At 38.5% G+C, this 144,179-nt stretch overlaps 1 protein-coding gene across 1 annotated transcript; it reads left to right on the top strand.

Moving 5' to 3' along the window:
• Positions 1 to 59,411: 59,411 nt before the first annotated feature.
• On the top strand, positions 59,412 to 144,173 carry LOC149743811 (NADP-dependent malic enzyme-like). Its single transcript, XM_089906136.1, has 6 exons — positions 59,412 to 59,720; positions 87,753 to 87,886; positions 93,163 to 93,312; positions 129,991 to 130,066; positions 132,254 to 132,415; positions 142,345 to 144,173. Exons 1-6 carry the CDS (start codon positions 59,427 to 59,429, stop codon positions 142,432 to 142,434), a joined length of 906 nt encoding a protein of 301 aa, XP_089762262.1. The 5' UTR covers positions 59,412 to 59,426; the 3' UTR covers positions 142,435 to 144,173.
• Positions 144,174 to 144,179: the final 6 nt, after the last annotated feature.

The following is a 144,179-nucleotide window of genomic DNA, read 5'->3' as shown; positions in this document are numbered from 1 at the left end:
ATGGAATATTATTCAATGATAAAAAGAAATGATCTATTAAACCATGAAAAGACACAAAGAAACCTTTAGTGTATATTGCTTTATGAAAGAAACCAATTTGAAAAGGCTACATATGGTATGTTATGGACTGATTGTGTCCCCCCAAAATTCAAATGTTGGAGCTCTAACCCCCAATTTGACTGTATTTGGAGATAGGGCATTTGGGGAGGTAATTAAGGTTAAATGAAGTCATAAGTGTGGGGCCCTAATTGGATAGGACTGGTATCCTTAAAAGAGAGGAAAAGACACCAGCACTCTCTCTCTTTCTCTGCCCACACACAGACAAGAGGCCATGTGAGGACACAGCAAGATGGAGACCATCAACAAGCCAGGAGGAGAGATCTCACCAAACACCAACCCTGATGGCACCTTGTTATTGGCCCTCTGGCCCTCAGAACTGTGAGAAAAAAATCTGCTGTTTAAGCCAACCAGTTTGTGTTATCTTCTTATGGCAACCCGAACAGAGAAATACATGGTATGATTCCAAATATCAGCTATCTGAAATAGGCAAGACTATAGAGACAATAAAAAGACCGGTGGCTGCCAGAGGTTCAGGAAAAGGGAGGGAGATTTGAATAGGTAGAGTTCAGGGCATTTCTGGGACTGTGAAACTATTCTATGTGATACTGTAATGATGGATACATGAGCTTATTCATTTGTCAAAACCCATGGAACATACAGCACAGAGAATAAGCCACAATGTAAACTATGGACTTTAATAATGATGTACATTATTTAATAATAATGTATCAATATTGGTTCACCAATGTTAACAAATGCACCACACTAATGCAAGACGTTAATAATGGGTGAGACTCTATGCATGAGTTATTAATACTTTCTCTGCACTTTTTCTACAAACCTACTCTAAAAAAGTTTATTAAGACTTATAAAAATTAATATTCTAAATGTTAAAAATTAGCATCATGGATAACTACCAGTTTTTTCTTCACAGTTATGTGTACTTTAATATAGTACCTATATTATCCAGTTGCCTGTCTTGTTCTTGAAAGTATTTTTCTGGTTTGCTGTTGACATTTTAAAGTTAAGGGTTTTGTTTGTTTGTTTGTTTTACGGAAGACTAGCCCCAGGTCAACTAAGAATGTAGCATATTTGTGACCTAAAGATGACAAGGTTGGTCTGCTTTTTAAAGAAACATAACAGTCACCTCGAATACTTGAAAACACTGCATATTTAGTTATTTTCACATTTGCCATTAGTCTACCATGTGAAGAAGGTGAAGATGAGAAGTTAGAGTCGTCCAGCTCCTCTTAGAAAGTAGTTGCACTTCACCAAGATGGGGCAAGCCTGGCTGCTAGCTAGCACCTTGCTTGAAGTGATGGTGGTTGCCGGGAACCATATATGCCCCAAATCTCATACACCCCTTTTTCCAGAGACATTAAAGAAGGATTCTGACTTTGTATTGAGTATCTACAAAACCTAAAGCATACATTATCCCTTCTAAGTAAATTCTCAGGACCACTCACCTTTTACTGCCCCCCTCCCCTCCTACCCTTCTTCCTCTATTTTTTATCCCTGGTCCTATGTTCCTATGTTCCAGCGTTCAGTATCTGCTCTGCTCTCTGCACTTCCTTTCTTCTTCCTTCTGGTACCTTCTGTATCATTTTCTCCAATATATCTTTCAGTTTATTTTATATCATTTATTGTTAAAACCACCTATTAATGTTTTGTTTTGTTTTTTTAAAATTCTTTTATTTCAGAGAATTTCAAAGTTCTCCAAACATACACATATACAAAATAGACAGAAGAGTAAAATGAATGCTCATAGCCCCGTGGCCCTGCTTCAATAATTGTCTTTTTTCATTTTTTTTAAACCAATGGATTTTAATATAACAGAGTATCATAAGATGTTTTTTTCATTTATATTCCCATATTTTCTCTACAACTAAGTATTATTTGAAGCAAATCTGATAATCTGTTTTCAAGACTGCTTTTATTTATTTTTATAATTTTTATTGGAGTATAGTTGATTTACAACGTTGTGTTAGTTTCAGCTGTACAACAAAGTATCTCCACTCTTTTTAAAATTCGTTTCCCATATAGGCCATTACAGAGTATTGAGTAGAGTTCCCTGTGCTATACAGTAGGTCTTTATTACTTATCTATTTTGTATATAGTAGGGTGTATATGTCAATCCCAATCTCCCAATTTATCCCTCCCCCCACTTAACCCCTGGTAACCATAAGTTTGTTTTCTACATCTATAACTCTATTTCTCTTTTGTAGATAAGTTCATTTGTACCCTTTTTTTAGATTCCACATATAAGCGATATCATATTATATTTGTCTTTTTCTGACTTACTTCACTCAGTATGACTCTAAGTCCATCCATGTTGCTGCAAATGGCATTATTTCATTTTTTATGGCTGTGTAATATTCCATTGTATATATGTACCACATCTTCTCTATCCCTTCATCTGTTGATAGACATTTAGGTTGCTTCCATGTCCTGGTTATTGTAAATAGTGCTGCAATGAACATTGTGGTACATGTTTCTTTTTGAATTATGGTTTTCTCTGGGTATATACCCAGTAGTGGGATTGCTGGGTCATATGGTAGCTGTATATTTAGTTTTTTAAGGAACCTCCATACTGTTCTCCATAGTGGCTATACCAATTTACATTCCCACCAACAGTGTAGGAGGGTTGGCTTTTCTGCCCACAGTATCGCCTCACACCGGTCAGAATGGCCATCATCAAAAAATCTACAAACAATAAATGCTGGAGAGGGTGTCAAGACTGCTTTTAAACACATGGCTATCTCTCCTTGATAGGCATTCCCTGGCCCCTGCTTGTTTGTTCATCTTCTAGGAGATTCTATCAGAGCCTTAGGGTATAGTGAGAAAAGATTGGGAAAGTGTAGCATACCAGGGCAGAGAGAAGAAGCTGACACTAGAGATCTCGAAGCTATTGCCTCTCCTGGGAGTCAAGTGGCACGGTGATCAGTTTGTAATTAGAGTGTAGTAGTGACCTCTGTCATATGTCACCTGTTTTATTCTGCTCCTGGGGCCCTCCTCTGGGCCCATGGCTTGTGGCTCAAGAAATTGATGCTCTGAGTCTCTTTATTGTATTTGTGTTGAAGTACTTTCAAGACAGACCTCACATAATTTCTTCAGACACATTTCTGAGGAATGTGAGCTCACAAGGAAACAAGGCATGTGAGCAAGATCCAGGAGACCCAGACCCACAGAGATTGCAGACATTGGAATTATTGGACATAACATTTTAAATAAGTTTGTTTACTATGTTTAAAGGAATAAAAGAGGACATTGAAAATATGTGTAAGGATCAAGAGATTCATTTTTAAAAGACCAAGCAGATTTGAAAAAAGAACCAAATAGACTTTTTTTTGAAATGAGACTGCGAAAACTGAAATTAAAAGCTCAATATTGTCATGGATGAGATAGTCATGCCAGAAACATTGAACCTAGATGTGATTAAACCTCTGATTCCAACTATCAGTTTACAGGTGCGAGAGGAACTAAACTACAGATAAGCAACTGGCAAAATCCAAATTGTAGAACATTCCACAGGACAAACAACTCATTAAAAAAAAAATAGATTGCAAGGAAAAGAAAATATGGAGGAGAACCTATTGATTCAATAGCAGCATAAAAGACATATTTACCAATTGCAATATTCATAGTTTGCTTGATTCAAGCAACTTGTAAAAAATATGACATTTAGGATACAATTGGAAATTTCAATAGTTACTGGATGTTGAGCCTACCCATGGGTAATAAGCGGTTATTGTTAATTAGGGGTGTGATCATGGTATAGTGACTTTTTGTAAAAACAGGAGTTACTATCTTTTATACATACATACTGAAATACTTATGGGTTTCTGTTTTCCTTGCATTGTGAGCAGAGAATTAGCATGATCAGTCATTCTGGTTCACCTAACTCTCCCAGTTTTAGCACTTAACCCCTTAGTCCCAGGCTAACCGGGATGATTGGTCACTCTAGTCTAATGTCAGTTCTTTAAAATTGGTTGAGTTATCAAATTATGATTAGATTATCCCTGTTAATTATTTTGTCTCTTTGGATATTCTTGAAATGAGTTAAAATCTGACACTTTTAATACGATTTTTTGGTGATTTTATCATTATAATTCTGTTAAGTTTTGTTACACATATTTTGAGGCTCCATTTAAGATACATAGAAGTTTATAAATGTTCTATCTTCTTGAATCCTTTAATTTCCTTATAGTCCTCCTTTTGATCCCTATTAATGCATTTAATTCTAAATTTTATCTTATTATATTAGTATTGCTACATCAGCTTTCTTTGGTTAGTACTTGCTGGGTATATCTATTTCCATACTTTTATTTTCAACCTTTCTGGGTGATTTTCTGGTAATTTTGTCTCCTATATGTAGCATATACCAAGATTTTTTTTAATTTTAATTTTTTTATTGAAGTACAGTTGACTTACAATGTTGTGTTAATTTCTGCTGTACAGCAAAGTGATTCAGTTTTTTATATATATATATATTCTTTTTCAAATTCTTTTCCATTATGGTTTATTACAGGACATTGAATATAGTTCCCTGTGCTATACAGTAGGATCTTGTTGTTTATCTATTTTATGTATAGTAGTTTGTATCTGCCAATCCCAAACTCCTAATTTATCCCTCCTCCACCGCCTTTCCCCTTTGGTAACCATAAATTTGTTTTCTATATCTGTGAGTCTGTTTCTGTTTCATAGAAAAGTTCATTTGTATTATATTTTAGATTCCACATATAAGTGATATCACATGGTATTTGTCTTTCTCTTTCTGATTTACTTCACTTAGTATGATAAGTGAAGTAAACCATCCATGTTGCTGCAAATGGCATTATTTCCTTCTTTTTATGGCTGAGTAATATTCCATTGTATAGATGTACCACATCTTCATCCATTCATCTGTTGATGGACATTTAGGTTGTTTCCATGTCTTGGCTATTGTAAATAGTGCTTCTGAGAACACTGGAGTGCATGTATCTTTTCGAATTATAGTTTTGTCTGGATTTATGCCCAGGAGTGGGATTGCAGGATCATATGGCAACTCTATTTTTAGTTCTTTAAGGAATCTCCATACTGTTTTCCATAGTGGCTGCACCAATTTGCATTCCCACCAACAGGGTAAGAGGGTTCCCTTTTCCCCATACCCTCTCCAGCATTTGTTATTTGTAGACTTTTTAATGATGGTCACTCTGACCAGTTTGAAGTGATACCGCATTGTAGTTTTGATTTGCATTTCTTTAATAATTACTGATGCTGATGCATCTTTTCATGTGCCTACTGGCCATCTGTATGTCTTCTTTCGAGAAATGAAGATTTATTTTTTTAAATTGATAATCTCTATCTTTTGATAGGTGAAGATAGTTCATTGAAATATATTAGAATTTTCCTTATTTCTACTATCTTAGTTTGGGTTTTCTGTTTAACCTCCTCTTTATCTATTTCCTTTTTCCTCTTCCTGTGTTCTCATTAAATGATAAACTTTTCTATATACCCTTTACATCCTCAGAGGTTTTGTAAAATAAGGATTGTTTTTCTATTATGATTTTTGGTTTTATATTTTAGTAGTTACCTTGAGCACAGCACGCCTTTGGCTTCAGCAGGACTCTCACTCTTAAATGTCCTGCTTCTTTTCTGGTTCTTGGAAATGTTTATATTCTGTTGAGCCTGATTATGTCTTTGTCAGCCTCTCTTATTTGCATTTTACATAAATTTCTGTGTAGAAATCATTGCTGTCTTTTAGAAGTAAATATTGACCTTCAAAGCATTAACTTATTATTAACAACCTTGAGCGGAATTCAGCCATTCAAGCTACTCATTTCTTACATACAAGTTAAAGATCCTTTATTTTTCTTTCTCTTTTTGTATTTTAGATAATGTATTGTCAAAATTTTACAAATTTATACAGTTTATAGAATATTTTTAACATATCACATATTCAGAATGCAAAGTTACTTATTAAGGTATAATTTGTATAAAATACACAAATCTTAAAAACACAACTTGATAAAATTTTACACATTTATAAATCTGTGTAACCACCACCAATCAAGATGTAGAACATGTCTGTCTACCCAAAAAAGTTCCTGTGGTATCTTCCCAGACAAAACCAACCTCTGAGGTAACCATTATGCTAACTTCTATCACTGTGGAAAAGCTTTGCCTCTCCTAAAACTTCCTATAAATGGAATCCTGCACTATATACTCCTTTGTATCGAGCTTCTTTGCTCTCAATATCTTTTTCAGTTTCATCCTTATTGTTGTGTATATCAGTACATTCCTTTTTTATTGTTGTGTAGATTTCCCTTATATTAACATACCATGACTTATTCATTTGTTCCTCTTATGATGAATACTTGGATGGTTCCTAATTTTTTACTATTATAAATTAATATACTATGAAGAGTCTAGCATAAGTCTTTTTGTGGACGTAGCTGTGCCATAGAAAAGACACTTGTTTAACTTTGAATAGAAACAGCCAAAGAACAACGTATGAGAGTCTCAATTACTCCACATCTTGCCAACACTAGAAACTGTCAGTCTTTAACTGTAGAATTAAAGAGGGTGTGTAGAAGTATCTCTTGTTTTTAATTTGCATTTCCCTGATAAGTAATGTTGTTGAATAATTTTCTTATGCCCGTTGACTAGATATTTTATTTTGTAAATTATCTCCGAAATCTTTTGCCTTTTTAAAAATTAGGTTGTTTGCCCTATTATTATTGAACTGTAAGAGTCCTTCATATATTCTGGATACAAGTCCTTTGTCAGATATATGTTTTTCCAGGCTCTGGAGTGCCTTTTCACTTCCTAAAGAGTATCTTTTGATAAGCAGACTTTTAGATTTTGGTGATGACCAATTTATCAGTTAAAAATTTTTATGGTCAGTGCTGTTTGTTCCCTGTTTTAAAAATCTTTGTCTGTCTCAAGGTAGCTTTAGCTTTCAAATTTACACTTGATCTACCCAGAATTGATTTTTGTGTATGGTGAGAGATAACATCAAATATTTTTTTTTTCTCTAGGAATATCCAGTTGCTCTAGCAGCATTTATTAATAAGACCATCCTTCCTCTTTGAAATGCATGAGAGTCATTGTTGTAAATAAAGTGACCAAATATATATGTGTTTATTTCTGAACTCTCTCTTTAGTTCTATCAATCTGTTTGTCTGTCTTTTTGCCAATACCTCACTATCTTAATTACCAAGCCTTAGAGTAAGTTTAAAATCTGTTAGTATAGGTCTTCCAACTTGGTTCCTTTTTTCTTTTTTTTTTAAATAGTTTTGGCTAGTCTATGTCCTTTGCATTTCCCAATAAATTATAGATCAGATGATTGATCTCTATGCACAAAATATTAAGCCTTCTGGGATTTTCATTGGAATAGCATTAAATTTATAGATCAATTTAGGGATAATTGATATCTTAATAATATCAAGCCTGTGGTATATCTCTCCATTTATTTAGGTCTTCTTTAATTTTTCAGAGCACTGTTTGATAGTTTTTAGCATGTACATCTTGCACACTTTTTGTTAATTTACTTTCCTTTTCTAGTTTCTTGAAGTGGAAGCTTAACTCCTTGATTTTAAAACTTTCTTCTTTTCCAGCATATGTGTTTAAACATATAAATTTCTTACTAAGCATTGCTTTACTTACGTCTCAAAATTTTGCTAATTTGTGTTATTATTATTTGTTCAAAATAGTTTCTAATTTACCTTGTGATTTCTTCTTTGACCAATAGATAATTTAGAAATGTGTTGCTTAATTTCCAAATATTTGGACGATTTCTAATTATTTTTTGTTACTGATTTCTAATTTAATTCCATTATCTTTGCAAAACATATTTTATATGACTTTGGTCCTTTGAAATTTATTGAGACTTGCTTTATAGCCCAGAATATGGTCTATTTTTGTGAATGACCTATTGCACTTAAGTAGTATGTGTTCTTTTTTTCTTTTTCATGGTTGTTGGCTATAATATTCTTTAAATGCTTTATTAATGTCGGATTAGGTCAGATTATTCATCTTATATATTGTGACTGATTTTTGTCTGCCTGTTCTATCAATTACAGAGAGATATGTTCTCAAATATCCATTTCTAATTATGGATTTATCTATTTATCATTTTATTTCTGTCAATTTTTACTTCCTATTTTGAATGTATGCTATCAGGCATATACACATTAAGGATTATTATATCTTCCTATTGAATTGACCCTTTCATCATTATTAAGTGCCCCTCTTTTTACCTGGGAATACTTTCTGCCTTAAAGTCTACTTTGTCTGATATTATAGCCAGAGCTATAATTTTTATAAATATAAACTTAATTTTTAAGCTTTTTGTGGTTAGTGTTTACATCTAATATGGTATTCATGTTCCTAATAATTTACTTTCAACTGTTCTGTGTCCTAATATTTAAAGTTTGTGTCTTATAAGAATATTCTTGGGTCTGTTTTTTAGTTAGTCTAATAATATCTGCCTTTTAGTTGGGATGTTTAGTCCTTTCACATTTAATGTAATTACTGACATGGATTTCAGTCTGTCATCTCACTATTTGTTTTCTGTTTGTCCCATACACTTTTGCTCTTCCTTTAATGGATTTTTTTTGGATTAATCAAAATTTTCCCTCCTATTTTGTCTACCTTCTTATGCTAACTGGAAATGTTTTGATGATGTAGGGAATAAATTACTAACTTAAAAACCTTGTGCACCAAAATTCACATAGTCACAGTTCTTACCTTTATACTTTTACATTGTGGTTATTATTTTTTTTCTATGTGAAATCATTTGGTCTCCTATTACAAGGTATATGTGGGTGGTGCATATGTGTAGGGGTGTGTGGGGGGGGGTATGTGTTATGCATATGTGAATGTGCTGCATATGTGAGTATGTGTACAAACATGTATGCTTGCACATGTCTGCATGTATAGTGTGCCATGTGTGTGTTGCCTTTAAATCCTAAATATCTAGGTGATGAATTTTTTTTTTTTTTTTTTTTTTTTTTTTGTGGTATGCCGGCCTCTCACCGTGTGGCCTCTCCCATTGCAGAGCACAGGCTACGGATGCGCAGGCTCAGCGACCATGGCTCACGGGCCCAGCCGCCCCGCAGCATGTGGGATCCTCCCGGACTGGGGCACGAACCCATGTCCCCTGCATCGGCAGGTGAACTCTCAACCACTGCGCCACCAGGGAAGCCCTAGGTGATGAATTTTAAGAGCACATTTCATAATTTAAAGATATCACTTCGTTAATTTCTGACTACAATGAAGTAATTCATTAAATGACAACAGACTGGTCTATCAGAATAAATGTTTCTGCCAAGCTGTTTTAGCTTGTAAGCCAGAATTTAACTCAAGTATTTGAAGAAAAAAGTTGTGCATTCATAAAATCTCTCAAGGGGAAGATATGAATGATGTCCTAATTTAATTCAATATGTATTTCCATAAAATCGTACAATAAAATTCATGAAACATAGTAAGATATCATGTCAGACACTCCTAGCATTGGAGAAACATATGCTGTATTGGTTTCATGTCAGCTTTCTTTTTTCGACTGATTTCTTAAGGAAATACCTTCCTCTCCCTCTGGTAATATGCTTGAACTTTGTTTGGAAAGCTTCAGGGCAAGGGAGGTTTGGGGCAGACTGCCTAGAGAACTTATTTCCCTTGGTGATTGATATGATCCAGGCTTACAGCATGCAGGTATGATGCAAGTCTGTACATGTGTGGAGATTATGTTTAACCAAGGGTTTTCTTGGTGAAGGGGTAAAACTGAACTCTGGGAAATTTTGAGAAATAATTCTGTGAGTTATAATTGTAACTAAGGTCTCTTTGATGTGGCTAAGTTCTTCTCTATTAGCAGTAATTATATTAATTTCTTTTACCTTGATTTTGGTACTGTGAGAAAGACAAAAAAACGAAGTCATCCATTACATGAATTCACACTTTTTAAGCACTTGTAATCCTGCCAGGCACCATGGGTAATCTAAAATGAAAAAGTCTGGGTTACTGCTTAAGGAAAACACAGTCAAGTACAGGGAGCTACATTATGAACACAAATAACCATAGGATAAGGTAGAAAGTGACATGCACCTTAAATTTGAAAAACAGAGGCTGGGATTGATCAAAGAATGCCTCCTGAAGGAGGGGACATTTGAATTGGGCCCTAAAAAATGGGTAGAAATTTGATAGCCACTGATGAAGTGAACGGTGTTCTTAGGGGCAGACACATGGTCAAATGTACAGGGATGGGTTTAGGGGAAAAGGAACAATTCTGTTTTATTGGTATATAAAGTACATAGGAAAGCAGTAATAGATAATTCAGGAAAGATAAGATAGACTATGTCAAGGAGAGTGTTAAAGGTTATTATCATTATTACTACACAATTAACTTTTTATTATTCCCCTCACTATGTGTTAAAAATAGGACCAGCTGCTGTGTAGACATGCAGAAGGAAACATGGTCTCTATGTGGATAGAAAATAAAACACAGTTCAGTTCCTCCAATTTTGAATTGTCTCCACTCTTTTCAACATTACAAACATCCTCGTTTTTTAAATGCTTTGTTTATATTAATATTTACTTATGTTTATATTTAATTATATTAAATTTATACTTACTATCATTTATATTGGCATTAACTGGAAAGCTGGTTCAAATAGCAAAATAGTTTTCCATTGATCTGCTGCTCATGGCTACTTTCATCAGTACCACCTGCCTATAGTCCCTGTTACTTACTGAGCTTTTGTCGGCCAAGGGCATAGAGGTTTCCAGAACGTTTGTTCTCTTTCCTTAAATTTTAAGTATGCAGGGCTTCCCTGGTGGAGCAGTGGTTGAGAGTCCACCTGCCGATGCAGGGGACACAGGTTCGTGCCCCGGTCCAGGACGATCCCACATGCCACGGAGCGGTTGGGCCTGTGAGCCATGGCCGCTGAGCCTGTGCGTCCGGAGCCTGTGCTCCGCAACGGGAGAGGCCACAGCAGTGAGAGGCCCGTGTACCGCAAAAAAAAAAAATTTTAAGCATGCAGAACTTCAAATATACTAGCCAATCTTTAACATTAAATATCTAGGATATGTATGACCACTACTTAATAATTCCCCTGGCATTGACCTTCTACTCTATGTTCTCCCTAGTTCTAGTCTGTGGTAGGTGGAATACAGATTCTCTTTTTTTTTAATTTACATTTATTTACCGTTTACCAATAAGACTGAACATCTTTTCCTATATTTATTTTACATTCAAGTTTCTTATTCCATGAAATGACTCTCTGTCCTGCCCTTTGATCTCTCTATTAAAACATTTGTCTTTTTTGTTGGTTTTGTTACCTTTTTATTTTTAGAATTTTATTTATATTTTTATATAGCAGGTTCTTATTAATTATCCATTTTATACATATTAGTGTATATATGTCAATCCCAATCTCCCAATTCATCACACGACCACTGCTCCCCTGACCCACCACTTTCCCCCCTTGGCATCCATACATTTGTTCTCTATATCTGTGTCTCTGTTTCTCCCCTGCAAACCAGTTCATCTCTGTACCATTTGTCTAGGTTTCACATATATGCATTCATATATGAAATTTGTTTTTCTCTAACTTACTTCTCTCTGTGTGATACACTCTAGATCCATCGACCTCACTACAAATAAATCAATTTCATTCCTTTTTATGGCTGAGTAATATTCCATTGTATATATGTGTCACATCTTCTTTATCCATTCATCTGTTAATGGACACTTAGGTTGCTTCCATGTCCTGGCCATTGTAAACAGAGCTGCAGTGAACATTGTGGTACATGACTCTTACTGAATTATGGTTTTCTCAGGGTATATGCCCAGTAGTGGGATTGCTGGGTCATATGGTAGTTCTATTTGTAGTTTTTTAAGGAACCACCATACTGTTCTCCATAGTGGCTGTATCAATTGACATTCCCACCGACAGTGCAGGAGTGTTCCCTTTTCTCTACACCCTCTCCAGCATTTATTGTTTGTAGATTTTTTGATGATGGCCATTCTGATTGGTGTGAAGTGATACCTCATTGTAGTTTTGACTTGCATTTCTCTAATAATTAGTGATGTTTAGCAGCTTTTCATGTGCTTCGTGACCATCTCTATGTCTTCTTTGGAGAAATGTCTATTTAGGTCTTCTGCCCATTTTTGGATTGGGTTGTTTTTTTTTTTTAATATTGAGCTGCATGAGCTGTTTATATAGTTTGGAAATTAATCCTTTGTCCATTGATTTGTATGCAGATATTTTCTCCCATTCTGAAGGTTGTCTTTTTGTCTTGTTTGTAGTTTCCTTTGCTGTGCAAAAGCTTTTAAGTTTCATTAGGTCCCATTTGTTTATTTTTGTTTTTATTTCCATTACACTAGGAAGTGGGTCAGAAAAGATCTTGCTGTGATTTATGTCAAAGAGTGTTCTTCCTATGTTTTCCTCTAAGAGTTTTATAGTATCTGGTCTTACATTTAGGTCTCGAATCTATTTTTTTATTTTTGTGTATGGTATTAGGGAATGTTCTAATTTCATTCTTCTACATGTAGCTGTCCAGTTTTCCCAGCACCACTTATTGAAGAGACTGTCTTTTCTCCATTGTATATCCTTGCCTTCTTTGTCATAGATTAGTTGACCATAGGTGCGTGGGTTTATCTCTGGGCTTTCTATCCTGTTCCATTGATCTATATTTCTGTTTTTGTGCAAGTGCCAGGCTGTCTTGATTACTATAGCTTTGTAGTATAGTCTGACGTCAGGGAGCCTGATTCCTCCAGTTCCGTTTTTTTTCCCTCAAAACTGCATTGGCTATTCAGGGTCTTTTGTGTCTCCATACAAATTTTAAGATTTTTTCTTCTAGTTATGTAAAAAATGTCATTGGTAACTTGATAGGGATTGCATTGAATCTGTGGATTGCTTTGGGTAGTATGGTCATTTTCACAATATTGATTCTTCCAATCCAAGAACATGGTATATCTCTCCATCTGTTGGCATCATCTTTAATTTCTTTCATCAGTGTCTTATAGTTTTCTGCATACAGGTCTTTTGTCTCCCTAGGTAGGTTTATTCCTAGGTATTTTATTCTTTTTGTTGCCATGGTAAATGGGAGTGTTTCCTTAATTTCTCTTTCAGATTTTTCATCATTAGTGTATAGAAATGCAAGAGATTTCTGTGCATTAATTTTGTATCCTGCAACTTTACCAAATTCATTGATTAGGTCTAGTAGTTTTCTCATGGCATCTTTAGGATTCTCTATGTGTAGTATCATGTCATCTGCAAACAGTGACAGTTTTACTTCTTCTTTTCTAATTTGTATTCCTTTTATTTCTTTTTCTTCTCTGATTGCCATGGCTAGGACTTCCAAAACTATGTTGAATAATAGCAGTGAGAGTGGACATCCTTGTCTTGTTCCTGATCTTAGAGGAAATGCTTTCAGTTTTTCACCATTGAGAGTAGTGTTTGTTGTGGGTTTGTCATATATGGCCTTTATTATGTTGAGGTAGGTTCCCTCTATGCCCACTTTCTGGTGAGTTTTTATCATAAATGGTTGTTGAATTTTGTCAAAAGCTTTTTCTACATCTATTGAGATGATCATATGGTTTTTATTCTTCAATTTGTTAATATGGTGTATCACACCGATTGATTTGCATATATTGAAGAATCCTTGCATCCCTGGGATAAATCCCACTTGATCATGGTGCATGACCCTTTTAATATGTTGTTGGATTCTGTTTACTAGTATTTTGTTGAGGATTTCTGCATCTATATTCATGAGTGATATTGGTCTGTAATTTTGGTTTTTTGTAGTACCTTTGTCTGGCTTTGGTATCAGGGTGATGGTGGCCTCATAGAATGCATTTCGGAGTGTTCATTCCTCTGCAATTGTTTGGAAGACTTTGAGAAGGATGAGTGTTAGCTCTTCCTTAAATGTTTGATAGAATTCACCTGTGAAGCCATCTGGTCCTGGACTTCTGTTTGTTGGAAGATTTTTTTTTTTTTTTTTTTTTTGTGATAACGCGGGCCTCTCACTGTTGTGGCCTCTCCCATTGTGGAGCACAGGCTCCGTACATGCAGGCTCAGCAGCCATGGCCCGCGGGCCCAGCTGCTCCGTGGCATGTGGGATCTTCCTGTACCGGGGCATGAACACGCATCCCCTGCATCGGCAGGTGGACTCTCAACCACTGCGCCACCAGGGAAGCCCTGTTGGAAGCTTTTTAATCACAGTTTCAATTTCATTACTTGTGATTGGTCTGTTCATATTTTCTATTTCTTCCTGGTTCAGTCTTGGAAGGTTATACCTTTCTAAGAATTTGCATTTATTCCAGATTGTCCATTTTACTAGCATAGAGTTGCTTGTAGTAGTCTCTTAGGATGCTTTGTATTTCTGCGGTGTCTGTTGTCACTTCTCCTCTTTCATTTCTAATTTTATTGATTTGAGTCCTCTCCCTCTTTTTCTTGATGAGTCTGGCTAATGATTTATCAATTTTGTTTATCTTTTCAAAGAATCAGCTTTTAGTTTTATTGATCTTTGCTATTGTTTTCTTTGTTTCTATTTCATTTATTTCTGCTCTGATCTTTATGACTTCTTTCCTTCTGCTAACAATGGGTTTTGTTTGTCCTTCTTTCTCTAGTTCCTTTAGGTGTAAGGTTAGATTGTTTATTTGAGATTTTTCTTGTTTCTTGAGGCAGGCTTGTATTGCTATAAACTTCCCTTTTAAACTGCTTTTGCTGCATCCCATAGGTTTTGGATCATCGTGTTTTCATAGTCATTTGTCTCTAGGTACTTTTTGATTTCCTCTTTGAGTTCTTCAGTGATTTCTTGGTTATTTAGTAACATATTGTTTAGCCTCCATGTGTTTGTGGGTTTTACGTTTTTTTCCCCTGTAATTGATTTCTAATCTCACAGCATTGTGGTCAGAAAAGATGCTTGATATGGTTTCAATTTTCTTAAATTTACTGAGGCTTTTTTGTGATCCAAGATGTGATCTATCCTGGAGAATGTTCCGTGTGCACTTGAGAAGAAAGTGTATTCTTTTGTTTTTGGATGGAATGTCCTATAAATATCAATTAAATCTATCTGGTCTATTGTGTCATTTAAAGCTTGTGTTTCCTTATTAATTTTCTATTGGGATGATCTGTCCATTGATGTAAGTGAAGTGTTAAACTCCCCTCTATTATTGTGTTACTGTCAATTTCCTCTTTTATAGCTGTTAGCAGTTGCCTTTTGTATTGAGGTACTCCTATGTTGGGTGCATATACATTTATAATTGTTATATCTTCTTCTTGGATTGATCCGTTGATCATTATGTAGTGTCCTTCCTTGTCTCTTGTAATGTTCTTTATTTTAAAGTCTATTTTATCTGATATGAGTATTGCTACTCCAGCTTTCTTCTGATTTCCAATTGCATGGAATATCTCTTTCCATCCCCTCACTTTCAGTTTGTATGTTTCCCTAGGTCTGAAGTGGGCCTCTTGTAGACAGCATATATATGGTTCTTGTTTTTGTATCCATTCAGTGAGCCTGTGTCTTTTGGTTGGAGCATTTAACCCATTCACGTTTAAGGTAATGATCAATATGTATGTTCCTATTACCATTTTCTTAATTGTTACGGGTTTGTTTTTGTAGGTCCTTTTCTTCTCTTGTGTTTCCCACTTAGAGAGGTTCCTTTAGCATTTGTTGTAGAGCTGGTTTGGTGGTGCTGAATTCTCTTAGCTTTTGTTTGTCTGTAAACTTTTGATTTCTCCGTCAAATCTGAATGAGATCCTCACGGCTACAGTAATCTTGGTTGCAGGTTCTTCCCTTTCATCACTTTAAATATATCATGCCACTCCCTTCTGGCTTGTAGAGTTTCTCCTGAGAAATCAGCTGTTAAGCTTATGGGAGTTCCCTTGTGTGTTTTTTGTCTTTTTTCCTTTGTTGCTTTCAATAATTTTTCTTTGTCTTTAATTTTTGTCAATTTGATTACTGTGTCTTTGCATGTTTCTCCTTGGGTTTATCCTGCCTGGTACTCTGCACTTCCTGGATTTGGGTGGCTATTTCCTTTCCCATGTTAGGGAAGCTTTTGACTATAATCTCTTCAGATATTTTCTGGGGTCCGTTCTCTCTCTCTTCTCCTTCTGGGACACCTATAATGCGAATGTTGTTGTGTTTAATGTTGCCCCAGAGGTCCCTTAGGCTGTCTTCATTGCTTTTCAGTCTTTTTTCTTTACTCTGTTCTGTGGCAGTGAATTCCACCATTCTGTCTTCCAGGTCACTTATCCATTCTTCTGCCTCATTTATTCTGCTATTGATTCCTTCTAGTGTATTTGTCATTTCAGTTATTATATTGTTCATCCTGTTTGTTTGTTTTTTAATTCTTCTAGGTGTTTGCTCTTTAATTCTTCTAGGTCTTTGTTAAATATTTCTTGCATCTTCTCGATCTTTGCCTCCATTCTTTTTCTGAGGTCCTGAATCATCTTCACTATCATTATTCTGAATTCTTTTTCTGGAAGGTTGCTTATCTCCACTTTATTTAGTTGTTTTTCTGGGGTTCTGTCTTGTTCCTTCATCTGGTACATAGCCCTCTGCCTTTTCATCTTGTCTATCTTTCTGTGAATGTGGTTTTTGTTCCACAGGCTGCAGGATTGTAGTTCTTCTTGCTTCTGCTGTCTGCCCTCTGGTGGGTGAGGCTATTTAAGAGGCTAGTACAAGTTTCCTGATGGGAGGGACTGGTGGTGGGTAGAGCTGGCTGTTGCTGGTTGGCTCCAACCAAAAGAGCTCAGTAAAACTTTAATCCACTTGTCTGCTGATGGGTGAGGCTGGGTTCCCTCCCTGTTGGTTGTTTGGCCTGAGGTGACCCAACACTGGAACCTACTGGGCTCTTTGGTGGGGCTAATGGTGGACTCTGGGAGGGCTCATGCCACGGAGTACTTCCCAGAGCTTCTGCTGCCAGTGTCCTTGTCCCCGTGGTGAGCCACAGCCACCCCCCGCCTCTGCAGGAGACCCTCGAACGCTAGCAGGTAGGTCTGGTTCAGTCTCCTATGGGGTCACTGCTCCTTTCCCTGGGTCCCGATGTGCACACTACTTTGGGTGTGCCCTTCAAGTGTGGAGTCTCTTTTTCCCCTGTGCTGTCGAAGTCCTGTAATCCAATCCCATTAGGCTTCAAAATCTGATTCTCTAGGAATTCCTCCTTCCGTTGCCGGACACCCAGGTTGGGAAGCCTGACGTGGGGCTCAGAACCTTCACTCCAGTGGGTGGACTTCTGTGGTATAAGTGTTCTCCAGTTTGTGAGTCACCCACCCAGCAGTTATGGATTTGATTCTATTGTGATTGTGCCCCTCCTACCGTCTCATTGCGGCTTCTCCTTTGCCTTTGGATGTGGGGTATCTTTTTTGGTGAGTTCCAGTGTCTTCCTCTTGATGAATGTTCAGCAGTTAGTTGTGATTCCAGTGCTCTTGCAAGAGGGAGTGAGAGCACATCCTTCTACTCCTCCATCTTGACCCAATCTCCAAAACATTTGTCTTTTTAAAAAATTTATCCTTAGGACTATTTACATGTTTTAAATACTAATCCTTTATCAAGTATATGCCTTATAATACATGCAGCCATTTTGAGGTTTGTCTTCATTTAATTTATGGTATCTGTTGATGTACAGAAGTTTTAAATCTTAATTTAGCCTAGTTTATGAATCTTATCCTTAATGATATGTAGTTGTAAAATCTTGCCTTAAATCATCCTTTCCTAATCCAAGATCATAAAGATATTTTCCTATATTTTCTTCTTAAAATTTTAAAGTTTTTCTGTTCACATTTACATCTTTTATTCACCTGGAATCTGTTTGGGGGAATAATATGAAGCAGAGATTGAAATATAATTTTTCAGTGTGGACAACCAGCTCTTCCAGCATCCTGTCCCCAGGAGTCGGTAGTTCCTCTTTTAGTTAACAAGCTTCCATATATGTGGATCTATTTACAGACTGTTCATCAGTCTAGTTGCTCTCTCCCTGTACTAACCTACGCTGTCATAAACCACACTGTCCTAATTACAATAGCTTCAAGATATAAGATACATGATTTTTTTTTAATTTTTAAATTTTTTATTGAACTTTAGTTGATTTACAATGTTGTGTTAGTTTTTGGTGTGCAGCAAAGTGATTCAGTTATATATATATATATATTTTTTTTTTCTTTTTCATTATGGTTTATTATAGGATATTGAATATAGCTCCCTATGCTATATAGTAGGACCTTGTTGTTTATCTATTTTATATAGAGTAGTGTACACCTGCTAATCCAAAACTCCTAATGTGTCCCTTCCCAACCTGCTTTTCCCTTTGGTAATCATAAGTTTGTCTTCTATATCTGTGAGTGTGTTTCTGTTCTGTAAATAAGTTGATTTGTATCATAGTTTAGATTCCACATATAAGTGATATCATATAGTACCTGTCTTTCTCTTTCTGACTTCATTAAGTATAATAATTTCTAGGTCAATCCACGTTGCTGCAAATGGCATTATTTCATTATTTTTCATGGCTGAGTAGTATTCCAGTATATATAATGCTATATATACATATATATATATATATCTCCCATCTTCTTTATCCATTCACTCGTCAATGGACATTTAGGTTGCTTCCATGTCCTCAGTATTGTAAATAGTGCTGCTATGAACACTGGGCTGCTTGTATCTTTTCAAATTACAGTTTTCTCTTGACATACAAGATGCATGGTATTTTTAAAAGTGGGTCCCTTTTGTTCTTCCTAAAAATTATTTTGGCAATTCCTGGCCCTTTGCTCATTCAGATGGACTTTAGGGTAATATGGTTTAACTTTCATCAAAAGTAAAAGTCCATTGGGAGAACTGAAGTCTTTATGTTACTGAGACTTCCCATGCAAGAACATTTATTTCTTTAATAGCTTTCAACAAATTCTTCCTCTTTCTATTAAAAATGTCTTACACACTTGTCAAAGATTTATTTGTAGATAACTTAAATGTTTTGTTGCTGTTATAAATGATATCTTTAAATGTTATATTTTTGAGCAATTTGTTGCTGGTTTGGGGGATGCAGTTGGTTTGCATAATCATTTATCTGTTGGTTCCTTTGGATATTTTTATGTAGAAAAGCATATAAGTTGAAAATAATGATGGTTTTATGACTTTTTTTCTAATCTTTATATCTCTCTTAGTTACATAACAGCTATATATTATATGTGTATATTACTATGTATAATATAATATATGGTATACAAGTATATAGTATACAGTATATGCTATAGTATACCTATATAAATGGTATTACTATAGCAATATTATATAATAATATACTAATTATATATATTATATGTAATTATATATGCAGACACTATAAGTAGAAAAGGGCTAACTTGTAAAGGGCTATCTGTGATTATTTTTAGTGGTAAGTCCAGGAGCTGGTTTAAGTAATTATATTCAATAATTTACTATTAGAATTAGACCTGTAAATACATTTCAATATTTGCCTGAAATAAAATTGAATATGCTGTTTATCAGGATACATTAACTTAGGCTGTGCAATTTAAGTCAGTTTTCCAGAAATGGTAATAAGTTTGTACTGACCCAATACAACTTTGCCACTAAGTATTCCTGAGGACCAAAGACGTAGTATTAGTTACTAAGTATAAAAGTATAATGCAAAGATCTGGTTGCAGATCCCCCAAATCAGCAGATTCAAAGCATAGACATTAGTAAGGGCATACACATCATGTGCATTTACACATTTCACGTTAAAATAAAATGTTAAGGCATGCTTTTTAAAAATTATTTTTAACTGCCTTTATTGACCAACTGCTTTTCCCAAGCACGTCAAAAAAAATCATTCGCTTCTACTGCTGACCAGGGCTACATTGGGGTCATAATTAGTACACTGTTGATTGACGTAAAGTCTAAGCCGCAGGCAAAACTCCAGTCTTCAACGTTGTCTCTCTTGTTTGCTTAGCTCAGCAGCCGGCCACCGCCATGTATAGAGGAGCTTTGTGCAAGCACCGATTATCAAAAGTCTGTGCTTTCATCCACACCATTAGTTTCTGAAGCCAGAAGACAGCATGGTGAGTGCACTGACGAACACTACTACAGAGAATCCCAGGACAAATAATCCTAGGAAAGATCAGCTCCTCTAGGACTGAACAGATCTTCATTTCTTGACCTGGGCACCTGTAGGGTGTGTCAAGTATAGTACGAGGGTAAATACTAATAGTGCTTTAGAGGTAGACACTACCTTTCATCACAGAAGTTCACATCTTTCATTAGATGCTTTCCTTTGTCCTGACAGCACTGCAGTGGGATACATAGTAATTAATTCATGTTTTCATTTTCAAATAGGGACACCACACACAAAAGGAGCCCACTTATTTACTCAGATTTTCCTACGATTCTACCAATTGCAGTCTTACTTAATCTTCTCCACCAGGCACACATATTCAGAAAGTTCTGGTGCCGTCAGGTTCACCAGACCCTGCTTGTGACCCTTCACATGTTTGCTGTCTGCTCTGTCTCTCTGGGGATGATGTTACACAGCTGTTGGCAACTTTATGTCCTCCAGTGTTCTTCCTCCCCTTAATCCAAACAGGACAGAGGTAGTGAGAGTGGAGAGAGAAGCACTTCAGCTAAAATCTCATTGCCCCAACTGCTAACTAGTATGACTTTGCAGTGTTTCCAGACACTATTTTGTGTTATCAGCATCATAATGACAAATACATTAAACTGACTAAAAGGACTCTTTGGACTCTAACCAGAATGGACAAGTTATATGTTACAGGGGGTTCTATGAATTATGTTCATTAGGGTTATTCTCTGTGACTGGTTCCATGGGATTGTCTAAATGAAAATGACTTGGGGGCTTCCCTGGTGGCGCAGTGGTTGAGAGTCCGCCTGCCGATGCAGGGGACGCGGGTTCGTGCCCCGGTCCGGGAAGATCCCACATGCCGCGGAGCGGCTGGGCCCGTGAGCCATGGCCGCTGAGCCTGCGCGTCCGGAGCCTGTGCTCCGCAATGGGAGAGGCCACAACAGTGAGAGGCCCGCGTACCGCCAAAAAAAAAAAAAAAGAAAATGACTTGGGCTTAGAGCAGCCATAATTAGGAGGGAAAGGAAGTGCTGAGAACTTTCTAAATCGGTGTGAAGACAGTGGTAGAACAAAAGACACTAAGAGCTGGGAGGAACATTGGAATTCATCTAGTCTAAATGCTCATTTTACAGATTAAGTAATAGCCAACATGTTTCTCATCAGGGACACCACTGGCGTTTGGGCAGGACAGTTCTTCGCTCTGAAGGACCATCCCACACATTGCAGGATGTTTAGTATCCCTGGTACCTGCCCACTAAATGCCAGGAAGCGCCAGTCATTATGACAACCACAATTCCCCTGCCAACTTCCCAGTGGGCCCTCCCAGAGGGAGCGGTACCCTCGCTGTTGAAAACCTCTGAGCCAAATTGCTCAGAGACAACCAGGAAACCCGTGCTAACACAACTGACTCACTGACAGCACTTCTGAGACTTTAATGTGTGTGAGAATCAACGAGGGATCTTGTTAAAAACACACACTCTGACTCAGGAGGTCTGGGATGGAGAGTGACATTCTGCATTTCTGACCAGCTTGTAGGTGATGCCGAGACTGTGAGTTTGCAGATCCCACTTCGAGTAACGAGGGTCCAAGCATCTAAATGAGAGGACGTCTGAACTATCTTGGTGTCCTTACCAGTTCATGTACCACCCAGAGTTGTGGCTTCGGAATTCCACAAATGGTACCTGCTCTCTGTACAAGCTTCTCGGGAGATCGGCTCTAGCTTTGTCTTGGGGACTCTGCATCTGATTCTTCTCCCGGGTGACCTGATGGCAGACTCTGCCTTTACCTCTCTACACAGCAGGCTTCAGACTATTTTTTTGTTTGTTTCCAGAGCCTGATTTTATGTAAGTCCCTCTCTTGGAGTCTCATACCCTCACCTGTCCAGCTGCAGCTCCTGGAAGCCCAGCTGAGACCAAAAGCAAGGTGCCCGCTGGTAGCTGAGCTGGCGGAGGTAGGTGGGTCCTGGGAGAGCCTAGGAGCTGTCATTTGTCTCAGTGACGGAGCTGCCCAGAGCCCGGGTTTCCTGACTCCTGCCCAGAGTTCCTCCGCAGTGGTCCATGTTCTCGTTTCCCTTCTATTCCTACCATTAAGCGAAACTGTGTGTCACTCAGTATATCTGTTTAACTCACCAGGAAACTGCCACCTACTCTGCTTTAGCAAGAAGGTTCCTCATGGACCAGCTTCCTGGTTGAAGTGCAATGTTGAGAACTCTTGCAACGTAGAACAAATGGTATAATGAGAAGTAAGTTCCCACAGGCATTGTCATTGATTTTTTTTTTCCATTTCTGGAACTTGGAAGTAGCTGATGGGAAGATTTGGAGATGGTTTCATCTCCACTGGTGATAAAACAAAGAGCTATAATGGAATTCAATTACCAGTCACAGAAAATCAGCTCTATATTCTCCCTTATCTTTTCTGGTTCCCTCCATCCCTTTTCAGCCAAAGAAACAAGCCAGAAGGCCATCCATGTGGGTGGGTAGGCATTTCATGGGGAGCAAGCTTCTCTGAAATTCCATAATATCTGTCTTAGCCTGGGTTCCTCTGAAAGCAGAGTCTGAGACAGATGTTTGTGTGATGGTAGATTATTTGAGAATGGAGATTCCGTGGAGTGGCAGGGCAGACGGGGTCAAACAGAAAGTGAGGGGAAGAAAAATACGGATAATTATCAAGTCAGCCCCTGGTACAGGTGATGGTGCTGGATTCCTCCTGGACCCTATGAACTGACTTGAGAGCTCTCTAACTAGAGGACAAAAGGAAGAAGCATTTACCTATCACTTCCCACTCCCCATTGACCAAGGGTGGGCCCACAGGTGTTGACTCCCATGAACTTTCAGGTTTTGCAGGTGTGAGTGTCCAGCAAGTTCCCAGAGGACCTCAGAGCGGGTCAACGTCTATGAGGAAACGTAGAGCAGGAGGTGGGGTTGAGTGAAATTTTAAGTGGTACCTAAGAGGCAATAATCCTTGAGACAATGGAGGATACTGGAAACAGTTCTGGGAGTCCTGGGAAATGGAGGTATCCCCCTCGAAGTGTCTTTGGCAGGCCAAGCACTGGCTCTTGTTTTTATATGGGAGCTGTACTTTCTGAAATTCATGCTTCCAACCTGCATTCTGTAACCCTGCATTGTCACAGCAAGGGCCCAAACGGGGAGTCTGGAAATTTTAGAGAATTGCAGACAATTTAGACCATTTCCCAAGTGTTGGTTTCTCATCCTGAACTTTGAGTTTGGGAACACCGACCATAAAAACAGCTTTGGAGGGCTTCCCTGGTGGCGCAGTGGTTGAGAGTCCGCCTGCCGATGCAGGGGACGCGGGTTCGTGCCCCGGTCCAGGAAGCTCCCACATGCTGCGGAGTGGCTGGGCCCGTGAGCCATGGCCGCTGAGCCTGCGCGTCCGGAGCCTGTGCTCCACAACGGGAGAGGCCACAACAGTGAGAGGCCCGCGTACCGCAAAAAAAAAAAAAAAAGAAAGAAACAGCTTTGGAAAACTGGATATGTACATGCAAAAGAATGAAGTTGGGCCCTACTTACATCATAGACAAAAATTAACTCAAAATTCATCAAAGACCTAAACATCAGAGCAAAAACTATAAAACTCTCACAAGAAAACAAAAGGGGAAACTTCTCGACAGTGGATTTGGCAAGTATTTCCTGGAAGTAACGCCAAAGACAGGCCAAAAAAAAAGTAAAAATAGATAAATTGGACTACATCAAAATTAAAACTTTGTATGTACCAAAGGACTCCCAACACGGAATAGAAGAAAATATTTGTACATCATATATCTGATAGGGGGTTGGCATCTGGAATATGTAAAGAACTCCTACAACTCAACAACAAAGAAACCAACAACTCAATTTAAAAATGGGCGAAGGACTTGAATAGATACATCTCAAAAGAAGACACATAAATGGCCAAAAAGCACATGGAAAGATGCTCACCATAACTTATTAGGGAAGTGCAAATCAAAACCACAATGAGATGCCACCTTATACCCATCAGGATGGCTACTGTGTTAGTTTGTTATGGCTGCCGTAACAAAAGACCACAGGCTGGGTGGCTTAAACAGTAGAACTCTCTTTTCTCACAGTTCTGGAGGCTGGAAGTCCCAAGGTGTTGGCGGGTTTGGTTTCTGGCGAGGCCTCTCTCCGTGGCTTGCAGATGGCAGCCTTTCACTCTGTCCTCACCTGGACTTTTCTGTGTGTGTGCACATCCTTGGTTTTTCTCTGGATGCCCTAATCTCCTTTTCTTATGAAGACACTAGTCGGATTGGATTAAGGCTCACCCTAATGGCTTCATTTTAATTTAATTACCTCTTAAAGGCCCTATCTCAAAATATGGTTACATTCAGATAATCATATTGGGACTTCAACATATGAATTTTGAGGGGACGTAATTCAGCCCATAACAGCTGTTTTCAGCAAAACAGGTGTTGGCGAGGGTGTGGAAAAATTGGACCCCTTGTGCATTGTTGGTAGAAATGTAAAGTGATGCAGCTACTGTGGAAAGCAGTAGAGTGGCCTTCAAAAACTTAAAAATAAAATTACCTTATGATCCAGCAACTCCACTTTTGGGTATATACCCAAAAGAGTTGAAAGCAGGGTCTTGAAGAGATTTTTGTGCACACATGTTCGTAGCAGCATTATTTACAATAACCAAAATGTGGACGTAACACAGGTGTCCATTGAGGGATGAATGGATAAACAAAATGTGGTATATACGTACAAAGGAGCATCATTCAGCCATAAAGAGGAAAGAAATGCTGACATGTGTTATAACATGGATGAACCTTGAGGACATTATGCTAAGTGAAATGAGCCAGTCACAAAAAGACAGATATACTGTAGGATTCTACTTATATAACACAGTCAGATTCATAGAGACAGAAAGTAGAATGGTGGGTGCCAGGGGTAGTGGTGGATGGGAGGGAAAGGGGATGAATGGGGAATTGTTGTTTAATGGGTGTAGAGTTTCAGATCTGCAAGTTGAAAGACTTTTGGAGGTTGGTTGTACAATAATATGAATGTACTTAACACCACACTACTGAACTGTATACTTAAAAATGGTTAAGATGGTAAAGTTTATGTTATATGTATTTTGCTGAAATTGAAAATAGATAAAACAAAATAAACAAATAAAAATATCTATGGAGGTGAGAGAGGAGGAAAGCCATCAGAAAATGGGCAGGGAGTTGCATAAATGGATGAATGAACATGAGCAAGTGGAAATTTTTAAGCTCTTGTAAAACTGTTTCCTTACAAAATTGGGATGATTTAAACGACTGAATCTTGCTGACACAAACATAGCTGTTAAGAAATCTGCTGCAAAGGCAGGAGCGAACGCTGTAAATCTTGATCTCTTCCCCACTCTTTGCTCCTGAGGCCATGCTACACAGTGCTTAGAAGCAGTCAATGCACTGCAAGGGCAGTGAAAAGAAGCATCCCTAGGGGTTCAGGGGCCCTCTAGCTACTGCTGCACATCTACAGTGTTGTCTTTAGGCACTGCTGGTGCAGGAGCCTAAAGCACTTTGCCAGTAAATTAGTGATGAGAACAGCATAAAGGTGTCAGCTTGCGAGCCATTCAAGCAAATTGCAAAATCTGGAAAGATGGTTACACTGGTGGTAGCTGTTCATGCACAAAGGTGTCAGCTTGCGAGCCATTCAAGCAAATTGCAAAATCTGGAAAGATGGTTACACTGGTGGTAGCTGTTCATGCATAAAGGTGTCAGCTTGCGAGCCATTCAAGCAAATTGCAAAATCTGGAAAGATGGTTACACTGGTGGTAGCTGTTCATGCACAAAGTCATACCTCCAATGCTAACCTTATGTTACCTAACATGCAATCATCTTTGACAGCCACCAGAAACCAAAAGTCATTGCTTGTGTAAAGCAGCAGGGAAGTGGGAAAGACAAAACCCTTAAAAATGCTTTTTTTATGTTTTGAACGGACCAATTTTCCATTTGGATTTTGCTGATGTCTCTGCCCTCTACCATTTGCTCGTAAGATTTTACGGATGCTCTGTAATCTTCTCCAAAGACGTAAGATAGTATGTAATTTACTTTAATTATATATTATTAACTTTTAAGTTAATCAACTTTTATAAATAAGTAATGGTTTTTCTGACTGATCAAGTTATTTTATAATATACACAATAAATGTTAGCATTTATGAAGAGTCTAAAAGAGATGACAAAGCTCAGAATGAAGGGAAGAGAAATTCACTAAACACTTCAGTTCCTACTACACTCAGAGTTGTTACTATGTGTTTTTGTTTAAAGCAGTTATCCCCATTGTTTTAAAAGTTCTTTATGACCTTAGTGTTAGGAAAGATTAATCCCATTTAGCAGAATAAAATTTTTATATAAAATGTAAAATCCAGTTTTGAGCACTGGTTTTGAAGAGACACAAATGTACTTGAGCATGTACAGATAACAGTAACTACAATGGAAGGGTTTAGAATCATTTTATGTGCTGAATGATTAACAAAGCTGGCAATACTAACTTAGAGAAGATTTGAGAGACAGATGTTCATGTTAAAATACTTGAAGAGTTATTGGGTAAAAGATAAATTATATTTCTATGACATCAAAGGTAGAAATATGGCTGCTGGATAGAAATGAGACTAGAGAAACCTTTTGCCTATTATAAAGATAAAAGTTCCTAGAGCTAGTAGGAATTTTTTAAGTCACATACTAAGGTCTACAAAATGTAATTTTTTTTTTCTGTGTCTAACAGATTTTATCTCAAGTCCCCACCTGCAGGAAAAAAAAATTCATTTCAAAACAAATTAGATCAGTTCAAGATTCCTCAGAAAGGGAGCCTTTTTCTTCTTGCAAATGCACCAAGCCATGCGCCAGAGCACAGAGATTGGTTAGGGAGTCACAGGCTGGCCACTCACAAACCGTAGATGACGGGTCCTCGGGGGATGGGGCAGTGGTGGCTCCAGATGGGCCGGTCCAGGGAGACTGAAAGTCTTGACCTCTTTCTTCTTCTCCAACCGCCTCTCCCTTCCCTCACTTCAGAGGGTCTTTACATATTCAGGAGATGGGAGGAGGCGAGGTAGGGAGGAATTGCGTCCCTATTCATCCAGATCCTTCTTGAAGAATTTGATATTTTGAAGTCTCGTTTTGTTTGAAGCCACCCATTTGAGGCAATGGAAGCTTCAGACTGCATTTGTAGTGGCTCCAATGGGTGGGACTCTTGAGGTGAGAGGAGAAGGAGAGAACCCACCATAAATGGCAATAAAGTTTTCCCCGACTACCATGGATTGGTGCTCAGTATTGCCAAACAGTGTCCTAGGCACTTTACATTTCAACCCTACAGTAGCCCTGTGAGATAAATATTATTTTATAACCGTAATAATACCATTATCAAAGTAAAACATCATCACTAACATCACTAACATATAGCCCACAATTAAATTTCCCCTGTTACCCCAAAAGTGATTTTATAACATTTTTTTAAAAATCCAAGATCCAGTTAAATTTCCACAAGGCATTTGGTGGTTAAATTTTTTTTTAGCCTATGCTGATGATAATCTCTGAATAAATTATTATATTGAAGGTTGCAAAATGCTGATTTTAAAATGATCATTCCTCCTGTACTTATTTGCTATTTAAAAGAATAATCTTCATATTTGTTTTCAACTATAGAAACATAGCAAAAACTTTTTTTTTTAATTAATCGATTTATTTATTTATTGGCTGCGTTGGATCTTCGTTGCTGCGCACGGCTTTCTCTAGTTGCAGCGAGCGGGGGCTACTCTTCGTTGCGGTGCACGGGCTTCTCACTGCAGTGGCTTCTCATTGCGGAGCACGGGTTCTAGGCGCCCAGGCTTCAGTAGTTGTGGTGCACGTGCTCAGTAGTTGTGGTGCACGGTCTTAGTTGCTCCACGGCATGTGGGATCTTCCCGGACCAGGGCTTGAACCCATGTCCCCTGCACTGGCAGGCGGATTCTTAACCACCGTGCCACCAGGGAAATCCCTTTCTAACTTTTTTTCAGGTGGTTTTCCCCCCCAGCTTTATTGAGGAATAATTGACACACAGCATTGTATAGGTTTAAGGTGTAGAACATAATGATTTGACTTACATACATCATGAAATGATTGCAGTAGGTTTAGTGAATATCCATTGTCTCATTTAGATACAGCATAAAAGAAATAGAAATTTTTTTTCCTTGTGATGAGAACTTTTAGGATTTCCTCTCTTAACAGCTTTCATTTATAACGTACAGCAGTGGTATTGTCTTTATCATGTTGTACATGATACCCCTAATACTTATAACTGGAAGTTTGTATGTTTTGACCACCATGATCTAGTTCCCTTTCCCTCCACTCCCCCTTCTCTCGTAGCCACAAATCTGATCTCTTTTTCTGTGAGTTAATTTGTTTGTTTTTGAAGTATAATTGACTTACAACAGATAAATATTTTAATTGCATTTTATAGATGATGAAAGTGAGGTTTACAAGATTAACATCATCAGTATCACAGCTTTAAAGAAGCAGAACTGGGATCTGAAACTATAACTGCCTCATCCAAAGCTTGTAAGTTAATATCTTTGGTTCTACTCTGTGCCCCCAACTGCTGTATGTATTAGGAATAAATCAGCTTTAAACCACTATGCTCCCTTAGAATAGACTGTGTCAGAGAGTTGAAAATCCTTGATCACCTGAGACATTCAGGCAAGAATAGAAGGCTTTTGGCTGAGATAGTTTCTATTGGACAGTAATCTGTAGCATTCATTTCAAATCAATAAAACATTAAAGCTTGAAGGAAATAATCATTTAATCCAACCACCCATGACTCAGAAGCATAATTTTCCTCACAATTCCATGAAACGCTTATTAGACTTTGGGTGCCTAGTAATATTTATGAAACTGCCCTAATACGAAGACTGCCACAGAAACTGGGTATGGTTATACTTTGGCCGAACACAAAGCCAATGAAAAGGACACCTTTCCAAATGAACAGCTCCAGTGTCTGAACAGTGTTGGCTGAATTCTAGAGTGGCTTGACCTGTCGTAGGGTAATATTCAATCTCATAAAAAGGAGAATTTTTCAGAGTATATGAGCCATGGAGATTGGGCGTAAGCAAACCATGGCCGAACTGCCTACTGATTGCGACAGGCCCAGCCTGACACTCTTCGGGGATGTGCCATGAGAGACTTGCTTCAGTTACACGGTAATCATAAATGGCTTGATGTGCCGTAGCTTCACATGAGCCATAGGAGCAGTTCTACTCCACCCTCCTATCTCCAGAAGTGAGAGACAGCTAAGAGTCACCGCGTTTACTACAGTTGTTGCATAATAAGGCAGGAATGCTCCAGGAGACGGCTTATCCTTCTGCTCTCTGCCTTTATACTAGTGAGTGTACTGTTGCTGTTATTGGCATATGGAGCACTAACTGATTTGAGAAGTTGACAAATACTTTTGAAGCTTATAACACCATAAAACATAAAACATAATGGCAAGGTCTCTCTCCCTGGCCCCATGATATTTATAAGTGTGACTAAGGGCCCATTTGAAAAGACAGCATGTAAAATGCACATATGTAATGCATAATAACAACTACCATTAAATGTAATAAATAACATAGACAACTGTACTCCCCTCATCTGCCCATTTGCCTAAAATGTTGCCATTTTGTGTTCTGTGTTCCTTGACTCCTAAAGGTAATGTGTGTAAATATGGGTTATATGTTGATGACTCCCCACGGGACATCTTGAACTTGAACCCTTTCCTGAATTCTAGATTTATACATGCAGGGCCACCTCCCCAAACCTATTTTCCCCTAGAAATATCCCTCAAGCCATAAATCAGTGTCTCCCTTTCCCTACATCGAATCCATTCACAAGTCAGTTCCCCTTTCAAATATATCCTGAATCTGTTCATCTCTATTCAGTCTGTTCACCTCTTCAGTCTTTTCCTTTCTACTGCTACCACCCTAGTACAAGCTTCCATCACATTTTCTCCAGATTTTTCTAATACATTCAAAGCTGCTCTCCTATTTCCACTCTTGTCCCCTACCATTCTTTTTACACGAACAACCAAAGTGATTAAAGATAGGTAGATAGATCATTAGATAGATAGATAGATTGTTAGATAGATAGATGATAGATAGAGATTGTCTACTTTGTCTCACCAGCATTTTAGGCTCTTCAAGTTGATGCTATTCCCCATCTATCTATCTATGATGTTCTCACCCCCCTGCTTAAAATCCTTCCTGAGTTTCCACGTCACTTAGAATAAAGCCCTAATTCGTCACCACTGCCTCTAAGGTCCCATGTGACCTGGCTCTCTTTCTCCACATCTCAGCCCACTCCCTGCTAATTCACTGTGCTTCAGTGACGCCTTTCTGTTCTGTAAACTCACCAAAATTATTTCCACATCAAGGCATTTGCACATGTGCCCTCTGTCCAGAATGCTCTTCCCCCAGATCTTTGTATGACCACAGGATCATTCAGACTCCAACTCAAATGCCTGTTCAGAGAGGTCCCCTGAGCTCTACACCTAAAGCAGATCCCTCCCAGCCCGTCACACTCTATCATATCACCCTGCTTGGACTAACTTACAGTAATTTTTTATAAAATGTTCTAACGTCTTATTTCCTTACTTATTGTCTGTCTCCTACCATTAGAATGTGAACCCCCTAAAGGCAGAGATCTATTTGTCTCATTTACCACTGTATCCTCCGGGCCGAGAACAGTGCCTAGAATGTGGTGGGCAAACAATGAGTATTTGTTGAATGATCTGGCTTTTCCTTAGAGCACAAAGTGTGTTTCAAGGTAAAATACCTAGGTGGGGTACCGAGTCCACTTGCTTACTTAAGATAAAAGATGCAACCCAAAGACAGTGAAAGCAGAGGACTCGTCATTTGCTTTTCTAATAAACTCCTTTCTCAGCATTACAGTCCACTACTATGAATTAAATTTCTGTCTCTTGGGCATTAGTGATAATAGACATCTCAATTTCATTGAGACCGACTCTTGCTTTTCACAAAAAGCATAAGTCTGGACAATTAGGTATTTTAGAAATAGTGAAAAGTCAACAACTTTCATTTTATTCTTCAAGGCCTCTTCTTGACTAGGCCTCAACCTTTGCCTCTAAGAAATGTAACTTTTAGCACAAATGGTTTTATCCATCCCTCACACTAAGAGACTTGAACAAACACTAACATAATTTCTATCAGCTCAGAGCTGTGTTCCTAGGATGACAACCCCAGTCCCCTTAAGATGCCATGCCTGGGAAAACTCAATACTGCCTAAAGAATTTATTGTTTGTTCTAGCAAAAACCTGACAATAGGCCCCTGACCTCACTTTTCTTAGAGCGTTGACTTTAGAAAACATGCCATTGTAAATCCTTTCTCTGTCTCTTTGAGTTTGTATCTTCTACAACCCAGGAATGTCTTTGTCAAGGATCTGGGAGCCATCCCTTTAAAATGCAATCATCAAGCCCAGGGTGCTTGTCTCCCAGACCCTGTGGGAGAATAGGAGCCTACCTTCCATAGATGCCAGTTTGCAGACACAGATGGCCTAATCACATTGACCAAGCCCCCGTAATGTCCTTCAGTAATTCTCCTTTAGCACCTCCAGCATTTCAAAAGCCTCATGCCTTTTGTTTTGCTGAGTTTAGTTCAGTTCTATAGTGAAGTCTCTCTCCCCTACTGCAGGAGCTCAAGTAAAATCTTTCTTGCTACTTTTAACCAGAGTCTGGTGAATAATTTCTCTTTAATATCATGGACTAGCTCATTATTCTGTGTGGTATATTTGGCTCTATTTTAGTGTGGACGGATTCTCACAGGTTGTGTACTTCGTCTCGCCAGCATTTTACTCTCCTCAAGGCGATGCTATTCCTCAGGAATGGTTATAAACACCGCCTTCACTGGGCTGGGAGATGGACTCAAGGGAGAAACTAGTGATGAATTTCTATCTAAAAAAAAGAAAATGATTGAGCTACCCCCTGAAGCAATGCCCAGACACCTATGTCCCCAAGGCTCTCTTGAAAATCTACATTCAAGCCACTCTGCATTCCTTTTATTATGTCACTTGGGTCTTGCAGTCTTGAATGACTGTGAGGACACTAAGTTCAGCAAGACAGTTGGATATAGGGTCTGTGGCTCAGGAGAGAAGTTTGGGCTTGGAGACACAGACTTGAAGCAATGAACTTTCAGATATAAATTGAGTAGATAAAGATTACTCAGCAAGAATGGGTTGACTGAGAAGAGGGCCAATGACAAAACCTCCCAGGAAATACCAATATTTTCAGAAAGGGTGGAGGACTGTGTTTCCCAACTTTAAACATATAGGAGCACCCATAGAAAATAGCATCTGTATGGCACACTGCAGGTAAACTGTAAGAGATTTAGGGGTGTCTGTGTGGACTTGGTGAAATTGTTCATTACTTTCTGTACTGGTTTCCGAGGGCTGCTGTAACAAAGTACCGCAAACTGGGTGGCTTAAAAGAACAGAAATTTATTGTCTTACAGTTCTGGAGGCTTTAAGTCCAAAATCAAGGTGTCAGCAGGGCCATGTTCCTTTTGAAACGTGTAAGGGAAATGTTTCCTTACCTCTTTCTTGCTTCTGGTAGTTTGCCAGCAGTTCTTCGCTTTTTTTTTTTTTTTTTTTTTGGCTTGAAACTGCATAACTCGGCTCTCTGCCTTTATCATTATATGTTCTTCCTGTGTATCTCTATGTCTTCATATGATCATCTTTTTGTAAGGACACCAGTCAGATTAGGGCTCCACCCTACTGCAGTATGACCTCACCTTAACTAATTATATCTGCAATGGCTCTATTTCTAAATAATGTCATATTCTGAGGAAATGGTGGTTAGGACCTCAACGTATCTTTTTGTGGAGGGAAAAAGAGTTCAATCCATAATAATAACTTCTTTACATACCATACCTATAATAAAATAAAATTAAAAGTAGTAGGAATGCTAAATATTGAATTTGTAAAATATTTAATATCAGATTTTGTTTGAAATGGATATATGTTCCTTCTAATTATATATGATCTCTTCAGTTTTTTTTTTTTCTCTTCCAAATCCCTTTGAACGAAGCCATGGGCAGTAGAATATACAACATGGCTTGGATACGCAGCACAGCAGGGCCTAGATAATGAGATAATTTTCCCCACATCTTGGGGAAAAGAATGAAATGTATTTCTTTATGAACGCTCTTTTTAAAATATAAACTCACAACATTCTCCAGGAGCTAGAGCCTAAGAGTTCCCGCTGGGGATCCGTCATCCATCAGAAGCAGCCTCTAGGGAGGGGTAGGGAGTTTCTCCATGGCCGGGAGAGGCTGCAGCAGCCCCCGCCTTTGCTGGGAATGTGAGGCAGTGACAGCAGCAATGAGGGAACAGATCGGGTGGCAGCAGTTTGGGGCAGATCTTCATCATCTTCATCACAAATACCCGGTAGGATCCAATTGGTGGCCTTGCCAGTGGGGCCAGAGAGGCGGAGGGAGCCTTTTCCTTCATGGGGGCAGAGAATTTGCTTGAAGGGAAAGAGGAGGGGCTGATAAGGAATGGGGGAGGGCATGGGGGCCCACAGAGTCTGCAGTCTTGGCGACCTCAGCTGGACCACAGCCATGGTGTCAGGAGCAGGTTAAGCCTGGCCACTGTCAGCAGGAGAGGATGCAGAGCCCAATCACTGACAGGTTTGGGAAGTTTAGGTTCATATCTGTTGCCAAGTTTTTCTCTACCAACTTGGCATCACAGGGACTTCCAGAGCTGGAGTAGCCCTGCTTGGAGGTGCTTTTGTTGCTCCTCCAGGCCAGGGGCCTGCCACCCTTGGAATCCATGGTCCTCCTGTGCAGCACAGTTCTGTTGGAACTGGACACGGTGGCTCTGTGACTTGCGGCACTTTGGCGTGAGAATCAAAATCAGTGAAGAGGTAGACGGAGGTGCTGCTGGATTTCGGGCCTCTCGGCTGGTACAGGGTAGGATAAGGGCTCTGGATAATACATGCCATTTAGTCTTAAAACAGACATGGTTTTTTCCTCTGCTCAGGGAATTTGATTCTCATATTCTTGATTATTACCAATGGTGAGAAATGTTCATGCAAATAGGTAATAAAAATTTTTATAACCACTCAAAAATTTATGATGGTTAAAATTATATTGTACATAAGGAATCCATCGGCCCTTCCTTTTTTTTTTAGTATTATTACTTTATTTTTATTTATTTATTTTCTTTTGGCTGCTTTCTCTCGTTGCAGCAGGTGGGGGCTACTCTTTGTTGTGGCGCATGCTCTCGTTGCAGTGGCTTCTCTTGCTCCAGAGCACGGGCTCTAGGCGTGCAGGCTGCAGTAGTTGCGGTTCATGGGCTCTAGAGCGCAGGCTTAGTAGTTGTGGCACATGGCGCACGGGCTTAATTGCTCCGCGGCATGTGGGATCTTCCCAGACCAGGGATTGAACCCGTGTCCCCTGGGTTGGCAGGTGGATTCTTAACCACTGCACCACCGGGGAAGTCCCGGCCCTTCCTTTTTTTAAAAAAATTTCATTGACAAATGTAATAGTAAATTTCATGAGAGTGAATTTTGAATCCAATCAAATTTTCTCTTTTTTAATTGAAGTATGGTTGATTTACAATGTTGTGTTAGTTTCAGGTGTACAGCAAAGGGATTAAGTTATACACACATATATATCTATTTTTTTCAGATTCTTTTCTCTTATAGGTTATTATACAATATTGAGTATAGTTCCCTGTGCTATACATTAGGTCCTTGTTGATTATTTCTTTTATATACAGTAGTGTGTATATGTTAATCCCAAACTCTCAATTTATCCCTCCCCTTACCTTTCCCCTTTGGTAACTCTAACTTTGTTTTCTATGTCTGTGAGTCTATTTCTATTTTGTATATAAGTTCATCTGTATCATTTTTTTTAGATTCCACTTATAAGTGATTTCATAACGATATGTGTCTTTATCTAGCTTACTTCACTTAGTATGATAATCTCTATGTCAATCCATGTTGCTGCAAATGGCATTATTTCATTCTTTTTCATGGCTAATAGTCCTTTGTATAAATATACCTCATCTTCTTTATCCATTAATCTGTCGATGGACAGTTAGGTTGCTTACATGTCCTGGCTCCTGTAATAGTGCTGCAGTGAACATTGGGGCGAATGTATCTTTTCAAATTATTGTTTTCTCTGGATATATGCCCAGGAGTGGGATTGCCAATCAAAATTTCTCTTGATGCACAAGCCTGCCTTGTTAGGATGGTCACCCTGCAGCTACCTTGGAGACTACTAAAAGTGGAGTTGGCACTAATATCCCTGAGGACTGAATTTGGTCCTCTGATTGCTGCTCCTATAAGAAGGAACCCCTCCCTACCTGGCTTCCCCACCACTGCCAGCTATAACTTGAGCTGTGTACTCCCCTCTTTGGGCTGCTAAAGTTGATGTGCACCTTGGCCTTGGAAGTGAGTTCCGTGTTGCTGGGAAGGAGAGAGGCACACTTTCAGATCCATTCTTCTTAGTGGCCTTCATAGGATAACAATAAAAGTGCTTGTAATGACGGCCATCAGCTAGGAGGTTCTGTACTTCCAGGCACCGTCTGGGTAAAGCAATCAGTATCTCTTTGCTTTCTGCCTGTTGGAAAGCTCTGAGGTAGAGGAAGTTAAGTCCTTAAACGGGCAACTAGTTAAGCAAGAGAAAAAACAAAGGAGTGTGGTGTCGCAGAAACCAAGGAGAGTGTAGCCCACAAAGTCAAGTGCTGATGACACTCTTGGAAGATAAGGACTGAAAGATTTCCACAAAGAGGTCGTGGGAGTACTATACTACTCATTGGAGGGAGTAGTTTCACTCAGTGACAGGAGCCCAAGCGTAAACTGCCACGGGTTACAGAGAATGGCAGTGAGAAGTGGGGGTGGTAGAGGCGGACATCTCTTCTACAAGCTCTGCTTACCGCTCAGTGCCTCTAAGCTTCCTAGTTGGTTTTGTTTCGTTTCTGTAAAGTGGGCAAACATTAAAACCCATTCCCACAGGATTGTTGGGAGGTTTGAAAGAATTAACATGAAAGCTTTCTGAAAATTATAAAGCACCAGAAATGTATATCTCTACGTTAGCAGGTATCTTTAGTTCTAATGAAAGTTTGTGATTCCTCCATGCCGACCCCTACTCCCACCTCCACCCACAAAAGCCATCTCTTTTCAAATCTAGCTTTTTTTTTTGGACCGGGGCACGAACCCGTGTCACCTGCATCGGCAGGCAGACTCTCAACTGCTGCGCCACCAGGGAAGCCCTAGCTTTCTTTTTTTTTAAAAGGGTGGTGGGCTTCCCTAGTGGCACAGTGGTTAAGAATCCACCTGCCAATGCAGGGGACATGGGTTCGAGTCCTGGTCCAGGAAGATCCCACACGCCACAGAGCAGCTAAGCCCGTGAGCCACAACTACTGAGCCTGCATGCCACAACTGCTGAAGCCCACGTCTACAGCCCCTGCTCCACAACAAGAGAAGCCACTGCAATGAGAAGCCCGCACACCGCAGTGAAGACCCAATACAGCCAAAAATAAAAACAAATTAATTAATTAATTAAAAAAAAAAAGGTGGTGAACCAGGAACCAGAGCTGGGTGGAGTCAACATTTCCTGACCCCCCCTTTGGTGCCCAGGTGGTAATGGAAGGAAATGCCCTGGCATGTCATGAAGAAAGGAAAGAAAATTCCTTCAAAGAGCTGTCTCTCTGCAAACTATTGGATTTACTCTCTGAAAAGGAAGTGTTTTTGTATTAATAGCGATTCAGCTTTGGCAAAATGCTGAGAAGAAGCCAACAGACATGATGATTAATTCCTTGAAATTTGCAGAGAATATAAACTGGAGGAAGGGCTGGGAGTGTAGATTTGGGCTAGAAGTGGCCTTGGCTGGGCCTGAAAATCCTAGTGGAAACAGATCACTGGAGGGACCCACCTGAGAAGCCAGCCCCACCATTCCAAGCCTAGGTGGGGCTTACTTTGATGTTTAGCTAAAGAAAGAGTATGTTCCAGAAGAAACTATTCCTAGATCAAAAAGCTTGGCTTCGTTTCCCATCCTGTTTTCATGGTACAGCAGTTAAGCTGGGTAACAGGTCTGTGTAGCATTGAAGCAGTATCAGGCATAGCTACATGTAACTGTAATTCTGTACCCTTCAATCCTGGAATTGTATTTACCTTTGCAATCGAACCATTTCACCTTGTGCACATAACTGCCTGATTGCCTAGGTAGACCATTCAACAGGGGGTTGACCTTAGGAAAAGAATATCAAAACTATTTTCAGTATAAACTAAGACAGTAGTTTGAACGACTATTTTCATTTTCTGAAAACTTCCTTCAGAGCAAAATTGCACCAAAGTTAAACAGGCAAGAAAGACTTTATTCAAGTCTATTGTGTTAGGGAACAAGTAACTCTGAATGTCAGAACTAACTCTGAACCCAGCTTCACTGGAGAAGGGTAGGTTTTTTAAGGGTTGGGGGAGCTGGAGAATGTTAGAGAAAGTCATAGGTCATCTGTGTTTGCTAAGTGGCTTTATCCAAAGGAAAAATAAACTCCTCATACCTTTATGACAGGAGGTAGTTTTGCAACTTGGAAGAAGGCACCCACTGAATTTAGGCCCCTACCCTCCCAGGGAGCTAGGAGATAGAGGTGCTGTCTCCTTTGATGATTACATTTTAAAGAGATAGCTCCCAGGTCATGGAGAAAGATATTCCTGGATTGTGAAACTGGCAAGAGAGTTTTTAAAAGGCATCTCAAAGGGACAGAGAAATAATTTACAAGTTTTCTAAAGACAGTGATCTAAGAAAAGGGAGGACGGGGGCCCGAGAATGAGGAAGAAGCCTTTCTAAAGTTTAGTCTGGCTGAAGGAGATGTTAAGGCCACCTTAGTCCCTGGTCACATGATAAATGATCATTGAGCAAAAATTATTTCACTATTAAATAATTACTCAACTGTATATCAACTCCACTTCTGTTTTCTTCAGTAAAATTGCCATCTGTTCTCATCGTTGCAAGCCTCCAATTAGCACTGTCCGATAGAACAATCTGCAATGATGGAAATGTTCTGTAGTCTGCACTGTCCAGCTCAGTAGCCACTAGCCACATGTGGCTACTGAGCCCTTGAAATATGGTTAGTGTGACCGTGGAATTGAATTTTTAATTTTAACTGATTTACATTTAAATAATCACACGTGGCTAGTGGCTGCCATATTGGGCAATGTAACCTCCAAATCTATCTCACCCTCATTTTATCAGCAGAAAAAAATGCTATCAAATGTAACATCTATGACTGTATCATTCTTCAAGGAAGAATTATCAGTGGAGTATAGGGATACTTATACTCACTTTGCAGGATGCTGGTAAGAATGAAGCCAGGTACTGTATGTAAAAGTGCCTAGCAAAATGCTTAGTATAAACTAGGTACCCAACAATCTTAGTTTCCTTTTCAGTCTCCTTCAGGGGGCATGTAATAAATCGCGGCAGGGTCTTCACCATTTATAACATAGCGGTAGGGCCTTGATTGTGTGGGTGTTACAGGAGCAGGTGTGTTATTGTTCGTCACCATTACAATGCACAGATGCTCTTGCTGTTTTGTGATCTACAAGATGTTACTTAATCTTGGAACCAATCTCCTCTTTTTATTGCCTCAAATTAAAATGCCAAAGCTTAAAATTAGAAATTGCAAGCATTTGTTCTTCTCTTTCTGAAATACCATATGCACATATATATGGAATCGAAAAAAAAAAAAAGGTTCTGAAGAACCTAGGGGCAGGACAGGAATAAAGACACAGACATAGAGAATGGACTTGAGGACACAGGGAGGGGGAAGGGTAAGCTGGGACGAAGTGAGAGAGTGGCGCGGACATAGATACACTAGCAAACGTAAAATAGATATCTAGTGGGATAGTGGGAAGCAGCCGCATAGCACGTGGAGATAAGCTCGGTGCTTTGTGACCACCTAGAGGGGTGGGATAGGGAGGGTGGGAGGGAGATGCAAGAGGGAGGGGATATGGGGATATATGTATATGTATAGCTGATTCACTTTGTTATAAAGCAGAAACTAACACACCATTGTAAAGCAATTATAGTCCAATAAAGATGTTAAAAAAAGTGCTAAATTCCTTAACTTGAAAAAAAAAAAAGAAATTGCAAGCATTTGAGTTACTCTCAAGACATTTAATATTATCTATTATTGCATAATGTTATTGATGCGCTCTTTTCCTCAGAAGAATTAAAGCAAACAAAAACTAGAAAAATACTATATCAGAACATCCATACTCTGAAGATTCCTCTGGTGTAAAAACATGATTTTATATATTATATGTTTTTAAAAAACTTATGTATTCTGTGGAGAGTGAGTTATATAATTAAGAATGTGGGATACACAGAGGAGGAAAGGAGTAGCATGTATAATGAGGGAAAGAGAATGCTTTGGGCAAATCTTGGCATACTGCAGTTAGCCTTAGTCTGAAGTGAAGATGCTCTAGGCCCCGCCATCAGGAACTCCACATTATTAAGCTATGGTCACACAGCTGGTTTCTCCCACATACTATGTTCTCGCCTATGTCTGAGTTGGCTTTTTCTCCACTGTTAATTACTGTCATGTAATTTCACTTGTTTTCAATAGTTCCGTCTTAATTTTCTCTTGGGAACTGTACAGTGATAAGTGGCCTCAAGAGGTAGTAAAATTTTTATAACTTGACCAGGGTGTTTATATGAAAAGTAATTATTTTGAATGACCTACCCTTACTCTTTTTAATTCAAGACTGGAGTGTTGTATTCAACAAAAAGTAGAATAGTGGAACCCCTGTCTCAGATCCCATCACATTGCCACTTAAGAATAAATGAATTGTAGCAGTTTATTTCATAATCAGTTTGAATAGGGAGGTGTCATATACTGCCTTTTTATTCTGAATCTTATGCCAAGAAGATATGACCCGTTTCTCAACAGCTAAAAATGTGTACTGCAAGCAAAATGTTCTTAAAACAGCTCAGATTTACACAATGTAGAAATGATAAGGTTATACCTTGTTAACAAATAATATTAAAGCAGATCCCAATAATCCAGTTAAGATATTTAATGTATACAATTTCACCTTACACTTTTCAGGGTCATGACTATAGAGTAATGTAAGACACAACTATTCAACTATGTTTCCTTTGCCAGAAGTTGAACATATAATACAAAGCAAGGAAGGAAACTAACATTTACCAGGCCACTTCTATATGCCAGGTGCGCATATGAAAAGGACTTTTAAAATCCAGTTTTGTAAATCCATTTTTAGTTCTCACCTACCTGACCTCTCTCCTCTACTGAATTCACTTGACTTTTTCACTTTCAACCATTGCATGATTCCTTTGGATACCACAAGTCACCTTTATGTTGGAATGATCGACTAAACAGGACAATGTTCTGTATTCTGCAAATACCTTATAACTTGCCTTCACTCAATTTTTTATATCAGTTAAGAAGCATATTAATTTCACATGAATAGCTGCTGAAATCACCATAACCTTTTAAGAAGATTAACTAGGAATATCCTTATCTACGAGCATTAAAAAGCTAAACCAAAAAGAACTGGCAAAAAATTGGGAGGTTGGGAAGTGCTTAAGATTTCTGAAAAAGATCTCTCACAAAGTTAGTCACTTATGATCTTTCTAGAGGCCATGATTTATTGTTTTTATCTCTGCATCATAACTCATCTCTTTTCAGAATATCTTTTGTCCACAAATCCAAAAGTAACTCCTTTCAAACACCTGAGGCAAACATTTCTGATTAATGAAATATTCATCAGACATTGACACCTTAAAAAACTTCAGTACTTGATTTAAAAAAATCCCATGATTCTGAATATATTCAAGGTATAAGGTAATAGTATCAGCTAATCCTATTAATGCTAATACTGTATTAGGTAGACTAATTCTTTCCAAGAATGACTCCTGGGACATTGCCAATGTCTGTTTCCTTTTTTCCATTGTTTGACTCCTTTTCAGAGTTCATTATATAAGCTCTGCTTAGATATTCACCCTGAACAATTTATGAGATTACTACACAGTTTTCTTACTTTACTGAAAACTTTCCATTTTATAGTTTCAAAGATTTGTTTTTTTTTTCCTAAGGAATTATCACATTTGAAACACAAATATATTTCACGTTCCACACCATCCAGCTAGGAATAAAGGATAATGTCTCAGTAATTGTGTAAATTCACATTCTTGGGTTCCAAGCAACACTTTCAGAAAAGGTTAACTTTCTCTTTTGTTATTTCCAAAAGAAAGAAATCCTGTTGTAGAATAATATCCCATGATGAATTACATCATGGAATCAGACTCTTACAGTTGGATCTAATCCAATATCCCACCCAATGAAAGAATCCATTATTTAGTATAACTTAGCACCCTGATGGATGGTCATCTAACCTTGACGTAAAGTCCACCAGTGATGGGAAACTCATCATAAAAACCTTGTTCTGTTTATGGTATAGTATAAAGCCCACTGGTTTTGCAACCTGACAGGCTGGATTACAATCCCAGTTCTAACAACATGAGGTGGGGCAAAGTTACTTACCTTCTCTGAGCCTTGTCTTCTTCGCCTATTTCTGGCATATAAGTGCTCAAAAAATAGCTAATGACAAACTATGAAGACAAAACTGGTTAATGTAAAGTATGCTCAGTGATTGATCCCCACAGAAAAAAATTTTTTTTTCTTCTGTTAAGCCTAAATCTGCTTCTCTGTAAATTCATTCAATAAATATTTATAGGAACACTGTTCAAGCTACAGTATCTAACTGTGAACAAAGCTGAAGGGACCTTATTCTCAGGGAAATTATATTCTAGTGGGAAAAAATGGACAAACAGACAAAAATTAAATGAACTAAGTTTATAGGGAAAAAATTAAATAATAGCCTAGGTTTTTGACTAAAACCTAGAATGAAAACAATACTCCAGATGTAGCTCAAACGACGTGGAATACAGCGACAGCATCTCTTCCTTTCACCTGGATTCTGTACTTCACTCCTGGGACATAAACTTGCATTATCTTTTTTTGTAGTGACTATAGCCCAATACTAAGTTGTCATCAACTAGAAGGACTGGGTCTTTTCCACAGGAACTCCCCTCTGGACACCTTGTGCCCTTCCTATGCTACACGGTTGTTTCTGTACTAGAGCTCTGTGGTTTACTTTTGCTATCTTGTTAGTTTCAATCTAATTCTTCCCGCCTCTTGGAGAGGTTTTTGCTTGTTTGTTTTCGGATTTTTTAATTGAGGTATAGTTGGTGTACAATACTGTGGAGAGGTTTTGAATCTTAATTCTCTCCTCTACTATCTTAGCTATGCTTCCATTCTCCATGTCATTCATAAATTTAGTTAATATGTTGCTAGGCCTATAAAATGGGCATCCAGCAAACACAAAAAAATTTCAGAGCCATGCTAATTTGTTCAAGAAATATAATTTGCCCATGAGAAGGAAAAGTCACACCACAATGGATGATTTCCTCCATCATCCATGTTTTCTAAATTATCTATATTAGGCATGAACTATTATTATAATTTAAAGACATTATAAAAAATATATCTTACATTACTTTTTTAAAAGGTATGCCTGCTACAGTTTCATCTAAAAAGTTGAAGAGTGTTAAAGAAAAAAGGCAATGACAGAGCACTGTGTCATTCTATTAGAGAGTTCTCTCCTGGCTGATACAGGGCTGTTAATTTATTGTTAGGACTGTTAATATAAACCCAACTCTTCCTGGGCCATAGTAACATATTACTAATTGTATTAATACAGGAAGGTAGCAACAAAATGAGGATGCAGGCCTTTGATTCCATGTCCTCATATCTGTTATCTTCTCAAAAAAATGAGATTATCTGGTGGAATTTCTACTTCTTAGATTAAAAGTAATTTTCTCAAGAATTCATGGAAATAATGATTAACTGTTTGAATCAAACAAAAAAATTTTCTTTTGTGCTATAATGTATACTTCAAAAACTAAACTAAAGAGTTTAGAATTAAAACTTTGAAACTTGGCATAAAATGAATACTCGGAGGACCAAGAATGCATTTCTGAGTGTGGGAAAGCATTTGCCTTTGACACAAATTTAGAATAAAAAAAGAATTTGCTGGGTGTGGGCAGAGAATTCATCCTTATTCAGAGAGAAATGGTTACATGATTTTAATAATTGTTTTGATAGAGTGTACACACTGACCTTGAGAAGTTGAGTTTGATTTGAATTTTTATCTATCCCTTTATTTCCCTGAAGATCTGACACTTGAATCTGATTCCTGTTTTGGAAAATTTAATATGTGCCTTTTTTCTAAAACTTGCCAGCGAAGCAGACATGATCAGTTCGTTGCCTTAATAACATTATCCTCTTTTCTCCATCTCCCAGGTCACTTGCTGATCTCAGGGCAAGAGCTGAGATGGAACATGATGGGTGGAGCTGTGCCATCGGCTCAGGTCAGGAAAGGGGGAGAGGACTGAGATGAAGAACGGTTTTTGGTTGATAAAACACAGCAATGTCTTTCTAACCAGTTTCCCTAGAAAGAAAGCATATCGTCTTGATGAAGACATTTCTTATGTCTTAACAGATCTCATATCAACGACATTCATTGATTTTGACTAAAACCTAAGGGAGGAAAAATGTCAGTCATTCTGCATCTTACTACTTAAAATAGAAGTTAGAGAAAGTCCTGGGGCATGTGCAGTCCCTCTGTCTCTTCAAGTTCAGGTCAACAAACATTTCTTGAACTACCATGCCCCAAGCACTAGGCATTCAAAGATTAATGAAATGTATGTCTTGCTCTCAAAGAGCTCATAATCAAGCAGCAAAGAGATACACTTAAACAGATTTGACTTGGAGGTAAGCACAATCAAGGTATGCCCAGATTACTGTATGATCACAGAGGGGATTCCCAGAGGGGATTCCTAGAGGAAGTGATCCCTTTAAGCCCATAATACAAACTTCTCAGAGAAGCACGTCCACCTCTGTTTCTCCAGCCCCTGGCCCAATACCCAGCCCATAGCGAGTGCTGCATAAATATTCGCTGGACTGAACTGAGTGTATTTTACTGATGTTAAAAAGTTTTATGAAAGATCAGAAGGGCTGATTTACGGTGAACTGTATATTTCCATGAAAGCTTGAAAGAATTCAGGAAAAACCTGCTTATTTTCTCCACAACGTTTATCACACCAAATATTGTATACATTACTGTTTATTGTCTTCCACCCCCTTACCCTCAGGAATGTGAACTCCCTGAGGATGGGACTTGGTGTTTCCATTGCCTAGAACTGTGGCCGGCATCTGGTAGATACTCTATAAATATTTGTTGAGTGAATATGGAGCTCAACACTAGTTACATTGATGAAATGGACAGTTTAAAAGAAAATTCAATAATTTTGCTTTACTTTTTTTTGTGTTTATATGAAGCAAATTCATGAGACTCTGTATGAGAATTCAGTGCCGAAATCCTTGTTGCCTAGGACAATGGTTCTTGTTCTTTTGAGAAGCTCATGAATGCTATTAACTCCTTCTACAGAAAATGCACAAACACATCAAGTTTTCACATCTATAAATAAACAAAAAAATCTGGTTGAGAACCCTTGACCTAGTGAGAAGGGGAAGTTTTTAAAAAGAATTGACTAGACTGTTTTATGGATTTGTTTATTTTTTGGAAACAATTGTAATGTCCACCTATCATGGCCCTTTATCTTAATTTATTTGTAAAATGAGAGTTATGAATGACAGATGTGTCAAACAAGCTATATTCCATGATATTATCTAGCTCAATACTGAAGCATATTTTGGAAAACTATATTACTTATTTCATTTTGACTCGCTTTAATTTTGTTTAGTCAAAAAAGTGGTTTTGATATATCAAATGTTCAGATATAGCATTAATCAGTGAAAACTAGGCAATTATTTTAAAATGGCTATAAGAAATATCTCCGTCCCCCCCATTTAAAAAATCTTAAAGTACAAAATAGACCACATTTTATTAAAATAAAAACCACTAACCCTTGGAAATTGTTATCCAAAAGCGTTGAGATCTGAAAAAGCTCTGGAATTATAAAGAATTTCCCATATCAGGTGTGGTAGGCAGTCTCTAAAATGGCTCCCAAAGACACCTACCTCCTGGTATTCACACACTTTGTGCAATCTCCTCTCCCTGAGTGTAGACAACCTAGTGATTTGCTTCTAAAGATTCGAACAGGGCAAAAGCGATGGATGTCGCTCCTGAAATTTGGAAGCTCGTGCTGTGCTCGCTCTCTCTTTCTCTCTCTCCGGTTCTTCTTGCTTGTTCTAATGGAGCAAGCTGCTGTGGTTGCCCTGCCCTGTGCGGAGTCCCACACAGCCAGCAAGGCCAACCAGAAACTGAATCCTGCCAACATTCACCTGAGTGAGCTTGGAATCTGATCCTCCCTGGTCGAGTTTTGAGATGAAAGCAGCCCTGGCCATCACCTTGACACAGCCTTGAGAGAGACCCCGAACCAGAGTATCGAGCTAAGCTGCCTTCAGATTCCTGCCCCACAAAAACTGTGAGATAAAAATGTTATTTTAGATCATTCAGTTTTTTGGTAACTTCTTACACATTAATAGACAACAAAATACATCAAGAACTACCTTATCTACCATCAGGAAGACGCTAATGTTGTAACTAAAACGTTAAAATGGCCTTTAGGGTAGATGTCAATAAATCAGTAGTATTTCTTAGTAAGGGGAGCATATTTCCAGCAGAACTGTCCTTACTAAGATCTCAGTTCACTCATTTTTAAAAAATTATCTAATTTTATGGTTCTCCAATGATATTTTATCTCCCCTAAGTTTTGTTTGTAGCATTAAACTTCTGTTTTATTTTAACAAGTTGAATGGGTAGAAATATTAGCAACCTATTAGAAAACTAATAGATTGAATTTTTGATGGATTTTTAAAAACATTTATTTTATTGAAGTACAGTTGATTTATCAATACAGTGTGTTTCTGGTGTACAGCAAAGTGATTCATATATATATATATATTCTTTTTCCATCATGGTATATTACAAGATGTTGCATACAGTTCCCTGTGCTATACAGTAGGACCTTGTTGTTTATCCATTCTCTGTATAATAGTTTGCATCTGCTAATCCCAAACTCCCAATCCATTTCTCCCCCACCCACCCTCCTCCTCGGCAACCACAGGTCTGTTCTCTATGTCTGTGAGTCCGTTTCTGTTTTATTGATAAGTTCATTTGTGTCATATTTTAGATTCCACACATAAATGATATAAAATGATATTTGTCTTTCTCTGTCTGACATTTCACTTAGTATGATAATCTCTAGTTCTATCCATATTGCAGCAAATGACATTATTTCATTCTTTTTTATGGCTGAGTAGTATTCCGTTGTATATATGTACCACATCTTCTTTATCCACTCATCTGTTGATGGACATTTAGGTTGTTTCCATGTTTTGGCTATTGTAAACATAGGGGTACAGGTATCTTTCCAAATTATGGTTTTGTCCAGATATATGCTCAGGAGTGAGATTCCTGGATCATATGGCGATTCTATTTTTAGTTTTTTGAGGAACCTCCATACTGTAAAACTAATAGATTTGATAGTTTCATTAAATGACTGTACAGAAATAAGGAGATACCTGAAAAAAACATGTAACTATTATGTTTATAAATAAATTTATATTTACTGATGGTTGTGAAATAATTGGAGTGTGGTAAATATTTATTTATAAATTTCTAAAAGGAATCTCTCTAAGGAGATTTCAAGTTTAGGCTGGGTTTATTAAGTACTCTAGTTCCTGTAAGAATATTATAGATCATAAAGATTGTCAGGAGTAGAGCTGGGAAACAAAAGGAACATAAATTCAAGTAAAATGTATCACTAAGGGAAGAAATAGCTCTTTCCTCTGAGTTTGATGAAGGTTTTAAAGCAGGTAATTTTGAAAAATATTGTAAGGCTGTATCTTCCTTAAGATGTGGGAGCTAGGAGTAGGGCATATGAAAAAGTGGGATCTTTAGGTACAAGAGGTACAAGAAAATTAAAATACTGTGCTTCTCTCTGCCGCTCTTTAAATGTTCAGAAACTACTATAAGGCTTCAAATTTATAGGACTTTGTTCTTATGCCCTTTTACTTTTGCTATGTACAGATCTATTATGAAGAATATATACAGATTGGAGGAAGATATTGTAATTAAAAAACTATTTTATTCTCATGAGACAGATTTAATGTCTCCCCAACAGATATTATCAGGAAAATTGCAAGCAAAACTATATATAGCAAAGTCCAGTTGATTTAATATTTGTATTTTCTCCTACTATGTATCAGTTTCCCTGTAGACAGGGCTAACAAGTCAAGTACGAATCAACTCTGGGACATGACCTGTACAACTTTCAATCATTTATTCTCTGACAAACGTAGAGCTGTTTCTGAACTTAGTTCCAAAAGCTTGAAGGCATTTTGTTATACTCCTTTTAACAGTGATTTGTATCATTTTGCTCTAACTTGGCCTGTGTTCCAGAAGTTTCCTCCATTTTTCTGCTCAGCATAGACTTTTCATTTTTTGCTCCCTGTTTTTATTTTTCCCATTGCATCAGTAGTGGTTTAGTAAAGCATAAAGAAAGGCAAGGTAAGGGCTGAAGAGGGCGAGTGGGGAATTATTTGTTGTTTTTGTGCAGGTCCGGCTCACCTGATAGAACTTGATTCCTGTCTTGCTATTATTCTCCACCACAGGAAGACAGTGGTAAGGGCATAATGGCCTCAGATCTTTCCAAAGCCTAGTTTCACTGCATGACGCGGCAGGAGAGGAAAGTGCTCTCAGAATCCACCTTTTAACCTCAATTAGTCACAGATGATAAACAGGCTGTCCGGGGCTGGGTGGGGGTGGGTGGGTGGGCGGGGAGCACAGGGAAGGTGATTGGTTGCTTCCTCCCAACATTTTTGGCGTATGGTTCTAGCAAAGAATACCTATCCCCCAAATCTGAATAAGCACAGGGCTGGAAATGCACTATTACATCTAAGGTTTATATCCCTCCCCCCATCCCTACCTTTCCCCTTTAAGCCTGGTTATTTTCAGAACCCCACAGTGACTTGTGACTTAATAACTCTCCTGCTGCATCTATACGATTTTTTTCTCCTGCCCCCAAATTCCCAATTTTCCTTCAGAAATTAGATCATGTCTTTGCTGTTTCCACTGCAGCAAAATTTATTTTAGTGTTCCACCCTGGCCTACGTGCTTCCTCCCAAGTCTCTTCATGTGTCATGAATGAACCTCTTGTATAACTCTCCTGAGTACAACCTTTCATACACATTTTCTCCCTCTCCCATAAACCAGGAGGTCTGGGGCTCTGCCACGGTATTAGAGCTTCAGTTTAGGACTAGACTTGAAATGCCAGGTTTCTGGTGACATTACAGATTGATGGTTGGTGCCTAAGGCTGGCTTAGTTGTATTTCTGGCAGTCACTGGATGCTAACCACTAGATACAGCCCGCAAGCTTCATGTTAACAAGGTCGATGTGTTTTGAGTTGATCTCCAAACACACAGAATATTCTGTCTCTTAAAATTCAAGTTAAGTAAGGCAACCAAATAAGGCTAGCCCTTTTATGGGTGTGATTTTTTTGATTCATTACTTTTTATAACATCTGTTTGAGCTATACAGGCGAATAGCTTAACACAGTGTCAGAAATGAATGGCAATTTTCAAGCGCTTACTCGCTATTCATTAAAAGGAGAAATTTAAGTAGTTTTTTTGGAAACATTTCTTGTGATTGAAAAACTTTATTTGAAATTCAATCATATTTAATGTGTATTTTCTCTAACTTTAAAATCAAGTTTTTCAAAACATGAAGCAGATACTAAGAAGTAAAAAAGCCACATAATATTGTCATTTACAGAACTGCTATTAACATCATGTTATATTTGGAAATCAATTATTTGTTAACTAAATTCCATGATAATCTGTTATTTGGGTGAGTCTGCATTAAATGGTAAATTCAATATATAGTGTTACGAAAAATGGTTACATTTCTACACAGTTTTTTAACTTTAAATCTTAATCTTTTTTTTTTTTTTTGGTTTGGTTTTAGTCCAGCTTTTTCAAAGTTAGAAGAGTAGGGTGGATCCACACAGGTGTTTGGCAGAGAAGGGTATTATGAAATTTATCCTCCCTGTCTCCGTGTTGCATTATGTGGTTGGCTTCAGTGCCTCCTGGCAAGCAGAGATTTTAGAGTATCCATACTGTAAAGCAGCATATGCCAAATTGTCATCTTAAATTACCTTCGGAACAAAAGAAAAAAATCGAGATTCCTAAAATTTTACAGTATATTGGGTTGTTTTTTTTTTAAAGCTTCAAGCTCCCTTTATTAGGGAGCCCTCCCGGGCGAGGTTCACTGGTCCGAGAGAAAGGGGGCCAGAGAAGTTGCCTGTTTTGGTTTTTTTAACATCTTTATTGGAGTATAAGTGCTTTACGATGGTGTGTTAGTTTCTGCTTTATAATTATAGACACTCCCGGGTATGTTCCACATTTTAAAGTTTTTTCTGAATGTAAAAGTAATTATACAAACTTCAAACATTACAGAACTGTAAAATACAACAAGCCATCAACAGTTTGGGAGCAGATCTTTCCAAATTAAAAAAAGAGAAAACTCCATTCGGTATTCAGTATTACTTTTAATATGGTATTCTTACTAAAACTAAACCAATACGTGGTTCCAACAGGCCCAGATGTCTTTGGTTTCTAATATATAATTCTTTCACTGCTCCTTGTTAGCGGTCTATGAAACTAGCCTAATTTAGTAACCTCCTAACTATTTAAGATAATTAAGGTATTATAGAATAGTGCATTATGGCTAATTTAATATCCTGGCACTAATATATATATTTTCTATGTATTGTCATTTTTCAAAGTATTAAAAGAAAATATACCTCATTAAATCAGATTGAAAACAATTTAGAAAGCACTTTGAAATCTTGTAATATTCAGAATCATCATCGGTGACTCCAAAACCTGGTACACTGAAGATGTAGTAAAGGTTTGCCCTCTAGGCTGCTTTTCTAGAATACGTGTTTCTTGTTTCCTTATGCACATTTTATATTGGTGTGAATACTTTGTGTCAAGTGTACTGCCCACTGCATATTTTAGATGAACTAGTATCTAAAAAACGTGATGGGAACAAACATTTTAATAGATCTTTTCACACTCCTATGTGGCAGGTTGTATTTTCCAAATGGCTGCAACAAATCTCCTATCACACAAGCTCTTCTTACAGTGTGGCTTTGGCACTCCTCCCATTGAGACAGGCTTTTGTGACTGGATCAAGAGAGTATGGAAAGTGACAATCTGTGACTTCCAAGGCTAGGTAAGCAAAAGGAAAAGCACTTTTTCTAACCTGGAATACTTGTTCTGGAAGCCTTCAGCCTCCAAGTAAGCAGTTTGACTGCTCCGAAGCTGCCATGCTGTGAGGAACCCAAATTAGCCCACAGTGAGAGACCCCATGGAGAGAACCAGAGAGTACTTGAGGGGTGTGTGTGTGTGTGTGGGAGAGAGAGAGAGAGAGAGAGAGAGAGTGAGTTAGAGTTGCCTGGACAGCCTCCACCTACTCTAAGTTACCCCCTTTTCACTGGTTGTTTAACTGCAACCACGTGAGAGATGCTGGGCTGGCACTATCCCGCTGAGGCTTCCCAAATTCTCACGTGCAGAAACCATGAGAGAGAATGAAATTGTTATTATTGTTTTAAAGCCACTAAATTTGGGGGTAATATGTTACGTACCAATAGATAAATGGAATACCCTACAAGCTTTTCCAAATTTCTCATAACATAATTTGCCTGCTTCCCATAGAATCTGAGTAGCTCTACTACTCCTCAGTCTAGGGAAGAGGTTTGGACCAATGCGGGTATAATGGCCAATGAGAGTGGTCAGCTGTAGCATGCAACTCATAAAAAATTGACCGGGATAGAGAAATGATGTGTTACGGAAGCTGTTCTGTGGTGATATCTTGGAAAAACTAACAAATCAGGGGAACTTCCAGGGATTCAACTATATTTTGAAGCACCTTCATCTCCAAATTTAAAAACACGAAATTTAAACAAAAACAAGTGACTTCAAATAATATTTACTTTGTTACAAGAGTAAAAAATACAAGAAAAATCTAGTACATTAGATAAGCCTACAGAATTAATACTCAACTCTTGTCAAGTCACTTAATTCTGCTTTCTAATGCCAAAACATCTAAGTGCTGAAATTCTAACTAAAAATCATGTCCTTAGGACACTCCAGTTTCTTCTAGTGATGGTGATGGGTAGTGTTTTCTTTTTAAAAGTTCATAGAGTAGTGTGCCTGATTTATTCATCTTGTTGGTTTTCATTTGATAAATACTCATCTAGTGCTTGTCACTAGTCAGGCTAAATCATCTGAGGAAACAAGGGGAGGTAAGTTAACAAGGGCACACAAGTTGGAGATGGCAAAGCTGGAATAGAAGCCCAGGAATTATGGTTCCAGACTCTATATTCTAACCTACTACTTAATCATCAGGGAAATGCAAATCAAAACCATAATGAGATATCACCTCATACCTGTTTGAATGGCAGTTATCAAAAAGACAACAAATAACAAGTGTTGGTGAGGGTGTGGAGAAGAGAACCCTCGTGCACTGTCGGCAGGAGGGAAATTGGTGCAGTCACTATGGAAAGCAGCATGGAGCTTCCTCCAAAAATTAAAAATAAAACTACCATATGCTCCAGCAATTCCACGTCTTGCTATTTATCTGAAGGAAACAAAACACTATCTCAAAAGAATACATGCTCCCCACATTCACTGCAGCATTATTTACAATAGCTAAGATATGGAAACAACCTAATTGTCCATGGATGGATGAATAGATAAAGAAAGTGTGATCTATATATATACCACATTATATATATATATAATGGAATTATTCAGCCATAAAAAAGGAAGACAGTCTTGCCGTTTGCAACAAACTGGATGGACCTGAAGAGCATGGTACTAAGTGAAGTAGGTAAGACAGAGAAAGACAAATAATGTATGATCTGACTTATACGTGGAATCTTAAAAAAAAAAAAAAAAACGAGCTCATAGATACAGAGAACAGATTGGTGGTTGCCAGAGGAGGTGGGTGGGAGAGGTGGGAGAAATGGGTGAAGTGTTTTCATTTTTTGTTTTGGTTTAAATAAATTGAATTTAAAAAATCATACCAACGAATGACAGAGTTGCTATATTAAAAAGCACTTGGAAGCAATGTTACAGATTTATCCATGACAGTGTTGGGGGTTGGTTTTTATCTAGATTAATTGATAAAAAACAAATGTAAGGAAGTAGTAAAATTTCAATTCAATGAAATTGAATAGCAAAAATATTGAACTGGATCTTTTTCATAATAGATGTAACTTTAGGTTTTAAATAATATAAGACATGCCATTAATGAATGGATACTTTATTGACAGTAGATATAATTGTACAGGATGATAAAACATTATACAGTTGTACAATCCAAATGAGTATTCCTTAGAGAACAGCCTCAGCCAAATTTATGCAATTCTATAGGAATAGAGTAAACGTGAATTTTTCAAGAACGATTTGAAAACTGAGGATTATTTGAAAGGCTATTGTGTCAACCATTGCAACAACGAATTTTCTATCTCCAATTCTGATGGCTCGTTAATTATTTCCAGATAAATCTTTTGCCAAAGATGAAGGGATCTATTCCCTTTATTCAGAAGGCTTAAAGGAGACAGTCAAATAAAAAAATATATATGTGAAAGAAATGTGTGTATAAATAAATAGATCATGAAATAAGTTAGAAAAGTTGTTTATGTGGAGTTTTGGAACATGGAAGTGTTGGGTTTCGCAGAAAAGACCAAAAGATATAAAACCTCCACTGCCATGGAGTTGACATGTTAGTAGTCATGGTAGTGAGATGACAAACAAATAATAAGTGAATTGCATTCTGTATTTAAATATAAAAAGTTATATGGAGAAAAATTAAGTAAGGAAGAACCATAGAGAGTAAGGAAGGTGGGTGAAGGAAGAATAGCGATTGCTGGATTCCATGGAATGGTTGGTGAAGGCCCCAGGTGAAAAATGACATTTGGGCAAAGACTTGAAGGGATTGAGGGAGCCATGTAGATATTTGAGGGACAAGTGCTCCAGAGAAGGAACAGCAAGAGCAAAGGCCATGAGGTAGGAATGTGCTTCTCCTATTTGGGGAAAGGTAAGGCAGTCACAGTCAGTTAGAATAGCGGGAGAGGGGGGAGGAAAATAAAGGTAACAAAGCCGCAGAGATAAAGGGACTGGGGCAGTTCCTATGGGGCCTTGTAGGCCATGTAATGACTTTGACTTCTATCATGAGTGAGGTGGGTGCCAATGGAGAATTTTGAGCAGAGGACTTAAATTTAGAACTAGTCCTTATTTTCAATTTTAGTATAAAAATAGGAACTATATTTTGCATTTGGAAATATTTCTGTGATTTTTTTAAGGCACAGGTTGTATGAATGTCCTTTATTTATGCAGTGAGATAAAACAATTATTATTTCAAACCAGATGTGACTGTAATTGATTCTGCCTTTTAAAGAAAGTGACATAGTTCATATCTATTGAGAAATAAATCTTTATATCGCTCTTCTATTTTCTCAGGGCATATTGAAAGAGAATTCTACTCATGGAGTACCGATTTGGAACTTGTCAGACATTTTATGCAGAAATATGTTTTAAAAACTTCAGGGAAGTACTCTTTTATTCTTTGTATGATATTTCAGCCATTATGTGTTAGTGGGCTTTTAAAGGCTACTGTGGAAGCATTTGTTGTATTATTTCTATGAAAAAATGCAATACGATTGACTTACATATGAACTTTAGGAACACAATTCATTACCAATATGGAAGCTGCCTACACAAACAGGTAGAAACGGGTAGGTAATGTTAATGATCAACCTTCAGTAGACCAAATAGTCTTAAATTTTTCAAATGGGGAAAAGAAATTTATTTGATTTTAATTTAAATATAAAACTCAATTTCATTACGAAAAAACTTTTAAGTATGTTTGTGGCAACTTGGTTATATGCATCTACTAGTTCAACTAAATTTTATAAAATCTAAGAACAGAAAAAGCACTTCTGATAAAAATTTGGTGTCAAAATTGAGATGCATGGTGTGTATAAAATACACATTAGATTTCAAACACTTAGTACAAATGAAAAAAGTAAAACATCTCATTAGTAATTTTTATATTGATAATGTGTTGACATACAAATATTTTGGATATAGTATTAGGTTAAATAAAATATATGATTTAAATGAATTTCACCTGTTTCTTTTACTTTTTAAAAAACTTGGCTAGTTGGAAAACTTAACATATGTGGATCATGTCATACTTCTGTTGGATAGCATTACTCTAGATCAGTGGGTCTCAAAATGTGGTCACTTGACTATCTCCAACAGCATCACCTGGGAACTTGTTAGAAATGCAAATCATGGAGCTCCACCTCCAACTTACTGAATCAGAGACTCTGGGGGTGGGTCCCTGCTTTAATGAGCCCCGCAACTGACTCTGATGCAAGCAAAACTGTAAGAACCATTCTTCTAGACCAGGGGTACAGAATTCTAATTTGGCTGCAAATTAGAATCATCTGGGGACCTTGGGCATAAAATCCAGGTACTAAAGCTACCACCCAGACCAATGAAATCAACAACCTTGGGTCCAGTCAAAAGTGTTTTTAAAGCTCTCCAGGGGATTCTAATATGGGAGAAAGATTGAAAACCACTGGCCATGATCCATGATTTTTAAACTGTGCTTTTCAGAGGGGCTGTAGCTGGCTGGACCACGTTCTCCTTTCAGCTTCCGATGTGTCTGCTCGCTTTCCTGTCCTGCTCATCCTGGAAAGGCAGCCGCTGTGGTGATTTTCCTGGTGGATGGAGAGATACAGGGCTTGGATGGGCAAGAAGGCTTTACAGGTATCAGAAGTTCACATTTCAAATATATCTACCTACATGCGTCAGTTATGCCTGTTACATTAAATGGCTATATTTTTGGGCTTTCACTAGATTCACAGGAGGATAAACCTGGAATTAGCAGAAAATGTAAAAGCTTTGATAGAGCAGAGGTGAAGAAGAGTATTCCTTTTAACATTATTATTTTGGGTAGTTTTTTTTTTTTTTTTTTCTTTGCGGTACACGGGCCTCTCACTGCGGTGGCCTTTTCCCGTTGCAGAGCACAGGCTCCGGACGCGCAGGCTCAGCGGCCATGGCTCACGGGCCCAGCCGCTCCGCGGCATGTGGGATCTTCCCAGACCGGGGTACGAACCCGTGTCCCCTGCATCGGCAGGCGGACTCTCAACCACTGCGCCACCAGGGAAGCCCTATTTTGGGTAGTTTTTTTAGGGAGGAACTTTATCTTTGTACACCGCTGTTACCACTCAGCAGTAACTGGCAGGCAGCACAGTTGCTGACTTCCACTGGGGGCTTGGATTCCACGGGGTTCTATCAGTGGTGCTAATAGAGATATTTCTATTCTCCAGTACCATGGAGATTACTCCCCTTAAGTTGCCCTAGTGGTCGGTTTTCTTGCTGTAGAAAAGCTAAAAACATTGGTAAATCCAGTCAATGTAACCTTCAAAACCCAGTTCATGTCACCAAGAAATGATGGATATCAAGCAATTCATTGAAACTCCCACCTCCAGTTGATTGACATTAACAGGCCTTGTGGAAAAGTACCCGGCATCATTGTAGTAGAGTATAAACTTTTTCCAGTGCACCATCTTGAAACTTCTAATGTTTGCAGTGTTAAAATGTTTTGCAAATACATACCATGACACAGACTAAATGATGTCTCCTCATGGGAAATTTATGATCTTTTAAGTTTCTATACATGTATAATATGATCCAGACTATACTAGTATTGAAATAGGTGAAACAGCTAGCTTCTTTTTCCCAAATGTAATTCAGCCAAATACTGCAAGCATATTTTTTATTACATCATTTGAAAACTATTAGCATGCTTAATGAAAACTTGTTCAGGTATAAAGGAACAGTTAAGATATAAATGATATAAATGATTATATATCTGTATCTGTATTTTTATGTGTTCATCTATATTTAATGATTGTAATATATACTAAGAATGAGATGGTATTACATTATTCCTAATAGTAGAGGTAAGGCTCTTAAGGGTTAATAAAGAGAAATACTGCTTCCTTTTTTTTTTAAAAAAAAAGATGTGTTCTACAGGGCTCTAGACATTCTGTAGGGTCTCCTAGAGGATGGGGCTTTTGCATAAACTTTTGCTTAAAGAACAGAATAAAATAAGGGTGCATCTCTGTAAAACATTCTAATGAAATGACCCATGTACTCATTTCACCTGTTACTCTAATACTCAGATACCAATAACTTATAGCTTGGTTCATCAAGGATTCCTTAGAGCCAGGTAAAGCCAGGATATGTCACCCCAAATTATGAGGACCAGAGGAATCTGCAAACAAATCTTATTCCATTAACTTCTTCCCATGTATTTACCTTCCTAGAGTTTGCCGCCCTTGGAAGCCTAAAACTGCTTTCCTTTGTCCTGTCACTTCTCTACCAATTTATTGTTCTTTGTCGAAGATGCTGTATAGATCGCATTTCTAAGCTACTGCTTTGAGCCACTCTTCGTTTTAGGTTTCTCCTGGTTGATGTGCACTGCACGTGTTAGTTAATGAACTGTTTTTCTTTTGTTAATGTGTTATCTTCTTAGCGTCCCAGCTGACAACCTAAAATGGGTAGAGGTAAAGTGTTTCCTCCCCCCCATTAGTGCTCATTCAACTTGTATCCTCACTGCAGTAGGCAGGCAAAAAGTCAACTCTCGCCCAGGTTGCCAGTTACCCTGGGGCTGGCCACCCCAAGGATTCAGCTGCCTACTTCTGATTCTGAACTTTTAGGGTTGGCCACTCTCGTAGGCCTTGTCCTCTCTAATATATCGGACACTGGGATTCTCAAATTAGAACCCCCAAAGGTCAAAGGTCTTTCCTTCATACAGAAACACACCAAGAACCAGGCGTGTTAAAATTTTTAACTAAAAAAGAAAAGAAAAATTGGAACTAATTTTACACAGCAATAATGTGTTTTTGTGTGAAGAAATACAAAATCATTTACTTAATATCACAAACCATCACACAGCTACAGCTTTTTTCTGTTAGGTTTTTTTCTCGTGAAAGTTACATTTGAAATGTTGCATGTGCTATTACGTATTTCCTGAATTTTCTCTGCTTGAAACCTCAATGACCTTAGATAGGAATGCTACAATCATATTTAAATATGATTAGAGTTCATTGTGCATTAAACTTGGGCAAGAAATATCTGATTTTGACCTAGTATTCTCACTGGGCATCAGAAACTACAGATTCTAGTTCCTTTGTTTGTGAATCACACGCATTCTTAACTTGTCAATTGTGTATAGAGTGACTGTAGTTTCTCATAAAGGAAATTATAGCAGAAGTTTTTCTAATGTGTTTGGTTTTTTTAATGTGTTTTTTGGTTTTTGTAATAAAACCTAAACCTACAAATCTTTAAAAAGGATGGAAAAAGTTGGTGTTCTAGCTAACATTTATGTGGAAAAATAGGTTCTTCCCAGTACTCTTGGAACTGCACATAGGTATACAAAATGACTCCCCCAGCTAGGCCTTATCCTGTCATTCAAGAGGATTGAAGCTCTTTTCACGAGAGAAATAAATGTGGAAGGGAGATGTGAACTTTCCCTGCACTGGCAGGATTCTGTAATCCCTCTGTAATGATGGCTTGGGGGAAGAGCCCACACACTCTTTTGGGGCTACTCCCTATATTTACATCAGCCTTTCTATCTGTAAATAGTATATCACAAAACTAGGAATAGACAGGTAATGTGTCTAAATTTATGTAATAAAGAGCTGTATTATAATAAGGTTCTGTTGTACTAACATTTTTGTTTCTTCTTCAGCATCTTGTGTTCTGTTTCCGGGCCTGTTGTTAAACTGGTCTTGTCGCCAATAAAATACGCTAATTGTAATGTACCTCAGTTAATTCAAGAGAGTGAGTTTTGTAAAGTATACCTTCTTCTCAGATGTTGTTGGGTTAATTATTGATGGATTATAGAATTCACAGGGAAAAGTGTTACTGGAATGCAAGGAATCTTGAAATAACTCTGTGATGCAAATAAAATGTTCTCTATTAAAGCAACTGATTCTAGATAATTTAAAGGCTAGCCCTAAGAAGCTTCTGGATGGCCAAAAAATAAGGCCGTAACAAATCTTTCTGATAAGGAAAAGTAACATAATTAGAAATGAAACACTTTGGTTGAACGTCTAGTTTATGGATATATAAAATCAAACGCTCAATCCCAAACACTACTTTTTGTAAAATCATTAGGTAGGAACAGGGCAGAAACTAGCGATCCTATTAACTGAAAAGGAAATTGGGGCACAGGAAGCCTTTAGGGTGTGCTGTGTCTGACGCTCCTTTTGGCTGTGATCTGATTGCTCCAACATTCCTTGAAACTTCAAGTATAAATATCAATAATAATGGAATTCCAGCGCTGGAAGATCATTTATTCCGACCTTCTCTTTTTACCAAAGAAGACACTGAAGCCCTTAAAGATTGAGTTACCCACCATTATTCAGAGAGAGAGGTTCGTAAACATCTCGGCTTCTAGAACTCTTGGGAACAATATATACAAGATAAATGTGACTGTCCAGTGGGCTCTAACATTTGTACCTTGTCTTTTATATTAAATGGCATTAAAATAAAATTCCCAGGGATGATCTACAGAGACTCCTGCGGCGTCGCGGCCCGCACTTTCCTCTCTTGCCTTTCTCCCAGTTCTACCCGGGCCTGTTCTTTCTGGGTCAAGGTTGGTTTCCTCCGAACCCCGGCCCTGGCTGCCATCTGGAACTGTGCGCAGCGCGTTTGGAAGCGCCTGATAGGAGGGGAGAGATGAAGTGTCGTTCGCATCAGTCAGTTAAGGCCTTTTGCAAACAGCCCCCGGCCCCCCCCACTGTGTCTGGGCAGCCGTCCTCTCTGCCCGAGGCTCTCCGTTTCCCACCCCATCTCAACCTCCCCGCGGGGTGCGGCTGCGGGGCCGCCTCGGCCAGGGGTGATGGTGCCCACGGGCCGGGCGGGGGGAACCTGACCTTGCTCCCCATTTGGTTCTCTGGAGGAAGGAGGGCACTGCGTGCGCCACACCGGGCCACGTCCCACGCAGCGATGGGCTGGGACGGTTGCGCCTCTAAACCGATGGCGAGCGGGGACCTGGGCGTGGAAGGGAGCGGCACCGCCCGGGCCTCGCCCTTCCTCCCCCTCCTCCTTGCTCGCCGCTCGCCTCTCCCCCAGCCATGACTCAGCGCTTCTCGCAGGCTGCCGGGCTGGGGACACGGGCTCCTCGCCGGCCCCTCCCGCCGCGTCCACCCCCTCTCTCCCACCCACGCCCGCCCTCGACCGCCGGCCCTTCCCCAGCGCCGCCGCCGCCACCAGTCAGCTCGGGCGTCCCGGCAGCATCAGCCGCCCGACCCGGCCAGACCCGACCCCGCCGACCCCGCGCGCCGCCCGCCATGCAGCCCCAAGCCCCCGGCCGCCGACACACCCCCCAGCGCGGCTACGCCGTGACCCGGAGCCCCCATCTCAACAAGGTAAGCCCGCCGGCCCCCCCTCGGTCTCGGTCAAGGTCACGGGCAGGCCCCCCGGCGGCGCAGCGGACGCCGCTTAGCCCTTCCGCCCGCGCCCCCGGGATGCCGCCCCGCCGGAGCGCCCCCCCGAGAGCCTGGGCGCGGGGCGAACGGAGGGGCCGCCCGTGGGGGTCGGTCCCCGGGAGCGTGATGGGAGGGGGTGTTGTGGCTCCGCGCCTGGGCATCTTGTTCGGGGAACGGAGGGGACGTAACTTGTTTAAATACCACTTGGCTTCTCCGAAAGCGGGAGCCGAGGCAAAGAAAGTAGTGGCAGCGAAGTGCGTGACTGGAGTGTGCTTGTGAAGGTGGCAGGTGGGCTGCCAGCTCGGCCTCGATGTGCCACGCACGTACGGGGCGCACTCAGGGTGCCCATCACTGGAGGCTGCCGTGCAGTGAGGTTGTCCTACGGCCCCAGCTCGGCTAGAAACGCGTTCTCAGTGGGGTCACGTGAGCAACCGGAAAGTCAAGGCCTCTCGGTTTCTGGAGGGACGCGGTTGAGAGGCTGGGAATTCTTGGTGGGTGGCTTCTGCCTCGGGGACCCTGGCGTGGCCCGGCGCAGAATCCCTGCCCCAGACGTGGGACTGTGGGTAAAGCCGTTCCTATGTCTTTGAACCTGGCCTGGAAAAAAAATTTTTTTTTAAGACTTCCCCTCTTTTTTTATGAAAAGGGGAATACAGTGCAAGAGACCCTTTTTCAGATCCTCCTAACATTTCATTTTTCTTCACTGGTGATGTAAACACCTAAGATTTCTCTCAAATGGAAAACACCTCGGAGTGTATCAATTTGCTGACGAGATACTTAGCAGTCACATTTATTTTATCGCCAGGATTTGTCTCTGAATTGTTCTTTTGTTTAAGGGTGTGCTTTTTGACATTTCCTTTAGTACATGGAAAATGCCATCAATCAGCACAGAGGCCTGTTGGGTCATTTGGGGCTCTCTACCAGACGCTTCTTTTCATCAAGAACTGGACCTCCGCGTCCCCCTCCCCCAACATGGTGCCGGTGATTTGTTAATCATTATTAATGGCTTAAAGACTTGTGACTTCTTTGATTTAACAAACTATAGCTCCTGTGAGTTCTTTTTGATTTTTGTGATGACAGGCAACTTTTACTTATCTATGATTATTCAGTATTTCTGGTCATAAAGCATTATGAAATTTTAAATATTTCCTACCTATATTTTCCTCAGTGATTTTAATTGCTAGTTTGATTTTATACTTCCTTTTTATTCTGTAGGTTGGGACCTATTTGCAGTAGGAAAAAAAGGGAAAATTTGATGTGACAAAACAATTTATGACTTTCAGGTGTACCTGCCTGCTGTAATTTATGACCAAATAATGGGTTGCCCCTTAAAAAGAACCATGTGAGTGGTGTAACCTGTTTGAATTTCCTCCAGTCAGGGGCCAGGGTGTCTGTTTCAAGGGGTTGATGGAATAGGCAATCCCTGAGCAAGAGTCATTATGCCTTTATTGTTTACATCAAGAATTTAATAAGAGTCCTGTACCACAGTGTTCACTGCAGCACAATTTACAATAACCAGGACATGGAAGCAACCTAAGTGTCCATCATCAGATGAATGGATAAAGAAGATGTGGCACATATATACAATGGAATATTACTCAGCCATAAAAAGAAACGAAATTGAGTTATTTGTAGTGAGGTGGATGGACCTAGAATCTGTCATGGAGTGAAGCAAGTCAGAAAGAGAAAAACAAATACCGTAGGCTAACACACACACACACACACACACACACACACACACACACACACACACACACATATGGAATCTTAAAAAAAAAAAAAAGGTTCTGCAGAACCTAGGAGCAAGGACAGGAATAAAGACAGACACAGAGAATGGACTTGAGGACACGGGGAGGGGGAAGGGTAAGCTGGGAGGAAGTGAGAGAGTGGCACTGACATATATACACTACCAAATGTAAAATAGCTAGTAGGAAGCAGCTGCATGGCACAGGGAGATCAGCAGGGTGCTTTGCGACCACCTACAGGGGTGGGATAAGGAGTATACGTATGCATATAACTGATTCACTTTGTTATACAGCAGAAACTAACACAGCACTGTAAAGCAATTATACTCCAGTAAAGATGTTAAAAAAAGAAAAGAATTTATGCTCTTGAAATCCTTTTAACTCCTGTTCACGAGTAAGGGTTAATTTCCACTTAAGAATAATAATATCACAGAGATCTTCCACCAGAGGCATTAAGGTGTGGTATTTAATGTGTTAAGAACACGTGTTTTGACTTTGTAACTGAACTTTATTGTCTGCATAGTATCAAATTGGATTTAAAATCCAGGTGGCCAGCTTTGGAGTGATTAATGGAATAAGCTTTACTCTTCTTGTTCAGTCCTAAGACAGTTCTGTGGTACGTCATGGAAGTCACAGAACATCCTCATATGTACCACTGAAACTATAGCTGTGGGATCTTCTTGATGGGCGCTGCTCTGAAGACCTCTGGGCCTTTAAGTTTTCCAGTAGCCCAGAAATTTTTCTTGATTTTTGTGGTAACCTTGGCTGCAAAGAAACTAGTAGATCTTTCCCCCTATAACCCCCCAGCCTGTCACCTGGCTACACTAAGCCTTCTTCAGCCACTGTCACACAGACCTTCATCACCTTACATTTGGGTAACTGGCACAGTTTTCCTGGTTTTATTTTCAGTATTATAGTCTGTCCTTCGTGTAGGTATGAAAGAAATATCTTCATCAATTAGCATTTTATTCATGTTGCTCTTCTGTTATCCAAGTATTTTTAGTATGATATTATTTCCTATTACATTGAATGTAAAATCAATCTGTTAGGTCTGCTGTCTTCTCCACATTTATCTCATTAGGTCCCCAATTTAGCCTTCCACTTAAAATATATTTGCTGAATGTCTTACTTAGTACTTGCCTTTTTGTCTGTGCGGAATTCCTACAATGAAAATGTCATTAGTTGATTTAATAATGATCTCTTTGGGGAAGACTTTCCTAATTATTTTAGTCCTATTAACATTACTTAACACCTCTGTTTTTTATGTATTCAGTTGTAACATGTCATTTGGTATTTACTGCATTGTATTTTTTTCTTATTTGATTGAGATTGCCATAGGAATCATAATCCTTAGTACATAATTTTGCTCATTTAACATTAAATAAATATTTATTTAATGGAGAAATGAGCCATGTTAAAACATTCTTTTTTTTGGTCTTCCAAACAGAACTCAGCTTTTAAAGCAGGTAGCTTTTAAAGTGGTAGTTTGAGCGTTATTCTAAGACATTTCTCCTCTTTAATGTAATTTCTTGTAAGTAAATTCACATTGAAGTCTAAAGCTCAGTTGACTCCATATACCATTGTATTGTATAATGGCATATAGTCAGAAAAGGTGGAATTTGGTTTAAGCCTGACCATGAAATTTTAATTATTTGCTGGATAAGCTTTGGGAGGTGCTTAATCTTGGTACAAATTGAGGTAAACAGTAGATGTGATCTGAATTAAAAAATAAAGAATTTAAGGGAATTCCCTGGCAGTCCAGTGGTTAGGACTGTGCTTTCAGTGCCGAGAGCCTGGGTTCAGTTCCTCGTCCCTTGTCGGGGAACCAAGATCCCCCAAGCTGTGCGGCACAGCCAAAAATAAAAATAATAATAATAAAATAAAGAATTTTAAAAACGTTAGAGAAATAGAATCTTTCTTCATTTGTAATAATTCATGTCTGGTTCTTACTGTTTGTATACTCAAGTATACATCATTGCAGGTAGGATTTCATCATAGCATTTGGAGAAGCATTTCTACGTCACACTTACAAGATTCAGTATCTTTCTGTTCACAGCCCAAATTACTTGTTCTTTTGTGTGTGTGTGGGGTACGCGGGCCTCTCACCGCTGTGGCCTCTCCTGCCGCGGAGCACAGGCTCCGGACGCGCAGGCTCAGCGGCCGTGGCTCACGGGCCCAGCCGCTCTGCGGCATGTGGGATCTTCCCGGACCGGGGCACGAACCTGTGTCCCCTGCATCGGCAGGCGGACTCTCAACCACTGCGCCACCAGGGAAGCCCAGCTTATTAACTTTTAAATATGAGAAATGAGCTTCTGGGCAAGTGCTTTTGTAGATGTTTGTCTTGATATGTCAAGACCTAATGAGCTGAATGTGTTGTAGGGAACAAAAGAGAGAAACAAGGCTGATGACTATGAAGGAAAGTTACTTTAAACCCCCTCTTTTTCTTCAGTGTAAACTATACCAGAATGAATCATTCAAAAAGTTTTCACCTAGTACAGTTCTCTGGAGTTGCCTCAGCAATATGATAAACTGATATATTATTTAACGTGGAATCCCACTGATGTGAAGCCCATTGTAATGAAGTGTTCAGCCATACACCTCCATATTTGTCTATTGCCTTGGTAATGCACGATAGTACAAAACCAAACAGTGCGGTGCTCTAATGGGTAGAAAGATGAATTTGATTTGAGAACTGGTGGTGTGGAGTACAGAAAATGTTGAAGAGAGGAATAGGTTTGAGATTTTTCATTTTGTGTTCTGATGTCCTTTAGACTTTCGGGCAAGTGTGGAAAATGCGAAATAATGGAATGAACCCTCTAAGACTTTGTGTCTAGAAGAAATGAGCCCAAGTCACAATTCTTTTCATTAGCAGTTGTGAGATTTTGAGTGAGATTTTCTTAACTGGCTTCAGTTTTTGTCTTTATAAAATAGAATGATGATTTCATTTATTTATCTCTTTCAAATTTTAACAAATATTCAGAATCCACTATATGCTAGGTAATATTCTGGGTGCAGGGGATATAGCAATGAGGAAGATTCCTGCTTTGAATGTACTTACATTTCCATTTGAAATATGATTCGTTTTACCTCTTCCCTCAGATATTAAAGAGTGCATATTAGTTTTTTCTGACATATATTATAAAACAGGTTTTTTATTACTACAACTAATTATTGATATGATAATATTTTTATATAGAGAATCTGAACTCATAGCTGGAACGGTTATGAAGTACTTACTTTTTATGTACTTTTTACCGCCTTCTCTCTTGAATTTTTGATTTAACAAATCAAACATGATTGTGTGACCTGTTAAATTTATGAGTGTCATAGTAAAAAATAAAACTATACTTTCTCTCTGGGAGAGACAGATGGACATTTTACTCTCAGATTCATATAAGTGAGCCTGACTGAGGTCACATGTCCTTTGCAGTCTTTCATAGATTTTCACAGAATGCCAGGTGTAGGTTAAAAAATGTCTTTGTGAAGAAAAAGAACAAAGAAAGCTTTTTGCTTCTCAGTACTCTGCTCAAAGTGTGTGAAGGCTTGGAAGTGTGAAAGAAAGTTAGAGGTATGCCCTGGGGAGTTAAAATTGCTGAGGTGAGAGCAGTGAAGTGCAAAGATACGGAATTTAAAAGTTCCAGTGGTGTGAAACCAGCCTTTAATCTATTTGACTTTGGAAGTAATCAGTTACTCTGACAAAACAGGTATATGGACCATTTTCCAATGGCTTTCAAAACTGACATGACCAAATACTGTTACAGACTCCAAGTGGCCTGATTTGGTCTATTCATTACATCATTATTTATTTTATGTTACTGAGCCCACTCAACAAACTTGTTGATAGTGTATGGACCCAGAATTGATCAGCAGACATGTTACAATTCAGTAGGACTAAGCTGGGAATGTTTCTAAGCTAAATTATTAAGAAATTTTCATAGGCATGGGGCCTAAATATAAAGTTTGGTTGTTTGTATTCTTAAAGTGCTATTTAAAATATTTTATGGCTTATATATTAATTTTACCTGTCTGTAGCTTCGTGTATGTAATATAGTACACTATAAAACAAAGGATTAATGTTGCCTTAAATGAATTTAGAGAATTTAAAACATCAGTATTTTTCCTCAGGCCCTGAAGATATATCTAAGTTAGCCATCAACTAAACTGGTTTCAGATACTTGAGGCCTTTGGGATTAAAGACAGGGGAGAGACACTATGCCTTTAAATTTCTGTAGTTTAATCTGGTAGTTTGGGAAGTCAATATAGTAATTGATAATGTTCTCTAAAACATGGAAATGTAACTATTAGAGTTTCTATGCTAATAAACAAACCCTAGACCTAAAACACTAATTTTTTTTTTTTTTAAATAAGTATTGGTTGAGTAAGAACATCAGCAAAAGTGCTTTCATGTTCACAGGAACATGGTTCTATGAATTACATCAGGAATACATTATGAGTATCCCTGCAGTAGTTAAATTCTAAACTGTCTCACTAAGACCTGACGATCTGGAGACTGAAGGAGGCCTAAGACTCCATTAAAATATTAAGGCTGGGCTTCCCTGGTGGCGCAGTGGTTGAGAGTCCACCTGCCGATTCAGGGGACCCGGGTTCGTGCCCCGGTCCGGGAGGATCCCACATGCCGCGGAGCGGCTGGGCCTGTGAGCCATGGCCGCTGAGCCTGTGCGTCCGGAGCCTGTGCTCCGCAACGAGAGAGGCCACAACAGTGAGAGGCCTGCGTACTGCAAAAAAAAAAAAAAAAAATTAAGGCTGAACCCCTTAAGCTTGCAATATATTAAAATACATTTAAAACATCTATTCAGAGTCATCTAAGATATTTAAAAAATTTTTTGATTGTGAGACATTGTATATATACATACATAATATATGTGTAAACACATTGTTATGGGCTGAATTGTGTCCTCCCCAAAATCATATGTTGAAGTTCTAACCCCAGTCTCTCTGTATTTAACCATATTTGGAGATAAGGCCTTTAAAGAGGTAATTAAATTAAAATCAGGTCTTTAGGGTGGGCCCTAATCCAATATGACTGATGTCCTTATAAGAAGAGGCGATCAGGACACATACACAGGAAAGTCAGTGTGAAGACAGTGGGAGAAGATAGGCATCTACAAGTCAATGAGAGAAACCTTGGAGTGTAAGCAGCCCTGCCCACAGACATCTTGACTGTGAGAAAATGAATTTTGTTGTTTTAGCCACCCAGTGTGGTACTTTGTTATGGCACCTTTAGCAAACTAACACATTTATGTAATTGAAACAATTTTATAATACAATACTTGCTGTGTATAGCACACTCTAGTACTATCCCATTTCAATTTTTTAAAAATGTTGGTTGTGATTCATTAATGAATCACAATCCACTTAATCCATTTTAAGATTCGAGTTAAAAAAAAATCTGCTCTGTTGCTTAAGTAGTGCATTTATGTGCCTGGGAGGATTATTGCAGAGTGACTTTCTGTTCTGTGTCTTAGTGTTGTATATGAAGTTTGAGTTTGTCTTGGCAGTACTGGCCCAGCCTCCTTTTGTTTTTCCATCTACCTGTCCAAACTGAGGTATGTCTTAAACCAATAATCTTGAAGCTATGAAAATGTTATTGTTGTAACTAATATTGGCAGGTCTGGTTAGTAAGCCAAACAGTGTCCTTACTTTTGTACCCAGAGCCAATAAGAAATTGAAACTTGGTTAGTGAGCATTTTTATGGGCCTTTAAACTTTTTACTTATTCAAAATCTTGCTTATATTTAATTTTTACATATGTTAACTATATCATAATAATATGACAGAATTGAGAGCAATCAAATTAGTCATTATGAATAAATATGAATGAAGATTAACTCTAATAAAATTATTTTCAGATTGTTTCACAAAGCACAGACAAGCTATGCTGAATATGAGAAATACATTGAGAACAAAATGTTACAGAAAGGCTAAAAATAAAGATATGAGAAAGTACAAACAGCAAGAAATCAGGGTTATCCTGACATCAGACAATGTAGACATCATGTCAAAAAGCATTAAATGATCAGGACTTCCTTGGTTGCGCAGCGATTAAGAATCTGCCTGCCAGTGCAGGGGTACCGGGTTCGAGCCCTGGCCTGGGAAGATCCCACATGCCACGGAGCAACTAAGCCCGTGCACCACAACTCCTGAGCCTGCATTCAAGAGCACGCGAGCCACAACTACTGAGTCTGATTTTATTATTAGGTGTCTGTTTGTTCTCTCTGTTTTTTATTCTTCTGTTTCTCCTTTCCTGTCTTCTTGTGTATTATTTGAATATTTTTATTATTCCCTTGTAATTTCTCTATTGAGTTTTTTAAATAAATTTATTTATGTATTTATTTTTGGCTGTGTTGGGTCTTCGTTGCTGCGTGTGGGCTTTCTCTAGTTGCGGTGAGCAGGGGATTCTCTTGTGGAGCATGGGCTCTAGGCGTGTGGGCTTCAGTAGTTGTGGCACGTGGGCTCAGTAGTTGTGGCTCACGGGCTCTAGAGCACAGGCTCAGTAGTTGTGGCGTACGGGCTTAGTTGCTCCGCAGCATGTGGGATCTTCCTGGACCAGGTCTCCAACCCATGTCCCCTGCATTGGCCGGCAGATTCTTAACCACTGTGCCGCCAGTGAAGTCCTCTATTGAGTTTTTGACAATATCTCTTTGTATAGTCTTTTTTATTAGTTGCTATGGAAATTATGATATACATAACTTTTCACAATCTACTTAAAATGAACATTTTGCCACTTAATTGGAGTGTAGAAATCTTACCATCATATCAGTCTCACTATGTTCCTCTGTTTATGTTGTGTTATATGTTTTACATCCACTTACATCTTCATATGTGTATTACATAGTATTTTAAAAATTGAGATATAATTGACAATTGATACAGTTTCAGGTGTAAAACATAATGATTCAGTATTTGTATATATTGTGAAATGATCACAATAGGTCTAGTTAACATCCATCATTGTACGTAGTTGCAAAAATTTTTTTCTTGTGATGAGAACTTTTAAGATCTACTCTCTTAGCATCCCAATATGCAATACAGTGTTATTAACCACAGTCACCTTGCTGTACATTACATCCCAAGGACTTACTTATTTTATAGCTGGAAGTTTGTACCTTTTGACCCCCTTCACTCATTTTGCCCATTCCTTATTCCCTACCTCTGGCAACCACCAATCTGTTCTCTGTATCTGTGAGCTCGTCTCTCTTTGTTTTGTTGTGTTTTGTTTTTTGATTTCACATATAAGTGAGATCATACAGTATTTGTCTTTCTCTGTCTGCCTTACTTCACTTTAGCATAATGCCCTCAAGGTCCATCCAGCTTACTGCAAATGGCAAGATTTCTTTCTTTTTATGGCTGAATAATATTCCATTGTAAATATTTACACCATGCTTTCTTTATCCATTCATCCATTGATGGACACTTAGGTTGTTTCCCTATCTTGGCTATCGTAAATAATGCCGCAGTGAACATGCGGTGCATATATCCTTTTGAGTTAGTGTTTTGTGTTCTTGAGATAAATACCAAGAAGTGGAGTTTCTGCATATGGTAGCTGTATTTTTAAATTGGGGAAGAACCTCCATACTGTTTTCCATAGTGGCTGCACCAATTTCACTTGTACTAACAGTGCACAAGGATTCACTTTTTTCCACATCCCTGCCGACACTTGTTATTTCTTGTCTTTTTGATAATAGCCATTCTAACAGGTGTGAGGTGATATCTCATTGTGGTTTTGATTTGCATTTTCCTGATGATTAGCGATGTTGAGCACTCTCCTGTGTGCCTGTTGTCCATCTGTATGTCTTCTTTGGAAAAATGTCCGTTCAGATCTCCTGCCTGTTTTTTTTCTTTTTTAATCAGATTCTTTGTTTTTTTGCTTTGATTTGTATGAAAAAATTTTTTGATATGATAATGTAATGTTTATAACTTTTGATTTTAATTGTGATACATGTTTTAAAGAGTTTAAGAGGGAAAGGACAATCTATTATAGTTACTGAGATATTTAATGTTCCTGTTACTTGTCTTTTATTCCTCATATTTCAAGTTTTCCTTAGGTATCATTTCCACTTAAAGGATTTCCTTTAGCATTTCTTTTAGAGCATTTTGCTGGAGACCAGTTGTCCTCTTTTTCCTTCCTCTGAGAATGGCTTTATTTCATTTTCATTTCTGAAGGATACTTTCTATTTTCTTTTGAATTTTATTTTTTTTATACAGCAGGTTCTTATTAGTCATCCATTTTATACACATCAGTGTATACATGTCCATCCCAGTCTCCCAATTCATCACACCACCACTACCACCACCCCGCCACTTTACCCCCTTGATGTGCATATGTTTGTTCTCTACATCTGTGCCTCAATTTCTGCCCTGCAAACTGGTTCATCTGTACCATTTTTCTAGATTCCACATATATGTGTTCATATACAATATTTGTTTTTCTCTTTCTGACTTACTTCACTCTGTATGACAGTCTCTAGATCCATCCAGGTCTCTACAAATGACCCAATTTCATTCCTTTTTATGGCTGAGTAATATTCCATTGTATATATGTACCATATCTTCTTTATCCATTCGTATGTTGATGGGAATTTAGGTTGCTTCCATGACCTGGCTATTGTAAGTAGTGCTGCAGTGAACATTGGGGTGCATGTGTCCTTTTGAATTATGGTTTTCTCTGGGTATATGCCCAGTGGTGGGATTGCTGGATCATACGGTAATTCTATTTTTAGTTTTTTAAGGAACCTCCATACTGTTCTCCACAGTGGTTGTAACAATTTACATTCCCACCAACAGTGCAAGAGGGTTCCCATTTCTCCACGTCCTCGCCAGCATTTGTTGTTTGTAGATTTTCTGATGATGCCCATTCTGACTGGTGTGAGGTGATAACCTCATTATAGTTTTGATTTGCATTTCTGTAATAGTTAGTGATGTTGAGCAGCTTTTCATGTGCTTCTTGGCCATCTGTTTGTCTTCTTTGGAAAAATGTCTATTTAGGTCTTCTGCCCATTTTTGGATTGGGTTGTTTGTTTTTTTATTATTGAGCTGCCTGAGCTGCTTATATATTTTGAGATTAATCGTTTGTCCCTTGATTCATTTGCAAATATTTTCTCCCATTCTGAGGGTTGTCTTTTTGTCTTGTTTGTAGTTTCCTTTGCTGTGAAAAAAAACTTCTGTTTCATTAGGTCCCATTTGTTTATTTTTGTTTTTATTTCCATTACTCTAGGAGGTGGATCAAAAAAGGTATTGCTGTGATTTATGTCAAAGAGTGTTCTTCCTATGTTTTCCTCTAAGAGTTTTATAGTGTCTGGTCTTGCATTTAGGTCTCGAATCCATTTTGAGTTTATTTTTGTGTGTGGTGTTAGGGAGTATTCTAATTTCATTCTTTTACATGTAGCTGTCCAGTTTTCCCAGCACCACTTATTGAAGAGACTGTGTTTTCTCCATTGTATGTCCTTCCCTTCTTTGTCATAGATTAGTTGACCATAGGTACATGGGTTTATCTCTGGGCTTTCTATCCTGTTCCATTGATCTATATTTCTGTTTTTGTGCCAGTACCATATTGTCTTGATTACTATAGCCTTGTAGTGTAATCTGAAGTCAGGGAGTCTCATTCCTCCAGCTGTGTTTTTTCTCCTCAAGACTGCATTGGCTATTCGGGGTCTTTTGTGTCTCCATACAAATTTTAAGATTTTTTGTTCTAGTTCTGTAAAAAATGCCATTGGTAATTTGATAGGGATTGCATTGAATCTATAGATTGCTTTGGGTAGTAGAGTCACTTTCACAATATTGATTCTTCCAATCCAAGAACATGGTATATCTCTCCATCTGTTGGTATCCTCTTTAATTTCTTGCATCAGTGTCTTATAGTTTTCTGCTTACAGGTCTTTTGTCTCCCTAGGTAGGTTTATTCCTAGGTATTTTATTCTTTTTGTTGCAGTGGTAAATGGGAGTGTTTCCTTAATTTCTCTTTCAGATTTTTCATCATTAGTGGATAGGAATGCAAGAGATTTCTGTGCATTAATTTTGTATCCTGCAACTTTACCAAATTCATTGATTAGCTCTAGTCATTTTCTGGTGGCATCTTTAGGATTCTCGATGTATAGTATCATGTCATCTTCAAACAGTGACAGTTTTACTTCTTCTTTTCCAATTTGTATTCCTTTTATTTCTTTTTCTTCTCTGATTGCTGTGGCTAGGACTTCCAAAACTATGTTGAATAATAGTGGTGAGAGTGGACATCCTTGTCTTGTTCCTGATCTTAGAGAAAATGCTTTCTGTTTTTCACCATTGAGAATGAGGTTTGCTGTGGGTTTGTCGTATATGGCCCTTATTATGTTGAGGTAGGTTCCCTCAGTGCCCACTTTCTGGAGAGTTTTTAGCATAAATCGGTGTTGAATTTTTCCAAAAGCTTTTTCTGCATCTATTGAGATGATCATATGGTCTTTCTTCTTCAATTTGTTAATATAGTGTATCACAGTGATTGAATTGCATATATTGAAGAATCCTTGCATCCCTGGGATAAATCCCACTTGATCATGGTGTATGATCCTTTTAAAGTGTTGTTGGATTCTGTTTGCTAGTATTTTGTTGAGGATTTTTGCATCTATATTCATGAGTGATATTGTTCTATAATTTTCTTTTTTTGTAGTATCTTTGTCTGGTTTTGGTATCAGGGTGATTGATGGTGGCCTCATGGAATGAGTTTAGGAGTGTTCCTTCCTCTGCAATTTTTTGGAAGAGTTTGAGAAGCATGGGTATTAGCTCTTCTCTAAATGTTTGACAGAATTCACCTGTGAAGCCATCTGGTCCTCGATTGGAAGATTTTTTTTTTTTTTGCGGTACGCGGGCCTCTCACTGTTGTGGCCTCTCCCGTTGCAGAGCACAGGCTCCGGACGCGCAGGCTCAGCGGCCATGGCTCACGGGTCAGCTGCTCTATGGCATGCGGGATCTTCCCGGACCGGGGCACGAACCCGTGTCCCCTGCATCGGCAGGTGGACTCTCAACCACTGCACCACCATGGAAGCCCTGTTGGAAGATTTTTAATCACAGTTTCAATTTCATTATTTTTGATTGGTCTGTTCATATTTTCTATGTCTTCCTGGGTCAGTCTTGGAAGGTTATCCCTTTCTAAGAATTTGTCCATTTCTTCCAGGTTTCCATTTTATTGGCATAGAGTTGCTTGTAGGAGTCTCTTAGGATGCTTTGTATTTCTGCAGTGTCTGTTGTAACTACTCCTTTTTCATTTCTAATTTTATTGATTTTAGTCCTCTCCCTCTTTTTCTTGATGAGTCTGGCTAATGGTTATCAATTTTGTTTACCTTCTCAAAGAACCATCTTTTAGTTTTATTGATCTTTGCCACTGTTTTCTTTGTTTCTATTTCATTTCTCCTCTGATCTTTATGATTTCTTTCCTTCTACTAAGTTTGGGTTTTGTTTGTTCTTGTTTCTCAAGTTCCTGAGGTGTAAGGTTAGATTGTTAATTTGATATGTTTCTTGTTCCTTGAGGTAGGATTGTATTGCTATAGACTTCCCTCTTAGAACTGCTTTTGCTGCATCCCATAGGTTTTGGAGCATTGTGTTTTCCTTGTCATTTGTCTCTAGGTATTTTTTTTTTTCCTTTTGATTTCCTCAGTGATCTCTTGGTTATTTAGTAACATATTGTTTAGCCTCCATGTGTTTGTGTTTTTTACATTGTTTTCCCTGTAATTGATTTCTAATCTCATACCGTTGTGGTCAGAAAAGATGCTTGATATGATTTCAGTTTTCTTAAATTTACTGAGGCTTGATTTGTGACTGAAGATGTGGTCTATCCTGGAGAACGTTCCATGTGTACTTGAGAAGAAAGTGTAATCTGCTGTTTTTGGAAGGGGTGTCCTATAAATATCAATTAAATCTATCTGGTCTGTTGTGTCATTTAAAGCTTGTGTTTCCTTATTAATTTTCTGTTTGGATGATCTGTCCATTGGTGTAAGTGAGGTGTTATAAAGTCCCCCACTATTCTTGTGTTACTGTCAATTTCCTGTTTTATAGTTGTTAGCAGTTTCCTTATGTATTGAGGTGCTACTATGTTGGGTGTATATATATTTATAATTGCTATATCTTCTTCTTGGATTGATCCCTGATCATTATGTAGTGTCCTTCCTTCTCTCTTGTAACATTCTTTATTTTAAAGTCTATTTTATCTGATACGAGTATTGCTACTCCAGCTTTCTTTTGATTTCCATTTGCATGGAATATCTTTTTCCATCCCCTCACTTCCAGTCTGCATGTGTACCTAGGTCTGAAGTGGGTCTCTTGTAGATAGCATATATGTGGGTCTTGTTTTTGTTTCCATTCAGCGAGCCTGTGTCTTTTGGTTGGAGTATTTAATCCATTCACATTTAAGTAAATTATCGATATGTATGTTCCCATGACCATTTTCTTAATTGTTTTGTGTTTGTTTTTGTAGGTCCTTTTCTTCTCTTGTGTTTCCCACTTAGGGAAGTTCCTTTAGCATTTGTTGTATAGCTGGTTTGCTGGTGCTGAATTCTATTAGCTTTTGCTTGTCTGTAGAGCTTTTGATTTCTCCATCGAATCTGAATGAGATCTTTGCCCTGTAGAATAATCTTGCTTGTCGGTTCTTCCCTTTCATCACGTTAAATATGTCATGCCACTCCCTTCTGGCTTGTAGAGTTTCTGCTGAGAAATCAGCTGTTAACCTTATGGGAGGTTATGTATGTTATTTATATGTTATTTGTCGTTTTTCCCTTGCTGCTTTCAATAATTTTTCTTTGTCTTTAATTTTTGCCCGTTTGATTACTGTGTGTCTCAGCATGTTTCTCCTTGGGTTTATCCTGTGTGGGACTCTCTGCACTTCCTGGCCTTGGGTGGCTATTTCCTTTCCCATGTTAGGAAACTTTTCCGCTATAATCTCTTCAAATATTTTCTCTGGTCCTTTCTCTTTCTCTTCTCCTTCTGGGACCCCTATAATGTGAATTTTGTTGCATTTAAGTTGTCCCAGAGGTCTCTTAGGCTGTCTTCATTTCTTTTCTTTCTTTTTTCTTTATTCTGTTCCACAGCAGTGAATTCCACCATTCTGTCTTTCAGGTCACTTATCTGTTCTTCTGCCTCAGTTATTCTGCTATTGATTCCTTCTAGTGTGTTTTTCATTTCAGTTATTATATTATTCATCTCTTTTGTTCTTTAATTCTTCTAGGTTTTTGTTAAATATTTTTTGCATCTTCTTGATCTTTGCCTCCATTCTTTTTCCAAGGTCCTGGATCACCTTCACTATCATTCTGAATTCTTTTCCTGGAAGGTTGCTTATCTCCATTTCATATAGTTGTTTTTCTGGGGTTTTATCTTGTTCCTTCATCTGGTACGTAGCCCTCTGCCTTTTCATCTTGTCTATCTTTCTGTGAATGTGGTTTTTGTTCCACAGGTTGCAGGATTGTAGTTCTTCTTGCTTCTGCTGTCTGCCCTCTGGTGGGTGAAGGTATGTAAGAGGCTTGTGCAGTTTTCCTGATGAGAGGGACTGGTGGTGGGTAGAGCTGGGTGTTGCTCTGGTGGGCAGAGCTCAGTAAAACTTTAATCTTCTTTAATCTGCTGATGGGTGTGGCTGGGTTCCCTCCCTGTTGGTTGTTTGGCATGGGGAGACCCAACACTGGAGCCTACTTGGGCTCTTTGGTGGGGCTAATGGCTGACTCTGGGAAGGCTCAGGCCAAGCAGTACTTCCCAGAACTTCTGCTGCCAGTGTCTTTGTCGTCATGGTGAGACACAGCCACCCCCTGCCTCTGCAGGAGACCTTCCAACACTAGCAGGCAGGTCTGGTTCAGTCTCCTATGGGGTCACTGCTCCTTCCCCTGGGTCCCAGTGCACACACTACTTTGGGTGTGCCCTCCAAGAGTGGAGTCTCTTTTTCCCCCAGTCCTTTCGAAGTCCTGCAATCAAATCCCATTAGCCTTCAAAGTCTGATTCTCTAGGAATTCCTCCTCCCGTTGCCAGACCCCCAGGTTGGGAAGCCTGACATAGGGCTCAGAACCTTCACTCCAGTGGTGGACTTCTGTGGTATAAGTGTTCTCCAGTCTGTGTGTCACCCACCCAGCATTTATGGGATTTGATTTTATTGTGATTGTGTCCCTCCTACCGTCTCATTGCGGCTTCTCCTTTGTCTTTGGATGTGGGGTATCTTTTTTTGTGAGTTCTAGTGTCTTCTGTCAATGATTGTTCAGCAGTTAGTTGTGATTCCAGTGCTCCCGCAAGAGGGAGTGAGAGCACGTCCTTCTCCGCCATCTTGAACCAATTCTAGGTTGACGGTTGTTTTCCTTCAATGCTTTAATAATGCCATTTCTCTTCCTCTTGGCCTCCCTTATTTCTGATGAGAAATCTGCAGTCATTTGAAATGTCATGTGTATGTGATGTCATTTTTCTTTGGCTCATTTAAAGATGTTTTCTTTATTTTTTAGTTTTCAGCACCTTGAATATAATTTTTCTGGGTTTGGATTTCTTTATCTTCTTGGGGTTTGCTGAGCTTCTTGAGTTTTTCAGTTTATGTTTTGTGCTAAAATTGGTACGTTTTTAGCCATTATTTCTCCAAATGTTTTTTCTTTTTCCTCTGCTTTTGGATTCTGTTGAAATAAGTAGTAGGCCTTTTGGTATTGTCCCACAGGTTCCTGAGCCTCTGACTTTTTTTTCAGCCTTTTTTTTCTTTCTTCTTTTCTGATGGTTAATTTCTAATTATCTATCTTTAAGTTAATTGAGTCTCTGCTCTTATACCTCGTTTCTGTTCTTGAGCCCATCCAGTGAATATTTTATGTCAGTTATTGTATTTTTTAGTTCTAAAATTTCCATTTGGTTTTTTATAGCTTTTCTTTCTTGGCCAAGACTTTTTATCTTTCCATTTGTTTGAAAATGTTTGGCCCTTATGGTTTGTGGTATAGTTGCAGTAACATTGTAAGTCTTCATGTGATAATTCCATTGTATGTGTCATCTCAGGACTGGCGTTTGTTGATTTTTTTCCCTTTGAGAATTAACACTTTCCTGTTCCTTTATATGCTGAGTAATTTTTGCATGTATTCTGGACATTTTGCATATTAGGAGACTCTAGGTTTTGGTTAAATCCTCAAGGGAATGCTGTTCTTTTTAGTTTTTTGCAGCCACTCAACCTGGTTAGGTCAGTTTGAAAGTTGGACTCACGTTCTATGGGTTGTGGTTCCAGTATCAATTATGTTTTCAAAGCCTACTTTGTCGTTCTGCTTGGATCTGTTCATCATGTGTACTGCTTAGTGGCCAGTGTAGGATCTATGCAGTGGTTTACTCTATAGTTTAGTTCTGAGGTCCTTTGTTATGCTGTTTAAGATCAGATCTATACATGCATATCTTAGAGGTGACCTCAGGAGTTTATGTACAACTTTATGAGATTACTTTCTTGAGGTTCCTTTTCACTGTGATCTTTCTGATACTTTTTGTCTTCTTGAGGTCCCCTCTTTCCAGCCCAGTAGCCAGAAAACTGGGCCTTTAGTTTCCCCGCTCTGCTATGTGTTTCCTCCAGGTGCATTATGTATCTGGGGCCAGGTTTTACTGGAAGACAGAGAAAAATGCAACAGACATTTGACCCTTGATCTTGGGACCATTGCTCCTTTGTTTAAAAAGAATGATTTTCCTCCCTCAGAATTTTAGACATCTGCAGTGGCTTCTGCCACCCACTATGGGATTGCCTGGGGGTTGGGACTGGAGAGAATGGAAAATAATAGTGAATCTCCCTCCTCTGTGACCTTTGAAAGAGTACCCTTTTCTGATTCTTGGACCAGAAGGAGAAATCTTCTGTTGGCACTCTTTTTGCCTGCACCCAGTTGCATTCGCAGCCTTTGTGCTGCTTTTTGAGTCAAGGTCAGTTGATTACAGAGGGATATGAAAAAAAAAAAGCCAGGTCATACTGGAGGGCAAACTCAGAAATGTCACTGATGCTTTGGTGGTACCTTGGATTCTGGTCTTCTTCCCCAGTTCTTCTCCTACCATTTACCCTTCAGAGTTTTCACATGGCTGCTCAGTGCATTGTATGCAAGGCCTATAGTTGGATTTAGTGGGAGAGACAAGGAAAAGTATGCTTATACCATCTTGCACAGGACCAGAACCCTTAGATTGTTATTTTAAAGGTGGGAATGTGTGAAACTAAGTCTAACTTGATTTTAAGTTTCAGGGGAAAAAAAAATGGGGGAATCAGCTCTCAAATGTTTATTCACATTTTTTTTGCCCAGTTTACTGGGGACATATTTTCTACAGCCAAATAAATATTAGTAAAAAAGGTTATTCTGTGGAAAATGGTTCATTTCTATGTAGAGTTCTGTGGAAATATTTCTGTATTCTTAAGGATTTAGAAAGATGATTTTTTTTTTTTTACATCTATATAGTACTTCACTTCTGTTCCTTTTCATGTTATGATGAAAAAAATACTACAGAAATTACAAGATTCAAAGTTCCTTGGTGGAGGTGGGTTGCAGGGTGGTTATGCTGGTTTGTATTATAGCTTCATCTTTCAACATAGCTGCTCATAGGCCCTGGAATATAGTTAAGTATTCTGCAAAAAAAAAGTTTATTGAAGGGATAAATGAGGGATCATTCTTGAAGTCATTCTTATAGCTCTGTTCTACCTTTCAGATGTGGCCATAACCTCTCCACAGGTCACATGCCACTTGAGGGATGTTTATGCTGTTGGGTGTGTGTTGGAGAATCTCTTCCCTTTAGTGAGTATAAGGATGACCAGTGTATCATTTAGAATTAGACTTTGCAGGCTTCCCTGGTGGCACAGTGGTTGAGGGTCCGCCTGCCGATGCAGGGGACACGGGTCACGGGTTCGTGCCCTGGTCTGGGAGGATCCCACATGCCGCGGAGCTGGGCCCGTGAGCCATGGCCACTGAGCCTGCGTGTCCGGAGCCTGTGCTCCACAGCGGGAGAGGCCACAACGGTGAGAGGCCTGTGTACCGCAAAAAAAAAAAAAGAAACAAAAAAAAAAAAAAAAAAAAGAAATAGAATTAGACTTTGCTACATATAACAAACAAAAAACAACAAAACAGCAGTGACTCACTTAAGACCTAGCTTATTTCTCTTTCACCCATGAAGGAACTTAGAGGTAGACAGTCTGGGGCTGTTTGATGGGTCCACAGAGTCATCAGGGACATTGCTGCTCTGCCGTCTTCAAGAGCACTTCTTGGTCCTAACCAGCTATAGGTTTATAGACATCATCTACTATTTCCAAGCTGGCCACTGGAAGAAATGAGAGGAACACAAGAAGGCCTCCTTTCCAGTGGAGTCAGCTTTCTTTAAGGAGCCTTTCCCACAATGCACGCAACACTTCTGCTTCCATATCATTGCTCAGGACTTCGTCACATGACCGCATCTCACTCCAGGGGGGTCTGGAATGGTAGTCTTTCACCTGATACATGACCGCCCTACATAATATTAGGATTTTCTTGCTGGGGAGGAAAGGGAGAACAGATGTTACAGTAGGCAACTGGCCGTCTCTGCCCAAGCCAGAGCTGCCGGAAACATAAGGAAAGTGATTTAACCAATGTAAATAAGAAATACGATCATCTTATTCTTGGAAAATGAGATAAATGGTTCTTAATATGTTTTACTATCCTTACAGGTTCACTGTATAAAAATAAATACACAAAAATATGACAGGTTTGTTTCCCTCCCATTTCTGTGCCCCGGCTAGCTGTTTTCCCTTGCTGGAGGTAACTGCTGCTTCTGGTGACCAGGGTTTCCATTACAGACCAGAAATATTCTACAAAGTGTGTTTTAAAATATTGTTTGAAGTTAATTTTCATATGTTAAGTTGTCACTGATGTAGGGTTTGAATCCCTTAGTGTGGTGGAGAGGAGGTGGTGGTATACAGGGAACGGGCGCAGTTGTGAGGAAGTGTGTGAATTAGACGGAGACGCGGAAAACAGGGAGTCGTGGTCCCCGGCTGAGTCCTTTGTTAGTTGCCTGGTACTCTGAAACTGGTTCTGAAGCATGGCTTTTTCTTTCTTCACTGAGCCACCTTGAGTATCGGGATTCCTCAGTGTAGGAGTCACACATTCTGTGTGGTGAGTGCTGCCGGCTCCCTGGTAGCATTTTCATGAGACGGCATAACTCACCAGGAAAACAACAACGACAACTAGATTTAAGGTTTAAAACTTTAGTCAACAGGGCTTGCCTCTTTGATCATTCTTCCCACAGCTGGTGTTTCCTTCACTCTGCTCTCTCCAGGAAGCCACACTTTTCTACATCGGGGTTTGTGCCTCTCTTTCTGGCATTACCACCTCCAGCGTTTCAGCTGGTCAACCCCTCCTCTTCTGCTTGTCCTTAGATCTCAGTTGAACCTCACTGCTCAGTGAGCTCTTCCTTTTTAACCCTCCAGATGAACTTAGATCTTAAGTTTTGCCTTTTCTTTCCCCTGTACTTATCACCTTATTTTAGAGTTATTTGTGTAGCTATTCCTATAATGTCCTGTTAAGCTCTCTGGACTGCAAACTTCATGAAGCTTTGAACCACATTTAGCATGTCAGTGTTCCACTGGTTTAGTGCCTGTAAGCATTGTGAGCATTCACTCAACAAATACTTGTTGAAAAATATTTGGTGAGCATGATGATTAATTTTGTATCCACTTGACTGGGCCACTGGGTGCCCAGATGTTTGCTCAGATATTATTTGGGATATGTCTAGGAGGGTGTCTCTGGATGAGATTAACATTTGAATCGGTAGACTGAGTGAAGCACACTCTCCTCCCTCATGTGGGTGGGCCTCATTCAATCTGTTGAAGGCCTGGATAGAACAGAAGGGCTGACCCTTCTGTGAGTAAGAGGGAACCCCTCTTGCTGGACCGCCTACAGGCTGGGACACCAGTTTTTTCCTACCTTTGGACCTGAACTGAATCTTTGGTTCTTCCTGGGTCTTGAACTTACTGGCCTTCACACTAGAACCATACTATTGGCACTCCTGGTTTCTCCAGCCGTTGAACTTGGACTAGACCTACACCATTGGCTCTTCCGAGTCTCCAGCCTGCCGACTTCAGATCTGGAGACTTGTCGGCTTCCATAATTTCAATGCCTTATCGTAAATTTCTCCACATGTATGCTGTATATTCATACACCCTACTGGCTCTGTTTCTCTGGAGAACCCCGATCAATACAGTGAGCTTCACAGTCTTCCATAAAATAACTCTGAGAGGAGATAAAATGTTTCTGAAAATCTCAACTGTGGATCTGAAGTAAGAAAGCCATCTTGTGGTATTTCTGGGAATATCATGTGAAGTATACATCCCTTAGGACAGCAAAGCATAATTTTCTGCAATAATTCTTAACATGTTTTTTGCCAAAGTCCCCTTTGGAAATTTGGTGAAGTCTGTGACTCCTTAAATCACTGGTTTAAATAAATAGTGTTTGAAATAAAGAGTGTTACAAAAGAAACCGATTATATTGAAATATAGATATCAGAATATTGAAAAAATAAATGTGGGATATTATAAGATATATTCCTCTTTAGGCTGACAGGTAGAAATGTCTTTTTGTCATACCAAGTTGATCTTGAATACCTGGTTCAAAGTCATTTTAAAAAGCTGTTACAAGAGGATTAATTTAATTAAATAATCTAATGTATGTGTGGAAAGCGCAATTGTTATTTGAGAGATTTCAAATCATGAGCACTCTGTATTAGTGCACATATGAAAAAATTTTAGTTTGAATTTGAATTAGGTGTGTTGGTTATTCAAAATAGAGCTACAGAGAACTGAACTACATGAAACTGAAAAGTTGTTTCAGATCCATATATTTATCCATTTGTTTATTTAAAATTGATCGAGGCACTGCTCCATCCTGATGTTGGATTAGGTGCTGTCATACAGACATGAATAGCATAGTGCCTGTCCGTCAGAAGCACCTAGGTCTCTGGGTGAAATAGTAGTTAAACAGAAATAATGAAATATGGGAAGTTCCATGATAGAAGTACGTGGTGCTGTAGGAGAACATTGGAGGACACCTCCCTAATCCAGAGAGAAGGAGGAAGGCCACCATTCAGGAATCGGCAAGGGTCATTTACAAATTCATGTGTGATTTAATTGGTAACTCAGTGTATTGGATTGCTGTCTACTTTGAGGCTGTAGATTCTTCTACCTCAAAGAGGGAGGAAATCAAATGAAGGCACAATAGACAGTTACCTTGTGGTCCTGATCTTTCTGGTTCACTGTCTTGAGTATTCGCTTTACTTATTATCATAGGCATATTTAGAGGGTTTTGTCTGAGTCACATGTATAATATATTTGTTAGAATAGCGTAAATGTCCATGTGATTACTAGAGACTCTTCTGGCGATGGGTATTACCCATTTGGTTTGGATTATTCATATACATTTCAATCCGTGATCTTAGACTTGGTTTTATCGTTTGTGTACATTGGTAGTTTCAATAGTTTATTAAGAATTACCAGTCTGCTTCCTTAACAGGGACTTTTCTCTACTGTGAAATTTGCCTTAAACTTCTTGAGAACAGTAGAACTCCATTCTGCTGAAAGGATTTTGAAACCTCATTAATGATTTTAAGACTTACGTTTGGAAAATATAGTGTTGACATTGATGGGTAACAATTTCTCAGCCTTATAAGGAATCTATAAAGTTCTGACTTTTAAGTAAGAAATACTTGACCTAATTAAACATCTCATCTGATATTTTAAAAATCCTTTTGCTCCCTTAGGTAGAGGTGTTCTTTCTTTTTTAAAACTGAGCAAACATCACTTAAACTACAATGTAGTTATACTTGCTGTATCCTGTAATACCTAGATGAAATAAGTTTGGGGTATTGTACAATTATGATATTTTCTTATAAGTTTTAGGGTATCTAGGGCCAAGTATATTTTAGATATATTTTTATAATCATTACTTATATCAGTTTAAATTACTTTATATCAGATATCTGTAAGAATTAATTGCTATGTAATAAAGCCAAATATTTTTTCTTAAAGATGTTAATATATTGATTTTAAATAATTGATTTTTCTGCCTCTTAAAGGAGACTATTACCAGAGAACTTGACTGCACAGCTGAATGCATTCAAAATAATCATATTATTTTTCTGATGTAAACTTTACCTTGGAAATGTATATTCCATCTGGCTGATGGTTTTTTTGAAGAAATGAGATTGTATACCACCAGGAAAATTTTAAAAGTTATTATCTATGTTGTCAATTAGAATTTAAAAAAAATCAGTTTCAAAGGACAATTTTTGGCAATCTGGAAGACTTGGGGGAAGGAACCATTCAGTAGAATGTGTCCAGGGCAAATGTCCAGTATCTCCTCTCATTCTATAGATATGAAATATGCACATAAACTATGTTAATACATTTGAAATTATTATATTAAAACTAAAGCTCAATTTGATCTCTATTTCAGAACAATAAATAATAAAAATGTAAAGGTCTCTCCTTTTGTACTTTTTACATATAAATAATTTCTCCCCAAAATTACTGTCAACAAAATTGTAAAACATATTTTCATAAGACCTTTTAGGACAGATATGCCATATTATCTGTAATGTCACATTTATCAAATCTGTATGTAGTTCAGTCAAAATCATAAGTTATGAAAAATGGTAAAGAAATTGAAGACAAATTAGCTTTTAAAAAAGGTATTTTAAAATTTGGAATGTGAAATGCATCCATAATTTGCTAAGCAAACTTTAAGTCATTTTAATTATATTCTTTTCACATGAGCAAATTAGCTGCTGAATTGATTTTTTAATAGAACCTAATAAAATTTAGCACAGTGAAATTCACTCTTTCTGGTATATACTTCTCTTTTTTTTTTTTGCGGTACGCGGGCCTCTCACTGTTGTGGCCTCTCCCATTGCAGAGCACAGGCTCCGGACGCGCAGGCCCAGCGGCCATGGCTCACGGGCCCAGCCGCTCTGCAGCCTGTGGGATCTTCCCGGACCGGGGCACGAACCCGTGTCCCCTGCATCGGCAGGCGGACTCTCAACCACTGCGCCACCAGGGAAGCCCTACTTCTCTTCGTTTTGACAAGTGTACAATGTTGTGTAACCAGCGCCACAATCAAGAAAAGTTCCACCACCTCGAAAATATTCCCTCGTGCTGCCCCTTTGTAGTCAGCTCTTCTCTCCACTCCCCGACCCGAGAACTGATCTTTTTAATCCTTATAATTTTGCTGCTTCCAGAATGTCAAATAAATGAAGCCATGCAGTATGTAACCTTTTGAGTCTGGCTTCTTTCATTAGCATAATGCATTTGCAGTTCATTTACATTTCTTGTTTCAGTAGTTTTTCTTTTTTACTATTGAGTAGTATTCTTGTGTACCGATGTAGCTTAGTTGTTTCAGGTTTTTTGCGATTATTACTTTCCACTGTCTTTTCTACTTCTTTAAACCTTCTTTCTTCACTTTTCTGCTTTGTCTTCTCCGAAACATATAATAGCAACTGTATAGTTATGGCAAATCAGTAATTGATTAATGATTTATTAATGATTAATGTGTTAATCCAACACATTTTTTGTTGATCACCTACAAAGTGATGAGTATTATTCTGGGCACTAGGGATTCACTGGTTGAATAAAACATACAAACATCTCTGCCCTAATATGATTATGGCTTCAAACATTAAAATTAATGAATTCTGTTATAATGCATTACCATACATGTAGAAATTATCTTAAAGATTTTTGTGATTTAGGTAATGTTTTCCTTTTTGCCATTCAGCTTGATTATTTTTAGTCATTATACAGGGAAAAAAGAAAAACTACTGAAGTTCGTTGGAAACATTAAAGACTGTTAGTGTGGAATATAGATCCTATTTGTTGTTTTTATGGCAATAGTTTCTAATAAATTACTCAGGACAAAGTTTCTTTCTCAGTTATGTTTGCTCTGTGCAAACATGGTTTCTAATATAAGTCTCCTGTTATGCCAGGAATTTTGTTTTCATTTTTGCTTGAGAGTCTCAGTTTTCTCAAGAAGATATACATAGATTAATCAGTAGAGTCTAGAAGAATAGTTGTCCTGTTTGTTGCCCTCAGCAGTGAAACAACATACCATTCTGCTGTGTAGGGATCTAGTCCAAAAGGTTTTTTAAGGAGGAAGGAAAGTAAAAGAAAGAAAAAGAGAAAAACAGGGTTGAACCTAGAGTGTATGAGAACACTTTTAGGTAATTAGGATTATAGGTGATCTGGAAACCTAATATATGTACAGCTAAGCTTTTCAACTACATAAAAGACTTAGTAGAAGTCATTTGAAAGTTAGAACTTGCATGTGTACTTTGGATACAATGTCCTTTGTTGGATAGGCCCTGCAGGAGAACCCTAAGGTAAAAATTCTTTGAAACAGGTATATGTTACCTTAACTTTTTAATAAGGAGAATGTATTAAGTTAGGGTGTCACTGTCAAGTTTTAGATGTAACTGACCTGTTTATAAATTTCTGCAAAATATATTAATATGTCTTTGTTAGTATGAAAAAATGCATTAGAGAGCTGGAATTATTACATTGTTCAAAATTCAACTTATTGTTTCTCTGAATACTTTTTGGGAAGCTGCTTGTTGGTAGGAATCACATTGATGTGTCATTCTTAAAACTGCTGTATATATTTAAAAATTTTCAGGGGTTTTAAGATTTCAGTTTACATATTCATTGATTTTTTAAAAAATTCACAGAGTAGTAATAGGATATGAATCCAGTCATAGGACTTTAACTCTTTAACTTGGCCCAGTTCTTCAGATTTCTAAGCCCTAGTGGTTTGTTTGTTTCTGTTTAAGAGTTGAATTTGTACTTTAGTGCGTGTTGGAAAATTTGGCTAACAGCCTATGGGAGTTTGTAGTTACTAAACATCAAAGAATATAGCAAGAGATATCCAGGTGGCGTTATCATTTACATGGCATAAGGTATGGTAAACCTGTTAGACTGAGGAATTGTTTTAGACCAAACATTGGAAAATTCATATAAAAAGACTGGCTAATGACACCAATAAATGAGTTAATGCCATTATAAAGAGAAAGAACGAGCATATGTTAGTACTTCCGATAATGAGCCTTATTCTCAGAATATCAATATTTTGATGATTATTTTTACAGGCAGATTTTCAAGGGCATAACATTCAAAAGTTTGCTGCTTCTTCACATATATTCATATGTTTTTGAGACTTTAACTTCAGCCTAGCTTTTTCCCCATTTTTAATTTCCAAGTTTTCATTTCAAGCTAGAGAGAAGTCTGTTGTCTTCTTTTTCAAATACATTACTGTATATGATTCTGCTTCATTTCTAGGAAGCAGACATTTTACATTACATCTTTATATTTTAAAGTATTTTACTTTATGTCCTTATAAAAAGTTTTATATCTTTATAACAAGTTGTGCTTTTAGCAGGTGAAGTATGCCTTCCATTTTGTAGATTCCTTTTTCACAAAAACATCCCTTTCTTGTTACTTTAAATTTTAAATGTGATTTTACCAGGCTTGATAGGCTAGTTTCCTGAGCAGCAGTTTTAATGTTTTTAAAATTTTAATGTCAGTCTCTAAAATATTTAAAACTTTCTATTTATCTTGCACGTTACTGAGGTCTAATGTCAGTTACTGTTCTGAGCACTAGGGATAAAGCAGTGAAAAACAAACAGACAAAATTCCCTGACCTCGTGGAGTTGGCATTCTGGTGGGGACACAAACCACAAATGAAAAAGAAAATGGCATGGAAGGGTTCTAGCAACACCGCAGTGTCTCCTGGTGCGGATGGGGACGCCAGGCAAGAGGATAGAGAGGCCGCGCTGGTCCGCTGTGCTCCAGGCATCTGGGAGGGGTTGATGGCACCAGGCACGGCTGGACACCCTGGATTATCCTCTTGGAGGGGGACCATCCTGCTGCTGTCCACATGTATTAGAACTCCAGAGGACCCCCGGCTGGGCATGTAATGGGGCTTTTGTAGTGAAGGAATGGCTGCTGGTAGGGCAAAACATCTTGGAAACGGGCACCAGCCGTGCCAATAGCACGTGGAGCAAACCCGCCCATCATCACGTTGGGGCCAGACCCAAAGCAGTCAGTCTAATCTTGGGCTTCAGTATCTCCAGGGAGATCCTGATCTTCCAGATTAATGACTACTGGGTTTATCTGCTATTACTTCCCCTCGTATTATATCCTGGCTAGTCTCCTAGGTCCATTCTGGGTTTTTGTATGCACGCATCAGTTCTATTTTGTTTGCTTGTTTTTGAGCCTCATAGTTTGTAATGCTGTTGTTTTGTACAGTCAGTGTTCATGTAAACAGATGATGTAGGTATAATAATAAGGCTCGAATGGGCTTACTGGGTGAGTCTGGAAAGGCTTTAGAGAGGAGGGAGCGTTTGAGGTATGGCTTGAAAGGAGAGAAGCAGGGAAGGAAGACATTCTTGACTGTGGTATAGTGCAAGAAGAAAGGGGTGCGGCATGTCCAGGCAATGGTGAGAAGTTTTGTGTAACTAGGAGTGTATAATTAGTGGGAGATAGCTTGGGAGAGGAATGTTGGAAAAGGTACCGCGGAATCATAGATAAGGCGTCTCCTGACCTATTTTATACATAGAAACACAGCAGGGGACTTCCCTGGTGGTCCAGGGGTTAAGAATCGGTCTTGCAATGCAGGGGACACTGGTTTGATCCTTGGTCGGGGAGCTAAGATCACACATGTCGCAGGACAACTAAGCCTGTGCGCCACAATTACTGAGCCCACGCGCTCTGCAGCCCGCACGCCACATCTAGAGAGGAGCCCGTGCACTGCAACAAAGAGCCCGCATGCCACAACGAAAGATCCCGTGTGCCGCAACTAAGATCTGATGCAACCAATAAATAAATAAAAAAGAAACACAGCAGGTCGTAGGTGACCTACTCATGTTCATCGTTTAAAAACCTTTTGTAATAACTACTATTCATTTTTTAATTTAATGGTACTAATACTGATAATTATATCTTCTTTCATTTGCGTGGCTTCAGATAATTTCCTCCTATCCATTGCCTGATTTTATCCTAACATTATCTAAGTGACACAGATCTGAAAATATTATCCTAATATTTAAAGGTGAGGAAAGTGAGGTATGGAGAGATTACATGGTTTACTCAGTCACATGGCCATGCTTGGAGGGATGCCAGATCTTCTGATTTTCAATTCCATATACTTGTTGGATTTATTTGGTGTGTAGATATGCGTTTTGTCCTTTTCCCCCCTTGAATTATCGTGTTTTCCTTTTCTCCATAGGACTTGGCTTTTACCCTGGAAGAGAGACAGCAGTTGAACATTCATGGATTGTTGCCACCTTGCTTCATCAGCCAGGATATCCAGGTCCTTAGAGTAATTAAGAATTTCGAGCATCTGAACTCTGATTTTGACAGGTAACATGTTCCTGAAGGTGATTTTTATATGTCTCATAGGCAACTGTCTAGTTTATTTTTTATCAGATGAGAAAGTTTAAATATTTAGTGCTTTGGAAAGAGTAGCCAACTTCTAGGAAGATTTGCCTGTAAATACAATGATGTTTTGTAAAAAATTTACCCTCTGTAGGAACATCTGAACAAATTAAAATTTTCTAAACTATATCCTCAGAAAGACAACTTTTCTCTTGTGATAAAGTTGTTGCTATGAAGGTGAATTACCAGGAAATGCCATTCCAAACTAGGTGAAAGTGGCTTTGAGTCAGACACTAAGTACGTTGTAGGTGAAAGTGCACTTTTTCATCTTCCAAGCGTGGTTCCGACACTTTTGTGAATTTAGGTCACTTACTTTGTTTAGAACCCAGTTTCCATGTTTGTACAAAGATAAAGGTAACAAAGATAAAGGTACCCTTGGGAATTAGCTAGCCCTAAGTTGAAATTCTGGCTGTATATCACTAGAGCAAACCACTACACCCACTGCCATGACCATTGCATGTGCCTTGCCCTCTACTTTTGATGCTGCCTTTTCTTATTAAGGTGTTAGACCCATCTACACCTCAGTTTTTCCATTTGTGGGTTGAAGAGAATAATAGTTATTTGAAAATATTGTTGCGAAGGTTAGAGGAGAGAGCTAACCCAGTACCTAGTAAGTCTTCGTATTAGTCAGGGTTCTCCAGAGAAATAGAACAGCTAGGATGTGTGTGCGTGTGTGTGTGTGTGTGTGTGTGTGTGTGTGCGCGCGCGCGCGCGTGCACATACACATAATGAGAGGGAGGGAGAGAGAGGGAGGGGTTTATTGATTGACTGATTGATTTTGATTTCAAAGAATTGGCTCAAGTGATTTTGGAGGCTTGGTCAGTCCTAAATCTCCAGTTGGAGTCCCAGGGAAGAGCTGCAGTTCAAGTCCAAAGGCAGTCTGCTGGCGCAGTTTTTCTTTTGCTCTGGCGTTGGAGGGAAGGCCAGTCTTTGTTCTATTAACGTTTTCAATTGATTGGATGAGGCTCACACGCATTATAGAGGGTAATCTGCTTTATTCAAAGTACGCCAATTTAAATGTGAATCTCATACAAAAACTGCCTTCACAGAAACACCCAGAATAGTGGACCAAGTATCTGGGTGCTGTGTCCTAGCCAAGTTGACACATAAAACTAACCACTCCTTTTCAACTTGGCACCCATGCACATCTCCTTAAACTAAACTGAATCTCTGCATAAAGACAATAAAAAGTCCTACCTCTGCCTAACATGATAGAACTATCCCAGGTACAACTGAAAACACACTCTTTCCCCAGAAGAGGATATAAAGCCCTTGGTGCTATTTACCCTTCTCGTTGATACCTCTTGACTTTAATACTATGATGTAAAGTTAACTATACAGTTGACCCTTGGGGACTTCCCTGGTGGCACAGTGGTTAAGAATCTAGCTGCCAATGCAGGGGACACGGGTTTAAATGCTGGTCTGGGAAGATCCCACATGCCTCAGAGCAGCTAAGCCTGTGCACCACAACTACTGAGCCTGAGCTCTAGAGCCTGCAAGCCACAACTACTGAGGCTGCGTGCCACAACTACTGAAGCCCGAGCGCCTAGAGCCCGTGCTCCGCAACAGGAGAAGCCACCACAATGAGAAGCCCGCACACCTCAACGAAGAGTATCCCCCGCTCGCCGCAGCTGGAGAGAGCCTGCATGCAGCGATGAAAAAAAGACCTAATGCAGCCAAAAATAAATATAAATAAATAAATATTTTTTTAAAAGTATAGTTGACGCTTGAACAACATGGGTTTGAACTGTGCAGGTCCACTTATATTTGGATTTTTTCAATAAATGCATCCTACAGTACTACATAATCTGTAGTTGATTGAATCAAATGAGGAACTACAGATATGGAGGGCCAACTGTAAGGTTATATGTGGATTTTTGACTGTGTGGGGGTTGGCACTCCAATCTCCACATTGTTCAGGGTCAGCTGTTTTTAAATACTATGATATAAACTCAGTACATCTTAGGTTACATGATAAAGGGATAAGAGAGGGAAAAATTATATTTGTCTACATATATTTGTATATATATATTACAAATATATATATTTATATACACATACACGCAAACGTATTCATAACAAAATAAGGAAGAATACACGTGGTAATTACAGTCCTCATTTCTGTAACTGGTCACGTGATTGGAGCTGGTATTTATGACTACTGTCTGCCCGTACCCATTTCACGCTTCCTTTGCCTTCAGCCAGTACCTCAGCCAGTCTTGACTCCTTACCTGGTACAGTGAGCCAGATCTTTAATTCTGGAGGGTCTGGGCTGTTAGTAGTCCTGTCTGAATTGGGTTGTTGTAGTTTCCCATTGACTTTAATCATGGAGGCCCCCTAATGGATCTCTTGTATTCCAGACACCCTTTTCCTTACCTCCATTATGGAGTGGGAGTCCGATTTCCCCTTGAAGTCAGGGTTGGTCACCCCAGCCAGCACAGTAACTCCCTTCTTTGCCTGTTAGTTCGGAGGCACGCGGTGCCCAAAGTGGCCAGTGGCAGTCTTAACTTCCAGTTCAGTGGAATCATTGTCTCCTGGTGGAAACATTCCTCCCTTTAGAATGAACACTTCTAGGCCAGTGGAGCATCATGTCACAGGGACAGGAAGCAGGAATTTCGCTGGCGGGTCACTGGGGGATAATGGTGAGTGGTGCCACTTCCATTTCCACCCCTGTGATTCCGGGACTTGTGAATGCTGGCTATGGGAGAAATAGAACCATATATTGGATGCGGATTCAGAGCATGTATAACCTCCTGGAGTATCTTGCCCCAGCTTTACAAGGTGTTGTCACCTAGCTGGTGCTGTAACTGAGTCTTCAGAAGGCCATTCCACCATTCTGTCAAGCCAGCTGCTTCAGGATGGTGGGGACATGGTAAGACCAGTGGATTCCAATGAGCAAGGGCCCATTGCCTCACTTCATTTGCTGTGGAGTGAGTTCCTTGATCAGAAGTCATGCTGGGTGGAATTCAGTGGATGAGGCATTTTGTAAGTCCATGGAGGGCAGCTTTGGCAGAAGCATTGTGTGCAGGGAAGGTAAGTCTTCATACAGAGCAAGTGTCTCTTCCAGTGAGAACCAGTGCCGTTCCTTCCGTGATGGAAGCTGTCCAGTGTAATCAACCTGCCACCAGGTAGCTTGCTGATCACGCCATGGGATGGCGGCATATCAGGGGCTCAGTGTTGGTCCCTGCTGCTGGCGGATGGGACTCTCAGCAGTGTCTGTGGCCAGGTCCGCCTTGGTGCGTGGAAGTCCCTGTTGCTGAGCCCATGGGTACCCTCCATCCCTGCCATGGCCACTTCTTTTATGAGCCTATAAGTGATGACGGGGCAGCTGAGGACAGAGGCTGACTCAGTTTATTCAACATGTATATTTGCTTCTTAAATTCCTTCACCATCCCTTTTACGTATTTCTTAAGTCCTTCCTTCAGCTGCTTACATTTTTACTTTATATTCTTTTCCTGGGCCATTTTATCAGCTGCCTCCTCGGAGCTAGTGATTTTCATATTTTTATCACAGACTGTCCCTCAAAGATTTTTGTTTAATTAATTCGTTTATTTTGGGTGTGTTGGGTCTTTGTTGCTGCGTGCAGGCTTTCTCTAGTTGTGGTGAGTGGGGGCTATTCTTTGTTGCGGTGGGCGGGCTTCTCATTGCGGTGGCTTCTCTTGTTGTGGAGCACAGGCTCTAGGCGCGTGGGCTTCAGTCGTTGTGGCTTGCGGGCTCTAGATCACAGGCTCAGTAGTTGTGGCGCGTGGGTTTAGTTGCCCCGTGGCATGTGGGATCTTCCTGGACCAGAGATTGAATCCATGTCCCCTGCATTGGCAGGCGGGTTCTTAACCACTGTGCCACCAGGGAAGTCCCTGTCCCTCAAATATTTATTGAGCATCAACTCAGTGTCAGGTGCTCTTTGAGATATTGGGATTGTAGACAATGATCTCTGCCCTCACAGAACTTACCTAAATTATTTTTTAAAAAATATTAAAAAAAAGAAGTAAATAATAAAATAATAAGTAAATTATTTAATATGCTAGAAAGTGACAAGTGCTAATAAAAAAAAGAAAAGGTAGAGCAGGGTACGAGGGATGAGAATGCTGGGGAGCGAGTGGGTAGGGTCAATTTGCATTGTCAGGATGGACTTCATAGAGAAGGTAGGTTATGAGCAAGTAATGAGAGGCAGTGAGGAGGTTAGCCATGAGGAAGCCTGAGGAACAGTGCTCTTTAGCTGGTAGATTCAGGGACCAGCAGGGAGACCTGCGTCTGGAGCAGGATGGGTGAGGGGAAGAATGGTAGGTCGGGAGAGCAGATTAATGAGGTCACGGAGGACAGATTATATAAAGACAGATTGTGGAGGCCACTGACGGACTTTTGCTGTTACTCCGAGTGAAAGGGGGAGCTGTTCAGGGTTTTGAGCAGAAGGTCAACGTGGTCAGAGCTATATTTCCAGAAGACTTGCTGCAGCGTTGAGAATAGAATGTAAGCCGGGAGAGTATTTAGGAGACTCTTACAGGCCAGAGATGATGGTGATTTAGATCCAGGGTGGTAGCAATGAAGGTGTTCAGGTTGGGATATATCTTGAAGCAAAGCCAACATAATCTCTTAATGTAATATAATATATTAGAGATGAGTATTAGAGACCTTCCAGAGAAGAGGAGAAAATAGCAAAGAAACAGAAAAGGCATGATCAGTGAAACAGGAAAACCAGAGAATCTGCTGACTCTAGTTGTGGCGGGTGGGGGCTACTCTTGGTTGCGGTGCGCGGGCTTCTCATTGCGGTGGCTTCTGTTGCGGAGCATGGGCTCTAGGCACGCGGGCTTCAGTAGTTGTGGTACACGGGCTCAGTAGTTGTGGCTTGCAGGCTCTAGAGCACAGGCTCAGTAGTTGTGGCGCATGGGCTTAGTTGCTCCGCGGCATGTGGGATCTTTCCGGACCAGGGCTGGAACCTGTGTCCCCTGAATTGGCAGGCGGATTCTTAACCCTTGCGCCACCAGAGAAGTCCCTCAGCACTGATATTAACATTTTGAATGACACTAGCTCAGGTTTATGGTACTTCATTTTTTGAGATGATTAGGAATACTTCCAAAGTCTTTTGATCAGATGTTTTCTGTGTGACCTACTGTATACTTGGTTGAGAAATGTTTAGTTAGATTTCTAACAGCTATTGTACAACTTTGTTGGAACGTAGATCTAATTATGTCCAATTTCCACAGGTATCTTCTCTTAATGGATCTTCAAGATAGAAATGAAAAGCTCTTTTATAGAGTGCTAACGTCTGACATTGAGAAATTCATGCCTATCGTTTATACACCCACTGTGGGTCTGGCTTGCCAACAATATAGTTTAGCATTTCGGAAGCCAAGGTATGTAAACTCTTAAGTACAATTTGTGTCTTTCTTTATTTTTTTGTAAAGTGTTTGCAATAATTAAAAAGAATTATGGAATGGAATTGAAGTTTGGAAAAATCTAAAACAAACTTCATTTAAAAGAACATTTAAAAATATAGTGTTTTATTTCTGATTTAAGATCATGGGAAAGTATTTTTTTATAAACCAATTTATGTTTCCTTTTACAGACAATAAATGAGCTTTTTCTTTTTTTGGGAAAAAGTAGTTGATCATAATTAAGCTTGGCTCTGAGATGGTAATTACCACTATTATGTTTGCATTTTACAAGTTAAAACAAAGATTCCCAATTTTCCTGAAAATAAGGAGTATATTGTTTCCTAAATTCAGAGCTGACATTAAACTGGCTCTTTTGTTGATTTCTTTTAAATGAAATTGTAATCACCTTTAAAGATGTATAAAATATATAATATAGTTTTTCTAAAACCATAGCTTTATTTATTATATCACTTTAAATACTTTTGCAGCAAGAAACAATTGAAATAAGTATCAGTGCTTTTAACAGCAGCAACAATAAAAGCTTGAGTTGACTGTATTTGTGCTGCTTATAGTTCTGAATTTAAAGATAAAAAAGAAATGTTTATAAGTTTATACCACAAAAAAAGCCTATTGAAAATACTGTCATTGAAGTGACTATTTTTGAGGTAAGATCTGAAAGTTAGATTGAATATGTAGATTTCTTGAAGGTATATTGATGTAGTGATAGTATTTTGCACACTTATGCCACATTACCTTTTGTATAAAGAAAAGAATTAGCCACATTACCCCTTGTATAAAGGGAAGAATTATATGTAGGTGGTCTGTTAAATTACACTAATAGCACATATCTATGTTGCATTTATATAATGGCTATGTTAACAGTGAATAAATTTTTTTCATAGAAAAACAAGAGTTAGAATTTAGCTGGTAATTGTATTATGACGGATAATTCTTTTTTGAGTATATCAGTATTTTTTAATCTTACAAATAATACATATTCATTATTGAAAGAATGAGAAAATGCATATATACAGAAGGAAGAAATATTTTAAAAATACACAGTGTCATCATAGCAAAAATTCCGATACGTACAAATACATACTGTTTTCCTTATAGAAGGGATCATACTGTATAAACTGTTCTTTACCTTACTGTTTCTCTGAGTGACATCATAAAATATATATGTCTGTCCATGTCTATAAAATATATTTCTACGTAAAAACTCTTAATAAAAGTGTAAATGTGTACATCTTAGCTGTTTTAAAATGTAGTTTAAGCATATTTATTGAAATTCAAAGTTTTCTGTGAGATCCTGAGAAGTGCTAACAACTATAAGACATGTAGAAGAGCTTAGCTGAAAGTATTTGGGTTGAAGTTGACATAGAAATCCCAATAGCAACAGTTATTTTTTTGAGCACTTACTAGGTACTAGATTTTCTACGGGCTTGGGATACATTGGTATATATATAAATCTAAAAGCAGAAGAGACAGTGAAACAGAAAGTAATTGTCTAGAGTGTTGGGAGGCAATAAGTGTTATGGGGAAAGAAAGAGTTGAGCAGGAAAAAGGGGGATGCGGAGTGTCACGTGCTTTGGGGGAGGGGCAGTAGCTGTTTTACATAGAGTGGACATTGTAGGTTTCATTGGAAGATGATATTGGAGGGTGAGAGGGGGAGATACAAGGGGAAACGTGTAGCATAGAGTAGCATAGAGACAGGGTGGAGTGAGGGAGGGCTGAGTAGTAGATGAGGTCACAGATGTAGGATAAATAAGAGGGTACAGAACCTATAGCTTCTTGTCGGCTATTTTGAAGAACGTTGGCTTTTACCATTAGTTAAATGGGTAGAAGAATCAGGAAGCAGCTATTGCCGTAAACCTAGTGAGTGATAACAGTGGCGCAGATTAGGAGGGTAGCAATGGAGTTCGGGGTAAGAGTTCAGGTTCTGGATAAAGATAAAGTCCCGAGGACTTCCTGTTGGGTTGGAGGCTTCCTAGAGCAGTGGTTAAAAGTATGGGCTCTGGCGTAGATGGCCTATTTTCACTTACTGGTTTTGCCACTTGTTCTAGTGTTGAATAAATTAGTTAACCTTTCTGTGCTTCAGTTTCCTCCTCTGTAACGTGGGGATAATACTACAGCCCAACACCCTTTATCTACATTTTTTAAATCCCAAACTTTGAAAACCAAAACATAAAAAAAGAAAAAATCTCATTTGGGACCAAACCTGATCTATCGGAGCCCATTTGGTGGCAAAATTTGAACTGAATTTATATGGGGATATTTAAAGGATTTATGTGACTTAGTGTCATTTTTTTTTTCTTTAGAAGTATTAGTGTATTTGATTATGGGGAGCTTTGTCAGAAATAATCTGATAGGTGTGTAGATAGATGGAGATAGATAGGTAGATAGATAAGAAGGAAGGAGAGGAGAGGGAGAGGAAAGGGGAGAGATGGGACGAGATGTAGCAGGGCATTCATAGCAAAATGCTTACAAATGTTGATTCTAGGTGACATATTCATGGTATTAGTCTATCAACTTTTCTGCAATATTTGAAACTTAAGGAATACTTTACTAACAGAGAGAAAGTAAAATTTCCACAAGTGTTTCTAAGTGATCTCTTTATGGCAGTTTTCTGTCATGTTGATTTTTTTTTTTTTTTTTGCGATTCGCGGGCCTCTCACTGTTGTGGCCTCTGCCGTTGCGGAGCACAGGCTCCGGATGCGCAGGCTCAGCGACCATGGCTTACGGGCCCAGCCGCTCCGCGGCACGTGGGATCTTCCCAGACCGGGGCACGAACCCGCGTCCCCTGCATCGGCAGGCGGACTCCCAACCACTGCGCCACCAGGGAAGCCCTAAATGATCTCTTTATGGCAGTTTTCTGTCATGTTGATTTTTAATGTGTATATTTTGTTAAACTTTTGGTGATTTTGAAGTTCTTTTTTATTGAGATAATATTTGACATGCAATGTTATGTCATCAGGGAGGACGTCTGTGGTTGTGATATCCCTCCTGTTTGTCGGCCACCAGCCCGGGCGTGTGGGTCCTGAGTAGACCGTGTCTCCACCTCTTCTACCCATCTCATTGTGGCTCCTTCTTTATATATCTTTATAGTTGTGGATAATCTTTTCTGCTAGTCTTTAGGTTGTTCTCATAGACAGTTGCTCTGTAAGTGGTTGTCATTTTGGTGTGCCTGTGAAGGAGGTGAGTTTAGAATCATCCTACTCCATCATCTTGATCTTGCCCCCACCTTAATTCTTTTTTTTTTGCGGTACGCGGGCCTCTCACTGTTGTGGCCTCTCCCGCTGTGGAGCACAGGCTCCGGACGCGCAGGCTCAGCGGCCATGGCTCACAGGCCCAGCCGCTCCGCAGCATGTGGGATCTTCCCGGACTGGGTTACGAACCCGTGTCCCCTGCATCGGCAGGCGGACTCTCAACCACTGCGCCAACAGGGAAGCCCCCCCCCCAACTTAATTCTTTAGTAGAATAATTCTCATGGGTTCTCCCATGATTATAAAAAAAGAAACCTGTTTGAAAATGTGTTATGTGACATATATCTAGATATTATATTTAATTAGAAAGGAAATTGTGATTGTGTTCGAATAATGATGGATCTTCCAGGCATCAGTTAGCATCTAGACTATTTTTTTTTTAAGCCCAAATTGACAAATGTCTTTTCAACCTTTCCTACTGCAACAGTAGGTATTCAAAGACATTTAGAAACTAAACAGGAGGATTATACCTCTTGTTATATTTACTTTGTGGGTTTGGTGGTAGCAATTAGGAACATAATTAGTGAAAGTTAAGGGTTAATAGTACAGGTACTGAGCTTAGTACAGTTGCAAATAGGTATATCTTTTGATCTTATACTTTTTTATATATCTTAATGACATGATACTTTCCTATGGCTAGATATTATTTTTCATTTTGAATATGGCATTAAAATCTGGCTAGGCATCCAAAAATAAATTCTTATGTGAATAACTCTACTTGTAACATTTTTTTCTTGAGGTATGATGCTGGAATATTCATTTGTTGGTGTTGTGTGGAATTTCTTTTCTCTTTGGCATAGATACATCGTGTGGGGTTTTTCAACATGTCGTGGATAATGATTTTTAAGAATGTTGAGTTTGCTTAGATTATCTTGTTCCCATAACATTCAATTCTTGCAGAATTTTCGGTATTTGGTAGTGCGATATGCTTATGTCAACACATCTAATTGTGGCTAATTTGTAGATGATAGAGTTGTGATTCTTGGAAGCTAAAGACAGTTCTTTTTTATATTTTTGCAGAATGCTGATCCTACTGTGTTAGTTAAATTACTTGTATTCTGTGAAACTGTTCTTAAAGCAAAGTTTTGTGCAAACTGATAGTGCAGGTTTATGTAAAGGACAGCTAAAGCAGATTTATGTAATTTCTTTGGAAATATTTCTGCCTGCTGTATTTTACACTGCATTTTCCAAGAATCATCTCCTTCTCCTGTAAGTTCTTATTAGCTACATTACCACTTCACCATGCCTGTGGCAGTTAATCGTGTTCCTATTTTTGGTATTTTGAATGTTCTATCAGGTACTCTTGGTCTCTTTTCTTTTTAAATTTAATTTAATTTATTTCAGTTTTTAAATTGAGGTATAATCGACATATTATATTAGTTCCAGGTATATAACGTAATGATTCGATATTTATACATGTTGTGAAATTATCACCACAAGTCTAGTGAACATCCATCACCATACATAGTTACAAAAGAACTTTTTTCTCATGATGTGAACTATTAAGATATACTCTCTGAGCAACTTTCAAGTATGTAAAGCAGTATTATTAACTATAATTGCCATGCTGTATATTATATCCCCAGGACTTACTTATTTTATAACTAGAAGTTTGTAACTTTTGACCTTCACTCACTTCTCCCCGTCCCCCTCACCCTACTTCTGACAACCAACAGTCTGTTCAATCTGCAAGCTGTTTTTCTTTCCCCTCTTGGTTTCTTTTGTTGTCATTTTACTGTTCATTTAGTTACAACTAGATTGTAAGCATCTAGAGAGAAAGGATCATATTTTAGAATTTATTCCTGTATTTCCCATGCTGTTTTAAGCTTAGTGTCTGGTTGGTGCTGAATGAATGTATGTTGTTTGCTACCTTACAGAAATAGTAACTTAATATTCGTCTATTCATCTCACGAAGAAAAACGTAAAGTATTGGTATGATCTTTGTATCTCCTACTGTTTTAAGCTTACTGTTTTAACAGGTAAATTCTCATAAATAATAGATCTGAAAGAAATTAGCTTCATTCCAAGGAATCAGGTTGTGAGGAAGTAAAGCTCTGATTAAATATAGACCATACAACTTTAAACACATAACTACACTCCTTTCAACTAATCTCTATACAGTACATCACTGATACAATTTTGGCAAAAAGGATGAGCTAATACAAGTTTGTTGGTGATAGTTTTTTTAAAAAAGCATTTCCAAAGTCTGTTCTGACTAGTGCCATTAATTGGTTTGCCAACATTTAGGTGAAAAAAAACATTCAGTGCTCAATTTAATTGGAGAACCAGAGTTAACTAAAATTAAACAGGATTCTTTATTGTAAAATTTCTCAGGATAATACGTATTTTGAAAATTTTTTGATTGAGGAGAATTAGATTTAATATAGATAATATAGTTAACATAATTTTGGCACAAAGTAGTTTTTCCCAAGTAGTGGTTATTACAACTGGTACCATTATAACTCCTGGATTTCTGGATGACTAAAGGAATGATGGTGTCATTCACTGAGTTTCAAAATAATTGAATATGTTTATGAGAGATATAGAAAGTTCTTTTGGGGACATGTTGAGTGTTTTTTTTTTTCTCGGGCGTTTTATTTTATTCTTTATTGAAGTATAAAGAATAAAATAACACATTGATTTACAGTGTGTTAGTTTATATGCAGAAATATATATATACATATATATTCTTGTTCATATTCTTTTCCATTATGGTTTATTACAGGATATTGAATATAGTTCCCTGTGTTGTACAGTAGGACCTTGTTTATTTTGCATATAGTAGTTTGTGTTTGTTAATCCCAAATTCCTAATTTATCCCTCCCCCCCTTCCCCTTTGGTAATCATAACTTTGTTTTCTATGTCTGTGAGTCTGTTTCTGTTTTGTAAATAAGTTCGTTTGTATCATATTAGATTCCACATATAAGTGATATCACATTATATTTGTCTTTCTCTTTCTGACTTATTTTACTTAGTACGATAATCTCTAGGTCCATCCATGTTGCTGCAGATGGCATTATTTCATTCTTTGTTATGGCCGAGTGATATTCCATTGTGTGTGTGTGTGTGTATATATATATATATATATCCCACATTTTCTTTATCCATTCATCTGTCGATGGACATTTTGGTTGCTTCCATGTCCTGACTATTGTAAACAGTGCTTCTGTGAACGTTGGCCTGCAGGTATCTTTTAAAATTATAGTTTTGTCCGGATATAAGCCAAGGAGTGGGATTACAGGATCGTATGGCAACTCTATTTTTAGTTTTTTAAGGAACCTCCATACTGTTTTCCATAGTGGCTGCACCAATTTACCTTCCCACCAACAGTGCAGGAGGGCTCTCTTTTCTTCATACTGTCTCCAGCATTTATTGTTTTACATTTTAATGATGGCTGTCCTGAACAGTGTGAGGTGATACCTCATTGTAGTTTCAATTTGCATTTCTCTAATAATCAGTGACGTTGAGCATCTTTTCTTGTGCCTGTTAGCCATCTGAAGGGACATGTTGAATTTTAAGCGTTTTTGGGACTTCCAAATCGAGGGGAAGTCTAATAGGCAATTAAATGTATGGACCTGGAACTTAATGTATTTAAAGATCCTAGTATTTTAACTCAAACATTATATATGCTACATAAAAGGTACATGTTTTGATTTTGGCAATGATGAAGATTATTAACAAGTCTAATTGTCAAAGAGAATCAATAAGATGCGGTTTTTTGCTGATTTTTTTCCCAGAAAATTCTTAGAGAAATGCATGGAAGGAAATACTAAGATGAACCAAAACAAAATACTAAGATCGTTTTTCTACACTTATTGTTTATTTGTATACATATTTCCTTTGGAATTCTAAAAAGGACTTGAAGTACAGTATTTGTTATTTAATTGCGAGGACCAAGCTTTCTTTATTACCTCATGTGCAATTTCATATGAGAATGTCTACCTGGTAATATAGAAATGGTCGTAAACATGACCATGATTAGACCATGATTATTGTAATGGAAATATATAGTTTATCCAGAAGGGCCAAAAGTTCAGCAAATTTTGTAGTCGTATAGGGTGAGGGTGTCAGTTTTAATTGATATTTGGTTTATGAAAGAGCAGCAAGAAAAAAGCTTAAAAGGAATAAATGTAAAAAGAAACCTTCCCAAAGCTAATACTCCTTTAACCCAAAAATGTCCTCATTATATGCTGCAGATTATAATTAGAATAGCTATCAAATGAATAGTTAATAGGATGAACACTTTCATATTGTATCCTGTTTTATACATTTTCACCTTTTAAATCTATCTGGTTTTCTTAAACAGTCTTTTTTATATGTACTATACAGGTATATGATAGAGACTTTACTTTATTAAGCTATAAGTATTTCAATAACTCAGTAATTAATTATAAATAACGGCAGTTTAAGTTGCTTATGGAAAAGAAACATGATTTCACAGCCAGTTATTTTTGGTTTTTTATATCATTTTTTTTTACATCTTTATTAGAGTATAATTGCTTTACAATGGTGTGTTAGTTTCTGCTTTATAACAAAGTGAATCAGTTATACATATGTTCCCATATCTCTTCCCTCTTGCGTCTCCCTCCCTATCCCACCCTCGCTATCCCACCCCTCCAGGCGGTCACAAAGCACCGAGCTGATCTCCCTGTGCTATGCGGCTGCTTCCCACTAGCTATCTACCTTACATTTGGTAGTGTATATATGTCCATGCCTCTCTCTCACTTTGTCCCAGCTTACCCTTCCCCCTCCCCATATGCTCAAGTCCATTCTCTAGTAGGTCTGTGTCTTTATTCCTGTCTTACCCCTAGGTTCTTCATGACATTTTTTTTCTTAAATTCCATATATATGTGTTAGCATACGGTATTTGTCTCTCTCTTTCTGACTTACTTCACTCTGTATGACAGACTCTAGGTCTATCCACCTCATTACAAATAGCTCAATTTCGTTTCTTTTTATGGCTGAGTAATATTCCATTGTATATATGTGCCACATCTTCTTTATCCATTCATCCGATGATGGACACTTAGGTTGCTTCCATGTCCTGGCTATTGTAGATAGAGCTGCAATGAACATTTTGGTACATGACTGTTTTTGAATTATGGTTTTCTCAGGATATATGCCCAGTAGTGGGATTGCTGGGTCATATGGTAGTTCTGTTTGTAGTTTTTTAAGGAACCTCCATACTGTTCTCCATAGTGGCTGTACCAATTCACAGCCAGTTTTAATAGCTGTGAGTTACAGGTTTAACCCGTAAATTGAATAGTTCTATCCTTCGTGATGTGGTCCTTTGTGATCCATTGTGATGTAAACTGCCAAGTGATCCAGTGCCCAGAGTATCTCTTGCTTTTCCTAGGTCATCTCACTTTCAGAGTTAAGGGGGCTTCTGGGAAGAGGTCAGAGGAGGTCCTAAACCTCTGAGTAGTCCTGGATACAGAGCTGCGCAGGTGGACCAGGAATATTTTTTATTGAATTTGGCTTTCTTCGATTAAGCCACTTTAGAATCTTTAGAAATATTTAGGAGACTTTTGAGAACAGGGAATATTTTTCATTGATAGCTCTGGTTCAGTTTGTAATTTTTATTTTTTGTTGTATTGGAATTTTCTGTTTCTACAATTTTATTGTGTTAGAATCTCTAGAAATTGAAATAGTTGGTGTTTAAGAGAGAATTTTTTAATGCTTCTGGAAAAGTTATCATTTAAATATTAGATATTAATAAGCTTTTCACCCTTTATCCATGGTAATAAGCCTTTGATTTGGATTTATACTTATTCCAAAATATTCTTTTGTTCACTTCTTTCTTTTCCCATGACATAGGCCTGATAGTTGCATCTACGCACCCTCCCTTTTTTTAAAAAGAAAAAAACAACACTACATGGTGGAATTTTTTTTTTCAAAAGCATGAAACAAGTTATTGGAATATTTGGACTAGTTCAAGTCTCTTAACTGTTACCTCAGTTGATTTTTTAGAGATAATTATTTGCAAGAAGTTGATTTTCATTTATTATGGAGATTTAGAAGATGACGATTTGTTGAACTACTAATTAATTCAAATTGACTTTTTTTCTGAACAGACTAAATGTCATATTTATGAAAATGTATATGTGATTTGTGCTAAATAGTGAGGTAGAGTAGCCTATATCTTAAGTTCTGGCAATACAGTGTGTGCCCAGAAGTAGTTTAAAATACCAAACTATCTTCTTTCTTAAGTATTGCCTTAATTAGGAAAAATCTGGAGAATGGAGAAAATGTAGGCATGATTCAAAGAGCGTTCTTTCACATCAGGATCTAAGGATTGTCTAAACGTTTGCATAGACATATAAATCTCTTCCGCAAGGCAGTTAAACTTATCTTTTACTGTAAAAGACCCTTAAAAAGTGTCAAGTAACAGTTCATCAAGTCTCCATATTCAGCTAGAGACTCTGAGTGTGGAAAACTTGAATGGAAATTTAAGTTTAGGATCCAAAAATAACTTTGCTATAGTCTGTGTGGTACACCCAGGTGTTTTAAGTTTGCACATAGCATATGGAGAATTATGAAAAATTACCAAGTTTTATCTCAGGTAGTCTTTATGAAAGTGTATTAATTTGGGCGTTATTATGTTTTTAAGAAGGATTATAAGTGCCAGTCTTCATTACTAAAAAATAAAGAATTTTTTTAAAGGGAGGCAATAAATGGTTCTTTACATCACCTTCCCAGATCACATCTGGAATATTGTGTTTAGTTTTGGATTCCATATTTTTGAAGTGACATTGGCAAACTGAGATATACCCAGAGAAGAGTGACCAAAGCAGTGATAGTTATTGAAAACTTGTAATGTGAGAAAGAGTTGGTGGAAATAGAAATGTGTAGCCTAAAAGGTAAGACTTGAAAGGGACATAGTTAGGTCTTCAATTATTTGGAAGATTTTCATGTGAAAAAAAAGTATACTTGCATGGAATAGCCTCAAAATGTAGAACTAAAATCAGTAGATAGAAGTTATTACAGGGATGCAGATTTACAGTCAGTGTAGGTGAAGCTTTTCTGATAATTTATCTGACATTGGAATAGACTTTCCTTATTCTCCTCATTGGAAATATTCATGTGGTTAGATAATCAGTGGTCATACACATTATAAGTGAGATTCTTGCATTGGGTGTGATTGTAAAATAGTTTAATTCTAAGGTCACTTTTAACTAGAAAATTCTGTGAATTTTTAAAAGAGCAGCCTACAGAAGAATAATTCCAGGTATTTGGAACACCTCACAACTAACTCATCATTTCAAGTAACCTTGCTTTCTAATTCAGGAAGTTTTTAGTAGCAACTTTAAATCACAATTTTAGGATTTATTAAAAATAATAGATTTTCAAATAAGAAGGATTGTGAACAGATTTCAAGTGATTTGATGACACATCTCATCAAAATTCGTACTCCTTCCCCCAGACAAACACACAAGCACATGTCAGTTTACACAGCTGTATCCTGGTTATAATGTTTCTGTTAGTTTGAATGGATAAAAAGTTTAATGTTGACATTTTCTCATTTGAAGTAATTACATTCTTCTCATCTGATTTTTAAAAATTTCTCTGTAGTTTTTTTCAGACTTTGTTCTGTGCTTTTAAACTGTTGTTTATTTTTATATATTTTCGTTAACTTAGTTACAGTTTCAGCTCCTAGAGAAATTATTAGGAAGAATTTTCCCAGAGGCAGTGCTTTGTCCCTCCCCCCTCCCCCTGCCCCCCCAATCAGTAGTTGAGGAGAAATAGCCAGGCTAGAGTTTGCTTTTATTCTTTCCACCAAATTTCCTTTGTGCTTCTTAGGTATGCTTCTGAAAATTCAAACGTCTGTTTTTATGACAAAGTACTCTGTAGTTAACATCGTCTAAGAATTATTTTATATACCTTTAAAAAATGTTGGTTATTTTATACGTAGGTAATTTTATAGTCTCAATTTTAACTGTTTGAAGTAAAGTCATAATTGAAGTTGTCAATTTGAGCTCCTTACTATATATTTTATAATAATATTTTATGTTCACTGTAGTAAAATTTATAAAATATTTGATAGAATTCCAAATTATGTGATTATCTACTTAAAATAAATCATGAAAGTTATTGAATTTCATTTCTTTCTAAGCAAGGAAAATGTTCATTTATCGATATAAATTCTAGTCTTACTATGATGGGCGGCCGAATGAATGACATTTATAATAATTTGGAGGGTATCATATTTTACACATTTTACAAAATTAGTGCTGCTTTGTGAAGTTAAAACATTTTCACTGTGTAATGAGGTAATTTATTTTAAAAGCTGAAAATGGTATGTTATTTCCCTAATGGAAGAAGTTAATTTTTATTGACAACGTGCCAAATAAATACCATCTGTTTGATGAATTCAGTATTACCTTAGGATTCTTTCCAGTGTTTTCTGCTGTGGAAGGTACGTTGGATTTTAACCATCAGAACAACACCTATTTATGCTTAATTAATTGGCATGCTCATACTGGTTTTAAAATGAATAAAGAAGACCTTATCTCAAATTGTTTTTATGTACATTTTCAGTTCACATTTATTTGGAAACAGTAGTTGAGTGTTAATGGAGCATGTGGAGATAGAGTCATTAACGTATACTCTTGTTGGTTTTTAAAATCTATGTATTTTATGATTTAATACAGTCATTCCAAGGAAACTCAGTATCACCAGGTTGTTAAATACCAGAGTTAGGGCTTGAACTCATTTTTCTACTTTGTACTCCTCTGTTTTAGAGTTCTCCAGAGAAAGAGAATCAGTAGTGTGTGTGTGTGTGTGTGTGTGTGTGTGTGATTTATTTTAAGGGATTGGCTCACTCAGTTGTAGAGGCTGGCCAGACCCAGATCCTCAGGGTAGGCTGCCAGGCTGGAAACCCAGGGAAGAGTGGATGCTGCAGTTCACTCCAAAAGTCTGCTGGAAGAATTCCCTCTCCCTTGGGGAAGGTCATGTAAGTCTTTTCTAGTAAGCTCTTCAAATGATTGGATGAGGCCCATCCACATAATGGAAGGTAATCTGCTTTATTCAAAGTCTACTGATTTAAATGTTAATCTCATCTAAAAATTACCTTTACAGAAACATCTAGACTAATGTTTGACCAACTATCTGGATACGATGCCTAGCCAAGTTGAGAGACATAAAATTTTTTTTAAAATTTTATTTATTTTTGGCTGCATGGGGTCTTCATTGCCGTGCACGGACTTTCTCTAGTTGCAGCGAGTGGGGGCTACTCTTTGTCACAGTGCGCGGGCTTCTCATTGCGGTGGCTTCTCTTGTTGCAGAGCACGGGCTCTAGGCACACGGGCTCAGTAGTTGCGGCACGTGGGCTCAGTAGTTGTGGCTCGCGGACTCTAGAGCGCAGGCTCAGTAGCTGTGGTGCATGGGCTTAGTTGCTCTGCGGCATGTGGAATCTTCCCAGACCAGGGCTTGAACCCGTGTCCGCTGCATTGGCAGGCAGATTCTTAACCACTGCGCCACCAGGGAAGTCCCGACACATAAAATTAACCATGACATCCTCCTAGATTCATGTTGAGTCGTCTTCTTGCATTGATTAGGTTCTATCTTGGATCTGAGTTGTTCAGAGAAGCTACACTCTTAACATATAGCTTCTTGGGCTTTTCCTCATTGACTAGTATGTGTTCTGATTTTCAAAAGCTAAAATTGTATGTTGTGTTGTTAATTAAGATTTGTCTCCCAAATAATGGAGTGTTTACATATAAAGAATTTCATCTATTGCTTTCTAGAAGACTTAGTTCTAATAGATACTCCATAGGAATATTGTTCAAATATGGTTTCACTTTAAGAAGTTTCTAACACTAATTGATTTAATGACAGCAATTTAACATTTAAACCTAGTTTTAGAAATTGTCAGATAACATTGCTGATCACTCAGTTGTTCTGGAAGGTCCCTGCTTTGTTTTCTTCCCAACTCTGCCACTTCTTCAAAATCTTTTTGTTGATTCTCTGTGTTCATGATTTCTTCTCTCCTTCCTTTCTTTACCAGAAGTATATTGAGTGTCCACTACATGCCAGGCACTTTACTAATCTGAGTATAGGTAGATAAAAGGAGTATTTCCTGCGTTTGTGGAATTTATAAGGACAGGCATACCTGGAGAAGTTGCAGGTTTCGTTCCAGACCGGCACAGTAAAGTGAATATCACTATCAAGTGAGTCACACACATTTTTTTTTGGTTCCCCAGTGCGTATAAAAGTTATGTTTACACTGTACTGTAGCCTGTTAAACTGTGCAATAGCATTTTGTCTACAAAACCAATGTACATACCTTAATTTAAAAGTACTTTACTGCCAAAAGATTCTAGCCATCATCTGAGCCTTCAGTGAGTTGTCGTCTTGTTGCAAGAGTAGTATCAAAGATCACTGATCACAGATCACTGTAACAAATATGGAAATGTTTGAAATATTAGGAGAATTAGCAATGTATGACACAGAGACGCGAAGTGAGCGCATGCCATTGGAAAAATGGCGCTGATAGACTTGCTCAACGAAGAGTTGCCACAGACCTTCAATTTGCAAAAAAACACAACATCTGTGAAGTGCAATAAAACGAGTCATGCCTATAATATTCAGGGGAGCAGAGAAAGACGTGAGTACAGCTTGGGTTATGAAGGAAATGAACAGAGGAGAGTGATGAAGAACAACAGGGATTCCTTTTCATCGTGTAGCCAGGGATGTGTCTCTGAGAAGATAATATTTAAGCTGACACCTGAGGAATGAGGAGTTAGCTTGTGAAAACCAGAAAAAAAAAGAATCATTTGAGGCGAAGGAAATAACATGTTCAAAAGGTCTGGAAGTGGGGAGGATGGCATGAGACGAGGTTAGAGATAGTCAGGAGTCACGTGCAGGTCTTGCGGTTCATGGCAGAGTCTCATTGTTATTCTTAATCCATTTGGGGAGCCATTGAGGTATTTGAAGCAGAGGAATGATGACATCCAGTTAAAGTTTTAAAAGATTATTCTGGCTGTTAATGTGGTTAAAAGATTGGAAAGGAGGGGCTAGAGTGGACATGGGAGGCCCAGTAAGAAGACTGTTGTGATATGGGCTCCCCTTGCATCAATCCTGATCACTCTGAGGGCACTGGATCCCCTTAGGATATGGAGTGCGGAAGTCAAGGAAGGCTGTAGGAAGCTAACACAGTTGCCAGTAGCAGTAACCAATCCACATGGGAATAACTCTACAGTCTCTTAGTCCTGGAGTGATGGCTGTAGGTGAGGTGACGTGGATATCCGACACCCTAGTGTGTTTACACCGACCCTGAAAACATTAGCAGAGATAAGAAGAGCTGCTGTCCATAAGAATTTCTCAAGCTTGCAGACTTAGTATGCCTAATTTTATTTATAACCCAAGTCCATTCTCCTAAGATCTTGTCCTCTGTGCACTGCACAAATCTGTCCTTTCTTCCGCCTCAAGGAAGAGCCAAGTAGACCATGTTTTTTTTTTTTTTTTTTTGCCGTACGCGGGCCTCTCACTGTTGTGGCCTCTCCCGTTGCGGAGCACAGGCTCCAGACACGCAGGCTCAGCAGCCGTGGCTCACGGGCCGAGCCGCTCCGCGGCATGTGGGCTCTTCCCGGACCGGGGCACGAACCCGTGTCCCCTGCATCGGCAGGCGGACTCTCAACCACTGCGCCACCGGGGAAGCCCAAGTAGACCATGTTTTACACTGCCCCTACATCCTATTCATTTCCTTTCTGTGCCCCTATTTTTTCAATTCAGATGTTGTTAATGTGGGGTTGGAGTTCCGTAGCTCAGCCTCAGCCGGATCTTCTGCTCCACCGCGTTGAGCTCCAGCTGTGTTCTTGGCTCTTCTCACCCTTACGGTTGCAAGAATGTAAACACTGTGCCTGATCTTCCTTATCTCATATACTCCTCTCCATTTCCCCTAGGAATTCACTGGCTTAACATTTTACTTCCATGAACTAAACCTAATCCGTTTCCGCTCTTCAATATTTTTCCTTCTGCATCTGTACAGCTAAGAGCAGTGACCCGCCCCACCCACTAAAATGTCAGTGCTCCCCACTGTTCTCTTCTAGGTCCTATTTTCTTTTTCTTCTGTTCCTCCCCAGCCTACCGTTCCAGTCCCCCAGGTTTCTTAACTTTGGGAGGTGCAACACCATCCACTCAGTCACCTCAACCAGACACCTCAAGAGATTTTCAGGATTTTAACCCCCTTCTTTTCCGTTTTTGCGCCTTGTCAGTTTTACCTCTTATCTGTTGAATCTCTCTCATCCATTCAATCCCATTGCCACTCTTTTAGATTAGGCCCTTCTCATTTCAAAAGAGAGTGAGTTTTCACAGAAGGATGCCTAATTAAGTCCCTTCTCTGACTAAAATCCTAAGGCATTAGCAAATCAAGACTTGTAAAAAAAAACTACTGAAAACGTGTTTGTAAGTATTCATTGAACACAAATGAAGTTTATATATTATTCTGCTTCCTGACCAGTATATTATATTTGGTACAACTATTTCTGAAAACAGATGGAAAGTGTTAAATACAAGCAATAATTTAAACTCTGTTAAGTTTTTCAAGGAAGCACTCACCCAGAAAAAAATCTAGTAGTAGGGGGGAGTTCTTTCACATGAGAAGATGAGCTCATTAATTTTTCCAGTAAGACAAACAAGATACTGACATTGCATACTTTTTTTTTGCAAAGATTATTTTTACACCAAATTTAGCTTCTAATTTATTATCTTGTAGTTATAAGACATTCCTAACATGTGACTTAAAGTCTTGGACATGGTAATGTGGTTTCTTTTTCCTTTATTACCCTTCATTATTTCTCATGTAACAAAATAGTATTGCTGTGTATCCCCTGAGGGGGAACCAGGACCCTGCCCCAAGGCTGTTTCACTAAATAATATGAAAAGTTGTACTAATGAAATACACTTTCTTAGTAATGTAAATAAGGAAGTAATTTGAACACAGTGTTTATCAAAGTATGTAACACTAACACGAACAATTTGAAAGGGTGTATATAGATATAGAACAGCTTTCTTCTTGCTTTTATTTAGAAAGAGATACATGCGCTACCCCCAACCCCCCAAAATGAAAACAAAATACTAAACAATCTCAGAGGACAATTGTCATTCCTTACCCAGAGAAAACCACCAGTGACCATGGTGGGAAGAATTCCTTGTGGTTGGAAAACAGGGATAAATTGCATGAAGTCTCATTTATGTATTAAGCTGCTTGAGTCAGTTTAAGAAAACTTTCACATATGAAGGATTTCTATTGTGCACGTGTCTGCTGACTGCCACCTTGAGTTTGCATAAAACCTTCCCTCCACTCATGTGCCCCACTTAATAGACAAATAATTGCTGAGTAGAGAATATACCTCCCAGTTTGATACTTTAACAGTATAGCAAACTATGATCAGTGAAGTTTAGTTTTGATTTATTCAACCTGGTTCACAGGCATTCATAATTTAATGTTACATTCTGTCTTTCGTAGGGTCCCTATGAGAAAGAAATGCCAAATAGAGAAGTTCTTCTTTATCTTTTATTAAAACTTCTTGTGGAAAGAAAGTCTGATGTATTGTTCAGTGTCCTTTATATAAAGACTCATTTGATAAATTCCTCTCAGAATTGAAGAACTGCCTTTTTTTTCTTTCCCAGATGCAGTAGTATGTTTTCTTATGTTAGCTTTGAGAACTAACTCCATTTTCACTCTTGGACTTTGGCTGTATTTTGTGCTCAATTGCAGTAGTTTTCTTTAGATCACCTTCTTTTTCCTGTCTCCTTCCCGCCCCACACACCACCCAAATAGTATTAATCCTCTTCAATGAGTATGTCTTGCAGACCCAGGTTTTAGATAGTCATTAGCCCTGGATTTCTTCCCAGGCTAAGTGGAAAGCCCATGTCCTCTTAAAAAAATATATATAGTATCTTACTAGAATTCTACATCTTCTTCCCCCTCCAGGGTAAGATGGCTTCCTGCACTCCAGAGAAAACAGTAAAGCCTGCCAGTCCTCTGGATCCCTGTGTTTCCTGTCATTTTTCTATGATTTGAATAATCTCATGGTTTCCCTGAATCTATAACTTGTATTGTTTACTGCCTCAAACCTTTATTAATGTAATGAAAACATCAATTTTTCTAGTCTAGTCTTATTTTAGTTTTAAAGGAACAAAAAAAAACAAGAACAGAAGCTAAAACCATCATTTCAGTCTTTGTTTTGTTCTAATGCTTTCTAAACACCAATCTCTTTGTTTTCCCAGCTATGAACATGTGACGTAGTTGTTAATTAGCAAGATCTTGAGATCCATAAGGCTTCATACATTTTCTTTCAAGTGATGCTTCACCGACCTATTGCCTCTCCGTTTTAAACTAATTTGTTAGTTAAATATTTGGGAGCTTAAAAGATTATATTCTTTTGATTGCCAATATGCTGCTAAACATTAGGATAAATTTAAATATTTCTGATAACCATATTCTCAAGTCTACAGTTCAGTGCTTGAGAGTCACTGTGATAATCGCATCAATGCCAAATGATTTTCTTTCCCCTTTCGGAAGAGACATTCTTGATAGAAACTTCATTTTATTTCTGTTCCTTCATGTCATATTCATAAATGTGCCAACGTATAAACTACACCATTGAGAGAATTCTGTAGCTATTCACAATGTATGGGAAACACAAATCCTTAATTTAATAAGAACAGTCTAGAAATAGTAAAAAACAAGTTTCAAAATTCATGTTTCATCTTAAATACAGTGAAAACTGTATTTCTTGGATTCTAAAATCATTGCCAGTCCTTTATTGAAGTACATGTATTCTTGGCATGCCACTCAACTGATTCGTTTAAGAATTTTGCTCAGTTCTGCAGCCAGTCACATTCAGGAGTAAATGTTAAATATAACATTGAACTTTTGCATCATTTAGGAAATTAAGATGGCACGTCTGTCAACACCAGTGAACACTCGAGATTATGTTTGTTACTGTAGATCAGTGATCATCATACTGTTTTGCTTGTGAACTCTTGAAGAGAATTTTGAAGAACTTCACCCTCCTTAACATCTAAAAACTATCATCATAAGTCTGAATAGTTGCAAGGAATGTAGTGCCTATATTAAATTCTGGTGTTGGACTTTTAGAAACAATTAGGTAAGAAATATATGTAAATAATAAAAAGTAAATTTATTAACTTTGCTAGACATAATGTTCAGACTCTCTACATATTTAGTGAAAGATAAAAATACATGTTGCTAAAAATGAATTGTATGGTGGATAATAACTTTACCTTTTAGATGAAGCTGTAGAAAAATTTGCAACACTTGATAAAATAAAATAACGGGATTAACTGTAATAGGAAGAAATATGTCATACATTTGATAAAATTATGTCTAATTAAATGATAGACCTTTTATTTGAATGGAATCATATTAAATTTTAATCTGCAGGTTTCATCCAGTATATCTAGAACTGTTTAATACTTTTGAAAAAAATCATAGGTGGGGCACCTAACCAGACAGAACTGGAATTAGGCACAACTCCCCAAAAGAAGTAGCCTGAGAACCCTATTATAAATAAAGTTAATGCTGTTTAATTTTCTCCTTTAATTTCCCCAAAGTCTTACTGATAAAATAATAATAATATAGCTTATGCTTTTTGAAGGCATATTTCTCACTTATGCTTGACTTAAAGGAAATGTGACAGATTTCCTGTGATAGTGTAGATTTGAATTTGTAGAGGGATGGTCGAAATGTGAGGGAAAATGGACATTATTTGGTTTATAGAGTAGCATTAGGGGGATCAGTTTCTTAGGCCCCAGCAGTGGCAACTCCCCCTGCAAAATTCTTTGGAAAAGTTGAAACCGAATCTGGCCTCTGTACCCTGACACCAAATTAAATCTCAGAGACAGAGTTTTGGGTGAAGTAGAAAAGAATAGCTTTATTGCTTTGCCAGGCAAAGGGGGCCACAGCAGGCTCATGCCCTCAACACTGTGTGTCCTGACCTGGAGGGGGTAGTGAGGAGTTTTATAGTACTGGTTCATAGGGGGCGTGGTCAACTCGTGGACATTCTTCTGATTGGTGGGTGGTGAGGTAAGTGGGAGTCAGCATCGTCAACCTTCAGGTTCCAACCGGTCTGGGGTCTACGTGCTAGTGGGCAGCGTACTGTTAACTTCTCCCACCTGCTGGGGGTTTCAGTATCTGCAAAACAGCTCAAAGGTATTGCTGTGTATCCCCTGAGGGGGAACCAGGACCCTGCCCCAAGGCTGCACTACAGTTTCTTGACTTCCCTTGTCGTGCATCCCCTCCCTTGCCTAATTAGCAGTTGTTTGAACTTGTCCTTTAGAACTCAGGGTAAGTTGTGGAGGCTGAATGAAGCCTATTTCCTGTAATGAAAGAAATGGGGCACACAGGAAGGCTTTTGTGCCCAGGAGCCCCACAGGGCCCTGCTCCGTATCAAAGTGGCTTCACATCAAAGGCATTTGCTTGAACTGTATTTGGCAGTGTACCAAGTCTGCCCATGTGGCTTATATTTTTCTACTGATGAATTTTCTTTCTCTGAAAATGGGGGGAAAAAAAGACTACCTAGAGACAATACCTGTATACAACATTTTTTTCTTTTAGATTAATAAAGTCTTATTTTTATGATTCTCAGCATATGCAAATGGAGCTCTGTTAGTTTTCTTCAGTATTAGAAAAGGAAATGGGACTAAGTGGGTGAATAGTTTGATCACTAGCTTTGGTTTTACATAAACTCCTCTGCAAGAATACAGATTCCCAAAGGAAAGATTAGCAAAAGGAAAGACTTCTGGATGAAGGCCCAGAGTCAAGGCTGTGGGATTTACTTTATTAGCCATTTGAAAAGAACCTGAAAGCAAAGCTTCATCTAAGAAGCTCTTGCTATCCAAGAATGCTGTTTATCAGAGAAATGAGAATGAAAGAATTAGGATAAACTTTAGTCAGTTTATAGCAACAACAGCATGATTAATGAAAGTTGTTACATTTACGTTGAGATTCTCTTAAGATTTTGGACATGGGATCATGAGCCTGAGTGGGTAAATTTCATGCAAGTATTGGGACAAATCTTAATGGTCTGAGTAATGCGTTATACATGGAGAAGTAATTGAATTCTTCTGTATCCTCGTTTTCGTTGCTGTTTCTTGTCCTTAGTGCCTTTGCCTTCTTGCATAAAAAGAAGTGGCGTTATTCTAGGGCACTTCCATCATCGAGCGTCTTTATTATTTCCGCTCTTGAATGCCATTGCATAGTCAGTTTATATTGGCCTTGGATGTGACTCTCATTCCATAGACATCAAGTAACTGAAGGATTTTTGTTCTTCCATTGCCAATAAATGTTTGATGGGATGTATGGATTTTCCCATAACAGTGAGAAGAAAAGTGCTTTTTTTTTTTTTTTTTTCCCTTTCCTTCATTGCTGTTTTTTGTAATTTTGGAAGGAAACCTGAGATACCAGCTGAGATGTGAGACTAAGTAACTTTTCTGTTCTGATAGAATTTGCTAATTCAAACAGAATGAATCAGATGGATGCTTGGCAAGTAACTGGTCCTAACACAATTGTTTTTTGTGTATAGAAATCTACCATTCTGTGACTGTTCTCCGTGTTTGTCTAGTCTCATTTTCGTTTCTGCCTCATAGCTCTGGATATTTTTAAATTTTCCTCACTATCACGTCATATTGAAAGAATTTTAGACTATCCTATCAGATATTTTTGGTGTCTTTGCTACTGCTTTCTTTACTGAAAGGGAGTTTAGAAGAAGAAAATATCACATAAGGGATTAAATACAAGGTAGGTAAGGTTGCCTTTCTTTTTCCTTGCAAAGTTAAATTGCAGAATTTGTTGTACCTTTTCATCTCACCATACAGTATCTTGGAATAATAGTAGTACAGACTGAGAAAGACATGGATATGTCAGCTACTTTATTTCCTTAATTTCTAATATCACAGAAAACCTTAAACACACCTTCTTATGATCTTCCTAAACCTAACCATTTGAATACTTAACAGCCTTTACAAATGCAAACCTGAATCACTCGTATTTTATCTAAGTTTTTATTCTTAATTGAGATTTTAAAAATAAGGATTCTTATACTCTTTGTAAGAATCCTATAAATATTTAAAAACTGTTATCTTTTTCTCTGTATGTCTTCTCCACTGCATCCTTTGAAAACTTTTCCTTTAGAGGTTTCCTTTTAAAACATTGAATGATCTTTGCTCTCCTTTTAAGATCCTTTAAAAAGTTCTCTATAATCACTTTAAATCTTATTAATTTGATTGAAAGTATATAGGAATTTTGTTATAATAACTGCCAGGTTTTGATCTGAGAAAGAACATACTCCTTCCTCTCAAATTATTGTAAAAAAAATTGTTTTCTATGGCTTTCATTTCTGATAGTAGTAGATATTTTTGCTCTTTCCTGATAATGACATTTTGCAATAAATGAGAACATCCTTTCTGAGGATATTAAGAATTGAACTCTTTTTTTCATTGAGCGAGCGTTCAACATAGGATATGTTTGTCTTATTTCTATAAGCTATAGGTAATTAAATATAAGACCAAAATATATATATTGCCTAAATAATAGAGAATAGATAACCTACATTTTATGAAATGACTAAAACAGTGTCATCTATAGAAAGAGCACCAGCCATCTATATAAAGGGAGCTGCCAGTTCAGATCAGTTGGCATGGCCTGTGTAGAAGAACCTATCATATTCTTTAAAATATTTTTATTCACAATGAATTTGTAATGATCACAATATTATCAGTTTGTACTGATGGATTGAACAAAAGGAAAAGTAGTCCATTTGTTACGCTTGATGAAACATTCCTAAAAATTATCACCAATTGTGGTAAAAATACATGCTTGTAACATTAATAATAATCAACATTTTTCATCTTAGGAAATAGAAGGGTCATTTTTCTACCAGTCATTCAAAAATGGAAGATATTATCTCCAGCTTAGGAACAAAAATATTTTCTTTATATGATGGCAGCCTTTGTATTTCCATAAAAGGGGAAAATAAGGTCATTGACTTGTTGGGAAAACTAAGGAATTGCTTTAAAATAATCTAACCAGCCCAAATCCTCTAAATTAAGGATATTTTTTAAAGCATGAAGCAAACATAGTTCACTTCAGTAGATACTTAGAGTGTATACATGTTTGCCTGTGTTTGACGTGGTTTGGTGTCAGGCATAGAAATGAAAGTTCCTATGATATGTTCTGTTTGGTCTCCTGACAGCTGGGTAGGTTTGTGATTTCCCACTCATCATGCCTCGTTTTTCTTCTTGTAATGACCCACACGATCTGATTCTTTTTTTAAAAATTAATTAATTAATTAATTATTGGCTGCGTTGGGTCTTCGTTGCTGCACGCAGGCTTCTAATTGCGGTGGCTTCTCTTGTTGTGGAGCACGGGCTCTATGCACATGGGCTTCAGTACTTCTGGCTCACGGGCTCTAGAGCGCAGGCTCAGTAGTTGTGGCATACGGGCTTAGTTGCCCCGTGACATGTGGGATCTTCCCGGGCCAGGGCTTGAACCCGTGTCCCCTGCATTGGCAGGCAGATTCTTAACCATTGCACCACCAGGGAAGCCCTACACGACCTGATTCCTAACGATGTGCCTGAAACTACCAGGAAAAGTCGGGGGGGGAAAAGTCACAGGAGAAAATTCTATAAAGCATATATCTATTTTTATTTTTTAAAAATCTATTTTCTCTGGAAGAAGAGTTTATCCATTCAAATTTTCTGTAGTTCTGCTGGTAGCTATATATATTGCAGAAGAAAAAAAATAAAGTTGGAAAGTTCTTTCTATTGCAGTCTCAGGATTAGAAGAGACAATGTCATAGATGCAGAGATTCTTGAGACACAGCTTACTAATATCATTCTAGACCAAATCTTCTTTCTTATTTGTAACTTAGTGAGACGAGAAGAGTTAACTGACTGGTCTAGAGTTTTGTAGCTGTGACTAAAACTCCTCTTCCTATCCAGTGCCCTTCTATAATAGGAAGCCAAAATGTATGATATGGTCCACTCATTAAATGGTCATGTGTGTCAGTTACATAAACTGATGTCCTAAACTGTGAGGTCAACATATGTAATTTTATTTTAATTCATTATAAAATAATATTTAAGTAACTCCTTTGGAATTGGAGGACTAACTACAACAAAAATTGAAAATGTATAAAGGCCAGAAAAGTAATAGAATTAATAATTAAATATTATTAATGCACAGCACATGAAAATAGTTAATTAGGGAACCAAGCTTATTAATATATTTGTGCAAATCATTAAAACATGGTTTTCATGCCATAGTTCTGCCACTTTAAAGATTTATTCCCTGGAAAGGAGAGAGTGTCAAGCCAAGAGGAATGTCACAGAAAGGACCATTAGTTCCCAAAAGGTCGTCACATGATCCATATCTCTACACCCTCCCATCCACTCTGTTTCTACCTCTCATAACTCTCAGACCTTCTTGTTAGGCAGTTGATTTACTTCCCCAATATTCAACTCTCCTGCTTTGATCATTATTCCACAGCTCTTCTCTTCCATCGTGATGTACGTTGAACTATTTGCGTTCAGGTTGGCTCCAGACCCCTTACCTGTGAGTAGGAAACCCTGACTGCACATAGCCTGGTCACCTGGGCTCTACCTCATGTACTCTCTTGCTGGTCAGATGGCTGTAGACGCAAGTGGTTTATAGTATAGGATAACCCTTTATACTACTGGTTAGAAGGAGTTTACATCTCATAGTAAGATGGAAGGACCACTGATCTAGGTGTCACAAGATCAGAGTTTTTGTTCCAGTTCTTCTACTAAGTAGCTGTTGAAGCTAGAAAAACAATCACTCATCTTCCTTCTGCTCAAAGAGAAATGTATTTACATTTACTTTACTTTTCTCTTAAAGATGGGAAATAAAATCATTTCTTGAAAAAAGTCAAAATGTAGGAAAATTACAAAGACTAATTACAAATACCCATGTATCCATCATTTAGATTTGACATTTGTTAACATTGTATCACATTTGATTTTTTTAAAAATTAGTGGTAAACTAAGATCAGGAACAAGACAAGGTTGCCCACTCTCACCACTCTTATTCAACATAGTTTTGGAAGTTTTAGCCACAGCAATCAGAGAAGAAAAGGAAATAAAAGGAATCCAAATCGGAAAAGAAGAAGTAAAACTGTCACTGTTTGCAGATGACATGATACTATACATAGAGAATCCTAAAGATGCTACCAGAAAACTACAAGAGCTAATCAATGAATTTGGTAAAGTAGCAGGATACAAAATTAATGCACAGAAATCTCTGGCATTCCTATACACTAACGATGAAAAATCTGAAAGTGAAATCAAGAAAACACTCCCATTTACCATTGCAACAAAAAAGAATAAAATATCTAGGAATAAACCTCCCTAAGGAGAAAAAGACCTATATGCAGAAAATTATGAGACACTGATGAAAGAAATTAAAGATGATACCAATAGATGGAGAGATATATCATGTTCTTGGATTGGAAGAATCAACATTGTGAAAATGACTCTACTACCCAAAGCTATCTACAGATTCAGTGCAATCCCTATCAAACTACCACTGGCATTTTTTACAGAACTAGAACAAAAAATTTCACAATTTGTATGGAAACACAAAAGACCCCAAATAGCCAAAGCAGTCTTGAGAACGAAAAACGGAGCTGGAGGAATCAGGCTCCCTGACTTCAGACTATACTACAAAGCTACAGTAATCAAGACAGTATGGTTCTGGCAGAAAAACAGAAAGATAGATCAATGGAACAGGATAGAAAGCCCAGAGATAAACCCACGCACATATGGTCACCTTATCTTTGATAAAGGAGGCAGGAATGTACAGTGGAGAAAGGACAGCCTCTTCAGTAAGTGGTGCTGGGAAAACTGGACAGGTACATGTAAAAGTATGAGATTAGATCACTCCCTAACACCATACACAAAAATAAGCTCAAAATGGATTAAGGACCTAAATGTAAGGCCAGAAACTATCAAACTCTTAGAGGAAAACATAGCCAGAACACTCTATGACATAAATCACAGCAAGATCCTTTTTGACCCACCTCCTAGAGAAATGGAAATAAAAACAAAAATAAACAAATGGGACCTACTGAAACTTCAAAGCTTTTGCACAGCAAAGGAAACCATAAACAAGACCAAAAGACAGCCCTCTGAATGGGAGAAAATATTTGCAAATGAAGCAACTGACAAAGGATTAATCTCCAAAATTTACAATCAGCTCATGCAGCTCAATAACAAAAAAACAAAAAACCAATCCAGAAATGGGCAGAAGACCTAAGTAGACATTTCTCCAAAGAAGATATACAGACTACCAACAAACACATGAAAGAATGCTCAACATGATTAATCATTAGAGAAATGCAATCAAAACTACAATGAGATATCATCTCACACCAGTCAGAATGGCCATCATCAAAAAATCTAGAAACAATAAATGCTGGAGAGGGTGTGGAGAAAAGGAAACACTCTTGCACTGCTGGTGGGAATGTGAATTGGTACAGCCACTATGGAGAACAGTATGGAGGTTCCTTAAAAAACTACAAATAGAACTACCATATGACCCAGCAATCCCACTACTGGGCATATACCCTGAGAAAACCATAATTCAGAAAGAGTCATGTACCAAAATGTTCATTGCAGCTCTATTTACAATAGCCCGGAGATGGAAACACCCTAAGTGTCCATCATCGGATGAATGGATAAAGAAGATGTGGCACATATATACAATGCAATATTACTCAGCCATAAAAAGAAACGAAATTGAGCTATTTGTAATGAGGTGGATAGACCTAGAGTCTGTCATACAGAGTGAAGTAAGTCAGAAAGAGAAAGACAAATACCATATACTAATACATATATATGGAATTTAAGAAAAAAAATGTCATGAAGAACCTAGGGGTAAGACAGGAATAAAGGCACAGACCTACTAGAGAATGGACTTGAGGATATGGGGAGGGGGAAGGGTAAGCTGTGACAAAGTGAGAGAGTGGCATGGAGATATATACACTACCAAACGTAAGGTAGATAGCTAGTGGGAAGCAGCCGCATAGCACAGGGAGATCAGCTCGGTGCTTTGTGATTGCCTGGAGGGGTGGGATAGGGAGGGTGGGAGGGAGGGAGACGCAAGAGGGAAGAGATATGGGAACATATGTATATGTATAACTGATTCACTTTGTTACAAAGCAGAAACTAACACTATTGTGAAGCACTTATACTCCAATAAAGATGTAAAGAAAAAAAAATTAGTGGTAACATTGAAGGTGCCTTTGGCCTCCAACCTTACTCCCGTTACCTTCACCCATCCTGAAGGCAGTTGTTTATTCATTGCCCACTAACGGCCTGAAATAAAATATCGTAAAATATCCATAATATAGCATTGGATTAGATGAACAGTAGGTTATAATAATGTAGTTGTTATTATTTCTTAACTGTACTGCAAAAAAGGAATTCTTTTTCCCCCCAAATGTATGGTTCTTTTTTCTGACCAGATGTTCCTGTTTTCTCACATAGTATCTGAGGACATTACCACTCTGTATCTGCGTTCTTTTAAAAGAATACTGCCTGTGCGTCTTCTTGGAATTCTAAAAATTGAATTGTAATAGCTAGCATGTTACCACCATTTGGAAGAATATTACCGATCTTAGTACTGAGTCACTTTTAATGTCTGGAAACTACAGACATCTCTGTTAATTAATGCTGTGCGTTGGTAATTGGGTCACAGAAGTGACAACAGAGCTATTCAACTATACGTGGATAGTCCTCTAGCATTTTCCCTGGTGTCTAGCCCTGTGTCATGTCTTTCATAAAATAAATATGAATCTATGATAAATGACGGAATGAGCATCTGAATTTTACTTTTTAACATACATACTATTTACATTAGGGTTGTATTGCTGTGTAACAAGTTAGTACAAACTTAGCTGCTTAAGACAACATCTGTTTATTAGCTCGCAGTTCTGAAGGTCAGCATTCTGGTGTGGTATGCTTGAATCTATGTTTAGGGTATCACACGGCTAAAATCGCGGGGCTGAGTACTCATCCAGGGGCTTACAGAAAAATCTGCTCCCAAGCTTCTTATTCTTGGCAGAATTCAGTTCCTTGTGATTGTAGGACCGAGGTCTCTGTTTCCTTGCTGGCTGTCAGCCAGGGACGGCTCTCAGCTGCTGGAAGTAGCTCTTATTCTTTGCCACTTGGCGTCCTCTAAGTTTGAAGCAGTGCTTGGAGTCTTTCTCACTCTGAACCTTTGACTTCCCCTTCTGTGACCAGCTGGAGAAATTCTATGCCTTTAAGGAGTACAGGCCCGCCCAGGTGACCTTGCTACCTGAGGCCCGACTGTGCTAATCGTCTGTCACCTGATGAGAGTAAAACCCGTCATGTGCACAGTCCTGGGGTGATTCAGGATGTGGACACCGGGGAGATGGGAAGTCTGGGGAACATCTTAGAAATCTGCCTACCGCACTGATTGTTGCTCCTCAGGAGGATTGAGACTAAAAATAGAGCTTTAAACGTTTTCTGCAGTAAGCAAAACGAATTCACAAGATTATCATTGCAGAGCAAAATCAAATAGTGACCCAAAGAAAAATGTCATGCACGTTAGCAATATTAGGATGTTATGTGGGGGAAAAAACACCTCAAAACCTTACTTTTGGAAGTAGATGACCAGAGGAAATTGGAAATCTACCCTCCTCTTCTAATCTCAATTGAAAAGTTTTTTACTTGTATAATAAATTGGTGTTCAGTAACCAGGATATCACCTTCCACTGGCACTTGACCTTTCCACTGGGTCCCTCCCCACCTATAGACTCTGTCTCTTCCTACGTTTATTTCTAAGCTAAACCGGAATGAAGGCTGAGACGCTTAAACCACCCTACTTACCTTTCTTCCAAAGCTCATGTGATCTTATAATTTGTGATTCTTCCTCAGACCTAGTGGCTCTGAAGCTGTCAGTTGGTTCTCTCATTATTTCTTAAGTCTTTTGCTGTCATTCAAATCTGTTGCCCCCATGTTAACACTCTCAATTTGCTGATCGCTTAGCCGCAGGTTCTCCAAGTCCTACAACTGGGCATTGACTCTGGTTCTTGCTATACTTTCCCAGGGGCTTTCGCCATAAATTGCGATTTCTTCGGTCTGGTCCTTGGCCTTGTCATTTTCAGAAGACTCCCGAAATTATATATATCGACCACATAGCACCTGGGTGTTCTCCAGCGCAGATTCTTTGCCGTACTGCTTTCCCCACCATTGGGTTAGCTAGTGCCAGAATCATATCTGAACTACCTTCCCCCTTTCTTCTTACTTATATTCTATCACTTCTTTTTATTTTTCTGTGAGAAATGTAGAATTCCTGACTTCAAGAGTTCATAATCTAATAGGACAGACATATAAGAAAGTGAAAAATTATATGACAATATGATGTGTTATGTTACAGAAAAGCAGCGGGGGTCTGTGGGATTACAGAGACATTCCAGCTCAGCTTGAATGTCGGTCAGGAAATACTTCCAAGAGGAGGTAACACTTGCACTGTCTCTGATAAGCAATTAGGAGCTAGCATAGCAGCGAAGAGCAGCGGGGGGCATTGGAGGGAGGCCTAAAGGAATTCTTTAAAGACCATCCCGAGTTGGAAACTAGATCGTTCTCAGGCTGAACTAGTTGAGCAAATGCCAAGAGCAAAGGAAGCAACCAAAAATGGGAGATAAAGCCGAAAGATGAGATATTCAGCAGAAGCTGAGGCAAAGTGAGCCTTGGAAATGAGTCCAAGGGTGGGAGCAGAGCAGGGTCCAGAGGCCTTCACTATGCATGAGAGTGAAAAAGAGAAGTGTTTCGGAGCCTGTAGGGTGCCAGCATTTAAGGGTTAAGCAGAAACAGGAGACTGTGAAACAGACCAGGAGGAGGGTAGAGAGTGACAGCGGGAGGACAAACTGGGCTTGAGGACAGAGATACCGACGCTTTATTCACTGATGAATAGTGAACGATGGGAGGAAGTTTCTAGGTGGAGAGCTGGAAGCTGGAAGTCTCTACTGTGTCTTCCGAGTGAAAAGTGGTGTGGTGTGTGAATCTGATGGGAGTGTAGAAGGGCGGGGATGGGGGACGGGGGAGAAAGGAAGTAGCTCTCGTGGACAATTGCAGAATAACCAGTAGAAGGTCCTCGAGGGAGTCATACTGAGTTATGAGGACCTGGCTGACAGTGGAGAGGCCATGAGGTTTCAGCGGATCTAACACACCCAGCTGAGTGCCCGTCTCAAGCAGCATTCTGCAGTAGGGCTTGAGGAAAGGAGAAGGCAGGTGGATTGATTTAAATTTGGAGGCTTTCTGCAAGGGTGTGATGGGAAGAGAAAAAGTCAAGGGAGTTAAGAATGATTGGCAGAACAGTTAAAAATCTAGCTGAATAAAGAAGGAAGTTCAGTTAGGATAGACTGCTAATTTGGAGGAAAAAAAATAAAAGCAGGTACCAAAAGACGGGAGACATTAATGAGGTCAAAATGTAGTTATATCAGAAGTGTGATATTCAGAAAAGTATGATGTGGGTTACATCCTCACATCACAGACTATAGTGACATTTCCGATAGATTTAAAGAACTGGATCAAACCTAGAAAAAAAAATTAAAATATAGGAACATGATTGACGAGGGAGGACTTTGTATACTTAAAAGAAATGTAAGAAATCTGAAAGGAGAAAAATCAATTCGTTTTACTATAAATAAATGGAAAACAACAACAAACAAAAGTGAAAGATGAGAAATTAAGAAACAAATTTGTACAAGTATGATAAGCAAAGGGATAAAAATCCTTCATCTGTAAAGATGGGATCTGGGTTGATATTTCCCAAGTAGCTGTGGATAATTATAGCTTCTTTTTGCACGTCTAGCACCAGTTTTTTTTGTGTTCCTCAACGATAACAGCAGCAGTCAGTCTGCACCCTCTCTCTGTCTCACGCTTGTCCTGTCTCTGATTAAAAGGGCCGGGAGCCCAGCATGGGGCGTTGGAGCCTGGGCGGGTCGAGAACACCTGTGTAGGAGGGCAGCCTGGAGGATCTGGGTAGGAGAGCGGTACAGCGCCAGGTGTCAGAGCCCCAGCGGGGCAAAGAGGGCATCCGTGTGGGAGGGCTGCCTACTTCAGAGACTGGAACCTTAGCGGAAGTAAGTGGGATGTGACACAGCGAGACGGGACAAGATTGGTTTCACACAGGCAGACCCATCAAGTAAGGAAATATATTAAACACGATGGGAGGTAGGTTTCTCGCTCTAGGAGAAAGTTGTTACAAATGTGAACAGGGGAGAATAGTAGAAGGAACCCTGTGTTGTTGGTGGAATTGGAGGTATTGGTGTGAATTTATAGTTTTCAATGTACAGATAGATGAATGGATAGTTATAGAAATAAATAGGTATACATAAAATGTGTATATATGCGTGTACATACCCGTATGTGTGTACACATGTAGAGTACGTGTGCACACGCATATATTCTCTAGCTCTGCGCATTGAGTCGGCTTGGCAGCCACAACACCCCAGTAACAAGGAGCCCAGCCAGCACTCAGATCTCAATGCTGCTTTCTGACAAAAGCAACCAAGAACGCCTTAGAGAAATTGCTGATCCCAGGGCTGGGTCAGGGTAAGCAAAAGATGAGCTTGGAACCTCTTATACCAGAAAGCAAGGAGGTGCTTAAAGAATGATGGGGGTGTGTTGAAAGGACATAGACGCCAGCTTGAAGGGGCTCCCTCTGGCCCAATCTGGGACGTTGTAAGCACTCAATAAATAATGTTTGCAGCAGATTAGAACCTACTGAGTAAAATAACAAACACAAGCCCACATTGATATGCATAAATTTAGAGTTGAATGGAGGAATAGGGTATTTACAGAGTTTTGAAGAATCTTCCCATAAAATACTTGTTAATTACAAAGGGAAAAAAGAGCATCTTTGCAGTGAGGAAGCCTGGAAGGCACCACATTAATCAAGTGATCAAAGTGAACATCATCAATAATGGGAGGAAGGAGGAACAGCACCGCCTGATAGGACGCAAGGAGAAGAAGCCAGCATCACTTCCGTGACCTTCCTGCAAAAGATGTTATAGTCTGAATCAAATCGTGAGGAATCACCACCGAAATCCAGATTGCAGGACAGTCTACAAAAACACTGACTTATAACTTCAAAAGTATTAAGGTCATGGAAGTCAAGGAAAGACTGAGGAAATGTTTTAGGTTGAACAGGACCAAGAAACATGACAACTAATTACAGCACAGGATTTTGAACTAGGCTCTTTTGTTATGAAGGACGAATGGTGAAATGTGAAAGGTGTCTGAAGATTATATGATAGTAATGTATCAGTAGTAATTTTCTGATTATAATTATGTAGGAGAATATTTTTGTTTGTAATGCACTCAGTTATTTGGTAATGATGAGGCATCATGCTGGCTACTTAGCTCACAAATAGTTCAGGAAAAAACAATTTTTTTTTTAAAGGGGGGGTTCTTTTTTAAAAATAAATTTATTTATTTTTGTCTGCGTTGGGTCTTCGTTGCTATGTGCGGGCTTTCTCTAGTTATGGTGAGCGGGGGCTACTCTGTTGTGGTGCGCGGGCTTCTCTTGTTGCGGAGCATGGGCTCTAGGTGCGTGGGCTTCAGTAGTTGTGGCGCACGGGCTTAGTTGCTCTGCGGCATGTGGGATCTTCCCGGATCAGGGCTCAAACCTGTGTCCCTTGCATTGGCAGGCGGATTCTTAACCACTGCACCACCAGGGAAGTCCCGAAAAAACAATTCTTTGTAATATACTTGGGAGAGTTCTTTTAAGCATTTACTGAAGGATAGAATAATATTGACCCATGCCTTTAAAAAATTTTTTTATTGACGTATAGTTGATTTACAATGTCGTGTTAATATCTCCTTTACAGTAAAGTGATTCAGTTATATGTAGATACATTCCTTTTCATATTCTTTTCCATTATGATTTGTCACAGGATATTAAATGTAGTTTCCTGTGCTCTACAGTAGGACCTTGTTGTGTATCTGTTCTATATATAATAGTTTGCATCTGCTAATCCCAAACTCCCGATCGTTCCCTCCCCGCTGGCAACCACAAGTCTGTTCTTTGTGCCTGTGAGTCTGTTTCTGTTTCATAGATATGTTCATTTGTGTTGTATTTTAGATTCCACATATAAGTGACATCGTATGGTATTTGTCTTTCTCTGTCTGACTTACTTCACTTAGTATGATAATCTCTAGGTCCATCCATGTAACTGCAAATGCCATTATTTCATTCTTTTTAGGCTGAGTAATATTCCATTGTTTATATATACTACATCTTCTTTATCCATTCATCTGTTGAAGGACATTTAGGTTGTTTCCATGTCTTGGCTATTATGAATAGTGCTGGTGTGAACATGGGGGTGCACGTATCTTTTCGAATTTTAGTTTGGTCTGAATATATGCCCAGGAGTGGGATTGCTGGATCATAGGGCAGCTCTAGTTTTAGTTTTGTGAAGACCCTCCATAGTGTTTTCCATAGTGGCTGCACCAATTTACATTCCCACCAACAGTGTAGGAGGGTTCGCTTTTCTCCACACCCCCTCCAGCATTTGTTATTTGTAGACTTTATAATGATGGCCATTCTGACTGAGGTGAGGTGGTACCTCATTGTAGTTTTGATTTGCATTTCTCTAATGATTAGTGATGTTGAGCATCTTTTCATGTGCTTTTTGGGCATCTGTATGTCTTCTTGATACATGCCTTCTTAACATTTCCTCCGTTGACTTCCCCTGACTTTAGAAACACTGGTCATCCTACCTGTTAGATTGTTTTTTTCTCATGGACTCTTCTCAGTCATCCTATTCTTCTAGTATAGGTACTAATTTGTAATGTTTTCTCCTTGACCTTCTCTTCTTTCTCCTTTAGTAATTTCTTCCATTCCTTTCAACTCTAGGCATATGACTCTTAACTCTGCATCTTTATCCTAGGTTTCTCCTGACTTGCATTTTACCTGAACTTAGCTTTCTTTAGTACGACTTTTCTCATCAGCCCAGACCTGCTGGTATAACTCAACTTTAGGTTAACCCCTGGAGCTCACTAATGCATACTCAAATTTTGTGAAAAATATGGGGTTTAATTTTCTTCAGCTTCTGCAAGAGAGGATTATTATTGAAAACTGTAGAATGATTGCCTTCTCCACTGGGTTAGGAGAGAGTCCTGAACCCATTTCCATAAGAAAATATAAATCTAGTTACAATAGAAAGTTGCATGTTAGAAAATGAACTCTATTTTGATACGAAATAAATTTCATTAGAGATGTTATGTGAGACAACATGAAGTAAGAATATTATCTAACAAATCTGTTTTGAGAGTGGAATATATACAGTGGCAGAGGTTATGAGAAAAGTTTGAACTGCGTATATGAGAAAATGATCCACATTTTAGAATTATCTCAGTTCTAACATGAAATAGACACAAAAGTATGAGTATTTTAATTGGCATGTTTAATATACTTTGAATAAAGATTAAATATTTTAAACAAATTGATCAACGAGAAATTGGACCAAGAAAAGGTTTTTATTGTAATTCCATTCATTTAAAAGTATCATTCATAAATAACTTTCTTGTCTAAACTTTTCATTTTATAAATATGTATATATTTAAATATGTTCAGATTAATGTTTCATATCCAGTTTTATACCAGGAAGCATGAGTCATTTCTGTGCTGAAATACTTTTGGATATCTCATTAGATTTCTGATCAAAGAGACATTCCTGGAAGTTTTAGAAATTATTCTATCAAAATGCTTGACTTTAGTGGAACATTACAGATTCTTCATTTTATTGAGCTCCCTCCAAGAGTAAGCACTTTTGTACAAATGAATCTGCTGAATGCAAGAGATTACAGGTGTCCAAATGGCTGTCCCACTGAGGTTGTACTCATATATTTGTTTAATTAACTTTGGCATTTAATTGATGCAAATTTTAGTAAATTCATTGTCCCTCTTGTTTAAAAAGAATGATACTATTTCCTGAGACCAGTGTTACTTGGAAAACCTTGGCTAACTAACAAGTTCCCAAGGAACATTATTTAATGGTATATTGCCAAGAACATCTTAGGTAATTCAACAAAATTGCCTTCTTTAAAAAGTCCAACCATATTTCATTTAAATTTGACAGTTATTTATTGAGATCTTTAATGTTGATTGCATAGTTGGGTGTGACAGGGATCCAAAAGAAATATATAACTTATAAAGAGCTTATAGTCATTTTGGAGAAACCAAATAACTTCATATGAAACAGCAAAAAATAAACAGGAAAGGATACAATTTAGTGCCAACTTGGTAAATTAATGTTTTTGTTGAATCAGACAGTCGTCAGTAATCCGCCTGTGGTACTTACTATCATAATATAATTTTTGGTTACTTAATAAGTCACAGTAAGTCTGGGTTTACTTCATGTTTTCTGTACGTAAAACCTTTTTTTGAATCCGGAAGGCTTATTTTTTCAGCACTGAAGTCAGCACGTGTTGCTGCACACATCCTGCGCGCCAGCACACGTACAGGCACTGGGCGTACAGATGTGAACAAAATAATCACGGTCCTTAGGGAACTTGCTGCTCTGTGTGTGTGTGTGTCCTGGGGGGCCGTGGCGGGGAGGAGACAGCCAGCCAACACGCGAGGAAATAGTCAAGGGGAGTTCAGATGCTTTCTACGCAAAATGACACTGGTGAAAATAGCAGGGTGGAGGTGCTTGGACTGCTGTTATCAGAGAAGGCCTGTCTGAGGAGCTCAGGTTTGAGTTGAGGCCTGAATGATGCGAGGGGTTAGGCACGTAGTTAGATTTACAGTTTGGAGCTCAAGGGAGTGGTCTCGGTTGAAGACAGAAGTTTGAAAATCTTCATTGTGGGCATGACACTGAAAGCCACGTCAGTCACAGTTAGGACATGGAGTAGGGTGAGTTGAGAGCTGACCTCTGACTTTATCATCTGTCAGTCGGCAGTGACTTTGGGAAGAGTTGTTTTTGTGGAGAAGTGAGGAGGAAAGGCCTAATTAACAGGGTGAAGAGAGAATGGGAGGTAAGGATATAAAGGCAGTAAGAATACACAAGTCTTCGAAGCGTTTTGCCCTGAAGGAGAGAGAGTAGAAGGGTGGTGGCCGTAAACAGTGCTTTCGGCTGTACATTTGTCGTGTGTGGTGCTCTGCATTTGAGTCGTATTTAACGATGCTAAGGGAGAACTTTTAAGTGAGGTTAAGACATCTACAAATTTCTTATTTTAATTTTTAAAGTTCCTTGTTAAGCTTTCATAGGAAATGCAGGGCTGTCGGAGAGCAGTGTTAAAGACTGAGAGTTAAAGTTGAGAGTCTGAAGAGCAGAGTTGCAAACAACTGAGACCGCAAATCGAAGAATCAAGTGAAACCGAACTCTGCCAGCCGAGGAGTTTGCAGCAAAGTAAGGGTTTATTGCAGGGTGCCAAACAAGGAGGTGGGAGACAAGCCTGGTCTTTGAGTTGTGGGTGTCTTTAAAGGGGAAGAACATAGAGGCTGGGCTTTTAATCATTGTCCTGTGACATTTCTTAATCGTAGTTTTGGGAGTCAGGATGCTTCTGGTTTAGGGTTCTCTGGCCAGGTGGTCCGTGGCTTGGAGGTCTGTTAGCTCATCTTGCCCTGGAGAAACAGTTTGTATTGTTTGTATGTTAATAATGATATCTATAACAACAGTTTTAGTACATCAACTATGTTATCAACAGCATGACTTTTAGCACCTGACTCTGGTTGATTGGTGTTCAGTTAGCACAGGATTGAGGTGAGAGGGGACAAGAAAAGAATAAAGTTTTGGCTAGAGAGATTAATCATAAACTTGGTAAGGGAACTTGGTTTTGTGGGGGGGCTCGGTTTCAGGGTTTCCCAAGTAACTTCCGCATGAAAGGACTGCTCAGCGTGTGTCTGTCACTTCAGTCCTCCCCATAGGGGTCTTGTCTTCACACTGTGAATACGTAATAATGGAATATACACTGAAAATCCCTATGTACATATGCCTCATGCTGTTTTTCAAAGTGCTTTTACGTGTATTATCTTATTTAATGAAGACCGTGAATAAATCTATGTGTGGAAATGATAATGCTGTCTAAATTCTCTGTGTATGAAAATAGTGAATATTTCTTTAATTAAAAGTATTTAAGAATATGTAATATAAGAGTGAAGCTACCTTTATTGTAGATGTTGATATATCATTTAAAATAATTTCTCCCTTACTTATAAGATTCTTGCCCCATATGTGTTTAAGGAAATAATTTTCACAGTTTGATAAAAATGGAGATATATTACATGGATTTGAAAATTTAAAAAAAAGTTCGTGATAGTGTGACAAGTCTGAAGTAAATTGAAATTACTCCTTTTTTTTTTTCCTGTCAGAGGTCTCTTTATTAGTATCCATGATCGAGGGCATATTGCTTCTGTTCTTAATGCATGGCCAGAAGATGTCATCAAGGTAAGTTAGTTATCACGTTTTCCCACTGTGGCACATTTGTTCTTTTTCCTATCCCATAACAGGCTGACACTTTTCACCATGCTATGTAGCCTTCACCAGCTTTTCTATTTATATCCCTTTGATTTTTGCATAGTGGATTAATTTTATTCTGATACCATTTGGATTCTAAGTTTCACCATTATTTACATCAGATTTCTTAGTGTTTCTTTATTCATTGTAAGTTATGAAAAGTGTTGAAAAAATGTTGAAGTAGTGTCTGAATTTCTTTGAGCAAACTCTTTTTTCTTTTGTGTTTAATCATCCACTAAGAGGAATCAAGGTAGGCAAAAATCTTAATCCATTTCCTTTATCGTGGTGACCTGAAGTATCTAACCTGACTCCCCTCTGGGAGTGAGCTAATGAAAATAGAATAATAATAGTATCTACCTACCGTTTGGTAGCTTTCTGAGTGAGCCACTTTACCTGGATTAACTCATGTAGTATCATGATAATTCCATGAGGAAAGGAAGGCACAGGTGGGTTACATAGCAGTGCATGGTGGTGGTGGGAATTGAATGCAGGTGTCTCAAGTTGCCTTCTCCAAAACAGCCTAACATATTGACCCTTTTCAGTGAGACATGGAAAATTTGACAAAGATCAACTTTATGGAATATGCAAAAATAATTTTCACCCACTTTTGGGTGAAATGTATATATGTATTTTTAAGTTAGTTAAAAGTACATATATACATGTACACATTTACTTTTAAGGCAGGTCTTTAAGAGCTGCATAATATAGGTGAACAGAAAACTAAATGAAAAGCCCTCAAACTTTTAAAATATATGTTCTGCATTATAGTGTGGTAGAAAAACACTGCACTAGGAGTTAACACACTCGGGTCCTGGTTCTTTGATATTATTGAGGTAAATCACCGTAGGCAAATTATTTCAGTTCTCTTATCTTCGGTTTCCTAATCTGTAAGAGGGATAGACTGAATGTTCTCCAAATTCCCCTTGGCTTCTAAAATGCTATGACTCTGTACATTAGTCCTTATGATAATAATAGTACTAATATCTATAATTTTTTGAGAATTCGTAATATACCAGGTAACATGGTAAGTTTTGTTTATCATGATTTCATTGTATTGAATCATAGATTTATCCAATTAATTAATGTTTTTGATTGTTTACTGTGTGCCAAATGCTGTGCTAGATGTTGGTGTGCAGTAGTGAGCACAACAGAGTTGGCTCCTAATTTTATGCAGCTACTCTGAAAAGTACATTTATCATTTGTATTTTTATAAATAAGAAACAGAAGCTTTAATTCATCAGTTTATCTAAGGTCAAATAACTGACATTTTTTTCTAGGCTCCATGGATATGACAAGTGTAGCAGTTTGTAGAAAATCTAATAAATTGTGTTTCACAAAATCGGTTTTGCTTAAATTCATGTAATGGCCATGAATCACAGAATACAGATGATAGATGCATTAATTTCAATAAAGATAACAAAGTACTTAGCATTAAAATCTCCACATGATTAAAATGTATGCTTTGTAGATATTCAGGATGATTAGAAATAAACTAAACAAAATTCATTGTCTAGTGGTACTCTACCATCAGGTAAGAGTAGTAATAGACTGTGCTTGGCATATTTCAAAGATGGTAGAACAGTATCCTATGTTATAGGAGTTAAAGAGGATGGATCAACACTGTTGTGAAATTAGGAGGATGCATAAACTAAAGATCAGAGCACTGGGGACTCCTGAGCAGTGATTTAACCATGGACTCTCCTAATGGTACTCAAAGTGGATGTGACTAGTTTCAAAGCTGTTCTAAGGTTCACTTTAGTTCCCAGTTTGAGCTCTTACTTACCTGTACTCTGCCCACTTACTCCTCCTGATTGAAGACTGAGTTATTTGAGTTGTTTGAATCTTTATGGGCATACCTTGTCTTCTTTTCTCAACAGCCAAACAATCATATGTATGTATTTTAAAAATACATTTGAAATGCATATATCAAATTTATTTATTCTCCCCAGTCTTCCAGACTTAATGATCATATAAAATCTTTTCCATGTATATTCAATTTATGCTTTTTGACAGCTTAGTATTTCATTGCATAAATATTAACTTCAGAAACAGAGAGTAGGAACGATGCCCCGGAATTTGCAAACATCTGTTAATAGATATTTTTTCTTTTTCTTTGAGGCTATTGTAGTGACTGACGGAGAGCGTATTCTTGGTCTGGGAGACCTTGGCTGTAATGGGATGGGCATCCCCGTGGGTAAACTGGCTCTGTATACAGCTTGTGGAGGGATGAATCCTCAACAATGTCTGCCTGTCATGCTGGACGTGGGAACAGAAAATGAGGTAAACAATTTAAGTCTGTAACACAGCTCTACACCTTAAAAAATAGTACCATATTTCTGCATTTTGAGATTATTTCAGGAACTTAATGAAATTCATCTTTTTTGTTTGGTTCTTTCTCTCTCCTCAAACCCATCCCCCAAGTCTTGTAAAGAAATTATTCTTTTGCTTTTCCTTTCCGCTTCCCCTTTTCTGTAATGTGATTAAGTTTTTAGCAGCTTCTTTAGTGTTTTAGTATCCTTTGATGAGCACTTAACACCATTATTCTATAGAGTATATGTTTTACTTTAGGATATCCTCGTTACTTTTAAAAAATTATTTTTATACTAAGCAGGAACTAATCCCAAAGAATTTATTAAGTTTAGTCAGTCTGAAATCTTGTTCTAAAAATCTGTATTGAGTTTGTGGTAGATGATTTGGAGTTTAGCATTTCTTTTTTCCTGCATCGATATTTTAGAATCTTAAAGTTATATATCAAGTAGTACATATTTTTGCTCATCTGTAATTGCTAATATTTGGATTAGTTGTGAGTGATAGATACTATAAATTAAAAGTAGAGGTTTATGAAATAGAAATGAAAAATAATGGTCAGTTAAGATAGACTTTTCAAAAGTTGCATGTAAGTATCAAACCTAGATCTTTATCATGTTGAGGTATATTCTCTCTGTACCCACTTTTTGATAGTTTTTATCGTAAATGGATGTTGAATTCTGTTAAAAGTCTTTTTGGCATCTGTTGAGATGATCATATGATTTCTTTTTTGAAAAATAAATTTTATTTATTTATTTATTTATGCCTGCGTTGGGTCTTCATTGCTGTGCACGGGCTTTCTCTAGTTGCAGCGAAGTGGGGGCTACTCTTCATTGCAGTGTGAAGGCTTCTTCTTTTGGTGGCTTCTCTTGTTGTGGAGCACGGGCTCTAGGCCTGTTGGCTTCAGTAGCTGTGGCACACGGGCTCAGTAGCTGTGGCTCGCGGGCTCTACAGTGCAGGCTCAGTAGTTGTGGCGCGCGGGCTTAGTTGCTCTGCGGCATGGGATCTTCCCGGACCAGGGCTTCAACCCGTGTCCCCTGCATTGGCAGGCGGATTCTTAACCACTGTGCCACCAGGGAAGTCCCGATCATATGATTTTTTTATTGTTCAATTTGTTAATGTGGTATATCTCACATTAATGTGTTACATCACATTGATTGGCAGATATTGAACCATACTTGAATTCCTGGGATAAATCCCACTTGATCCCTTTAATGTATTGTTGAATTTGTTTTGCTAATATTTAGTTTAGGATTTTTGCTTCTATGTTCATCAGTGATATTGACCTGTAATTTTCTTTTTTTGTGTGTGACATCCTTGTCTGATTTTTATATCAGGGTGATAGTGGCCTTGTAGAATGAGCTTGGAAGCATTCCTTTCTTTTCAAGTTTTTGGAATAGTTTGAGATGGTTAGGTGTTATCTCTTCTTTAAATGTTTTATAGAATTTTCCTGTGAAGTCTTATGGTCCTGGACTTTTGTTTGTTGGGAGTTTTATTTTTATTATTATTGATTTAATTTCATTACTTGTAATGAGTCTTTTCGTATTTTATATTTCTTTCTGATTCAGTTTTTGGGAGACGTAAATTTCTAGGAATTTATCCATTTCTAATAGGTTGTCCATATTATTGGCATGTGATTGTTCATGTAATCTCTTATGATCCTTTGTATTTCCGTGGTGTCTGTTGTAACCTCTCATCTTTCATTTCTGATTTTACCTATTTGGGCCCTTTCTCTATTTTTCTTGATGAGTCTGGGTAAAGGTTTATTAATTTTGTTTATCTTTACAAAGGACCTTATTTTCATTGGTCTTCTATTTTTTTTTAGTCTCAATTTCATTTATGTCTGCTCTGATCTTTATGATTTCTTTCCTTCTACTAACTTTGGGTTTTGTTCTTTCTTCTTTCTATAGTTCCTTGAGGTGTAAGGTTAGATGGTTTATTTGAGATTTTTCTTGTTTCCTGAGGTAGGCCTGTATAGCTATAAACTTTCCTCTTAGAAATGCTTTTGCTGGGTACCATAGGGTTTCTTTTTTATTTTTGTTTTAATCGAGGTATAGTTGATTTACAATATTATATAAGTTTCAGGTGTCTTGCATAGTAATTCACAGTTTTTAAAGGTTATATCACATTTACAGTTATTATAAAATATTGGCTGTAGTCCCTGTGTCGTACAATATGTCCTTGTAGCTTATTTATTTTATACATAGTAGTTTTGAACTCTTAAGCTCCTACCCCTCTCTTGTCCCTCACCCCTTCTCTCTTCTCACTGATAACCACTAGTTTGTTCTCTATATCTATGATTCTGTTTCTTTTATATTCACTAGTTTGTTTTATTTTTGAGATTCCACATATAAATGATATACAGTATTTGTCTTTCTCTGTCAAACTTATTTCACTTAGCATAATACCCTCCAAGTCCATCCATGTTGTTATAAAAGGCAAAAGTTCATTCTTCTTATGGCTGAGTAGTATTCCATTGTATATTTATATATGCCACATCTTTATCCATTCATCTGTTGATGGATACTTAGGTTGCTTCCATATCTTGGCAATCGTAAATAATGCTACTATGAACATTGGGGTGCATGTATTTCTTCGAATTAGTGTTTTTGTTTTCTTCGGATATATACCCAGGAGTGGAATTGCTGGGTCATTTGGTAGTTTTGGTTTTAGTCTTTTGAGAAACCTCCATAGTGTTTTCCACAGTGGCTGCACCAATTTACACTCCCACCAAAAGTTTATGAGGGTTCCCTCTTCTCCACATCCTCACCAACATTTGTTGTTTGTGGTCTTTTTGATGATAGCCATTCTGACAGGTGTGAAGTGATATCCCATTGTGGCTTTAATGTGCATTTCTCTGATGATCAGTCATGCTAAGCATTGTTTCATGTGTCTGTTGTCCATCTCCCTGTCTTCTTTGGAAAAATGTCTACTCATTTCTTCTGCCCATTTTTTAATTGGGTTGTTCATTTATTTATTTTTGCTGTGTTGGGTCTTCGTTTCTGTGCGAGGGCTTTCTCTAGTTGTGGCAAGCAGGGGCCACGCTTCATCGCGGTGCGCAGGCCTCTCACTATCGCAGCCTCTCTTGTTGCAGAGCACGGGCTCCAAACGCGCAGGCTCAGTAGTTGTGGCTCACGGGCCTAGTTGCTCTGCAGCATGTGGGATCCTCGCAGACCAGGGCTCGAACCTATGTTCCCTGCATTAGCAGGCAGATTCTCAACCACTGCGCCATCAGGGAAGCCCCCCGGGTTGTTTTTTTAATATGAGCTGTGTATATATTTTGGATATTAATCTTTTATTGGTTATATCATTTGCAAATATTTTCTTCCATTCATTAGGTTGTCTTTTTGTTTTGTTGATGGTTTTCTTTCCTGAGCAAAAGCTTTTAAGTTTAATTAGGTCCCATTTGTTTATTTTTGGTTTTGTTTCCTTTAGGAGACAAATTCAAAAACATCTTGTGATAATTTATGTCAAAGAGTGTTCCACCTACATTTTCTTTTAGGAGTTATATGGTTTCTCGTGTTACATTTAGGTCTTGAATCCATTTTTTTTTCTTTTCTTTTTTTTTTTTTTGCGGTACACGGGCCTCTCACTGTTGCGGCCTCTCCCGTTGCAGAGCGCAGGCTCAGCGGCCATGGCTCATGGGCCCAGCCGCTCCGCGGCATGTGGGATCTTCCCAGACCAGGGCACGAACCCGTGTCCCCTGCATTGGCAGGCGGACTCTCAACCACTGTGCCACCAGGGAAGCCCTTGAATCCACTTTAATTTTAGTTTTGTGTAAGATATTAGAGAATGTTCTAATTTCATTCTTGTACACGTAGCTGTTCAGTTTTCCCAGCACCACTTACTGAACAGACTGTCTTTTCTCCATTTCATATTCTTGCCTCCTTTGTCATAGATTAATTGACCACAAGTATGTGCGTTTATTTCTGAGCTCTCTATTGTGTTCCATTGATTTATGCATCTGTTTTTGTGCCAGTATCATACTGTTTTGATTATTGTAGCTTTTAATATGATCTGAGGTCAGGGAGCCTGATTCCTCCAGCTCTGTTCTTTCTGAAGATTGTGCTGGCTATCTGAGGTCTTTTGTGTTTCCATACAAAATTTTAAAATTATTTATTCTAGTTCTGTGAAAAATGCCCTTGGGATTGCATTGAATGTATAGACTGCCTTGGGTAGTATGGTCATTTTAACAGTATTAATTCTTCCAATCCATGAACACGTTATATCTTTCCATGTGTTTGTGTTATCTTCAATTTCTTTCCTCAGTGTCTGATAGCTTTCTGAGTACAGGTCTTTTACCTCCTTAGGTAGGTTTATTCCTAGATATTTTATTCTTTTTGATGTGATGGTAAATGGAATTGTTTCCTTAATTTCTCTTTATGATCTTTTGTTGTTAGTGTATAGGAATGCAAGATACTTCTCTGTATTAGTTTTGTATCCTGCAACTTTACCAAATTCATTGATGAGCTCTAGTAATTTCTGGTAGCATCTTTAGGATTTTCTATGTATAGTATCATGTCATCTGCAAACAGTGAAAATTTTACTTCTTCTTTTCCAATTTGGATTCCTTTTATTTCCTTTTCTTCTCTGATTGCTGTGGCTAAGACTTCCAAAACTATATTGAATAAAAGTGGTGACAGTGGACATCCTTGTCTTGTTCCTGATCTTAAGAGGCAATGCTTTCAGCTTTTCACCACTGAGAATGATGTTAGCTGTGGGTTTGTCATATATGGCCTTTATTATGTTGAGGTAAGTTCCCTGTATGCCCATTTTTGGAGAGATTTTTAGCATAAATAGGTGTTGAATTTTGTCAAAAGCTTTTTCTGCATCTATTGAGATGATTATGTGGTCTTTATTCTTCAGTTTGGTAATGTGATGTATCCCACTGATTGATTTGCAAATATTGAAGAATCCTTGCATCCCTGGGATAAATCCCACTTGATCATGGTGTACGATCCTTTTACTGTATTGTTGGGTTTGGTTTGATAGCATTTTTTTGAGGATTTTTGCTTCTGTGTTCATCAGTGACATTGGCCTGTGATTTTTTTTTTTTTGTGATGTCTTCATCTGATTTTGGTATCAGGCTGATGCTGGCCTTGTAGATGGAGTTTGGAAGTGTGCCTTCCTCTGTAGTTTTTTGGAATAGTTTGAGAAGGAATGGTGTTCAGTATTTTCTAAATGTTTGGTAGAATTCATCATAGAAGCCATTTGATCTTGGTGGGATTTTTAAAATTACTGATTCAATTTCATTACTGGTAATAGGTCTGTTTACATTTTCTACTTCCTCCTGGTTTAGTCTTGGGAGAGTGTACATTTCTAGGAATTTGTTCATTTCTTCTAGGTTGTCCATTTTATTTGTTTGTCATAGTCTCCTATGATCCTCTGTATTTCTGCAGTGTTGGTTATAATTTCTCCTTTTTCATTTCCGATTTTATTGATTTGGGCCTTCTCCCTTTTTTTTCTTGAGGAGCCTGGCTAAAGGTTTATCAATTTTGTTTATCTTTTCAAAGAACCAGTTCTTAGTTTCATTGATCTCTTCTTTTCTTTCTTTATTTCTTTTTTAAGTTTCTATTTTATTTCTGCTCTAACCTTTATGATTTCTTTCCTCCCACTAACTTTGAGTTTTGTTTGTCCTTTTGTAGCTCCTTTGGGTGTAAGTTTGGGTTGTTTGTTAGAGATTTTTCTTGTTTCCTGAGGGAAGCTTATATCAATATAAACTTCCATCTGAGAACTGCTTTTCTGCATCCCATAGATTTTGGATCATTTGTGTTTTCATTTTCATTTGTCTCCAGGTATTTTCTGGTTTCCTCTTTGATTTCTTCAGTAATCCATTGGTTGTTTAGTAGCATATTGTTTAGCCTCCACGCGTTTGTGGTTTTTGCTCTTTTTTTCCTTGTAGTTGATTCCTGGTCTTAGAGCATTGTGGTTAGAAAAGATGCTTGATATGATTTCAGTTTTTTAAAATTTACTGAGCCTCGTTTTGTGGTCTAACGTGATCTGTCCTGAGAATGTTCCATGTGCACTTGAAAAGAATGTGTATTATGCTGTTTTTGGATGGAATGTTTTATAAATCTATGAAGTCCATCTGGTCTAATGTGTCATTTAAGGCCAGTGTTTCCTTCTTGTTTTTCTGTGTAGATGATATGTTCATTAATGTAAGTGGGGTGTTAAAGTGCCTACCATTATTGTATTACTGTCACTTTCTCTCTTTATGTTGTTAATACTTGTTTTATGTATTTAAGTGCCCCTATGTTGGGTCATATATATTTTTAATTGTTATATATTCATCTTTGATCGATCCCTTTATCATTATGTAATGTGCTTTATGTCTTGTTATAGTCTTTAAGTCTATTTTGTCTTATATAATTGTTGCTATCCAAGCTTTTTCATAGAATTCTTTTTTTCATCCCATCCCTTACAGTCTGTCTGTTTTTCTGTCTGTAGTGAATCTGTTTCAGGCAGCATATATATGGTTCTTTTTTTTTTTTTTAAATCTATTCAGCCACTTTATGTCTTTGATTTGAGCATTTAATTAATTTACCTCAACAATAATTGTTGATAAGTATATACTTATTGGCATTTTAAAATGCCAATGCTTAGGGCTTCCCTGGTGGTGCAGTGGTTGAGAGTCCGCCTGCCAATGCAGGGGACGCGGGTTTGTGCCCCAGTCCAGGAGGATCCCGCATGCCGCAGAGCGGCTGGGGCCATGAGCCATGGCCGCTGGGCCTGCACGTCCGGAGCCTGTGCTCCGCAATGGGAGAGGCCACAGCAGTTAGAGGCCTGTGTGCCGCAAAAAAAAAAAAAAAAAGCCAATGCTTTTTGGTTGTTTTTATAGTTTTTCTCTGTTCCTCTTTTTTTCTCTTGTGATTTGATGGTATCTTTAATGTTAAGTTTGGATTCCTTTCTCTTTATTTTTCGTGTATCTATTATAGTTTTTTTGTTTGTGGTTATATGAGGTTCATATATAGCAACCTTACATATAGGTGTCTGTTTTAAGTTGATGATCTCGTAAGTTTGAATGCATTCTAACAGCCCTACATTTTTACTCATCCCTTCCCCCACCATTTATGTCTGATGTCATATTTTACATCTTTTTCTTTTGTGTATTCCTTAACTACTTATGTTAGATATAGATGATTTTACTACTTTTTTCTTTTAACCTTTCTACTAGCTGTATAAGTAGTTGGTCCATTACCTTTACTGTATGTTTGCCTTTACCAGTGAGATTTTGCTTTTTGTAATTTCCATATTTCTAGTTTTAGCTTTTTCTTTTTCACTTAGAGAAGTCCCTTTAACATTTTTTATATAGCCGGTTTAGTGGTGCTGAACTCTTTTATCTTGTGCTTGTCTGTAAAGCTTTTCATCACTCCTTCAAATCTGGATGGTAACCTTGCTGGGTGGAGTATTCTTGGTTATAGGGTTTTTCCTTTCAACACTTTGAACGTATTGTGCCACTCCCTCTGACCTAGAAAGTTTCTACTGAAAACTCAGCTGATAGTCTTATGGGAGTTCCCTTGTACGTAACAAGTTGCTTTTCTCTAGCTGCTTTTAGGATTCTCTCTTTATCTTTAATTTTTGCCATTTTAATTATAATGTGTCTTGGTGTGGACCTCTTTGGGTTCATCTCCTTTGGGACTCTCTGTGCTTCTTGGACCTGGATGTCTGTTTTCTTCCCAAGGTTAGGATAGTTTTCAGCTATTATTTCTCCAAATAAATTGTCTGCCCCTTTCTCTCTCTTCTTTTGGGACCTCTATAATGTGAATGTTAGTATGCTTCATGTTGTTGCAGAGATCTCTTAATCTGTCCTTATTTTTTACAATTCTTTTTTCTGTTCATCTTGGTTAATTTCCACTACTCTCTCTTCCAGTTCACCAATCCATTCATTGCTCTTTATCATGTAATCTGCCATTGATTCCTTTAGTGTATTTTTTTTTGCGGTACACGGGCCTCTCACTGTTGTGGCCTCTCCCATTGCGGAGCACAGGCTCCGGACGCGCAGGCTCAGCGGCCATGGCTCATGGGCCCAGCCGCTCTACGGCATGCGGGATCTTCCCGGACCGGGGCACGAACCCGTGTCCCCTGCATCGGCAGGTGGACTCTCAACCACTGCACCACCAGGGAAGCCCCCTTTAGTGTATTTTTATTTCAGTCATTATATTCTTCAGCTCTGTTTGGTTCTTCTTTTTATTTTTATATTTTTGAACTCTGTTGAAATTCTCACTGTATTCATCCATCTTTCTACCAAATTTGGTGAGCATATTTATGATCATCACCTTGAACTATTTATTGGATGTATTGCTTATCTCCATTTTATTTCGTTCTTTTTTTTGAGGTTATGGCTTATTCCTTCATTTGGAACAAATTCTTGTTTCCTTGTTTTGCCTAATTCTTGTGTTTTTTTCTATGTGGTAGGTAGACTGGTTACGTTTCCCAGTGTTGGAGAAGTGGCCTTATGTAGATGTCCTGTGGGGCCCAGTAGCCCTCTTCTCTCAGAGCCAAATGTTCTAGGGGTACGCCCTGTGTGGGCTGTGTGCATCCTTCTGTTTTGGCAGGGCCAACTACTCTGGGCATGCTGGTAGGCAGGGCTGGTTTCCGTCTTGGTTGACTGTGAGGCCATGCCTCCTGAGGTGGCTGTGGGCCAACTGGATGGGAGGGTAGGCTTCCTGTGTGTTTGGCTGTGTGACCTAGGGTGGCGTGGGTCTGTTGCCAGTCTGCTGGTGGGTGAGGCTGGGTCCCTGCATGGCTCTTTGTGCAGCTGGGGAGCCTGGGACCGATGCTGGCCTGCTGGAGTATGGGGCCTGGACCCTGGTGCTAAGAGGCTAGAGGGAAGATTTCAGAATGGTGCTTTGCTAGAGCCAGTATTATCATAGTAGAATGAGCTCCTCAAAATGCCTGTTGCCACTATTTCTTTCTCCGAGGGCAGTTCCAGTTGCTTCCTGCATCTTTTGGTGGCTCTCTAAGATCAGCAAGCATGTTGGACCCAGGCCCCTGCCTCTGTGGGTGTGAGATTTTGCTTATACTTTTTAGGAGCCAAGTCTCTGTTTCCTACAGTCCTCCAGCTCTCCCAAAGAGAAGCCCCACTGGTTTTCAAAGCCAGATATTCTGGGGGCTCATCTTCCCAGTGCAGGACTCCTGGGCTGGGGAGTGTGACGTGGGCTGAGACCCCTCGCTCCTTGGGGAGAACCTCTGATTGTGATATCCCTCCTGTTTGTGGGTGGCTGACCTAAGAGTGTGGGTCCTGACTCTGTCATCTCTGCCTCCCACCCATCTCATTGTGATTTCTTCTTTATGTCTTTACTTGTGGAAAATCTTTTTGGTTAGTCTTCAGGCCTTTCTCTTAGATACTTGTTCTATAAGGAGTTGTTATTTTGTTGTGTCGGTGGGAGGAGGTAAGTTTAGGGTCTTCCTACTCCCCTATCTTGGCCACCTCTCGACACTTTATTCTCTTTATGCTTGCACTGCTGCTGTACTGAGAAGACAAAAAGAAAACTGAATTCACTGAAATATGGCAGAATGACGGGTTTGTGTGACGTGTCATGTAGTTTCTATGTTGCCACTCTGTATTCCACTTCCACATGTGAAAAACCCCTTGTAGTCAAAATGTCCTGTAGTCGTAATTTTTAATCTCATCCCTTTTGTGAACCTCCGTCCAGTTTTAACACTTCATAATAAAAATACAAAAGCAATTGCTAACAACAGTTAGTTTCTTAGCCAGAATAACTTAGCAAAGTTTCATGAAGGCTAGATCCCTTTTTTATAAATTACAAATGTTTTCCCTTTTTATCATAAACACCTATATTGAGTAGTAATGAAAGTAGACGAGGAATTAGCAGCTGATTGATAGGACAGTCCTCACTGGCTGTTAAACCACACCTGCCTGCCTTCTTCAATCCCTGCAGCTTACAACTAAAAGAAATTTAAAGAACAGAGACGCTGGAACTGAGCCACAGAAGTACTTGCCCCAAAAATACTCTTATTCTTTAAGTTAATAACGCAGAACATTTATTTAGGTAGGATGTTTGTGTTTTTATCTTACCTTTCATCTGTTATTTCATAGTCCACGTTTTCTTTAATTTCCTTGTGAAGCAGTTGCTATATAAAAGTTACCTTTTACCTGAAATAAATTGTCTTTGTCTCTTAAAAGCATTCTATACTTGCTTTTTTTTTCTGTTGTTGCCGAATCTTTTCATAGAAGTTATGTTTATCATTTATCTTTTCTTAAGTAAGGGACCCATATCAAAGCTTGATATTTTACTAAAGATGTGAGTAAATGTTCCTTTTGCCCCCTCCAGTCTTAAAAACTGCTACGTGTATCACATGGTGTATGTTTGCTTGGGCTGCTGTAACAGTACCATAAACTGGGTGGCTTAGCCAATAGAAATTTATTTTTTCATAGTTCTGAAGGCTAGAAGTCCATGATCAACGTGTCAACAGAGTCAGTTTCTTCTAAGCTCTGTCTCCTTGGCTTGTCTTCCTTCAGTGGTATTTTGTCTCTGCATCTGTGTCCTAATTTTTTCTTAGGAGAGCACCAGTTATGTTGGATTAGGGCCCACCCTAGTGACCCCATTTAATTTAATTACCTTTTTAAAGACGCTGTCTGCAAATACAGTCATATTCTGAAATACTGGGATTAGGACTTGAACATATGAATTTTGGAGGCGCACAGTTGAGCCCGTAACACATGGTTGGTCTTCAAGAGGGCATGGGCAGTGTGAGTGGGAGAATATTGTCTCTACATATTCAGTCTCTGTTTATTAAACTGCTGCTCTGGGTCTCAGCTTTTCTGATTCTAGCTTTATGTTTAGTCTGGCCTTCAGTTCATGTGTACAGTGTATCTAGATCTGGAATCCTTATTGGAACTTAAAGTCACAAAGTTGAAGCCTCTTCCTGTTGAGGAGGTTCCCCTTTTGTTCTAGAAAATGCTCTTCATGTTTGGCATGAAGCAGCTGTGTTGGGGAGAAACTGAGCAAAAGAAAAACCTTATAGATTTTTCTGTCATATGAACCTGCCATGTATCTTTCAGCACTTGTACAGAAGTCATTGTTGGCACTAGAATGTGACTGGTACTAGGTTTCTATTGCTACCATGACAAATTACTACAAACTGAGCGGCTTAAAATAGCACAAATATATTACCTTATAGTTCTATAGGTCACAAGCCTGACACAAGTCTCAACAGGCTAAAATCATAAAAGATGTCAGCAGGGCTGAGTTCCACACCCTTGTCTTTTCCAGCTTCTAGAGAAATGCCTCCAGTCCTCGGTTCATGGTCCCCTTCATCTATTTTCAAAGCCAGCAATGTAGCGTCTCTCTGACCCTGTTTCTGTCATCCCATTTCTTTCTCTGACTACAGCCAGAAAAGGTTTTTCGCTTTTAAGGACTGACCTTTAATCACATCTGCAAAGTTTCTTATGCCACAAAAGGTAATGTATTTATAGGTTTGTGGGGAGGGGCATGTCATTATTCTGCCTGCCACATGGTCCCAGCTAGGTTGTCAGCATTTCTCCCTCAACCCCCCTCACTTATTTTTTTTTTTTTTTTTTGCTGTACGCGGGCCTCTCACTGTTGTGGCCTGTCTCGTTGCGGAGCACAGACTCCGGACGCGCAGGCTCAGCGACCATGGCTCACGGGCGCAGCCGCTCCGCGGCATGTGGGATCTTCCCGGACCGGGGCACGAACCCGTGTCCCCTGCATTGGCAGGCGGACTCTCCACCACTGCGCCACCAGGGAAGCTC

This window comes from Delphinapterus leucas, unplaced genomic scaffold (genome assembly GCF_059928025.1).
Source record: "Delphinapterus leucas isolate spDelLeu-1000000601 "Yukka" unplaced genomic scaffold, BTC_Dleu_Yukka2 spDelLeu_asBTCV2_sq72, whole genome shotgun sequence".
In the NCBI taxonomy this organism is placed as follows: domain Eukaryota; kingdom Metazoa; phylum Chordata; class Mammalia; order Artiodactyla; family Monodontidae; genus Delphinapterus; species Delphinapterus leucas.
The sequence above is the reverse complement of the archived record's forward strand: the minus strand, read 5'-3'. Positions and strand labels throughout refer to the sequence as shown.

Coding starts and splice junctions, on each gene's coding strand:
- LOC149743811 (XM_089906136.1), top strand. CDS start 59,427: ATGACTCAGCGCTTCTCGCAGGCTGCCGGGCTGGGGACACGGGCTCCT. Junction 59,721..87,752: donor GGAGCCCCCATCTCAACAAG/GTAAGCCCGCCG, acceptor TTTTCTCCATAG/GACTTGGCTTTTACCCTGGA. Junction 87,887..93,162: donor CTGAACTCTGATTTTGACAG/GTAACATGTTCC, acceptor CAATTTCCACAG/GTATCTTCTCTTAATGGATC.